Genomic DNA, 144,179 nt, shown 5'->3' on the forward strand with positions numbered 1-144,179 from the left:
AAACAGAGTATAAGCTCAGTGGAATCTTAAACTGAGTTTTTTACAAAATAGCAATATGTTCAAAGAAGTGATGATTAATTTTCTGATATGAATTATGTTTCACAGCAGAATGTGAGGTGAGGTGGGATGGAGATTCAATCACTATTTTAATGTGTTAGTCATACCAAAGCTAATTTCAGCCATATATTCTCCAAATCCTGCTTTGAAAAATCCCATTCCTGCTTTCTATTCTTATGGTGAAATTTTGAACATTTAAATTACCTTTCAGTTGTCCACCTATCAAATGATAGATCATTTATTTGTAAACTTTATAAACTGTTACATAGCCATAAGCTGTTCTTGGTGACATTGTCCAAAATACTAGACAGATTTGTCCCCTGAAGAGAAGTCAGTGGGAAGGAATATCTGCTGGGGAGAAAATGATATATTCTCCAATTAGCCCAAATTCCAGCACTGACTACTATGATTTCAGGGGACATAAGGAAGCTGCTTTAGGAAGTACCCAGCAAATCTTGGAGTGAAGAAATGGTTATGAAAGACATCCTTTAGCATCAGCGCTGATACTTAAGAGCTCTGTGACAGTAGGCAAGCCACAGAACCCCCCATAGTCCTGAAGGGGTCATTATTTCCAAATGGAGGCAGCATAGGCTCATTGATAAGAGTGCAGATCTGGCATCAGAGAGTCAGAGTCTCAAATCTTGGTTCCACCCCTCTTTGCTGTAGAGTGGTTGCACACTACAACCACTGTGATGATGGAGACACGTCACTAATCCAGAGCCTGATCCATACTCAACATTCAGAAGAGACCGGAGTTGCAAGCATATTGCAAGGAATCAAGCGTAGTAACACATGATGACATTTCTGAAGCAGAGTAAGAAGTGCTACGTAAATAATAACGATTTTTATCATCACGATCGCTTATGTTTCCTATGGGAGAATCCTTATGAACGCTCTTCTTTGCCAATTGACGATGAGATAATAGCTGGATTCTCAGTAAGATGACCCGAAGCATCAGAAAGGAATGTTGGACTAGCACAATGTTCTTTTAGGGTAGTCTCTTCAAATCATTGTTTTTTCTGTGAAGGCCCCACCCATAACAGCCAGTTTTCACCCAGTCAGTCCTTCTCTTCAGGTGCTCCTTTGACTTATTTCAAGGCTACCAAAACAAAAGTTTTTCCAAGGAAAGTTCACATATCTCCTGCTCCCTGAACATTTTCTTGAATTGCCTCTGCCTGTCTCTTTCTTCCATGGGGTCACTCTCTTCAGCCTATCCCACTCTTAACACTGAGTAGGTTTTTTTCCTGGTTTTTCCCTGTTAAATAACAGATACCCACTCTGGTCTGTAACCTTAAAACAGTGTTTTGAGCGACTTCACACTCATTTACGAAATAAATACTGTTTTCAAGGGTTTTTTTTTTTTTTACAACTTTTATTTTAAGGAAAGTTTGCACAGCATCCCCAATTTTGTCCTTAGCTAACGTTGATTTTTAGCAGTCCCAAACCGAAGTCCATAATGTATTGGGGTGTTTACTCCCCATAGAGAACACAAGATCCCTTGAAATGTAAAATACACAGTTTTGCTGTGTATTCCTCTCAGGCATTATAGAAGGCAGCATCACTATATTTGGGTCTTAGAAAGTTATAAGACGTGGACGTATGTTAAATAGCTTGAATGTTTCTATGAAATTTCCATAGACATTGCTTAGTCTTCCTGTTATCTAAATAAGCTTTAAAAGTAATGGCATACAATTGGGCACAGAATACATAGCTATGGGAACAGGCAAAAAACACAGCTGCCAGGAGCAATAGGCAAGGTAAAGAAAGAAATGGAAGATGAAATGATCTCCATTTCAAAGTCTGCCTGCAAAGCTTACGCAGGACGTAGAATATTTTATATGCACTTGCTGATCTGATGTTCTCCATCTGTTACGAGGCCCTGGAGGCTGACTGGCCATTAAACACAGAATGATGACTGGTGTAGCAGGTGCAGTGAAGTGGGAAGGTGTGGAACAAATAAAACAAGTTCATGACATCTGTAAGAAATGTCGACCCCCAGGACATTTTAAAAGGTCGTGTACTGTGGTATTCATGACGTATGTGTGAGAGGTATGATGGCAAGTTTATTTCTCATGAAAGCACTTCAATTACTTGCATATTGTTATTTCTTTAGAATCCCCAGGTCCTATACTATACAACTACTTAAGACCCAAAGAGAACTGTGACTTGCTTTGACAAATGGACCTTTAATGCAGTGCATTGGCCCAGTGTCAACAGGAGTGTTGCCTCAGCTGCACCCTTTGCTAGAATAGTTTTGTAAGCCTACTGCTGTGAGTCAACTCTTCTCTTCCTGTAAGTTCTCCTTGGCACCCTTTGACATCTGCATCGAATTGGAGCTTCTTGTTAGCACCCTTTAGGATTCCCAGCCTGCCTCTCGCTGCATCTCTTTCTTATACTCTCTCTCCTCAGTCTCTGGCTCCTGTTTATTCCCTTTTCTAAACCTTCCTGATGCCCCCTCATTCTTCCATTTGTCTGCAACTGCTTCCTTTAGTGCATCCAACAAGTCCTCTCTTTTTGTTGATGCAATCCCTCCTTCATATAATTTTTTCTTAAGTTCTCAAGATGGCTGGTGAGAAACTTACAGAGGGCAGTTTTCTAAAGAATTGTCAGTATTCTACTGAGGGAAATTCTTTCTTGACGACAATGGCACTGTATAAGAAAGAGGTGGTTTTTTTAAACCTTTCTTTTCTCAGCAATAATTTCTCTATGTTTTTGATCCTCACGTGAAGCTAAAGAGGTTTACTCTTTCTCTCACAACGCTCATCCAGTTCAGCAGCATATCCAGTTGCCTCTACCTCTAGCATATCCTAAGTCCGATATCTGCCTAAGTCTACCTCTAGCATATCCTAAGTCCGATATCTGCCTAAGTCCGATATCTACCTTACCTCACCAGTTAAGTCACCAGCAGTTCTTGCCTAGATGCCCTAGTCTCTTCTCTATGCAGCAGCTTACGTGATCCTTTCAAAGCATGTCAGCTCACGCTACTCCCCGGCTCAAAAGCTCTTGCCAACTTCATATCTCTTTCAAAATAAGTGTATTTATGATGGTCAATAAGGGTCTTCATAATCTGACTCAACCCTGTCTGACCTCATCTCCTTTCTCTCCCCCTGTTACCCATTTGATACCAGTCTCCCCCTCAACTTCTTCCCATTGTCAAATGTTTGCCCTTGCTCTTCCTGTGCCACTGTTTCTTCAGACCACCCGTCACTTCATTCAGGTTTCTACTGATATTTGCTTCCTCTAAGAGATCTTTCCTGACTGCAAAGTCTAAAACAGTGCTACTTGTCTCCCTCTGTTCCTTTATGCTGCTTCAGTTTTCTTCATAGCGCTCATATCTGTCTCCTGTAGTATTTATATAATGGTTATTTAGCGATTTTCTGCCTCCTAGATGTTGTCCTGAAAAATAACTGGAGGACAAAAACAGTGAATGGATGAACTTTATTGGTTTGGTTCTGTTTCTGCCCACTGTGCCTACAAAGCTGCCCAGCACAGTAGACGTTCCTCTTCGCGAGTTCGTGTTGAGTAAAAGAATGTTAAGTTGGGATTGTCTTCTCTGTCCCTGGGCACCCTTCACTAAAATCATTTTCAGAAGTATCTGTAGGCTTTTTATTTCAGGAATGTGTTGGTGTGCTTCTACAATTAGAATAAATGCAGGGTTGAGGGAAAAATTCCACACCAAGTGGAAGCAGCCACTCTGGTCACCCCTAAAAAAGGTCAGCTTGCAAGATACTGTGGAGGCCACGTTGCCCAACCAAACCTATCCTCAGTTAAGCACTGGTGATGCTTTGAACATGCTGGGTGCATAAGAAAGAAGCCACAATGGGGCTTACACCATGGTGAATTTCTAAACTTGACCAGTTTTACCTGAAGGCAGCAATGCCTCAAATACCACTCACTCTCTCTAAAAGTAGATGGAGAACATAGCTGGATTCTCCCTGCCTCCCCACCCTGCTTGATGGTAGAATATACTGCAGTAGCTAATGTCTTGGTGGGACATTTTTCCCAAGTAAGTTTTTAAGTATATAGGTCATGGGTTCCAGACAACTAATTTGGATTGGTTTAACATTTTCAGCAAAGCAAAAACAAAGATTTTCTCCATCCATCTTCCTTCACTCAGATTCCAAGCATCTTTGCTATGGTCTTTGACAACACCATGTCCTAGATGTGTTAATAGCACATTGCCTCAGATACCTGCTCTATGAAGTAGAGATAGGCTTATTTTCTAAATGTGGTGACAGTTTTTACTTAATCTTGTGCATCCTAAATATTTATTGGATTTCGTTAGAAGTGAAAGTCTCTTATTCCAGTGAGACACTGTCCAGGCCATAGCTGTTGAAGGAGTCCCACTTCACCCAGGCATCAAGAACTTCTCTGGCACTCATAGACTTAGAGAATGAACATATGGTCACCAGCAGGGAAGTGTAGCGGGGAGGGATAGATTAGGAGTTTGGGATTGCCATGTATACACTGCTATATTTAAAATAGATAACCAACAAGGAGCTACTGTAAAAAAATTTTTTTTAACTAAAAAGTGAATTAATTTTCAGTGGAAAAAAATAAAGAACTCATCTGGTTGAGACAGAACAGAATATGGAATGAGGGAGAAATACTTTAGGTAGTAACTGGAGAATTTTGATTTGCTTTGACTCCTTATTCAAAAGAGGAAGATAGCAAATGTATAGTATCATGTCATCTGCAAACAGTGACAGTTTCACTTCTTCTTTTACAATTTGGATTCCTTTTATTTCTTTTTCTTTTCTGAATGTCATATGTAGGACGTCCAAAACTATGTTGAGTAAAAGTGATGACAATGAACATCCTTGCATTGTTCCTGATCTTAGAGGGAATGCTTTCAGCTTTTCACCATTGAGAATGATGTTAGCTATGGGTTTGTCATCTATGGCCTTTATTATATTGAGGTAAGGTCCGCAATGCCCACTTTCTGGCAAGTTTTTATATAAATGAGTGTTGAATTTTGTCAAAAGCTTTTTCTGAATCTATTGAGATGATCATATGGTTTCTTTTTTTTTTAACATCTTTATTGGAGTATAATTGCTTTACAAGGGTGTGTTAGTTTCTGCTTTATAACAAAGTGAATCAGCCATATGCATACATATATCTCCATATCCCCTCCCTCTTGTGTCTCCCTCCCACACTCCCTATCCCACCCTGCTAGGAGGTCACAAAGCACAGGGCTGATCTCCCTGTGCTATGCGGCTGCTTCCCACTAGCTGTCTATTTTACATTTGGTAGTGTATATATGTGAGTGTCACTCTCTCACTTCGTCCCAGCTTACCCTTCCACCTCCCTGTGTCCTCAAATCTATTCTCTACGTCTGCATCTTTATTCCTGTCCTGCCCCTATGTTCTTCAGAACATTTTTTTTCAATTCCATATATATGTGTTAGCATATGGTATTTGTTTTTCTCTTTCTGACTTACTTCACTCTGTATGACAGTCTCTAGGTCCATCCACCTCACTACAAACAACTCAATTTCGTTTCTTTTTATGGCTGAGTAATATTCCATTGTATATATGTGCCACATCTTCTTTATCCATTCATCTGTCGATGGACACTTAGGTTGCTTCCATGGCCTGGCTATTGTAAATAGTGCTGCAGTGAACATTGTAGTACATGACTCTTTTTGAATTATGGTATTCTCAGGGTATATGCCCAGTAATGGGATTGCTGGGTCATATGGTAGTGCTATTTTTAGTTATTTAACGAACCTCCATACTGTTCTTCATAGTGGCGGTATCGATGTACATTCCCAATAACAGTGCAAGAGGGTTCCCTTTTCTATACACCCTCTCCAGCAATTTTGGTTATAGATTTTTTGATGATGGCCATTCTGACTAGTGTGAGGTGATACCTCATTGTAGTTTTGATTTGCATTTCTCTAATGATTAGTGCTGTTGAGCATGCTTTCATGTGTTTGTTGGCAATCTGTATATCTTCTTTGGAGAAATGTCTAATTAGGTCTTCTGCCCATATTGGGATTGGGTTGTTTGTTTTTTTATATTGAGCTGCATGAGCTGCTTGTAAATTTTGGAGATTAATCCTTTGTCCGTTGCTTCATTTGCAAATATTTTCTCCCATTCTGAGGGTTGTCGTTTTGTCTTGTTTATGGTTTCCTTTGCTGTGCAAAAGCTTTTAAGTTTCATTAGGTCCCATTTGTTTATTTTTGTTTTTATTTCCATTTCTCCAGGAGGTGGGTCAAAAAGGATCTTGCTGTGATTTGTGTCATAGAGTGTTCTGCCTATGTTTTCCTCTAAGAGTTTTATAGTGTCTACCCTTGCATTTAGGTCTTTAATCCATTTTAAATTAATTTTTGTGTATGGTGTTAGGAAGTGTTCTGATTTCATTCTTTTACATGTAGCTGTCCAGTTTTCCCTGCACCACTTATTGAAGAGGCTGTCTTTTCTCCATTGTGTATTCTTGCATCTTTTATCAATGATAAGATGACCATATGTGCATGGGTTTGTCTCTGGGCTTTCAATCCTTTTCCGTTGATCTATATTTCTATATATATATCTATATATATATATATATTTCTATATATATACCTATATATATATTTCTATATATATGTTTCTATATATATATATATATATCCGTTGATCTATATTTCTATCTATATATCTATATGCCTTGATTAATGTAGCTTTGTAATATAGTCTGAAGTCAGGGAGCCTGATTCCTCCAGCTTTGTTTTTCTTTCTCAACATTGCTTTGGCTATTCAGGGTCTTTTGTGTTTCCATACAAATTATGAAATTTGTTGCTCTAGTTATGTGAAAAATGCCAGTGGTAGTTTGATAGGGATTGCATTGAATCTGTAGATTGCTTTGGGTAGTATAGTCATTTTCACAATGTTGATTCTTCCAGCCCAAGAACATGGTATATCTCTCCATCTGTTTGTATCATCTTTAATTTCTTTCATCAATGTCTTACAGTTTTCTGCATACAGGTCTTTTGTCTCCTTAGGTAGGTTTATTCCTAGGTATTTTATTCTTTTTGTTGCAGTGGTAAATGGGAGTGATTCCTTAATTTCTCTTTTTCATCATTAGTGTGTAGGAATGCAAGACATTTCTGTGCATTAATTTTGTTTCCTGCTACTTTACCAGATTCATAGATTAGCTCTAGTAGTTTTCTGGTAGCATCTTTAGGATTCTTTATGTATAGTATCATGTTATCTGCAAACAGTGACAGCTTTACTTCTTCTTTTCCGATTTGGATTCCTTTTATTTCTTTTACTTCTCTGATTGCTGTGGCTAAAACTTGCAAAACTATATTGAATAATAGTGGCGAGAGTGGGCACGCTTGTCTTGTTCCTGATCTTAGTGGAAATGGTTTCAGTTTTTCACCATTGAGAAAGATTTTGGCTGTGGGTTTGTCATATATGGCCTTTATTATGTTGAGGTAAGTTCCCTCTATGCCTACTTTCTGGAGGGTTTTTATCATGAATGGGTATTGAATTTTGTCAAAAGCTTTTTTGCATCTACTGAGATTATGTATGGTTTATATCCTTCAGTTTCTTAATATGGTGTATCACCTTGATTGATTTGAATATATTGAAGAATCATTGCATTCCTTGGATAAACCCCACTTGATCATTGTTTATGATCCTTGTAATGTGCTGTTGGATTCTGTTTGCTAGTATTTTGTTGAGGATTTTTGCATCTATGTTCATCAGTGATATTGGCCTGTAGTTTTCTTTTTTTGTGACATCTTTGTCTGGTTTTGGTATCAGGGTGATGGTCACCTCGTAGATGTGTTTGGGAGTGTTCCTCCCTCTGCTATATTTTGGAAGAGTTTGAGAAGGATATGTGTTAGCTCTTCTAAATGTTTATAGAATTTGCCTATGAGGCCATCTAGTCCTGGGCTTTTTTTGTTGGAAGATTTTTAATCACAGTTTCAATTTCAGTGCTTGTGATTGGTCTGTTTATATTTTCTATTTTTTCCTGGTTCAGTCTCGGAAGGTTGTGCTTTTCTAAGAATTTGTCCACTTCTTCCAGGTTGTTCATTTTACTGCCGATAGTTGCTTGTAGTAATCGCTCATGATCCTTTGTATTTCTGCAGTGTCAGTTATTACTTCTCCTTTTTCGTTTCTAATTCTGTTGATTTGTGTCATCTCCCTTTTTTTCTTGATGAGTCTGGCTAATGTTTATCAATTTTGTTTATCATCTCAAAGAACCAGCTTTTAGTTTTATTGATCTTTGCTCTCATTTCCTCCATGTCTTTTTCATTTATTTCTGATCTGACTTTAGGATTTCTTTCCTTCTACTAACTTTGGGGTTTTTTTTGTTCTTCCTCTAATTGCTTTAGGTTTAAGGTTAGGTTGTTTATTTGAGATGTTTCTTGATTTCCTTGAGGTAGAATTGTATTGCTATAAACTTCCCTCTTAGAACTGCTTTTGCTGCAACCCATAGGTTTTGGATCGTCATGTTTTCATTGTCATTTGTCTAGGTAATTTTTGATTTCCTCTTTGATTTCTTCCGTGATCTCTTGGTTACTAAGTAGTGTATTGTTTAGCCTCTATGTGTTTGTATTTTTTGCAGTTGTCTTCCTGTAATTGATGTCTAGTCTCATAGCATTGTGGTTGGAAAAGATACTTGATACAATTTCAATTTTCTTAAATTTACCAACGCTTGATCTGTGACCCAAGATATCATCTATCCTGGAGAATGTTCCATGAGCGCTTGAGCAGAAAGTGTATTCTGTTGTTTTTGGATGGAATGTCCTATAAATATCAATTAAGTCCATCTTGTTTAATGTGCCATTTAAAGCTTGTGTCTCCTTATTTATTTTCATTTTGGGTGATCTGTCCAGTGGTGAAAGTGGGGTGTTAAAGTCCCCTACAATGATTGTGTTACTGTCAATTTCCCCTGTTATGGCTGTTAGCATTTGCCTTATGTGTTGGGGTTCTCCTATGTTGAGTGCATAAATATTTACACTTGTTATATCTTCTTCTTGGATTGATCCCTTGATCATTATGTAGTGTCCTTCTTTGTCTCTTATAATATAGTCTTTATTGTAAAGTCTATTTTTTCTGACATGAGAATTGCTACTCCAGCTTTCTTTTGATTTCCATTTGCATGGGATATCTTTTTCCATCCCCTCAAATTCAGTCTATATGTGTCCCTAGGTCTGAAGTGGGTCTCTTGTAGACAGCATATATATAGGTCTTGTTTTTGTATCCATTCAGCCAGTCTATGTCTTTTGGTTGGAGCATTTAATCTATTTACATTTAAGTTAATTATCGATATGTATGTTCCTATTACCATTTTCGTAATTGTTTTGGGTTTGTTATTGTAGGTGTTTTCCTTCTCTTGTGTTTCCTGCCTAGAGAAGTTCCTTTAGCATTTGTTGTAAAACTGGTTTGGTGGTGCTGAATTCTCTTAGCTTTTGCTTGTCTGTAAAGGTTTTAATTTCTCCATCAAATCTGAATGGGATCCTTGCTGGGTTGAGTAATCTTGGTTGTAGGTTTTTCCCTTTCACTTTAAATATGTCCTGCCATTCCCTTCTGACTTGCAGAGTTTCTGCTGAAAGATCAGCTGTTAACCTTTTGGGGATTCCCTTGTATGTTATTTGTTGCTTTTCCCTTGGTGCTTTTAATATTTTTTCTTTGTATTTAATTTTTGATAGTTTGATTAATATGTGTCTTGGTGTGTTTCTCCTTGGATTTATCCTGTATGGGACTCTCTGCACTTCCTGGATTTGATTGACTATTTCCTTCCCCATGTTAGAGAAGTTTTCAACTATAATCTCTTCAAATATTTTCTCAGTCCCTTTCTTTTTCTCTTCTTCTGGGACCTGTATAATTCGAATGTTGGTGCGTTTAATGTTGTCTCAGAGGTCTCTGAGACTGTCCTCAATTCTTTTCATTCTTTTTTCTTTATTCTGCTCTGTGGTAGTTATTTCCACTATTTTATCTTCCAGGTCACTTATCCGTCCTTCTGCCTCAGTTAATCTTCTATTGATTCCTTCTAGAGAATTTTAAATTTCATTTATTGTGTCATTCATCGTTGTTTGTTTGCTCTTTAGTTCTTCTAGGTCCTTGTTAAACGTTTCTTGTACTTTTCCATTCTACTTCCAAGATTTTGGATCATCTTTACTATCGTTACTCTGAGTTCTTTTTCAGGTAGACTGCCTATTTCCTCTTCATTTGTTTGATCTGGTGGGTTTTTACTTTGCTCCTTCATCTGCTGTGTATTTCTCTGTCTTCTCATTTTACTTAACTTACTGTGTTTGGGGTCTCCTTTTCGCTGGTTGCAGGCTCATAGTACCCATTGTTTTTGGTGTCTGCCCCCAGTGGGTAAGGTTGGTTCAGTGGGTTGCGTAGGCTTTCTGGTGGAGTGTACTGGTGCCTGGGTTCTGGTGGATGAAGCTGGATCTTGTCTTTCTGGTGGGCAGGACCACATCCAGTGGTGTGTTGTGGAGTGTCTGTGAACTTAGTATGATTTTCAGCAGCCTCTCTGCTAATGGGTGGGGTTGTGTTCTTGTCTTGCTAGTTGTTTGGCATTGGGTGTCCAGCACTGGAGCTTGCTGGTTGTTGAGTGGAGGTGGGTCTTGGCGTTGAGACGGTGATCTCTGGGATAGCGCTCACCTATTGGTATTACATGGGACCAGGAGGTCTCAGGTGGTCTGATGCCTGAACTCGGCTCTCCCACCTCAGAGGCTCAGGACTGACACCTGGATGGAGCACTAAGATCCTGTCAGCCACATGGCTCAGAAAAAAAGGAGGAAAGAAAGAAAGAAAGAAAAATAAATAAGGTTATTAAAATGCAAACTAAAATTATTAAAATAAAAAAATTAAAAAGTAAAGAGAGGAGAACAAGCAAACCAATAAACAAATCCACCGATGATAACAAGCACTAAAACTATACTAGGATAAACATATAAATCAGAAACTAGTCAGTTGCATACAGCAAACCCCAAGTCTACAGTTGCTCCCGAAGTCCACCGCCTCAATTTTGGGATGATTCATTGTCTATTCAGGTATTCCACAGATACAGGATACATCAAGTTGATTGTGGAGATTTAATCCGCTGCTCCTGAGGCTGCACAGAGAAATTTCCCTTTCTCTTCTTTGTTCACAGCTCCTGGGGTTCAGCTTTGGATTTGGCCCTGTCTTGGTGCGTAGGTCGCCTGAGGGCATCTGTTCCCCACTCAGACAGGATGGGGTTAAAGCACAGGCTAATTAGGGAGTTCTGGCTCACTCAGGCCGGGGTGAGGGAGGGGTACGGAATGTGGGTTGAGCCTGTGGTGGCTGAGGTCCGCGTGACATGGCAACAGCCTGAGGCATGCTATGTGTTCTCCTGGGGAAGTTGTTCCTGGATCACAGGACACTGGCAGTGGCGGGCTGCACAGGCTCCCTGAGGGGTGTGGCTAGTGACCTGTGCGTGCACACAGGCTTCTTGGTGGCTGCAGCAGTCTTAGCGTTTCATGCCTGTCTCTGCTGTCCACGCTGATAGCTGCAGCTCACGCCCATCTCTGAAGCTTGTTTAGGTGGTATTCTGAATCTCCTCTCCTTGCGCACTCTGAAACAATGGTCTCTTGACTCTTAGGTAGTTCCAGACGTTTTCCTGGGCTCCCTCCCGGTTAGTGTGGCGCACTGTCCCCCTTCAGGCTGTGTTCACGCCGCCAACCCTAGTCCTCTCCCTGGGATCTGACCTCTGAAGCCCCAGCCTCAGCTCCCAGCCCCCACCTGCCCCAGCGGGCTAGCAGACAAGCCTTTCAGGCTCTTGAGTGCTGGTCGGCACCGATCCTCTGTGCGGGAATCTCTCCGCTTTGCCCTCTGCACCCGTTGCTGCGCTCTCCTCCATGGCTCCGAAGCTTCACCCCTGCTCCCCCTCCCCCATGTCTCAGCCAGTGAAGGGGCTTCCTAGTGTGTGGAAACTTTTCCTCCTTCACAGCTCCCTCCCAGAGGTGCAGGTCCTGTCCCTATTCTTTTGTCTCTGTTTTTTCTTTTGCCCTACCCAGGTACGTGGGGAGTTTCTTGCCTTTTGAGAAGTCTGAGGTCTTCTGCCAGCATTCAGTAGGTGTTCTGTAGGAGTTGTTCCACATGTAGATGTATTTCTGATATATTTGTGGGGAGGAAGGTGATCTCCATGTCTTACTCTTCTGCCATCTTGAAGGTCAATCATATGGTTTTTATTCAGTTTGTTAATGTGGTGTATCACACTGGCTGATTTGCGGATGTTGAAGAATCCTTGCATCCCTGGGGTAAATCCCAAGTGATCATGGTGAATGATCCTTTCAGTGTGTTCTTGGATTCACTTTGGTAGTATTTTGTTGAGTATTTTTACGTCTTTGTTCATCAGTGATATTGACCTGTAATTTTCTTTTTTTTGTGATATCTTTGTCTGGTTTTGGTATAAGGGTGATGATGGTGGGCTCATAGGATGAGCTTAGGAGTGTTCCTTCTTCTGCAGTATTTTGGAAGAGTTTCAGAATTATAGGTGTTAACTCTTCTCTAAATGTTTGATAGAATTCACCTGTAAAGCCGTTTGGTCCTGGACTTTTGTTGGAAGCTTTTGAATCACAGCTTCAATGTCAGTACTTGTGAATGGTCTGTTCATATTTTCTATTTCTTCCTGGTTCTGTCTTGGAGGGTTGTACCTTTCTATGAATTTGTCCATTTCTTCTATGTTGTCCATTGAAGATAGCAAATATAGAATAATTTCTCTGGACTTCAACTTATTTTGTTTTTAACATGCAAGAAGATTTAAATTTTGTACTTTCATTTCTTCCAGGGATTTTTTAATGGAAGAGGATTTATATTCAAAAGTGTGGCATGTCTGTTTTGTCAGAATTTTATGATGGAAGTGCTTTTATACATTTTAATATTAGATATGCATATGTTATGTAATCTCACTACAGAACCTCTGATTACTGTACTGGATAATATGATGGACATAATTTTGATGGCAGAAAGAGGAGGTTGTTGGAGTTTTTTGTTTGTTTGTTTGTTTTCAGTCCTGAGTGTAGTGTGATCCTAGGGTTGATTGAATAAGTGAACTATTTTCATCCATTTTGCAATTTTCTAGGGATAAAATCTCAATTGCTTGCCACTGGTCCTGAGAGGATCCATAAGTAAGGAGTGTTGGCATTGGGAAAATGACCTCATCATGTACTACCCTAGTAGATAGCTTCTCAGATTTTGGTTAAAACTCATATCTTCACCATAGACAAAGGGTTATGTACAATTGATTAAGAATATAAAGATCTGGGGAATAATATGGGAAGAGGGTCTTCTTTTCTAATCCTTCATGTTAGTTCAATGTGGAGTGTGTAATAATCTTTGTCTCAGCTCCATCCCTCACTCACTCCTTTCATGTGGTATGAATTATCCAGTTTTAGAGAATTTCAAATGAGATTATTGGATGAGAAGTGCATAGTTCTGTCCTTTCTCTACCCTTCTTCTTTGGCACTAACTTCGAGAAGAAAGTGTATCATTCTGTTGTGCCCATCCAGATTGTAAGTTTTGCAGGGGCAGTTCCAACAGGTAGAACTGATGTTGTCTAGTATTGCCTGAGTAGGGGCACAGAATCTGTCTCTTTCTGGTGTCCTCTTGCCCACAGATACATGCCACACTTTCCAATATTAACTTTATCAGCCATAGGGTAATCTGTCATCTGCCTTTCTTTCTTAACCTTTTTCTCAAATGGTCTGAATTTGGGGAAGGAGAAAGGTGTAATGGATTGTTTCCCCTCCTCAAATCCTGAGGCTATGATAGGGTATTTTGTTTCTTGGCTAAAAAAGGAAATCAGGACAATTCGTCACTTCTAGAGCATCTCACTGAGCTCAGTGGAAAAGAAAAATATCACCGATATGATTCTTATAATCTAAAAATACACTGTAGCTTGGAAATATAAATGTTCTTGATTTGAAGAAATGGATAACTATTTAATAATATACTAAGTGACTAATTAGAATAATGTGGGGAATTATTTCACCAGTGCTTGAGATGTCTTCAACCATGACCTCTAGCTATGGGACTGTTTTAGCATCATTAAGCTGCCATAGCTGTACTCAGTCCATTCCACTATGTCACAGAATGTTTATTTTCCACATTTCCAGCCCATTAACATCTCTAATACAACATGGACTCTTGCAACCACTCCTGGTCTCATAATTGGTGAATAATGTTTGTGAAACACTCCTGACATCTTTGTATTCAGGAAGCAGAGGAAAGACCTTCCTAGGAAGTAGATTTCAGTTCATGCAGGGCCAGTCTATAGCTATATAGGGATAAAGATATTTTGTATTTTTTTTTGTGCCATAGAGGAATGAACCAATACCCTAAGCATGTTGGCATCTCTATTGTGGGAAATTTTAACCTGGAGAGAAGATTATAGGAAATATGGTAGGTGACTTCAAGTGTTTTAAAGAGGTTTGTGGAGTTTGTGTTCTAAAATGTTCCAGAAGGCAAAGTAAGAATAAATGGGTGGTAAGCACAAGCTGGAATACTTTAGTTTAATGAAAAAAAGAACTTTCAACAAACAATTACAGCTGTCCTGCCATGAAATAAGCACCTTCAGTAATAGTAAAACTGCCTTGGATCAGCTCATGGTGATGTCATCCAAAAGATTTCAACTAAGACTGCAACATCAGACCCAGTCCACTTGAACTCAGAGAATCTATGATTCTATAAAAGTTTTTCCCATAAGCAAAACACAAGGAAGTTTGAATTCCATTTTTGGAGGAGAAAAATTTAATATATTTTATCTTATTATACATTTCCCCTAAATTACAAAGTCAATAGCTGCAAATATATTCTGCTACAGAGCTTTCTGTAAGAAATATCTCTATAAGAAAATACATCTCATTAACATTTCCTGTAAATAAATTACTTCAAATAATAATTTTTGAAGGGATGTACATAAGGAAAAAAATGCAGAAACCAGATTGCTATATAAGAAATGTTTGACTAAAATGTTCCATTTTCATGTTGCCAAGCTTATAGAAACCTGCTTGTTTACAGACTTTGGTTCTTGGATAGATTAGCTGATAAGTTTTAACGGACATGTGGGGAAAATGTAAATCTTAATCATACTTGTATGTGGGAAGCTGAAATTCTTAATAGACATGCAGGCTCAGGTTGAGTTTCTACTGGGAGAACTTGAATGTGAGACTGCAACTGGGATTTAAGTAAAAGAAAATTAAGGAGTGACTTAAGGTCTATAAAAGAAAAGGTCAAAAGTAACAACTATAAGATAACTCTTTTGCTTTATGCTCTAGACATAATATTTAGAACTGAGTAAAGTAAAAAAGTAATAAAATGGATTCAAAGAATTTAGAACCTGTGGTTTCTGTAGATGAGCAAAATGTCCATTTTACAAGTTATTCCATTTATACTTTTTTAATCTCAATGACTGCAGAAAACAGAAACTGTTATCTTTGGCAAAGAAACAGCTGTTGCAGAGAGAGGCTGGTGCAGAAAAAATCAGATGGTGCCAGCCAGTTAGAAAGAAGCTTACCGAGGGCAATGGAAGCTTACTATATCCTACCTGCCTTGGAGTCCATTTAATGAGGCCTCCTCATGTTAAGATTATTTTAGGACCTCAAAAATAGAAAATAAATATTTTGAGGACAAGTAGTTGTTAACTCACGCTGAACTCATCTGTGTAGTAAATATTGTGATAGCAAATCCCATGGAAAACTTCCATTTAGGTTGTGCAGCCTTGGGCTTCAAATGTGAAAAGTGAGTTTGTGCTTCAGACATACGATCTATGTGTTGCCAATACTTGACAACGTTTTCCCTATTTAGTTCCTTGCTGTGCTTCAGTGCAGGACACATGTAGCTCATCTCTTTTATCAGCTTTACCCTACTATACTGCAGAGTATGTAAAGAATAAATGTCCAATTCTATCAAAAATAGGAAATGCCAAAGCTTTAAAAAATGTGATCTAGTAACTTTTATTTGGGGCATCTTAAAACTTCTACAATCTGAAAATTCTGCTTGGTGCTATTCAAAAATAACGTGTATAATATGGAGAATAAAATGGGTAGGAATCACATACAATCAAGAGAGATGCAATTTAGATCCTTTAGAATCTGAATGGATTATTTTTGTCTTATTATACTGGTTCTTATTAATTATAAGTGAAATTAAAGTTTTGAAAAATGTAACTAAGCAGTGTGAGGAAAAACGAGTTTGTTTTTTTCTGAAGGACTAGACAAAAGACCTGTGATTATTTTGATATTATTTGGAAAATATCGACTGCTTTTTTTCTTATCATCTACGAAGATCTTTGAGTGGTAAGAAGTAGTGTTCCAAATTAAAAGGTGATTCTGTGTTGCAAATTAACTCTGCTCCACGCTTTCGTTTCCTATTTAACTCCTCTTTCATGTTTTAGAGTCTATTGTATGCCAGGATATATGGGGAGTATCTTGTTGTTAAAGTAAAGTATAACTTTAAAGAGAAATATGGCTTTTAGGTTATTTTTATAGGCAGTCAATCAATCACCAATGTGAAGGAACCTGATCCTCTAGCACAGCCTAAACTGCTGGAAAGTCACATGGTATTCGTTAGTAATTTCACTGTTTTTTTTTTTTTTTTGAGTCATAGCATTTTCACAAATGTATACATTATTTACATAAACAAGGTGCATGGTGGAAACACACTGACTGTACCACACTCGTCACCCTTTCTAATCTGCTCCATTTTCTTTCTCTTTCTGTGATCTATATTCTTACGACATTCCTCATTTTAGCCCTTCTGAAATCCAAATCCTGGTTTCCCCCATGCTATACTGTATTAAATACACAGATTCACAGTCTGCTAGTGACGCTTTTCTTCCCTCAGAGGGGGTCATATTTTCTGGCACACGTGGAGTCTGGCTTTGGAGGAGTAGGTGGCATCTTTCCATACTTTACAAGAAAGGCCTTTTGCACAGTCACACCGCTGGAAGATTTCCAGCCCGTGAGAGCCCTTCTTGCGTTGCTTGGTACAGACTTCTCCCTGATGGAGCACTGGTTTGCAGATTTTGGTCCAGAAGTGACGAGCACAGCAAAACCCTTCAATGCAGTCTGATGATCGTAGACAGGGGTCTCCTTCATGCCCTACGGAGATGATGACCAAAATATTTCACCATGACACTTTAGAAAAAAAATCTTCTCCTTACTTTGGCATGGTGTGCTTTTAGATATTTCTCTGTTCTTTTTTTGTTTACTAGGTGAGTGAAAATAAGTAAACAGAATTGCTTTCAAATTAATTAATTTGGTATCTTCTTGGAAAGAGTAAACAACTCTGATTCAAGGAGAAGGCTGTAATTGTCTGGGACTCCTAGAGACCATGTATCGGTTAAAATCTAGCCAGGAACACAGAATCTCTGAGTATTCAAAAGAGAAGATATTTAATGCAGAGAACTGGTCACATAGGTAGTGAGTGGCAGGGCTAAGAAGTACCAGAGGATGGTAAAGCAACACAACAGGAAGCCACTACCACATTTAGTCTGGAGGAGCCAAAGGAGCCGGTGGTATCTGAACGGGGCAAGGGTGGGAACTGGAATCCCAACAGGCCCACCTGGCAGGAGCTGAGGCCCCAACAAGGTACAGCTCTGCCAGAAACACTACCTGAGGCAGAGAGAATCTGTTGGCTTTTCCCTTCCTCTACCTCTCAGTCTCACCACAGGCAAACCCATGTGGTCGGAAGCCATCTGACGGGGAGCCCAGGAAATGAAGTCTATAAAAAGCTGAGATACAGAGTGGAGCAGAGCAAGGGCAGATAGCCCCAGGGTCAACCAAGAACCCATCATAAAAATGACGTAGGAGCACAAATCTGGGTATTTAATTCAGAAAAACAATCAAGTTAGCAAAGAACACCCACACATCACAGCTGCGTTGATGTGTAATCTTTATAAAAAAGTACTAGTCAACAAGATTCTTTGTAACCTGCCAGATTGTAAATACTTTAAACTTTTTAGGCCATGTGATCTGTGTCACAGCTCCTCATCCTGCTGTTGTATCATAAAAACCGCCATAGATAAATATGCCTACGTGAATGGGCAAGTCTGTGTTACAATAAAACATTATTTACAAAAATGGCGGCAGGGGCTTCCCTGGTGGCGCAGTGGTTGAGAGTCCGCCTGCCGATGCAGGGGACATGGGTTCGTGCCCCGGTCCGGGAAGATCCCACATGCCGCGGAGCGGCTGGGCCCGTGGGCCATGGCCGCTGAGCCTGCGCGTCCGGAGCCTGTGCTCCGCAGCGGGAGAGGCCACAACAGTGAGAGGCCCACGTACCGCAAAAAAAAAAAAAAAAAAAAAAAAAAAATGGCGACAGGACAGATTGGCTCACCGGCCATAATGTGCCAAGCCTGTTCTAAAAGGTTAGCTGTCAGCCCAGATGTCACCAGTTCCACTGTGTGATGTGGATGCAACTCACTAGCTGAGTTGTATAAGATATATTATTGGCTGCCATCAGAAAATTCCACATATAATTAGATAAAAGCAATAAATTTGAAACTGTACTGTGACATAGATATCTGTCAGAATAAAGACGGATACTCAGGTACTAACAAATGCATGTGAATTCGGTGGACTAGAAATAGGAGATGTGGATAAAGCACTTAGGCCTTCAGGGAGTGTAGACAAGGGATAATTGAAGAGGAATTGTCAGTCTCTGTAGCCCTACTGATTTGACCATTAGTATTCCAGGTTGGACTAATAGGTCAGATATTCTCTAGGATACTAGCTCGGCAGAAGGTGAAAATGTGGGGAAATGGTTTTGTGGTCAAGTAAGCCAGGGAAATACAATGTTTAAAAAAGTTAACCAGTTTTCCTCATTGCTGGACTTCAGTATATCAATGTTAATTATAAAGTTCCAGAAATGGGAGATGCCTTATTACAAAACTCTTGAACGCAGGGCTCTTTCATTCACAGAACGTCTTGAAAGAATAGTGCTCCGCAGAATACACTTGCAAAAACTTCCTTTAAAAATATAGGTATTTCAAAACAAAAAAAATATAGGTATTTCTATTTTTCAAAATTTTACTATTAGTAACTGGGTTCAATAATTTCATACTTTTAAATTTTACTGTTAGTGATTAGGCTTCCCAAATACTTTGACACAAGGAAGGGCATTTTATGGGCATATGTAATCTCAATTATTTTTGGTAAATTGGTTTATGCGCAGTGTATTATCTGGTTGTTAAGTGAAATACAATTTTTGAATCTGCAAAGATGAGAAAAAGACTCTAAATCTTAGTGATTTAATCGTATGGCAGCAAACATTTTCCCATTTATTTTTTGGAATGCTTTATGCTTGAATATGGAAGAGAAATGCTTGTATAAAAGATTTATTCTAAACATCCTGTAAAAAGGCTGTTTAGAAAATGGCATGGTTAATTAGGGTACTGAAATTCTTGCAATATGTATTTTCTAACAATTTAAGATCTCTAAGAAACCTCTAGCATCCTCAAAATTAAGAATTAAGAAATTCAGTTAAAATCTTGCTATTAAAGTAACTTCCCAATATTTTTTTTCAAATTGCACACAAAACCAATGGAATTAATTATCGATATTTTTCTTTTACTTCATTATAAAACAAGAAAAAGTAAACATAGAGCTACAGATATCCCTACCTTTTATATGTGACATCTTAGTGTGTGTTCTTCCTAGATTCTGCCATCCCAAGTCGTGGTTTGAGTAGTGACCGTGGTTTCCATCTCTGTGCCGAGTGCCGTCCAGAGCTGGGATGTGAGCAGTTAAGATGCTCTCAGTGACGGGGATACAGATGCCTGGAGATGGTCAGGTAATTAGTTAGACTTATTCAGTTCTCTAAAATGGATTCTTATCCAAGTATTCTCCTGATGTGAGGTATGAAGCCATTTATCTATCATCTGTCTATTCATTCATCTATTCATTTATTTATATATTTGTCCAGACTGAGAATTGAATAGTATGGTCCTGAGCCAGGATTTCTTGATTTGAATCTTGCCACCCTCAAGACCAAGTGACCTTGGGCAAAACTAAGGATGAAAACAGAATTCATTTCACTAAATTACTGTGAATACATGCGAAGTGCTTAGAATAGTGACATAGTAAAGTATTAAATTATTATTAGCTCTTAATACCTTAAAATTGTCTAATCAGACATCTGATCAGAAAAAGATCAAGGTTCCTTTTTCAATCAACAGTATAATCCTTGTCTACACTGTAAACACCTCTAATGGTATGAGGTCTTCTCTTCACCTCTTCTTGTCCAGGGTACTTCCAATAGGACTATGCCCAGAGATCAGGAATAAGTATAGGATTATGAGCCTGATTATGTTGTTTTGTATGAATAAGTGTATGTTTCTGATCACCTTCTGCAATTATTTAATGGTTTTACCATGTGTTGTTGTTGGTTCTTCATTTTATCGTTAATGCTGAATTGTCTGCTTCTAAGCTCATTGAGATTGGGTGAAGGCCAGGGAATAGACTCCTGTGTCTCCTTTTGGAGGAACCAATCACTCCGTCAGCATTTGTGCATGCCACGGGGTAGGGCCTTCAAAAGAAGACACCTTGGGGGCTTCCCTGGTGGCGCAGTGGTTGGGAGTCCACCTGCCGATGCAGGGGACACGGGTTCGTGCCCTGGTCTGGGAGGATCCCATGTGCCGCGGAGCGGCAGGGCCCGTGAGCCATGGCCGCTGAGCCTGTGCGTCCGGAGCCTGTGCTCCGCAGCGGGAGAAGCCATTAGCAGTGAGAGGCCTGCGTACCGAAAAAAAAAAGAGGACACCTTGAGTATAAGAGTAAAAGTATGAAACTAGTATGGAAATGGAAAACAGATTCACAAGTGTATTGCTAAATCATAGCATGTTCCTTTCTTTGGTTCCTTTGCACATATTTGCTTAAGTGTTTAGTGGAATAGAACATCTAGCTATTTATATGCAACATTTCAATATGGCAAATCCTAGATCAGCATAGATTATAAATTATAGGAGATGGTCAGAGCCCAGGAAAACTAAGATTTGAGAGGGAATCCAGGTAATCTTATACATATCTAAACCCTGATCCCATTCCTGCCAATTTTGAAAGGCTCCTTACATTTCAGGAGTCTGACTAAGGCGAAGGCAGCCTAACTTGGTAGCCAGGCCTCCTACATGAAAGGAAAGAGGCCCTTCAACACTGAGCGAGACCTTTACCATTATTGCAGCGGGTGCCAGGACAACACATGCCATCTCTATGGCAGCGCTTCTTTTTCCTTCGACACACCATGCAGGCCGAAGATCCTTGGTGGGGACTGTGGCAGTATCTTCCAACTTCACATTCCTTATCACTGCTACAAGGGTAGGCCTGTCATGAAGTGGAACAACAACACCAAAAGCAAAGATTAGATCTTGTAACAAAAAGTTACTGCACCAAATCATGATGGAAAATAAATCACAATGTATCCCTCCTCAAAGGAAGTATACCATTGTAATAATGTGCTCAGCAGAGATATTACATAGTAAGTTACTTAACTGAGGACTTTATAAATATTTACTGTTGATGGTGAGGAAGATAAAGTTGGCACTATTCATATATTTTCATTGACACAAATTAGGGGTTAGGATTTAGACTTTATGTTGATTAGTAGAGCCCTAAAGAGTGACTCTGGGAGCTCAAAACCAGTTCTAAATGTTATATTGCCACTGATTTAAGGTGTAAATGAAACAGCCTAGCCACTCCGTTTTTTATCCACTAAACTAGGATGAGGAGAAGGTTAAATAAAGCAACAAAGGGCTGTGGTAGCAGCTAAAACACATCTCCTGCCCAATTATGGAACAGATAGAGGGGCAAAGGGGGGAGACGCTTCTAAGAAGAGTTTGAAGCGATGAACCTTTTGGCACAAAGAAATCAAGGAACAGCATCTTCATTCCAAACTCAGTGGTGAGCAGCAGCAGAGCTCTGAGTGGTCAGAGAGACGCTGAACTCCAATGACTGATACAACCTCATGTTCTCAGGAAACAAAACAGCAGGCTCTTAACACACAAAAACAGCCCTATGGTTTACTGTACCTTCAACTTACACAGAAAGGACTTCTGTTCCTACATTTCTCTACCAGGTTGTATGTTCAGAAGGCTACTTAAGCAGTGTCATATATTATCTCAAAAACAAAAGAATATATATATATATAAACACACAATCCAGTTATATACTCCTTGTCTCTTGCAAGTTACTGGAACACTTAAAATGTCCCTGTTTTCAGAGACTGAGAGTTGAGAAACTGAAATATCACATCAAACTTACAGTACTCGAATTTTGAGGCATGTTGACAGGGAAAATTATTTGTAAGTCCTTTTTTTCATTTTTGTAGTTCATTTTTTTCCCTGCTTTTCAGAGTAATGCATTTTTTTAAAATTGAAAAAATATAAAAATAAAAAGCTATGTAGTTTTTAAGCAAGCATAAATATGACTATAAAACTATGGGATAAAATTTTTGTGACATTAAAATAAGTAGTGTGGTTTGAGCGCTTTACTTTTGAAATGAGGCTTGATGACCTCACCCCTGCATGCATTGCTTATTCCTTCCCTCCTCTCTCGTTCTCTCTCACTCTATTCCATCGCCTTTTCTCCCTGTGCCCTTCTCCTGCGTACGTGTGTATGCATTCTGCCCCCTGTGTTTTCCATTTAGATCTGTTCATCTTAGAAAGAGGAAATAAATACGAAGTTGATATGTGACTCTGAAAACTTTACACTGTTGTTCTATGAAAAAAATACACTTTTAGCATCATAACAATTTTCTGTTTACCCTCAGAAGAGAATAGAAAAACCTCTAACTTCAAACTGAAAGTGCTTTTGAAAAATTGCACAGTGGCGATGTTTGACGCCCACATTATAGCTGGAGCCAGATAAAGCTATAAAATTAATTTGAATACTATTGTCCCATTCTATAACTCCATTGTTAGACTTAAGAGGGACTCTGAATGAGGTTGAATTCAGAGTATTAGGCCATTTTCAAGAGTCCAAGACGGATGAAAACAAAACAGATGTCACTTCCCGACTTGCTACACTCTTTCCCCCCGAGTGCTTTACTGCCTTCATATTTAAACCCATTAATTTTAACTGAAATGCAATTCACATGTTTCTGATTCATTTACATTTATTTCACCAAATTGTTTTGCAAGAAACATCTGATGTCTCACAAGTTTCTTTTCCTTCCTCAAAAATAGGACATGTTCTTTCAATGGAAGTAAACATATGCCACCTAAAACATCATGAATGGATGAGAAAAATTGATTGAAACAAGTTTAGGGAAAGCAAGTGATATTTCAGAAACATCTGAAATCAGTGTTCCCCCAGGATGGATCTAGTCAGCCATAAAGTTTCCCTCGGTGTAACCATTAGCAAGAGAATACAGAACAGGAGGAACTATGACTCTGACCCATTAATACCAATTCTCATGTTTTCAGCCTAATGCATTATTTTTTAGTAAAGAGTTTTCAACTCAAGTATGAGGCTCTGCAGCTTGCTATTGGGTTTTTCCTACATTAACCCTTTTAACATGTCTGGAAATGGTATCATATTAGGCGAGGGAGGGAGGGAGGGAGATTGGGAGAGAGAGACAGAAAGAAAAGCACATAGTTAAAGTAGTTATGGAGAATCCTGAAGAAGTGACCTGTGGCAATTAACAGACCACTGAAGGGAATTATATTCATTAATAAAAGTGTCATTAAGAAGCTTTCCCACGGAAAAATCCTTTCCCTTTACTTTGGCCTCCAAAGGTCCCATTTAATGATGATTTTTACATTTGAGTACCTTAGTCTTAAGTTTCCATTTAACAAAAATAATAATATGCTTCCCTGGTACTTATTTTATAAATGAATAAGACTGATTTTCTTAACCTGCTATGGAAATTATTAATAGCCAATTTTTATGGTTCTTCATTTACTGGAGTTTAGGAACAATGACAGTCTGTGTGGAAGACTGCAAATCAAGTGAAAGAATTAGGGAGAGACTTTATACATGCCCCTCCTGTACTAAAAGTTCCAAAACTGAATCAGAAATTTGGTTGCCTGAGCATCCAGGAATACTCGCCTTCATGCAGAATCATTCATGACTTAGCTTTAGTCACACTTAGGGGATAAATTCATTTGTGATATCTAATAATAGCAGATGATGGGCCATAAATTAAGAAAACATGAGAGCTGTCCATGATCAGGCCAACAAAACAGAGAAGTTTTTCCCAACCCCCTTTCTAGGCTAAAAATACAGTTGTTCCCATAAATAGCAGTGCTAGTTATCATTGACACGGACTAAAATAAGAGTGAACATATTGGACACAGCTTGAAAATAAGTCTGTCAGAAGGGAGCATTCCTTTTTTAGTATAAAGGATATTTTTGCTAATCTAGAACATTTATTTATTACAGTTTTAACAATGAAGTGAAGAGAGGTTAAGTAACTTCTGCAGATAAATCACATGTGCTCAGCAGCAGAACACTTGGGGATCAGAGCCCTGCCCTGGCTTTTAGGCCTCCTTGTAAGGTGTCGTGACTGAGAGCATTTAATAATGACTATTAATGCACACATAGAAAAGGTGTTTGAGTGGTGACCTATGTGCTGAATTTAGAGATTAGGAAAATAAACTTGGCCACTTCTCTTTCTAGAAGCCTCCAAATACCAACAGCATGTCCTACTGCAGCTGTTGGAAAAAACAGAATACTGGCGGAAAACACAAGACTGTAAACAACATCTTCCATTCCATTTTTGTGACAACAGTTTTCTGTCCACTTAAACTCAGTGTAATCAGAGTTATAAGCAAAATCCCATCATGCAAATAATGATAATTAAATAATATTCTAATGAAAAAATAAAATGTTACTGCATCTTATTTAAACTAATTGAGCCTTTTTTTTTTCAATTATTCTTAAACCTGCAGGGAGAAAAGGCCTGTTAAATCAAGACTTAGATTTAGGGCTGAATTTATTCTTATTCTCCAATTACTGCCCATCCCTTAGAACACCCCAGTGCAACAGTGAAGTGATTATGAAATGAGAAAAAGTGTTTCAGGTATCTCAGCAGCACTGACTGACTATTCAATAGACCTTTGGCCACAGCTAAAACCTTAGTTTAACTCCCAAGCTTTCAAAACAATGACATGTTCCTGTTTAATGATGGGGGGAATGAAGAAGAGAGAAACAACATAAAGTGTTCATGTCGGCTACCCACCCATTCGGATTCTTGCAAGACTGTCCTAGTTTTGTTGTTGTTGTGTTTAATTGGGACAATCCTTTGTCCCCTGTAAGCACTGTTTATAACAATCTCGGAAGTCTTCTGGAGGCAGAAAAACGTCATCAGCTGGGCAGGCAGAAGAAAGCCTGTAGGGGGACAACCCAGCTGTGGGAATGAAAAACATTTGAGGCAAGTGGACAGAGGGAGGCAGCAGCAAAGGGCTGGGGATTGGAACATGTCTGGGGTCTTAAACAGAGCACGGCAAAGGGTTGGCAATTACATTTGGGAAACCAGATCACACTGGTGTCCTCTAGGTTCTTAAAGATGAATTTCCCTTGTCATGACATTCCACATGATAGATCTGTATTTCAGTGAGCATGCAAAATACGCTATCCTTTAAGGTGGTCATTTCAAACTCAAACCCTAACATTTCAACTGCAGGAGGTGCAGGGAAATATAACTCAATCTGGCTCATGTGCAGTTGCACACTTCTTGCCAAAGGCTAGGCAATTTGATCTTTTCCTTTGTCCACAGTTACCTCTAGGGGATAGGGGTTTACTAGATGCATCTTTGAGGATTCCTGAACCTAAGGCCAGGAGAATTGAGCCATTTTTAATTTGAGAGGAAATTTTCAGATATTTCATGGCGTTCTGGATCTGTGCCATAGGTTCTTAGGGTGGCTGCTTGGGTATTCATTCAGTATTCAATAATTATTTATTCAGCTTTTATTTATTGAACACCAGCTATGATCCAGACACTAACAACTATGTTCTGTGATCTACAAATGTTTTGCCTGCATTACCCCTAAACTAATTTTGAAAAACATGTATCATTGCATTTGACATGTAAAATGTTTCAGCATAAGTTTAAGTTTGTTTTATTAATACGATATATAACATTAAACATTTTATAAGGTGAAGTTCACAGTAATTTTTCATGATTCAGTAAAATATTGATCAATGCAGCCTGATCCTAAAATAAATCACAACATATTTACCAATAGATGAGATTCTTCCTTGAACAAGTTAGTCTTAGAAGACATTCAGTTAAATTTTAAAACGCACAAGTCATAACAACTATTTTGAATGTTCTATATCCAGAACTTTCCAACTGGGGCCAAGATTCACTTTTTAAAAATTAGTAATAAGAGAAGGATATTTAAAGTGATGAAAAGGAAAAACCTACAACCAAGAATATTCTATCCAGTAAGGCTCTCCTTCAGATTCAATGAAGAAATCAAAAGCTTTACAGATAAGCAAAAGCAAAGAGAATTCAGCACCACCAAACCAGCTTTACAACAAATGCTAAAGAAACCTCTCTAGGTGGGGGAAAAAAAAAAAAGAGGCCACAACTAGAAACAAGAAAATCACAAATGGGAAAGCTCACCAGTAAAGGCAAACATACAGTAAAAGTAGGAAATCATCCACATACAAGTATGATATCAAAACCAGCAACCATGAGAAGAGGAGAGCACAAATGCAGGAAATGGGAAATGGATTTGAAATTAAGAGACCAGCAACTTAAAACAACCTTGTATATATAGAGAGACTGCTATATCAAAACCTCATGGGAACTTCAAACCAAAAAACTACAACAGATACACACACAAAAAAGAACAAGCACTCCAAACACAACACTAGAGATAGTCATCGAATCACAAGAGAACAAAAGAGGAAGGGAAGAAAAAAGACCTACAAAAACAAATCCAAAACAATTTAAAAAATGGCAATAAGAACATACATATCGATAATTACCTTAAATGTAAATGGATTAAATGCTCCAACCAAAAAACGTAGACTGGCTGAATGGATACAAAAACAAGACCTGTATATATGCTGTCTACAAGAGACCCATTTCAGATCTAGGGACACATACAGACTGAAAGTGAGGGGATGGAAAAAGGTATTCCATGCAAATGGGAATCAAAAGAAATCTGGAGTAGCAATACTCGTATCAGAAAAAATAGACTAAAATAAAGACTGTTACAAGGGACAAGGAAGGATACTACATAATGATCAAGGGATCAATCCAAGAAGAAGATAAGGGAAGGAAAGAAAGTGCCTTTGTACATTTAGGATGCCCTGATCAACCATTAAGAATATCTTTGTTAAAACCAATATTCCAAATTCTATTTTAGTTTTACATCCAAAAGTGGATTTTATACCTCTGGCTAATGCAATATATCAAGATTTGGAATGCGTGACGGTTTTTCTTTTTTTCCCACATAAAATAGCAAAAGACTTATTGTAAACACAGGCATATTCCAGACAATTATAAGAAAAAGAACCACGGAAGTTAAGGATCTGGAAATTGATTCCCTAAAACAATTCATGCTGTGCACACCGTGGAAAACCTTTGAATACCTTTTATACATATTCATTTCAAGGCTAAGTTTGTTAGACATTTGATTTTTGATATAAAAGTTCAAAATTGAGAGAATTTCTACTAATACTGCCTGGATTATAAATTAGGAATGATAGATTTCTGCCAGGGGTTCATTAACCTCCCCAATGTATTCAGAAAGCCTCATTTAAATCCTAAGAAACAATAATTCTGTGAAATAAAGGCAGGGTCCTCTCCAACTTTAGTTGCTTCACCCTGTTCTCTGTATGTCATTAAGCAGAAAAGGGATTCCAGGGAATTCTCTACTTTGAACATAGACCATATTCTCAACTGTAACATGTCCATTACTGCTGTTGATCAAGGAGTGAATGGGAAGAGGAACCCTTCCCATATGGTCTCAGCACCTAGAGAAATCTAAACAGTACATGGCTTTTTATTTTTGCTTGTTTTTGACCATTCTGCCCTCATTTGGAATATATAGGACAGAACACTTCTATCCCATATTCAAAAAGCATTTCTAGAATGCTTTGGCAGCAGTGGTTGGAGCCCTTTATACTCCGCATATAATTATGAAGCCCTTTATAATTCTGCAATTGGTTCAGTATAACTGTCCTAACCAAAACAGAGGAAGAAACTACACAATTTTACATTTTCTTTTAAATCCAGAATTGAATGTCTATAATACAGAATTTTCATTGTAGCCTTAAAATTTGTTTGACCTCATGACCTGCAGCAAGGTAACATGGTCGGTAGAAATTTGGAGTTATATTGCAATTTGAATTACACCTTCACAGTTAATTTGTTATACAGTTACTTAGCTGAGTCTCTGTTTCCTCCTTGATAAAATGGGTATAATACTACCTTCAGCAGCGTTTCCCTTACCTAATCTTAAAAATCTCATGAGGTGTCTTTAAAAACTACTTATTCACAGACTCCTCATAGAGACTAATTCTGTACGACTGGATGTGGTCCAGAAATCTATATTTTTTAATGAATACTGTCCTGGTGATTATATGATAAGGTAAGATAGGTAAACACTGCTTTATAGAATTGTTGCAAAGATTAAAGATGCTCTTATACATTTATTATACAGACAGTGTCTGGTCTACATGAGATATGAACTCCGTCCGTAGTACCTCCCAGATAGATATGGGTCTAAGGGGGGAATTGGTTCCCTAACATCAATATGAGTCTAAGAGACTCACTGACAACAACTGTTTTCCAGGCAGGTTCATCTTCACTCCTAGTACTTAGCCACTGTGTTTAGGGGTGGGCTTGAGGATTTCTAAAACAAATAAAAAAGTAAAGTAACACATAACAAACACACTAGTGCACTTTGGGAGAAACACAGTGTAGACTCATAGCTGTCAACACACCCATTAGTGCTGGCTTGTTTCATATCCTCATGTGGTGTACACCTGTGTCGTGTTGGCAATGCACAGCTTTGCAATTTTCTTTGCATCGTGTATCCTGTTGGTCTTTACAAAACAAGTACTCTTCCTCCCTGTGTGAAGTATGATAAATAGATGATGTATGATTTTATTATTTTCTATCCTTTGTATAGCATGAAATTTTCCCTTCCAATGAAAAGCACATTGAAAATTCAAATACTGATGTACAGGTAGATATGAAAACTTAACATACTTTCTTATTGCTGTTTAGAAGACCTTCTTCATGATTATAGAGTAGGTCGATGTTGGTAAAGATTTCTGTGCCCAAACGTAAACACTTGTGAATTTGAAATGTTTCATGAGTTGGAGTAAGTTTTCACTTACAATATCTGGGTTTAGAAATGAGAACATGAGAACTCCATGAAGATGTGTGTGTCGTGTGTGTGTGCGCGGGTGGAACACACCGACATGGAACCCACCGACACAGAGGCTCGACTGTACTAGGCCATTTCACCTAAGGGACTTGAGCATCCTTGAATTTTGGCAACAGTGGGGGTTCCTGGAACCAATTCCCTGTGGACACCGAGGGACAACTTTAATATTATGAAATTGAAAGTGAAATTTCTTATTACTTGCTAATTTTATGCCTCATGGTTTTCATATTAGGAAGGCTTGGAAGAACTTGGGTTTCCTGGAGAGAGGGCTTCTTGCAAGTGTATCAAGAATACAGATTGAAGTTTCATGATTAAAAATTCTCTTTTGTTTTATAAATGTCATCTTATTAGCAGAATAAGACCATCAAGGCAACATTCAAACGATACACACACACACACACACACACACACACACACAAACAATCCATTGTTCCAACAGTTATTTAATTGAGCTCATGTTTATTGTTTTGGCTGATTTCATTTAGTATAAAATGTACAAACTTCATGCTTCTCTAATCTCATTCAATTCTCTTTTACTTCTTCTAAGAATTAGGCTAGACTAATAGACAAATGGCCTCTCACCATATTCTAATCTGATTTTTGAGGAAACAATTGATGGAAGCTGATAAAATTGAAAATATTGCTCTTTTATAGTTGGGAAGATGGAAAAAAGCACAGCAAAATATAGCCCTCAATATTCATTTGCAGTGAAAAAAACTCAATTTCTGTTTAAGAAAGAAATACTTTAAGTCCTGTGTAAATATTGCTTGAAAATATAAAATGTACCATTTAAATTTACAATCATAAATAAGAAAGCAGGCAGCACTTTATCCTCTAGGTGTGCTGGGAGGAGAAGCAAACATTTGAGATGAAGCGCGGTCCCAAAAGATCACCCAGAAGGTTGGAGCAAGAGGTTTACGCAATAGCAACAGCCACAGAGATTGAATCGAAACCTAAGAAACCTTTTGATTAAAAAAAGTAGGGCGAAGAGGTGGTTCACAGCTCTAACACAGAACTCTGCCTAAGTAACTCAATCTGTTTCTGCCTTTGCCATTTGGAGGAAAATAAACAGTAAGTCCATGAAGAGTCATGGACTAGAATCATTATATTACACACTCCTGAGATATAGAGGGACAAGAGGCAAGTTATATGTGCAACAGGATGAAGCACTTCAACTCCTGAACTTTGACTCCTTTTTTTTGTTGTTGTTCGGTACGTGGGCCTCTCACTGCTGTGGCCTCTCCCATTGCGGAGCACAGGCTCCGGATGCGCAGGCTCAGTGGCCATGGCTCACGGGCCCAGCCGCTCCACGGCATGTGGGATCTTCCCGGACCGGGGCACAAACCCGTGTCCCCTGCACCGGCAGGCGGACTCTCAAACACTGCGCCACCAGGGAAGCCCCCAACTCCTGAACTTTGGATGAGTTACTAAGAGATAAGTTTGTGTAAGTTACTAAGCTTGTCTGTTAGTTACCAAGAGAAAGGAATAGGAGTTATCTCATATAATCAGTTATTTTACCATCCTTACTCTTTCCCATTTTCCAGTTTGATTCCTTCCCTAGGTATTTTAAGCTGATATTTATATAACCTGTAAAATAGGTAGGGACCTATGCTACATGCCTTTGTTTCATTTTTATTTATTTGGAATGTTCAGTTGATAAGGCACATCTCACATAGGAGTTCTTCATGCAAAGAGCACTCTGAGTACACCTATGTTGTCATTTCTGGGTTCCAAAGATCCGGACAATGTTTGAGAGAGTTTGAATCAGTCTCAGAGTCTCTAACATAATCATAGGTTTAAAGCATCCAGGGGAATTATTGCCTGACTTCCTGACAGATGAAATTACAATATCCAAGGCTACTCATTTATTTCAGGTATTCACAAGACGATTGGGTTGAAAAGTCCCAACTTGGAGAGTATTTTTATTTTTAGTGTCAGATAATAGCAATTATATGACCATATGTTGTTTATTAAAATAAAACATTCTTCCAAAAAATAGTCAATATCTTGATACACATGTGGTCTTACTTCTCAGCCTCCTGCCCCCATGAACAAATTTAAATTCTTATTGTGTAGAAGGAGGAAGGGACGGTCAGCACATAAGGACAAAGAAAATTTACTTCTAGTGAACAATATGGCATAGAGAAAGACATCACTCATTGGCTTATAATCTACTTCTATCAAAAAATTCTATTTAAGTGCTTTGCTAGAGGATTGGAAAGGAAGGAAATTAAGAGCCAGATGACAGATACGTTGGTTTGTGTGACCTTGGTATTCAAATCTCAGCCTCAGAAATGTGGTTCATTTAGGATGATATATTCAATGTGTTAATAATCTCAAAGAAAACACATAGAAGACATCGGTCCCCCACACGACCCACATCTCTGTATACCTGCTTGCTGTGGTGACCAGGACACTCTCAAAAGTGTAAGAGAGGTCAGATGATTTGTTACTAGATGAAAAAAATGAAATCATGTCTCAGGGCTTAAGTCACTTCATCCCATTGGTCCCTCCAGACCCTGTAAAGAGTATGCTCCTCTGTATTTCTGCTACTCCTTTTCTTGGCCCTTGTTCATTACTAAGGATCCCCAGATGTACTGGCATTGGACTCTTTTTAACACCTCTGTGTCTGGCCTCACATTCCAGCAGAATTTTCAGCAAATATGGGGCTTTAAAATGTGAGATGTGGGAGGGAGAGTAGGAAAGAGAAGTGGAGTGCAGCTAAAAAAGCAAGGATCACCCCAGGGATTGGGGTAGATACGTCCTGCCTCAACACAACTCAAGTGCTATTTTGGTCAAAAGGAAGTCTAGGCAAACAAATCAAACAAAATTCATCAGCCAAGTTGTTAATAAAGTTTTTAATACAACTTTACTAGAGTCAATCTGAAATCCTATACTTTTCTCAATTTTTTTTCCCCTCACATCCAGCAGTAAAGTGTTTCTGGAACTATGTTTGGGATGCTATCTGAAATCTATCCCATTTGTTTTTGTTTGTTTTAACCAAAGAAGACAATTTTGTAGCAATAAAGATGAGCAGAAAATATTTTTGTTCTTAGCATGGCATATGACCCCTATCTACCCTCCCAGCCAGCACTGCATTATATATTCAGTGATAGGTGCTGCTTGCACATCCCTTAGTTAGCCACACACCCTCACGTCTATGGATCTGCAAATATTTTTCCTCTGCCACAAATACCTTTCCTCCATTCACTTCATCATCAGAATAATTCCAACTCATTCAGAGATTATATCAAATAACTTCACTTTTTGGAAACCTTCTGGGCTAGCTCCTCAATCCTAGCTGATTTGGATGTCCAATGTAACCTGCATTCTGCTAACACCTCAAGCTGTTTGTCCCATGATACAGATCATGTTCTGTTAAATTCTTCCTCTGCCTTCTTTATACTGATTATGGAAACCATCTTTCACGTCTATATTCTCCAATGGTCATGTGGAATAAGTTAGCATTCCACATTTTGTCCAGTAATGAATTAATGAATGAGATATTGTTGCAACAGTGGTTTGAAATTTGTACCATTGGTTTGATAAAAATGCTCATATAAGTACCCATCAGCAGATGGTAAAAAGAAAGAACTTGAAAATCAAGAGATGATTTTGTATATATTTTGAAATAGATATTTAAAAATCAGCTAAGTCCTACATAAATCATTTGTAACCTGTAACTGTTTAACTTAGGACGCCATATGTGTTTAAAAAAAGAAAGAAAATTCATTGATGAGTAATTTTCCAACCAGCAACTTGGCTGCAGATATTTCATGTTGAGCCTCAGATTCACATTTTCAAGTGCTATCATCAGCTCCTTTACATTACAGTCCTATAACTGATGATACTTTTCACGTATAAATTATCTAAAGTGAAAAGTAGGCCCTTTATATCTAAGTGGTATTGATGGTCTCTGCCACAGCAATAATGCTGTCCTAGCAGCCATTCATAGTAATGACTCTGTATTTCATCTCTTTCCTAATTGTCCTCAGGAAATTGTTTAAACCTCTTGGTGGGTGGGATCTATGACACTGGGTGCTTCTGAGGAGCAGATGAACCTGTTGACATTCCACCCTAAATACTTCTTTCTAAATTTTCTTTGTCTTTGTCTCTCAATATTTTTCTTATTGGAGGTCATATCTGATAGTGTTCCTAGTTAACCTCCACCACTATGAGATATTTTTGTAGAGAAGCAAAAAGGTGAACAACTAATGATGATTTCCTTTAAACATCCTAAAGGTGTGTAGGTGGAGTACTAAAGGGATTCAATTTCTTGATACACCTTAGTCACTGCAGTATAACAACCAGCACAAAACAACTAATGCTTTCCAAATGCTCACCCCATGGAATGCCACCACCAAAACATTTATTTAATGTCTAACTTGTTTATGATCTTAAACAAATTGAGTTAAACAAGGTTCTCACCATGTTAAATTAGTTAAATCTCATTGGCATGTCAATTTTTACCCCAAAATGTGGACAGCATGTCTATGTTATGAACCAAATTCATTTCAAATCATGTCTACAATTCTTACACACACCTAACAACTCCCCTCATTATGCCCACACATCAGAATTTTGGGGACACCCATACGTTTTTCAGGCCCTGCTCCCAAGTTTAAGAACTTAAGAGCTAATTTGCAAAGAACTTATTCAGCTTAAACTAGGTTCATATTTGGTATTTGTAGAAAGATTCTATGAGCCTATTGCATGCGCAAAAAGGAAAAAAATAAGAACTCTACCCTCTAGGTCAAATTTCCTAAGTGAAATGTTTGTTATATGTTTTGAGTCCAAGCAGAGATGTCACTGTGTGTTTGAAAAGGTTAAGTCTCTATAAGACTCCTGTACAGTTTAGCTGCACAGTCTAGAGACTAGAGTGATTGGATTCCCTCGTTCTGTAGGAAAAGGAAAGACACAGCCACACCTGGGCACAGCAAGTATCAGATAGGATGGATTACAGTCTGACTATAACATTTCCCGGGTTTAAATGAGATCACCAGAACTTTATTCACACAAACAAATCAAGTTGTTTCCACATTAACATTGGATGAAGTGATTTTTATTACAAAACCCAGCACTCGCCAGGCTCTTTTCTGAGGGTGGATCAAAAGCATAAGGATCTGGTCATGTACTGCTTTTCATCTCCTCTGCTTGAGCACAGCACTGACTAATACACACTGATCAAATTCTGCCTACGATTTTAAACAGGACGTTTTGGAAAAGCCAAGAACGAGCTCTTGAAATAATACTGTTTATCCCATAGTAACGAGAATTGGAGCTGTACTTTTATAAATGGTACACTGAAAGCTGTTTACAACTTGCAAATGATGATTCCAAGAAACATCAGGATGCCTTTCTTATACTTAGACATTAATAAATAACAGCAAATTTGCTAAAAAGTCCAGTCCTGCTTTTTGGGAACCTTCCAAAAAGAAATCACAGTTCTTTAAAACACAGTTTCATAGAATGAATCAGTTAAAAGAGTAATCAGCCAGTTACTGACTATATAATAATTATTATTATTAATATTTAACAGTAACTATGCCTAGAGCTATTTGTCTTCAAAGCAGTGAATTTCTTAAGTATTAACAAATTAACTCTCTCTGTCACAACTGCCAACATGTGTTTGGAGAGCTCTACAGAGAAGTTCATTTAACATCTATACATCTTGTCCTCGTAATGTCTGCAGGAGGTCTTTCCATTGTTAGATAAACATGTTTGGATGTACAGAGATGGGGTAATAATACACACCCATGTCCTGCTGTCTGGCTGGTTCAATGCCAAGTTCTCAACAATACCCAATCACAGGCAAAAAATGTATTTCAGTGATAGAGCAGGATGGTTTTCACTGAGGACAGACTTTGTCGAAAATAACAAAATTGGGAATTTGGGTGCATAACCTGGGCGTGGTGAGGATGAGTTCAGTACTCTCCACATAACCTCAGCCCAGCCGTAGATCCTTAAATTCACCATCTCACCAGCCAAAAAGACTCCTCCTGCTAACAGATGCCACAGTTGCTAGAGCTTCTCTACAAACTGCACGTATTTTCATGAGACCCTGAAAATAACAGGCTCCTGGAAACTACCGATATTTTGCAGATGTGCTTTTTACAAAATGATTTCACAATTTGCCTAAGCACTTTATCGATGTGTCACTTTACAGACAAATAAAGACCAAGCACTGGTCTTCACTACAGATTACAAATTTCAATTGTAATCACTTTTCCTTGATAATTTCCAAAATTGTAAACATTTAAGAATTCTACTTATTGGATATTTAATGATATTAAGGAATTATTGTTAACTCTAAGTTTTGATAATATTAATAGTATTGCAGTTATTTTTCTAAAGTTCTTTTCTCTTAAAGAAACAACTCCTCAACAAAATACTAGCAAACCAAATCCAACAATACATTGAAAGGATCATACCATGATCAAGTGGGATTTATCCCAGGGATGCAAGGACTCTTTAATATCTGTAAACCAATCAGTGTGATACACCACAGTAACAAACTGAAGAATAAAAACCATATGATCATCTCAATAGATGCAGAAAAAGCTTTTGACAAAATTCAACACCCATTTATGGTAAAAGCTCTCCAGAAAGTGGGCATAAGAGGGAACCTACCTCAACATAATAAAGGCCATATATGACAAATCCACAGATGACATCATTCTCAATGATGAAAAGCTGAAAGCATTTCCTCTAAGCTCAGGAATAAAACAAGGATATCCACTCTTGCCACTTTTATCCAACATAGTTTTGGAAGTCCTAGCCATGGCAATCAGAGAAGAAAGAGAAATAAAAGGAATACAAATTGGAAAAGAAGAAGTAAAACTGTCACTGTTTGCAGATGGCATGATACTATACATAGAAAATCCTAAAGATGCCACAGAAAACTACTAGAGCTAATCAATTAATTCAGTAAAGTTGCAGGATACAAATTAATACACAGAAATCTGTTGCATTTGTATACACTAACAATGAGAGATAAGAAAGAGAAATTAAGGAAACAGTCCCATTTACCATTGTATGAAAAAGAATAAAATACCTGGGCATAAACCTACTAAGGAGGCAAAAGGCCTGTATTCTGAAAACTGTGAGATGATGAAAGAAATCGAAGATGCCACAAACAGATGCAAAGATATACCATGGTCTTGGATTGGAAGAATCAATATTGTCAAAATGACTAAACTACCCAAGGCAATCTACAGATTCAGTGCAATCCCTATCAAATTACCAATGGCATTTTTGACAGAACTAGAACAAAACATTTTAAAATTTGTATGGAAACATAAAAGACCCTGAATAGCCAAAGCAATCCTGAGAAAGAAAAACAGAATGGAGGAATCAGACTCCCTGACTTCAGGCTATACTACAAAGCTACAGTCATCAAAGAAGTATGGCACTGGCACAGAAACAGAAATAAAGATCAGTGGAACAGGACAGAAAGCCCAGAAATAAACCCACACACCTATGGTCAATTAATCTATGACAAAAGAGGCAAAAATATACAATGGAGAAAAGACAGTCTCTTCAATAAGTGGTGCTGGGAAAACTGGACAGTTACATGTAAAAGAATGAAATTAGAACATTCTCTAACACCATACACAAAAATAAACTCAAAATGGATTAAAGACCTAAATATGAGGCTGGACACTATAAAACTCTTAGCAGAAAACATAGGCAGAACACTCTTTGACACAAATTGCAGCAATATCATTTTGGATCCACCTCCTAGAGTAGTGAAGAGGAAAACAAAAATTTTTTAAATGAGACCTAATTAAACTTAAAAGGTTTTACATGGCAAAGGAAACCATAAACAAAACAAAAAGACAACCCACAAAACGGAAGAAAATATTTGCAAACAAAGCGATAGACAAGGGATTAATCTCCAAAATATACTAACAGCTCATGCAGCTCTGTATCAAAAAAGCAAACAACCCAAGCAAAAAATGGGGAGAAAACCTAAATAGACATTTCTCCAAAGACATACAGATGGCCAAAAGGCACATGAAAAGATGCTCAACATGACTAATTATTAGAGAAATGCAAATGAAAACTACAGTGAGGTATCACCTCATACCAGTCAGAATGGTCATCATCAAAAAGGCTACAAACAATAAATGCTGGAGAGAGTGTGGAGAAATGGGACCCCCCCCACACTGTTGGTGGGAATGTAAATTGGTACAACCACTATGGAGAACAGTATGGAGGTTCCTTAAAAAGCTAAAACTAGAACTACCATATGATCCAGCAATCCCACTCCTGGGTGTATATCCAAAGAAAGCCATAATTCGAAAAGATACATGCACCCCAATGTTCATTGCAGCGGTATTTACAATAGCTAAGACATGGAAGCAAACTAAATGTCCATCGACAGAGGAATGGATAAAGAAGGTGGTACATATATACAATGGAATATTACTCAGTCATAAAAAAGAATGAAATAATGCCATTTGCAGCAACATGGATGGACCTAGAGATTATCATACTGAGTGAAATAAATCAGACAAAGACAAATATCATATGATATCACTTATATGTGGAATCTAAAAGAAAAATGATACAAATGAACTTATTTACAAAACAGAAATAGACTTAAAGACTTTGAAAACAAACTTATGGTTACCAAAGGGGAAACATGGGGGGAGGGTAAATTAGAAGGTTGGGATTAACATATACATCCTACTGTATATAAAATAGATAATCGACAAGGACCTACTATATAACACAGGGAACTCTACTCAATATTCTATAATAACCTATATGGGAAAAGAATCTAAAATAGAATAGAGGGACTTCCCTGGTGGTCCAGTGGTTAAGACTTCACACTCCCAATGCAGGGGGCTTGGGTTCGATCCCTGGTTAGGGAACTAGATCCCGCGTGTCACAACTAAAAAGATTCCACATGCTGCAACAAAGACCCGGCAAAGCCAAATAAAGAAACACTTAAAAAAAAGAAAGAAAGAAAGAAAGAAAGAAGTGTATGTATAACTGAATCAGTTGTACACTTGAAACACAATATTGTAAATCAACTGTACTCCAATATACAATAAAAATTAAAGTATATTGAAACAATATAAAAGAAACAACTGAAATACTTGTGGATGAAATAACATGCTGTGTAACATTTATTTTAAAATGCTCTGCAGAAAGTGAGGATGAGTTGTAGTATGTGGATGAAGCAAGGTTAGCCATGAGTTAAAAATTGTTTAATCTATGGGATGGGCACATGGGGGTTCACTCATACTATTCTCTCTCTACTTTCACGTATGTATAAAAATTTCCATGAAAAGAACACTAAAGAATTCCTGCAACGTAGGCAGAACTCTAAAACTAATCTTTAAGGAGCAGCCAACTACAAACGTAATCTGAAATCACTCGGTTCCACACAAAAAGCACAGGCAGCATCTTGACAACATGGAATCAATTGTTTTTCCTTCTCCTGATTCCATCCTCACCTTGGAGAAGCTGAAAAGGCCACCTCGGATAAGACTGCATCAGGCTGACAAGACCTCTGATAATGTGAGTAAATTTATGAGCTTCTGTAAACTGGATTATTCACAATCTACCATATGGTGGTAGCCATGACATCACTGGATTTATAAATTAGTGCTTCAGCCTCTGGTCCTCAAATTTCTGTAGTGAAATTGTCCCAGGAGCCCTACAGGAAAACATCCATTTCAAGCCACTGTCATACATTGACATTTACTAAAGTGCTACTAATGTAGGCATTTTAGGGGTGGTAAAGATGCATAAGACATGGTCACTGCCCTCAAGAGACTCATATAGGATAGAAACAAGCCATTGCTTTTGTGAGTAGTCAAAACTCAGGTAGTGGCAGTACACATACTCTCAACTCATCTTTTCAGGGAGCACACAGGAACTCCATTATCTTGGACTGAGCAAACAAAGGAGAAGAGAATTGATATCAGACTGAGTGAAAAGTTTCTAAGTACATTCGTGTACTTTCAGTTTTGGGATAACTTGGGTGCATGTATGACCTGGAGGTGTAGGACTGTATCTCTTGATACTAACCACATCAGCTGTGGCTGGTGTTCCCCTCTGCCTACCTCAAACTCACCCCTTGACAGTTGTTTGAAAGGTACTGTAAAAATAAAATGTTTTCTTTAAAATGCCACATTGTTTGGAAACACTTGCTAAATGTCTATCTGAATGACAGGGCTCTCTGTTTCTCAGGAAAAATAAAAGTACCTGAGGAAAGTTACTTTCTGAATAGCCTTCCTATAAGCCCACATCTGTATAGCACCTTCTGATTGGCAAAGAGCCTTCACGCACATTCTTGCATTCAGTTGGGAAGTGAGTTGAATAGGATTTTTAAAAAAATTTATTGATGTGGAATTCACATAACAAAATTAAACATTTTTTTTAAAGTAAGTCAGTGGCATTCAGTACATTCACAGTCTTGGGCCACCACTACCTCTATCTAATTCCAAAACATTTTCCTCACTCCAGAATACCCCTCCTCTGCCCACCGTACGGATTAAGCAGTGTGGGTGGGCATTATCAACTTCAGTTTTGTAGGTAAGGAAGCCTAATCAGAGACTGTTAAGTGGCCTGCAGTTAGTAAGTGCTACAGCCTGAAGCAGAACCCATTTTTTCTAACTCTAAATTCTTTACCAGACCAGTTCTCAAACTTTAGGCTGCATGGAATCACCTAGAGGTGACTGCATGGCTCCAGCCTCAAAGCTTCTGGTTAAGTCTAGAGCGGAGCCTGAGAGATTGCATTTCTGATAAGCTCCCAAGTGATACTGATGTTGCAGGAGACCACACTTTGAGAACCATCATGCTAGACTGAGTTGCCTATTCGCCTATTTTCTAATTATAGGTTTTGCTAATTCAACCAAGGACCGTTGTATATTTAAACAAAGTAGGCTTATAGGAGGTGTCCACTTTCTCTACATCACAGGTTTATTGGCTGGATCAACATCAAAATGAAAATGTGTAGGTAAAAGCACTGTATCAGCTTTAAAATCATTATGTAAATTAGTCTTATTCCTTGCTGAAGATGAGTCCTTTTACTTAACTAGTTAAGCTCTTCCAGCATGTCTGAGGAAACTACTAAACTGTTTCAATTTGTACTTCCAAAATGCCAGAACTAGAGGTGTCTCCTGTCTTGGGTCTGAAACACAGTGCCTGGCATGGCATAGTTATTAATGTTGAATGAATTAGTTTGCTTAAAATCAAAGGTAAGAGGGCTTCTTTTAGTATTACTTGAGGCACTTACTAGATATATAGCTTCAGGCAACCTATCTGATTGACATGATGGACACAGGTCAATCCTTACCCATGAAGTTTCCTGCCAGTGTCCTAGTCTGTGTACACCAAAAGGTCTTAGAAGCACTGATAAGGGCATCCACTCCTCTCCTGCATCTCTGCAGGAGTCGATGTCAGTGTTTTAGCATCAACCCCCAACCACTTTCTTTGCCCTACCCCATGTGTGTACATGTGTATAGATGACAACTGGCAGTATAGCCAACATATATTCCAACATCTGCCTACCAGATCTGTGCACGCTCTCCCGGTCATTCTGCTTGGGGTTGAGTATGGACAAGCATTGTTGGGGAGTAAACGGTAGAGCTGACAATGTCTTCTAATGACAATGTTTCTAAAGTGCTGGGATCCTTTAATCTTCTTTCGTCCTTTGATGTCTGAGATTTCCTTCTTTATGCACTGACACTGGGACTAAATGAAACACCAGGAAACCATTTACCAGTAAAGGGTGTGTGTTACAAACACCTGCAGAGCCCATCGTACCAGGTGACTTGAATTACACATTTCTAGAGCTCTGCTCTGTGTGTGGGGTGGCTATACGGACTCTTGTTTTGGGTAAAAAGATGACAGCTCTGGTCACATTTTTATGACTTCTATTTATTTTCTATCCATACATAAAATAAAGGCACAAACAATGGAGGAGGGGACCTCTTTGTCTGTGATGAATATAAAAGCAGTTGCTTGAAAACACATAGAATCTTTGTACAAATGGCTTTTGGATTCAAACAAAAGAGATAATATTGTTGTGGTCCAAATAGCTAAGCACTGGGAGGTGGAATTCTGGGTTCAAGTCCTGACTCTTGCATATCAGCATGTAGACTTTGAACATATCACTTAACATCTGTGGGCTTCTGGTTTCCATCTACATAATGAAGGAAATCACCTTTAAAAAGCTTTGTTTTGGTTTTTGTTTTGAAAAAGCTATTTGTTGCAACTAATTAAAAAATTGCCCATTTTCCAGGGGCTACTTGTCATTAACCTGTTTCTTTAGCATTATGGAAATATGATATTAACTCCTTTTGTTGTTTGTTTTCATCTAGTAGAACAAACTGGAGATCTAGACAAAACCTCTGATAAATATGAAATAGCATCAACCTCTCAACAGCCTGACACTACAAAAAATTCTAATAATAGCTAATATTTATTGAGTGTTTACTACGGACCATGGTCTGTGTTAAGTGCTTTACAAGCAATAACTTGGCCGTGAGCCTTCTGCACAGTGTAAAGCATGTCTTGAATTGCAAAACTTCATTTCCAAATTGGAATGTCAAAAAGGTCCCAGTAGGTGATATGTTTTGTGAAAATCAATATAGGTAGGGATGATCCTTTGGAGATCTTCAAAAAAATATTACAAATGCTATTCTGTTTCTTTTTCACAGAAGTCCTCCCCATCTCAGTAAATGGGAAGTCTATAATGGCAGTTGTCAGGCCAAAACCTTGTTGTCATGCTGTATTCCTCTCTTTCACTCTTAACTTCATATCTATCACCAAATCCATTGAGCTCTATCCTTAAAGTGTTTTTGGAATCCAATCTCTTCTCACCATCTGCACTGCTCCACTCCACTCCATGCCTTCCATCTTTGCTCTGCCATCCCAGAATTCTCCTACACCATTTTATTCTCAACACAGCGGCCTTAGTGGGCCTGTTGAAATGGAAGATCAATTCTGTCAGTTGCTAACTAAAAACTGTCCACTGGCTTTGCGTCTCCACACAAAAGCCTGAACCCCTTCTGTTTGAGATGAGCTGACCCTGTGCTTCTTTGTCACTACTCACCCCACTCCAGCCATGCTGATCTTCTTATATGATTCCTACACACCAGACATCTTCAGACTTAGGACCCAGCACCAGCTCTTCTCTTTGCTGGAAGGCTCTTCCCTAGAGAGCCACCTGGCCCACTCTCTCCTCTCCTTCAAGTCTTCACTTACTTTATTATTGAGGCCCCAGTGACATCTCGCTCTACTGCTCCCTCAGCTCCTTGACCACTTTATTTTTCTCTATTGCATTTCTCACCCTCTGACATGCTGCGTATTTTAATCATTTGCTTGTTTATTGTATCTCCCCTCACTGAAGTTTAAGCACCATGAGGGCAGGGATTTTTTATTTTGCTTTGTTTATGACTGTATCTCCAACATCAAGAACTGTGCCTGGCATATAATATATGCTTTAAAATGAATGAATGAATGAATGGATATATTTTATAAACATAGTTTTGCACATCTAGCATTAATGGGGTCCTTTTCCCTCCTGCTGCTCTCTCTTTTAGGCTCTGTAGACTCTTATTTCTCTAATCTTTTTTCGTTTCTCTTGTAAAAGTTTGGCCCACTACCTGAATATATTGTTTTCCTGAGTCTGACTAGTGAGAGTTTAGTTAGAAAGAGTAGTGTATCTTTCGTTCTCCCCGTCTACTAGCAAATTGTCTTTCCCTAGCAAAATTCTCTTATTAAAAACAAAATCTCTAACTATGCTCATTCTCTCTTTCATTGGGAAATTTCTTGAAAGAGTAGCTTACACATATAGTCTTCTCTTTCTGGCTGCTAATCTATTCCTTAATTCATCATTTAACCTGAGAGCTGACATTACCAATGTGCAGAAACTCATCATTCACCCCTGGTCATACTTCACCTTCTAAGAGCTCGATTCAAAGGGTTATCCTTGATCATGTCATTCTCTCTCTTTCTGAAGGAAATGATTGTCCTTTATGGACAATGATTTCCTCCTTAGCTTCTAGCACTCATCATCCTGGTTCTTCACCTTATCTTAAGTGGGTCCTCTTCATTCCCTCACCTTTCTAACACAGTAATTCTAAACAGCTCTGGTCTCAGATTTTTAAATATTTTTGTAGAATCTTTCACTCCAGAATTCTATCCACTTCTATGGCTGACTGTCTTCTATAGATAGCATTCTCAACAATAATGACATTTCCCATTCACTGCCTAACATCTTCTGGGTCTCTTCTGGCATCTTAAATGTTGCATATTTACATCTGCACTCACTAGGGTTCAATCAAGACCATTTCTTCCTCATGACTTTCCTATTTCTCTTTAAACGTCCTCTAAAAATGTGAAAATTTGGAGTGGTTCAAAAATTCGAAAGGAGACAAACAGAACCTTGTAACTAAGGGAGTAGAGGATGAGATTATAGAGGGAGGGAACGGAAGCAGTCTTCAGAGCATTCTTAATGATAAAGTTAAACCTGTTAAACTCTAACGTTTAATGTTTAATCACATGTGGAAAAACTTTAAAGGCTCTTGATTCTGAGTGGTGGAAGTCAGAGACTTAATTATTCTTTTAAATTATTGGTGTTTTAAAATTTTCTCCAAAAATATGGCTCTTAAGAAAAAAATATGTCTATCATTTGGGAAAATATTTTTATTAAATAGAAAATAATGCAGTCAATAATTTGCTTATTTTTTTTTTAAATGCCATTAAACAAAAATGCAGGTTTGGAAATAACTACATGTTTGGTGTGGTGTTGACTAAACAAGAAAACTACATCTTAGATTTGGATGTGAGTGTAGCCTTTATTTAACTCAACATGAATCTTTTATTCAGCATCTCATCCAGCTTTGGCTCCACTGAGGGAATGATGACCTCAAGGGGCTGTCTATTCCATTTTGGAAACGAATTCCTAAACTGTTCTTCTCTACATCAAGTAAAAGTCTAATTCCCTTTCCAATCCTATCCAGTTGTTCTGGTTCTGCCTATTAAATCTACTCAGAATAAGTTTTACACTCTTATTAGCCCAGTTTTATTTAACTGTGATTATCTTAAACCACAAGAAAGTCTCTGCTTAGCTTTGGCCAGTTTCCTTATAGGAAAGGAAGGGCCTATCTTTTTTTCAAATATTCTCATATCACCCAGTATGAGAGTAGGTACAGCAGAAATTTTTTTAACTATAGTAATTGAGAATTTAATTAACTTTCCAACTTAAGAGATGAAGGTGGAGAGCTATCACTATGACTCTGTTAAGAACTTTTTGTAAATAATCAGACCCTGTGCCCTTCAAAATGAAGAGTAATATTGATGCCAAAATTCTTTATTTGTATTAACATTATGATTTATCAATGGGCCACATAAGTACTACTTCAGTGTCAATATGTATTCAGAGTCCATAAAAAACTACCTTCTCAAAAATAAGAATAGCCTCAAATCCTTTGAATATAATGATACTGTGTAATTCTATGAATAGAAATGAGAAGTTAAAAGCTATTGATCAACCACTTCTAGGAGAAATCCTGAGTATTTTCTCTCTCATCTTCAAACACTTTACCAAGAATTCTCAAAAGGTTTAACTGCACTAAGATTTCCACTTCTGTTAGGATTTATAGAGAGTTCAAAAAAATAGCCTGTTAGGCCATATTCTCCACAATTTAATCTTGACCTTTCATGTTTCCAACATGTCAATTTGCTTATAATAATAATGCAGAATTTAAAACAAAATCTTCATTTTATTTTTTCAGGATAACATCTTTTATCCATTTTTTAATCCCTGATATTTCTGTGTTTTGCAAGTTGCATCTAATTTCCTCCTTTAGCTTAGTTATTTCTTGGTATTCCTCCTAGGTAACTACTTTTATTTTAGGGTATTCCCACTTGTGTTTCAACTCCTTGTTCAAATTTTTCTGTAGACAACCAGCTGTTAAACTTAAGAACACCAGATGTTAGTGTAAGATTTGAGATGCTGTTACCAAGACAACCAGCACTGAGTGCTGGCCATCCCATCACTATGTTCACTGCTCCAAAGGGGGGATTGAGCTTCACCTTTCTCTATGGAAATAAAACAGACAAAAACACATTTGTAACACAAATTTAAAGAGGTGGCTAGATACCCTTCTGGTATAAACTCTGTTCATACCTTTCCAGTGGTTTTGCTCTATATAAAAAGAACAAAGTAACAAATGTTTAATAAAGAAAAAATGTGAGACAGAGAAGGCTTTAACCCATTACCACTTAGAGGATCAATTACATTTTGATGATTTTTCAAGGTTATAGATGAGTTGCCTCATTCAGTAGATGAAAGGGAAAACTTTGAGATTCCCCATCTTTCCTTCCTTTCCGTCAGAAGCTCAGAGGGTACTGAGATTTTTTTGCCCTGTGTTCATGTGAGGCAGTCCCTCACATAAAAACAGAAATCCTACATTTAAGTCACTACATAGCCCAGTGAAGAGTGGAGCGAGAGATTCAGAGTGTTCCCTGCAGAAAGGGGAATACTTTAGCCTCCTCTGACATTCCAGAATCACAGAATAATGGGACACAGAACTTATGATAATGTAGCACAACCCTGTCAGTTTCAGGTAATAAAATCAAATGTTTTAGACTTCAAATCCGTACTCACCTTATGATTCTAGTTTATTTATCTTAAGCTCTCGACATCTAGTTTTCTTAGGCTGTGAAAGTCCTGCTATGCATTATGGTGAGGAAGATCCAAGTTATGGATGAGTGTGAGCACCGTCTTTTGCAAATTATCAGCCAAGCCTCAGTTTCCACAAATACACAGTGAGTATAATAATAACTACTATTCTATTTGCTACACCATTGAGATAACCTGTCAAATGAGATAACCTGTTACTTAAAGTACATTGTAACTGTTGTAAAGTGTTATTAGTTTCATTGATTTACATAAAATCCCTAAAATAGAGAATAACCTGCATGATGAAAAGTTGTCTCCTCCGCCGTATGTAGCCAAAGTCGCCACTGTGCCAGCTAAAATCTCACAGACGCAAGATTTAGACGGTCAGCTATTAGCTATTATCTAAAAGGCCTAGGACTGTGCATATGAATGTTGACGTTTTGAGTTGTTTTGTTTGTTGATTCATTTTGCCTAATATTATCATCACTTCCTTATATTTTCTATTTGGACTACCTAAAACTTTATTTTTATCATAGCAAAATAAGAGAGGAAAGAGAGATGGCTTCTGTAATTGCATCTTAAGGAACAATACATTCTTTAATATACCACTCCATTATTTCAATGACAGTCTAAATCAGATTTGAGAAACGTTCATTTTTACGAGACAGAGAAAAGCAGGTATCTGGCAGTTCATGGTGTACAGAAACCACCATCAGCGTTAGATGGCCGTGTCTGTAGAGACTGGAATGGAAACACTTCCAGACAATGTGGAGAGATTTTCCCATTATGGAATATGACCCCACAAGTTCATAATTAATAACACTACTTTGTTTCAATTGGAGAGACTTGGGAAATTGCACAGTGAGGCAACTTTGCTTCTCAGTGGAAATTTTTTTACTCATAAATAATAATGAACAAGGCGCTAAATTAGTGTACTAAATTCTAATGTTAATTATCTCTTAAAATAGCAACTTACTGGAAATGTAATGGGTTTTATTTTCTCTTTTAATGTTATACTCATGTTTTCTCCAAAATGAAGGCTGAGTGGCTTATTTTGCTTCTCTTTCTTACCCATATTTCCTACCTATCCTTCTAAAGTCAGAAAGGTAAACTTTCTCTATAGCTGAAACTCTCTGAAAGCAAATGTAAGGTGAACACATTTTTAAAATAGGCTCATTGCTGGCTCCACTTACTAGGCTTGAGCATGACACCTGGGGAGCTTTTATAGGGCTGGCAAGGGAACCACCACACCAGAGTGTGTCTGTGGGATAAGTGTTTTCTCTCCTATGGAATCACGCCTAGTAGGTATCAACACACCACCCATGAATTCACCACCACTCATCTTTTGACGCTTAACAATACAAAAGGAGAAGCAAATTATTACTTTTTTCCAATAAAGGTCAACAAATATCTGATGTACCATGGAAACCTTTGGTGAATTGCAGCTAACCCTAGATATGCAAAGTGCCATAATCAGAAATACAAAGGGAGCAAATGAAGAACATTGCTTCGTAGTAAGCTATTGTTATTAACTACAGAATACCGATAAAAAGGGAAATCCTACATTTAAGTTACGACATGGCCCAGTGAAGAGTTAAGTGAATATTACCCCTCTGGTGGAGCCCTCTCCTTGATGCCGTCCTCCTGCACCCCAACCCCAGAAACAGAACGCCCACCCCTGCTCTGAGTAGAGCTCATTTCCCTTTTCTGCAGCGTTTATCACAACCTACTAATTGTTTAGACATTTCCCTAAGAGCAAGTAAGGTGTTTAGTTCATCCCTATATGCAAGTTCACATAGTTTCTGGTACACAGAGGAGGATCAGTGAATAATTATTGAATACAGGAATTCTGAACTCCAGAGACAGTTTAATCTAAGGAGTAAGAGAATGTAGTCCATATTTGTTAAGATGGTGATCTATTAGCATTTAAAAAAAGGAACAAGAACTCTTCAAAAAATTTAGCTGACCACTTCTACTGAAGTAAAAGAACTGAGAATTGATTCAGAATTGTCTGTATGGCAAAACTTTATTTTTGCAATTTCTGTGACCTGGGATAGAAATGATTGATAACATGACAATGTATATTAAAAAGGTATATTAGATATATAAATCATATACAGGGTTCTTGGAATGGACTGTTGTACTATCTTTTATCTTTGTTGAGAGTTTTATTAACAAAATACTAATTATCCCAAGCTCAAGTATCAATACTAATCTCAATCCTTTTTAAAAGGATCAATCAAAAATAGATGCAGGGCTTCCCTGGTGGCGCAGTGGTTGAGAATCTGCCTGCTAATGCAGGGGACACGGGTTTGAGCCCTGGTCTGAGAGGATCCCACATGCCGTGGAGCAACTAGGCCCGTGAGCCACAACTACTGACCCTGCGTGTCTGGAGCCTGTGCTCCGCAACAAGAGAGGCCACGATAGTGAGAGGCCCGCGCACCGTGATGAAGAGTGGACCCCGCTTGCCACAACTAGAGAAAGCCCTCGCGCAGAAATGAAGACCCAACACAGCAAAAATAAATTAATAAACTCCTACCCCCAACATCTTCTAAAAAAAAAATAGATGCAAACCTGAGATCTATGAGAATATGCTTGGATTGAACATTACTAATACTTTACAAGATTTGCACCTGTAGTCAAGAAACAAGGGTGATATTGTCACTCTTAATCTCCCATTTATGTTATACCTCCCCCAAAACCAGACATATAAACTAAAAAAAAAAAGTCCTACTGTACTGAATATATGGTAGGCACTGTGAAGAAAGTCTAAATTCATGGACACATGGCTAGCATCATTTTTAAAGGATATAATTTGGTAAAATTTTAATTAAGCAAGAAGGGCAAAAATTATGTGCTTGAGCAGAGCTGCTTTTAATTTTGGGTATCCAGTTCAACCAGTTGCCCTCCTGCCTAATAGATTCAATTTTCCTTATGTTCTCCCCATTCCTTAAATAAAAAAAAATGAATCAGAAAGGTTACTATTAAAAAATTAAGAAATGAAAAAAATCACATTAAATACAGACACATGTTTATATTTCTTTTCTTTATAGTTGATCATATCAAGCAGACAACATTTTGGAAAATCAAAAAACATGCCCAATCACTGTATTTGACTTTCACAAGATGTCTAAAAAAAGATTTTATTTGTCTGTGTGGAAAAATATTCCAAACATATAAAAGGATTTTCCTGGTGGATAGAAATTAAATTTCGCAAGTATCCACATCACAAAATTTCATTACATTAAGCTGTCTTTATGAGTGCCTCATTGCCTCCCATAAGTTTATGTTCTTGATTTGTCTCACTCTTCTTTCTCAGGGACTCTGGAAAATTGGTCTTTGGTGCCATTAAGCAATGGTTGGCTTGCAGTACTCAATGTAAGGAAATTACCCCTTTCCCTGTCACATAAATCTCTTCAGTTTTCTGGGAAGTCTACTTGATTCTTTATGCCTCTTTTTTCAAAGGTTTCTTAAGAGGATACAGAGATTAAGTGGGACCTAGACCTACAATTGGTAAAATTCCCATAAGTAACTTCCTTCCTAGAACATAATAGATTTTAAGGGGAATTTCAATTTTGTTTTTAACTACGGAATATGCTTAATAAAGAATAAGCACAGGGCTTCCCTGGTGGCGCAGTGGTTGGGAGTCCGCCTGCCAATGCAGGAGACGCGGGTTCGTGCCCTGGTCCGGGACGATCCCACATGCCGCGCAGCAGCTGGGCCTGTGCGCCATGGCCGCTGAACCTGCGCGTCCAGAGCCTGTGCTCCGCGGCGGGAGAGGCCGCAACAGTGAGAGCCCCGCGTACCGCAAAAAAAAAAAGAAAAAAAAAGAATAAGCACAAAATATGCACAAATCTATGCCAACAGTAAGGATATTGTCAAAAGTAAAGGATATTGAAAAGGTTATCATTGACAGAAGTTCACTTTTAGTCACTCATTCATTCATTCATTCATTCAACAAATATTTTTTGCCCCTTGTGAAATCAATTTGCCCTTCCTACCATAGAGTGTATAGATATTCAATTAAGCTCAAACACAGTGAAGCTCAAGTAATTTTTAAAATGCTTAAAATCTGAGTTTGCTCAAGATGTCATCAATTTATAAAACAGTTTGCTCACTGGCATGAAAACTGAACTGAGGGGGTATGAACTTAGAAAAAAAAAGAATAAAACTAATCGTGCATAGAAAGAACTTAGATGTCTAGATATCCATTATAAATTTATTTTGTAAACAGTGATTTATGTCTCACTAAATATATGGTCAACTAGCCTTAAGACACACTGCCTGAAGTTTCAGTATGTTTCATATTAACATTCATATTATTTTAAAATGTGCAGACTTTCCTTCACATTAGTTATAATTTATAATTAGAAAAAATGCTTACAACTAATTAATTAAATTCTCTTTTTCTATTGAGTCTTAGCAATAATTATTAAACTGTAAAGGAACAATGAAGTGGACAGGTTTATATTTTTCCTATTTTCTTCTTTCCTACTGGTTTCTCCATTCTATTGTCATACGCCTGCTCTACTTGAGGAAAATAGTTTAATAATATGGTCAATGATATTTATTATTCATTATAATTAATGCATATTTGGGGGATGCAAGCATATGATTTTTTCTCTCTTTTTATCCAAAGTTTTCTCTTTTGCCAAGTTAATATATGAAGAGGTTAATTCCATTTAAATAATTCATCTACTTGTTAGAAGCTTAACTAATATTTTGATAAGAGAGAAGGTTTATATTAATATTAAATACTAAGTTTGGCTTGACACTGCATGTGAATCCTCATGCCATCTCATCTCCCCTTTCTCTGGAAAATCAAGAGTTGGCTCAGTTTCTTTGTGTTCTAAAATAGTAATCCTAAATTCATTAAATCTTTCAGGAAAAAAAAAAGTGTTTTGACCCTGTTGAAAAGTTGGTACATATTGTGGGTTTTCTCTTCTGCAAAATTTTTAGAGTTGAAAAATATTTAATACTTAATTATAATAGCCATGTTTTAACACCATGTTAATTTTCCTAAATTTTTAATCTTATTAAAACTTCTAAGACCTTGACATTTTCAAAACAGAGTGGTTCCAGAATTCCAAGAGTCAAACAACCATACAACAATAAATTTTACAATGTTTTAACCTTATAAAGAAATTTCAAACTCTAATGTTTGTAACCACCAACAGCTACTAAAAAAAAAAGAAAAAGAAAAAAAAATCTGGTAACAGTTAACAGTCACAGACTTTCTTTGTAAGCATGAGTTTTCCCTTTCTTGTGCTTCTGACATTAACAATTTAGTTTCACCAATTTAAATTAGACAATAATAAACCACCTATGCAAATTTATAGATATTTAAAATATGTTTCATAACTTTTTCTACTGGAAAAAAAAGTCTCACATAATCCTGCCCTTCCATCATTTGCCACAAAACTCAGGCAAATACAAAGAAACCAGTTGTTATATAGCACAATAGTTAAAAGACCATGATGGACCTGGCTCTATCACTTACAAAATTGTGTGACTTTAGACAAGTTACTTCACATCTCTGTGCCTCTGTAAAATCTTACCTCATAAAGTTTTTCTAACAATGAGGTGATGTGACATATTTAAAGCACTTAAAACAATGTCTGGCACTTACTAATTGCTGTAAGTGTTTAGCTGTTGCTATTATTCTTTTCATCAGGACAAAGCTTGAGAAATTAAATCCATAGATAATCTCCAAGTCTCAGTTGATTAAACCATCTTTTTTTTTTTTTCCTCATCAAACAGTGGACTGGTTCTTAACCAGAGGTCTCTGAACTTGGTTGGGAAAGCATGACATCTTTATTTTCACTAATTTCCAGCTCCATGTCCTTGAATTGTAAATGTACACATGGATCACGGTGGCATTAGCAGTATCTGTGATTTTGTCAACAATAGAAATCACAGATATCTTCATATCACATTACAGTCATTTCTGGATCTCAAAATACTGTTTCATCACCATTTTAAAATTATGGGACAGGGACTTCCCTGGTGGCACAGTGCTTAAGAATCTGCCTTCCAGTGCAGGGGACATGGGTTCTATCCCTGATCCGGGAGGATTCCACATGTCACAGAGCAATGAAACCCATGCACCACAACTACTGAGCCTGCACTCTAGAACCTGCGAGCCACAACTACTGAGCTCGTGTGCCACAACTACTGAAGCCTGCTCACCTAGAGCCTGTGCTTCACAACGAGAAGCCACCTCAATGAGAACCCAAGCACTGCAACGAAGAGTAGCCCCCACTATCCACAACTAGAGAAACCCTGCACGCAGCAACGAAGACCCAACACAGCCAAAACAATTAATTAATTAATTACAATTGTGGTACCTATTAAACCTACAGCTAGATCTCATTATTTAATATATAAACACATATATTGTTATATCACAAAGTTGGTGAATCATATTTAAATATAAATGGTATTCCTTTTAGTTCTATTATTTTATTTATTTTTTTAACATCTTTATTGGAGTATAATTGCTTTATACTGGTGTGTTAGTTTCTGCTGTGTAACAAAGTGAAGCAGTTAGACATATACATACATCCCCATATCTCCTCCCTTTTGCTTCTCCCTCCCACCCTCCCTATCCCACCCCTCTAGGTGGTCACAAAGCACCGAGCTGATCTCCCTGTGCTACGTGGCTGCTTCCCACTAGCTATCTATTTTACATTTGGTAGTGTATATATGTCCATGCCACTCTCTCACTTCGTCCCAGCTTACTCTTCCCCCTCCCCGTGTCCTCAAGTCCATTCTCTGTCTGCATCTTTATTTGCTGTCCAGCCCCTAGGTTCTTCAGAAACTTTTTATTTTTTTGGTTCCATATATATGTATTAGCATATGGTATTTGTTTTTCTCTTTCTGACTTACTTCACTCTGTATGAGAGTCTCTAGGTCCATCCACCTCACCACAAATAACACAATTTCGTTTCTTTTTATGGCTGAGTAATAATCCACTATATATATGTGCCACATCTTCTTTATCCATTCATCTGTCTATGGAAACTTAGGTTGCTTCCATGTCCTGGCTATTGTAAACAGAGCTGCAATGAACATTGTGGTACATAACTCTTTTTGAATTATGGTCTTCTCAGGGTATAGGCCCAGTAGTGGGACGACTGGATCATATGGTAGTTCTATTTTTAGTTTTTTGAGGAACCTCCATACTGTTCTCCATAGTGGCTGTATCAGTTTACATTCCCACCAGCAGTGCAAGAGGGTTCCCTTTTCTCCACACCCTTTCCAGCATTTATTGTTTGCAGACTTTTTGATAATGGCCATTCTGACTAGTGTGAGATGATACCTCATTGTAGTTTTGATTTGCATTTCTTTAATGATTAGTGATGTTGAGCAACCTTTCATGTGTTTGTTGGCAATCTGTATATCTTCTTTGGAGAAATGTCTGATTAGGTCTTCTGCCCATTTTTGGATTAGGTTGTTTGTTTTTTTGATATTGAGCTGTATGAGCTGCTTGTATATTTTGGAGATTAATCCTTTGTCAGTTGCTTCCTTTGCAAATATATGCCCCCATTCTGAGGGTTGTCTTTCTGTCTAGTTTATGGTTTCCTTTGCTGTGCAAAAGCTTTTATGTTTCATTAGGTCCCATTTGTTTATTTTTGTTTTTATTTCCACTGCGCTAGGAGGTGGGTCAAAAAGGATCTTGCTGTGATTGATGTCATAGAGTGTTTCTGCCTATGTTTTCCTCGAAGAGTTTTATAGTGTCTGGCCTTACATTTAGGTCTTTAATCCATTTTGAGTTTATTTTTCTGTATGGTGTTAGGAAGTGTACTAATTTCATTCTTTTACATGTAGCTGTCCAGTTTTCCCAGCACCACTTATTGAAGAGGCTGTCTTTTCTCCATTCTATATTCTTGCTTCCTTTATCAGAAATAAGGTAACCCTATGTGCATGGGTTTGTCTCTGGGCTTTCTTTCCTGTTCCATTGATCTATATTTCTGTTTTTGTGCCAGTACCATACTGTCTTGATTACTGTAGCTTTGTAGTATAGTCTGAAGTCAGGAAGCCTGATTCCTCCAGCTCCGATTTTCCTTCTCAAGATTGCTTTGGCTATTCCGGGTCTTTTGTGTTTCCCTACAAATTGTGAAATTTTTGTTCTAGTTCTGTGAAAAATGCCATTGGTAGTTTGATAGAGATTGCATTGAATCTGTAGATTGCTTTTGGTAGTATAGTCATTTTCACAATGTTGATTCTTCTAATCCAAGAACATGGTATACCTCTCCATCTGTTTGTATCATCTTTAATTTCTTTCATCAGTGTCTTATAGTTTTCTGCATACAGGTCTTTTGTCTCCTTAGGTAGGTTTATTCCTAGGTATTTTATTCTTTTTGTTGCAGTAGTAAATGGGAGTCTTTCCTTAATTTCTCTTTCAGATTTTTCATCATTAGTGTATAGGAATGCAAGAGATTTCTGTGCATTAATTTTGTATCCTGCTACTTTACCAAATTCATTGATTAGCTCTAGTAGTTTTCTGGTAGCATCTTTAGGATTCTCTATGTACAGTATCATGTCACCTGCAAACAGTGACACTTTTACTTCTTTTCTGATTTGGATTCCTTTTATTTCTTTTTCTTCTTTGATTGCTGGGGATAAAACTTCTAAAACTATTTTGAATAATAGTGGTGAGAGTGGGCAACCTTGTCTTGTTCCTGATCTTAGTGGAAATGATTTCAGTTTTTCACCATTGAGAATGATGTTGGCTGTGGGTTTGTCATATATGGCCTTTATTATGTTGAGTAAGTTCCCTCTATGCCTACTTTCTGGATGGTTTTTTATCATAAACCGGTATTGAATTTTTTTGAAAGCTTTTTTTCATCTATTAAGATGATCATATGGCTTTTCTCCTTCAATTTGTTAATATGGTTCATCACATTGATTGATTTTCGTGTATTGGAGAATCCTTGCATTCCTGAGATAAACCCCACTTGATCATGGTGTATGATCCTTTTAATGTGCTGTTGGATTCTGTTTGCTAGTATTTTGTTGAGGATTTTTGCATCTATGTTCATCAGTGATATTGGCCTGTAGTTTTCTTTCTTTGTGACATCTTTGTTTGATTTTGGTATCAGGGTAATGGTGGCCTCATAGAATGAGTTTGGGAGAGTTCCTCCCTCTGCTATATTTTGGAAGAGTTAGAAGGACAGGTGCTAGTTATTCTCTAAATGTTTGATAGACTTCACCTGTGAAGCCATCTGTTCTGGGCTTTTGTTTGTTGGAAGATTTTTAATCACAGTTTCAATCTCAGTGCTTGTGATTGGTCTGTTTATATTTTCTGTTTCTTCCTCATTCTGTCTCAGAAAGTAGTGCTTTTCTAAGAATTTGTCCATTTCTTCCTGGTTGTTGTCCATTTTATTGGCATATATTTGCTTTTTGTAATCTCTCCTTTGTATTTCTGCAGTGTCACTTTTTACTTCTTTTTCATTTCTAATTGTATTGATCTGAGTCTTCTCCCTTTTTTTCTTGATCAGTCTGCCTAATGGTTTATTAATTTTCTTTATCTTCTCAAAGAAACAGCTTTTGTTTTATTTCATTGCTTTTTCATTTATTTCTGACCTGATCTTTAGGATTTCTTTCCCTCTACCAACTTTGGGGTTTTTTGTTCTTCTTTCTCTAATTGCTTTAGGTGCAAGGTTATGTTGTTTATTTGAGATGTTTCTTGTTTCTTGAGGTATGCTTGTATTGCTATAAACTTCCTTCTTAGAACTGCTTTTGCTGCATCCCATAGGCTTTGGGTCGTCGTGTTTTCACTGTCATTTGTTTCTAAGTATTTTTTGATTTCCTCTGTGATTTCTTCAGTGATCTCTTGGTTATTTAGTAGTGTATTGTTTAGCCTCCATATGTTTGTATGTTTTACAATTTTTTTCCTGTAATTGATATCTAGTCTCATAGCGTTGTGGTCAGAAAAGATATCTGATACGACTTCACTTTTCTTAAATTTACCAAGGTTTGATTTGTGACCCAAGATACGATCTATCCTGGAGAATGTTAGATAGAGCCAGATGTATATATATAGATAGATAGATATATAGATATAGATAGATATATAGATATATAGATAGATATATGTATCTATATCTATAAATACATATATTACATATCTCTCCTATTGGTTCTGTTTCTTTGGAAAACTCTACCTATTCATTTTCACTCAACCTAACTTGATTTCAAATAGAATAAAAGTTAAAGAAGAAATCTTACTCCTTCCACATTTTTCTTATATTCATGTACTTTATGTCTTATAAACTTCATTTCTTGACATTTAAATACCACTTAAGAAGCAGTTTTGAAGACATAAAATAGAAATATAACTTTATATTTTTAGCTAATATCCAGATAATTAGTATTTGTTTCTTGGCATAGGTAATATCAGCCATTGTGTTAAAGCTACAGCAGCATATCTTTTTGTGAGCCTAATGAGTTATTTCTAAAAGTCTGGCAGGAAGAGGTTTCCCAAGAATGTCAAAGCCAAGAGTTACACAGGTATTCCCAATTAGAAAGGAATAAAAACTGTTTGGAGCATCCCACCAAAAATATGATTTAATATATGTAACCTACTTGACTTGCTTTTAATTGTTTATATAATTCTTTCAATTTTCTTCCAAAATATATTAATACCACTGAGAAGTTCTTGGTTATATTTGAAGTCCAGTGAAAAATCCAGTGATACCCATAGTAATTTAAGATATAAAAATAATTTAGGAAAATGTAAAGGATTTTACATACATAATTTCAAATGAAGTTGGTTTAGATGTTTGTAGTAAGTCATGGATAATTTATATTCTAAGATGATTAAAATTATGACTTAACGACCAAGCAGTAATTTAACACAATAATTCACCAAAAAACAGTAGCCAACATAATGTCTCCAGTAAAAGTTGGCTTTTATGACATAATAACAGACTCTGAGTTTAAAGAAAATCATGCAATTCATTCATTTTTTTCATATGCCTTTCACACAATGGAACTTATGTCAGTATATGCATTATAGGCCAAAATTTATGTAGCATTACTCTCAACTCCAGTCACAAAAGCTGCAACTGAATACCAACCTAATCAATTTCCTGGGGGTTTTCTCACTAGTAGCCAACTCTCCATCTCTTCTAAATTCTCAACCATTTTAATTTTCCCAAGAATGTATGTGTGTTTTTTATTTAAACCTCATCTGTTAGGAAGTAAACTAAATGTCTTGACCATTGTTCGCAAATAGTCGTGTTTGAAACAGCATATTTTAAGCCTCTGCGGTTCTTTCTTTCTTTAAACAATATGCATCTTAATGAAGAGCCTGGAAGTCATAATTCTCTGGAGGCTGTCTCAGAAGTACCCAGCTTTTCAGCTGCAGGTTTCTGGTTAATAATAGATTACAAGTAGAAGAAAGGTCACAGTAAGGCACTGTCTTCAAAGAATTATCTTCATTAATATAGTCCATTTGTATAATAGAGAAGTGCACAATTTTTTTTTTAATTTAAAGGAGGGACTGCTTTATATAAAGCTTTACAATAACTGATAGGGACAAGAAATGAGGACAGTGAAGTTCCTTAGTGGATTCACTCACTCATTCATTCATTCACATAATAAATATTGAGCACTTATCATAGGTCAGGGATTGTGGGAGGCTCTGGCTTCCCAATGGTGGAAGTAAACAAACACAGTGTTTGCCCTTACGGAGCCTGCTGCTTGGTAGAGTAGACAGTAATGAATATGATAAGCTTAGATAAGTAAATGTGGCCCAGTGCTATAGAAGCACACAGCAAAGGAACCTCATCCAGATGAAGGGTCAGAGAAAGTTCTTCTGAGGAGCTGAAGGGCTGAAGGGTGCCTGTGAGTTAACAAATTGAAGGGAGAGCCATGCTGAGGAAAAGTTTTAGAAAATGGAAATGGTTTGTGTAAAATCCCTGTGGCAGGAGACTGCATGGTGAAAAAGAAGGCCGAAGTGTCCAGAGGGATGAGAACAAGATGGCAGTGGAGTGAGATGAGGCTTGCTAAGCCATGACGCAGATACTGGTCTCTATTGTAAAAGTACTAGGAAGTTACATAAGGATTTTAAAGAGAAGGACGCATCCATCTTAGGGTACAGATCTTTCTTCTCTGCTGGGGATTTTGTTAATTACCTCGAACACAACAGATAGCACTTAATAGAGCTGATAAATACATGTTAAGAAAGGAAGAAGAGAGGAAGAAAGGGATGGAGGGAGGAAAGAAGGGAAGGAAGGAAACCTCAGAGAGTGAGACGTAGTAGAGGTCCAAGATTTGGAGATAACTAAGTCAAATAGAGCCCCCATCCACTGTGGGGCTCCTCAACTTTTTACAGAGCTTGTCTCATTTTGGTTGTTATTGTCATTTTTATAGATGGGGATAATAAAGCTAGGATAGTTTAGCAACTTGCTTAAAGTGATTCAACCATAGCAGCCCTCTCTCTAGCATATTAGTGTGTGTGTGTGTGTGTGTGTGTGTGTGTGCGCACGCACATACACATAAATCTTTTTTTTTCTCTCCACTAAGGAGGTCTTGATTGTGATTAAGATTTAAAGTAAGAGCCTAAATAGTGGGACCTTGCTTCATATTCTTAAATTTATTGCAAATATTATATTTACTTTTTTTTTTTTTTTTGTGGTATGTGGGCCTCTCACTGTTGTGGCCTCTCCCATTGCGGAGCACAGGCTCCAGACGCGCAGGCTCAGTAATTGTGGCTCACGGGCCCAGCCGCTCCGCGGCATGTGGGATCTTCCCGGACCAGGGCACGAACCTGTGTCCCCTGCATCGGCAGGCGGCCCCCCAACTACTGCGCCACCAGGGAAGCCCCTATATTTACCTTTAATTAAAGTTGTTGTGAAACACAGTGTGCCCACCAGATAGCAGAAATACATAATGCATAAAATGCTCTGCATAATGAGGTCACTGAGTCTTCATTTTCCATATGGCTTTCTGGGCAGTTTGGCTTTGAATGTGTTGGCAAGATTCCCGAACCCTTGTCACACATGGGATTTACAGAAAATTAAGAGCTGGCTCTGGTTGTAGTTCCTTCAGGTTAAGAGAAAAGGAGTTAATATTATTGACTCCCCCACTGAAGAGAAGATAAAAAGACACTCCCTCAAGATATATGGTCATATTCTTTCCCTCCCTTTCCCATGTTGCCAATTTGGATTTCACAGAAGCATGACTGGTCAACTTAGAGACACTCCCAGAGTAAAACAAAAATACTCAAGAAGAAATCTCAGCATTTGACCTAAAACAAATCCCAACTCCTTTCTGGAATTAAGTTGAGTGCTAGGTTCCTGGAGGATGAGGCTGATTTATGCTTTTTTTTATTATTATTCTTTTTTTTTCAGGAGTCAATTACTGCAAAGAAGCAGTTTCATGATCTTTGCTGAGAACCGACGCCTGGCTTTCCTTCCTCTGCCTTTGCTCAAACTTTTAGGCTCCGGTTTGGGACCCCTCTTCCCTCTTGTCTCACACAGCCTGGAGCCATCCCACGTGCTCCCACTTCTCCTTCTCCAGGACTATTTACCTGAGCTCCATCACTCCTGGGACCTATTCTCTCAGTAGTGCTAAGGCCCCCCTTTCCTCATATATCTGTTCCCACGTGTCCCAGCCTTCCCCTCAGAAATTCAGTGCCATGCTGACTCCAGAATTACACACCAAAAAAGCTTTACTCTGAAAATCAATTACATAACTTGGACCAATTGTAGTGTTTAAATGATGGGGTGGGGAGGGGAAAGGATAGTTTAAAAAAAGAAAGGAGGGTATGTTTTCCCTTCTGACACACTTTCAACCTGTTTCTTTCTGCCCCCTGGCAATAGAAACTTTACAAGTTTTTGATATGGGCTTCCCTGGTGGCGCAGTGGTTAAGAATCCGCCTGCAAGTGCAGGGGACACGGGTTCGAGCCCTGGTCCAGGGAGATCCCACATGCTGTGGAACAACTAAGCCCGTGCGCCACAACTACTGAGCCTGCGCTCTAGAGCCCACAACTCACAACTACTGAGCCCATGCACCAGAACTACTGAAGCCTGTGCGCCTAGAGCCCATGCTCCACAACAAGAGAAGCCACCGCAATGAGAAGCCCGCGCACCGCAAGGAGGAGTAGCCCCACTCGCCGCAACTAGAGAAAGCCTGCGGGCAGCAACGAAGACCCAAGGCAGCCAAAAAAAAAAAGAAAAAGTTTTTGATACACTTTGTTTGCTTTAGGTGTGAGAAATATTCTACTGCCTTCTGAAGTAAGGGGAAATGAAGCAACCTGGAATTTACTGGTGGTAGCAAAGGAAAGGAGCTGACAAGAGGAAGACAGGGAGTCCTCGAGAGCACAGAAGTATCCCCAGGAGTGTAAACTGGTCAGAAATCTCCTTCACTCCATAATTCCAACCTTCCTTTCAAATCTACTATGTGGGACCACCCCACCCCCCCTCCAGGGGCATAAGACCTGGAGAACTTCCTATTTCTACTACGGAGCTGGATGTGAAATAAAGGAGAGAGACGCATACCATACAGTTTCAGGGATACTGAGTTGGATAGGACTTTATGAAAATCCCACCACTATCATTATTTTCCTTAGAATATGTGTTTTTGAGTTTGGGTCAGACTTTAGTGTGCTTGAGCCAGGTGGCTTGGGTTTGAATCCCAGTTTTACCACTTTTGAGCTGCATGACCTTCAAAGTTTATGTAACCTCAGTTTTCACATTTATGAAATAGGGATAATGTTGCTATCTACTTCACAGCAAACATTTTCTGGCACTATATGAGACTGTTAAATTAAGACTATAAATAAATATTTTGGAAGCTTTCTGAATATGTGTATAACTGCAAGCATGCAATTGTAGTCCACTCAGAAAAGAGGGACGGTTATCTATGCTAGGACTGTGGCAAAACAGGCAATGCTGATCATCGGAAAAGTCTTTAAACCATACAGTGCAGTTCCAGGATTGCAGGCCAACTCTGAATACCCATGTGGCTACCTCGTGCCTAAAGAGGGAGAAACTGGTGGCCAAGATTTACATTTGACAATGTCTCTTAGGAAATCTTGCTATAAAATGCAATTGACCACTTCTTTGAGAAGAATCAGAAAGGTAAATGTTCCAAAATGTTAACACAACTATTTGGAAACGGAAAAAAGGAATCAAGTAAGTGTTGTTGTTACGTTTCAAACTTTTAAAATACCCAATTAGGTTTTGTTTTGCTTTGCTTTGCTTTACAGAAGTAAACATTTGTTTGGGTGGCCATCTTAGAATCTGTTCTAGCACTGACTTTTGTCACAGCGTGCAAACATTTTCTTGCTTTGTATTTTCTCTGGGTAAACATACAGAGAATGTGATTTTCCATATGTACTCTGTCATTTGCATTGCTTTGGGGGCTTTGATTAGTCTGAGATATACAAGATTCCTAAGTCAGGATAAACCCAGCCACTAACTTTCTAAGTGATATTGAGCTATTCCCTCTAGACATGCAATTTGTTTGTATTACAGATTTACCTCTCCTTAAAAAAAAAAAAATTTAAAAAAATACCATGATATGTTCCTCCTTATGTTTTTTTATATTATTAAAGCAATAGTGGTTGCAAATTCAATTTAACATACTTCAGAAATAATTCTTAAACAACCTATACCTATACTCTGCTTAGTGCTGGAAGAAGAAAGAACCAGAAGATTAATGGCGCACTCATGAGACAGGGCAGAGGAAACTCCTGCCCTCCAGATCATCAAAACCAAAGCCATGTACACAACTACCTATAATGTAGGCCAGACCACATAAATGTTAAGCAGTGCTTTAAAGTCTTCTGAAAAATAATGCCCTAACTAAACGAAATCACCCTGAACTCAGAGTACGAATGATGCTGTTATTACTTATTTCTACTGTCTTCCATCTATTTTATGGTGTTCTTTGATCCATTCTTTGCATTCTTCTTGTCTGAAAGTAATATTCTTGATATGTTTAATAAGGAGACCCCCTCCTTTGTTCTTAGATGCTTTGGCTGCTGACCAACAAAAGCCATCGAAAGACTTAATCCTCTGAGCCTGGCACCACATCAGTCTGGAAATAGTTTACATGCAGAGTCCTTTGGAGTAAATACTCATTAGAGGTTCCGTTGGCATATTTGGTCACCCACATTTTGCAGTGGGTGGCCCAGTTGGTATCCTCATTATTTTATTTTCCACCCCTGAAAATAATCCAGATGTAGCAACCTGACACTACTCCCTTTGGTATTCTAAGTCCATTGTAATGGAGCGTCCATTCCTTTGTGATGCTAGTTAATAGGTTCAGAGAAGTAAGGGTCTCAGACTGGTCATGCCGCAATAAATTTTTTGCTAATACACCTTTTTTCAGCGCAACTCCTGAAATGCAATCTGAGTACTTCAAGAGTAATTCGCTAGTAATCTCGAACACGTGAGGATTTAGAGAACTGTCAGCTCCCTTCCTCCCTCCCTCCTTCCCTTCCTCTCTCTCTCTCACTCTTTCTCTGCCCACCCCCTACCCCACCTCTCCACCCCATCTTTACATAAATGAACAAACCAGTTCCCAAGGTTTGAACTTTATCAAGGTTATTCACAAATTACAAAGTAGGACTCTTGCTTTTTCGCTTACTAGGTACATCTTTACTGCTTAGAGCTTCTTGGTTAGTACTTGGATCAGGGAAATGGAGTCTCTATACTGTCATCGTTCTGGGTTTAGCAGTGAAAGTTCTCAAGAAAGAACAATCAACTAATGTTTCTTGACTACGTATTAAGTGCAGAGCAAAGTAACATTAAAATACAAGGTGGTTGTTAAACATGCCTTCCTCTTGCCGAGCTTGTATTCTTGTAATAAGGCCAATATAAGTAAGTTGGTACTTTCTTCCTCATGATTGTTATGATAAGCATATGCAAAATGCTTAGAATAATATCTACCAGATGGGGTATTTATTACTGTATGGATTAAAATAATAACATGTATAAAGTTCTTAGAACAGTTGCCGGCTTTTTCTTATAGGTACCAATATCTCAGAAGCTACTGCATTCTTTTTATATGAATCAGCATCAATTTTCAACAGGAAAGCATTCAAAGTTTTTACTTTGAAAATTTATAAAACTCTTAAGATTTTTTTGTTAGTTTCTCCTTGGACGATAGGAAATGGAAAGGAGGTGTGATGTTGAAGGATGAGGGAGTGTGAGCATCTAATAGATGTCGGGCATTATATTGAAGGTTTGCATCCATTATCTCATTTAATACTCAAAATGACCATACAAGGTGCATATTGTTCTGTCTGTTGTACAAAAAGACTAAAACTTGGGCCAAAAAAAGCTAAATAAAGAGCCAGGATTTGAAGGCAAGTTCATCTGGCTCAAAAACTCACATTTTTCCCATTCCTTGAGTTCTGATTAGACTACTTAATATCATTTTTTCAAAGACAGGAAGAGTGTAGGAAGCATCCTGTCATCTTGTGTAAAGTCATACAGTATCCTGGATGTTAACTGCTGATAAGATTTAATAACTCTGGAAAAAAACAACCAGCAAGGTATCCTCCTGTGTACCATAAATAGGCCACTCCATGGTAAATTACACACTTGTGACTTATCCTAGAAGGAGCCCCATATCACTGTTGGACACTGCTGCTGACCAAAACCGTGAGGACTTGCACGTCGTGTTCAGGATCTGCTCTGCTAAGTGTGTAACACACTCAGCAGATGCCATGTTGTTCAAAGACTTACTACCGACTTAAACTTGCTGCACTCGTGCACAGATGCAGTTTCTGTCTTTTCTCATACATCACAGTATCCAGGTGTTTGTTTCTTTGTTAAACCTAGACATTTAACCACGTAAGACTTTTATAAATGGTCAAATAGATTCATAAGGGGACAATACATGAAACTAGTCACTTTACTACCACAAGTCTTAAATTACTCATCCACAAACCTACACATAAAATTTCATTTTGGTAGTTGTATTACAGTTTCTGCTACACCAATCTATATTACAGAAAGCTTCTCCCATATAGAATGCAGTAAGAGTTCTGGAATAAAATTTTAATTTTAACAACATAATTGCTCTATAGCTATACATGTTTATTTTGTTTCACTATCAATGTGATTTGAAACTCAGCACATTCTGAGGCACTAGCAGTATTAATTTCAATTTAGACCATATGGTTGTATATCTGTAATATCTCTACATCTACATATTTGCATATATAGGTATATACTTATAGATATATTTATGTTTATATGTATACACACATATATATAATCATGTTATCAAAAATTAAGTTCAAATATTTAGTTTAAACTTCTTAACTTTTCAGCATGTTATATACTGACTATATTATATCTGCTTAAACATAAAGTGAAGCCAGTAGAACACATGTAATTTGACTTTTATTCAGCATTACACTAGATATATTATCTCAGAAGTATAACGAGTAATAATTCTGTGAGTGGTGTTTTCTTTGACACAAGTAATATGACTTTTCTATTCTGAATGGTTCACTATGATTAAACAGAATAACTACATAATAAGTTCTTTATAAACAAGTTCATAGAACATTCATTTATTCATCAACAAACGTAAAAACAGACTCTATGTGTACAGGCAAATAAATGTACTGCGGTATTGTTGCTATTTTCACTAATGCTACTGATAGTAAATAGGTGCTGTGTGCCAGGTACCACAGTAGGCACTCGGGGAATGCAAAGATATATGAAGGGCAGTCTAAGCCATCATGAAGTTTATTATCTAATAATGTTAAATTTGCACTATACCAATTTTTTGAAAAATTCACATACCTGGTCTCCTTTTATCCTTAACAAAAACAACATGACATAAACATTATTATTAGTAAGTGACACGAGCAAGGATTCAATACAGGTCAGGACTCCAACTCCTGAACATGCTGCCCGATTGAAAAAAGCAACAGGTGAAAATGATCTGCTCATAATTTTGCTGATGCAAAATATATTGGAATGTATATTGTAATAATGGATGGAATCAGAGTAAAGCAAAATTGTGCCCTGTGGATTCATAAAGGTATGGTCTGACTTCACTTTTTTAAGTAAATTGAAATAACAGTCAAATTATTGTGATTTCATGTTGACACATTAGTTAAGTATTTCTAGCCTTTCATTGGAAAAATAAATTTTTTTAAATAAAACATTACACTTTATTCATTATTCAGTCTAAAATCTTAAAAGCTATTACACAAATGGAAAGTCTTCTATCCTCTTTAAAGCCTGAATCTTTGTTTGAATTCTTTTAGAAGCTGTTGTGAGTACAGGGTCAGGGTACAAATAGACATCTCTCCACTAGCATTCAAAATGCATTGCCATGCATTTTGTTCCCTTTGTATTTGAATCACCTACTTTTTAAACTATGTCAAACGGGTCTTTGTATCATTTCTGAAACAGAGGAGTCGTGTTTTCTCCCCACACTGAGCCTTTCTTAGGGCCGTCATTCCATTACCCTTTGCCTCCTCCATGGTCTTTGACTACTTGAAATCCTGTCTTCCTTTAAGGTTGGCTGCAAAGCCCAGCTTTACGATGTTGCCTACCCGTGCTTTTCCATGATTATTCCCAAGGGAAGGGACTGTGCCTCTTCACTGAACTCTTGTCATTTTTTACTTTCATGTATCATTCATTCTCTTTATATGACACTTGTTTATGTATATTCTTATCTCCTCAGCTAAATTATAAATTCTTGGAAATCAAAACTTATGAAGTTTTTTTCTTCGGGATTATAGCAGCAACTAGCACAATGTTGGTATATGCAATAAATCTTGGGCAAATCAATAAAATAGTGTCAATGAATCAAAACATATCACTCTAATGACACATTTTGTAATTCTGTTATCACAGTCAACACAACTAATATTTGAAGGTTTGAAGTATTTCAGTGTATGACAATGATAAAACCTTATAAAATGGCATTCATTCTAATCCGTGATTATTTAATCTATTTACTTGTCTTCTTCCTCCGTCACTAGGATAAAACCTCTATGAAAGCAAAGACCTGTCTATTTTGTGTAACATATTATTCCCAGTTATTTATTAACTATTCATAGGAGGAAGGAGAGAGGGAAGGAGGGAGGAAAGAAGGAATGTATAGGATCTATTTGCATAAATTACTGCTCTCAGCACCACTTTTGCTAACTACAAAGTCACCTGTGCCTCATTCCCAAGTTCCTGGTGCTCCTAATACATCAGAACAGAAATAAATCCAGATGAACTGAGGCTGCTGAGTACATTGTACAACAAAGAGAGGACTGGAATGTTTTACCCGTCTCCATCTCTCTTTTGCTCATTAATTAACATGATGATTATGAAAGTACAAAAATGAGCTAGCAAAATGCTGATTTAGGTGTTTTATAAATGTATAGGAGAATATAAATTTGTGCCTTCCATATACACAGTCATCAAACTTCATAGCATGAAGGTGCCCAAACTTCTGTTTACAGAAAGAAAAACAGCTACAGTGAAGATACTGTTGATAACGTAAAGCAGTGGCCAAAAAGAGTAAGAGGACGGGAGGGAGGGGGGAAGGAAGGAAGAAAAAGGCATTATTTCAGGGTTACTTAAAAAATTTGATGGATAAAGGATACTCTTTTCAACAAATGGTGCAAAAGCAATTGGTTATCCATAAGGGAAATAATAATAATCTTGACCTAAATTGTATACCTTATACAAAAATTCACTCAAAATAAATCATGGGTTTAAATGTAAATGTAAAACTATAAAATTTTCAGAAAAAAAAGAGGAGAAAACTGTGGGATCTAGGACTAAGCAAAGAGTTCTTAGACCCGACACAAAAAAAATATCCACAAAAAGAAAAAATGATAAATCAGACTTCATCAAAATTTAAAACTTTTGCTCTATGAAAGACGCTGTTAGAAGGATTAAAAGACAGTGACAGAGTAGTAGAAAATGCTTGCAAACTACATCTCTGACAAAGGTCTAGTATGTAGAATATGTAAAGAGCTCTCAAAAGTCAACAGTAAAAAAGCAAACAATACATCTAGAAAGTAGGCAAAAGACACGAAGGGATATTTCACCTAAGAAGGTATATAAATTGGCAAAATGCATCTGAAAAGATGTTCAATGTCATTGGTTATTAGGGAAATGCAGATTAAAACCACAATGAGATAGCAATACACACCTATCAGAATGATTAACATTTTTTAAAATATTAGTGACAACACCAAATTTTGATGAGGATGCAGAGAAACTGGATCACTCACACATTGGTGATGGGAATTAAAATGCATAGTAGTCTGGAGAACAGTTTGGCATTTTCTTGAAAAACAAAAATGTAACTATCATAGAAACCAACAATTGCACTCCTGGACTTTCATCCCAGAGAAATTAAGACTTCTGTTCATACAAAATCCTATGCACAGATGCTTATATGTTCTTTTTTTTAAATTGCAGTAAAATATACATAACATAAAATTTACCATTTTTAAGTGTACAATTCACTAGCATTAAGAACATTCACAATATTGTGCAACCATCGCCGCTATCCATTTCCAGAGCTTCTTCATTATCCCAAACAGAAACTTCATGCTCATTAAATAGCTCCCCATTTCTCTCTCTCTCCTTCAGCCTCTCATAACCTCTATGCTACTTTCTGTCTCTGTGAATTTGCCTATTCTTGGTAATTCATATAAGTGAAATCATACAATGTGTCCTTTTGTGTCTGACTTATTTCACTTAGCATAATGCTTTCAAGGTACATCCATGTGGTAGCATATACAGAATTTCATTCCTTTTTAAGACCGAATAATATTCCATGCTTATATATATATATATATATATATATATATACCAGATTTTGTTTATCCATTTATCTGTTGATGTGCATTTGAGTTGTTTCTGCCTTTTAGTTATTGTGAATAATGCTGCTATGAACATTGGTATGCAAGCTTCTGTAGCAGCTTTATTCTTAATAGACAAAAATTGAAAACAAACCCAAATGTCTTTCAACAGGTGAATAGTTGAACAAACTGGCATATCCATACAATGGAATACTACTCAGCAATAAAATGGATGAACTGTTGATACACATAACAGCTTGAATGAAGTTTCAGAAAATTATACTGAGTGAGAAAAGCCAATCTCCAAAGATTATATACTGTATGACTCCATTTATGGAACATTCTTGAAATGACAGAATTAGGGCAAGAGAGAAGTAGATGTGACTATAAAAGGGAACATGGTAGGTCCCTGTGGAATGGAAATGTTCTATACCTTGACCTATATCAATGTCATTATCCTGGTTGTGATATTGTACTATAGTTTTGCAAGTTGTTACCACTGGGAGAAACTGGGCAAAGAGTACAGCAAATCTATGTTATTTATTACGACTGTGAATCTATAATTATCACAAAACATTTAAGTAAAGAAAGAAAAGAAGAAAGGGAGGGAGGGGGAGAGGAAGGAAAGAAGGAAGTGAGGAAGGTGGGAGGGAATGAGGAAGGAAAGGAATCTCACTCAGATATTCAAATATACAGTACAAAATCCACCTGAGTCTTTGATCAGGACTCTGTTTAGATCCCAGCTGATGCTGGATCAGAAAGCAGCCAAGATGGTAGAGCAGAAAGACCCTGTGCTCACCTCCTCTCATGAGTGCGTCAAAATCACAACTATCTGCAGAATAACCATTGATGATAAAGACTGGAACCTACCAGAAAAGATCTTCTACAACTAGAGACATAAAGAAGGGACCAGAACGAGGCGGGTTCTGGCTCCAGAAGATCTGGCACCAGGAAGATGAGCCCCCAGAGCATTTGGCATTGAAGGCCAACAGGTCTCAACTGCAGGAGCCCCACAGGACTGGGGGAAATAGAGACTTCACTCTTAGAGGGTACACACAAAATCTCATGCACACCAGGACACAGGGAGAAATCAGTAATTTGATAGGAGCCTGCACCAGACTTACCTGCTGGTCTTAGAGAGTCTCCTGGAGAGGTGTGTGTGGCGGGGCTGCAGCTCACCTGTGGGACATAGACACTGGTGGGAGACATATTGGGGAACATTCAAATCCGAGAACACTCCTGGCAGCAACATATTGGCTCGTTAGTGCCAAGACCTGACCCCACTGAACAGCCTGTAGAGTCCAGTGCTGGGACACCTCAGCCAAACAACTAACTGGGTGGGGACATGGTCCCTCCCATCAGCAGACTGGCTGCCTAAAGATTGAAGAGCCCACAGCTGCCTCCAGACATGCCCCTAGACATGGCCCAGCCCATCAGAGGGCTAAGACCCAGCTCCACCCATCAGTGGGCAGGCACCCTCCCGACAGGAAGCCTGCGTAAGCCTCTAGACCAGCCTCACCCACCAGGGGCAGACACCAGAAGCAAGAAAACTATGATCCTGCAACACAGGCCAGACCATACCCTGGGACTAGCTGGGCCCTGGCCCACCTCACAACCTTCGGGACACCCCAGACCTCATACCCAACTGTGTCAGGAACCCCCCACCCCAACCAGCTGAAGCAAGCTCTGGGATCCCTGGGTCCTGTAGCCAGACTCCAGGAACCAGCTCTGCCTGCCAGTAGACTGGCACTAGAATCCCACGTTCCGGCTTCCCCTGCCAGTGGGTGGGCAACACCCCCGCCAGTGGGCCTTGGGGCACCCTGACTCTGCCCACTGGTGAGCGAGCACTAGCCCTAGGGCTCCCTAGGGTTCTGCAATCAGCCACCTTGTAACCAGACTCTGCGAAACAGCAGCCAACAGCATCCATACAGGACAGGCCTGGCAACCAACCAGACTAGGAGCCAACCAGGCCTGTCAGCCTGCCCACAAAGTCAGCCTGCCGCCACAGAAGGACCCACACATCTTAGGGGAAGCCCCTAGAACCCGGGTGACCAGAGGGGAGTGCACCTCCTACAGAGGGCCACTTCGCCAAGGTTGAGAAATGTAACCGACCTGCCACATACATAAAACTACCAATAGCAACTTAGACAAAATGAGGTGGCAGAGGAATATGTTCCAGATGAAGGAACAAAATAAAACCCCAGAACAGCTAAGTGAAGTGGAGGGAGGCAGTCTACCCAAGAAAGAGTTCAGAATAAGCATTGTAAAGATGATCAAGGAACTTGGGAAGAGAACGAATGTACAGAGCCGGAAGTTAGAATTTTTTAACAAAGAAAATATAAAGAACAATCAGAGAGGACAAATACAATCATTGAAATGAAAAATACACTGAAAGGAATCAATAGATCCCAGTTAGCCAAGCTTCCTCCACATTGCCCCCTAATGGTAGCTCGAGTCACTGTGTGAATGTTAAGATATTTCCAGAATAGAAAGGGTGATTTCAATATCAAGAGTGTACTGCACACAGTACAATTATAAAATGGCGCAATTTAAAATTTCCTTCAACCCATATTTATTTGCAGAAGTCCCTGAAAACTTTTGACAGGCATTATATCTTGACACTATGTAGTAGTGCAGCAGGAGTTTCTCTTACTAGAGATGTGTTATAGAAGCAGAGGGCATTCTCTGCTTCTGCTTGATATTGAATGAACATTTTGATTTTTACTAAAAATTTCCAATGAGGGAAACAACTTCAAGTCTTATGTTAATTGTTTGAGGCCTTGCTTTAAGGGTGCTAATGATTTAGTTTTAATGGAAGACATTATTGTGAAGTGAAAGCAGAAGTTTGAAAAAAAATAATACAGTTGGTTCCTTTCAAGTTCCTGGCACTTTCGTTCAGTTCACAAGCAATTTCAGGCCAAGTGTAAATAGAATCTCTCAATGTTCTTTTAAAAGTTACAAATTTCAATGTAGATTCACAGTCTTAGTGTGGGATAGCAGTTTACCACAGAATATTTTCCTCTGTAGACCGACAGTTCAGGGAAGTGTTCTAGACTTTCTGTTTGCACATAGCTGGAAAGACTTATTCTCTCTCTCTCTCACACACACACACCCCATCAATGAACCCACGTCAGAAGAGTCTACAGTCTCTCTAATTTGAAGCAGCTGGTGCATTCTAAATATGGAGAGCCCAAGCTTCTAGAATCATCAGTACCATCATTAAGAATCAGAATCCTTGATTTAAATGTTCTTTATTATTCTCTTTATAGGGGGATTTTCATCACATGGCTGTTAGCTCTTCCCCTATTGTTCCGAGACTGTCATGCATAAATGTCAACAAGAGTGTATTTCATTCATACTCTAAAATTAAATCCTTTATCCCACAATTAGCCATAATCACGACCACATATGACTATGATTTACCATAACTAAAATAGATGGCGTGGGATTTATTGTTGGCTTATGTTTGAAAATGTGAAGGCAGATTTTTTAATTAAATAATTGCATGCTATCTATTTGGGACATAATTACTACTTATTTTGTTTTCCATATATATCTATCTAGTTAGCAAATTGTTACAATACCCCTGTTAGTAAAATCTAAGGGACTGCTCTGTTTGTGTGCGTGTGTGTTTAAAATATGCTCTGAGAGCATAAGAAGAAGAATAAACTAAATTATGAATTTTTTCTTATTGATAATTTTTAAAAATTATCTTTATTGACAATTTATATGTACTGTTACTGTGTGTACCTATGTCAGTGATCTCATTTGAACAGCATAATGACTCTATAAGCCAAGAGAATATAAAATACTTCATTTCTTTTGCTTGTCCAGCACCCATATCCCTTTCCTTGGTAACACCACCCTGATGTTTTATTTAAGAAATCAGCCTCCCTCATTTACTACAGTTTGTCAGTGGGGGCACCCTTCCTTCTCCTGCCCTCCCTTCATCAAGGAAAGGAAGGCAGGACCTCAACTAGGCCGCTCAGACTCTTTCTGGGAATTTGCATCTTGAGTAAAAAAGCCAAAGGATGAAATTTTGTAAGAGGTCTTTTATTTTGGCTGAGGTGCCCTAATAAGGCCCCAAAGGTCTTGTTTTCTAGAACCCTGGAGTGCCATGGGTTCATGCTCTTCTGAGGCTCAGTTCATTCCTTCATTTGATTATTTCAGCTTTCTCATATCCTTACAATAAATTCCTTTTTAAAAAAGTATTTTGTATACGTTGCTTAAGAGTTGGTTTCTGTTGCTTATACCTGAAGAACTCTAACTGCTATGCTGTTACCCTCTTCTTGCAGACAAGGAAATTGAGGTGTAGAGAGGTATAGGAACTAGGCCACAGTCATACAGCATCTAGATAACACAGCTGAACTCTGGTCTGCCTGCTTCCAAGCTCTCTTTTAATCCCCAGGTAACACTGCCTGTGTTTTCAGTTTCAAAAGAGTTTAGATGAGAGCATGTCTAGATGGTCACACAGTCATATTAGATCAGACCAAAACTATAAAATGGATAAAGGAAGGAGCATCCCTTTCTTTGTTACATTTAATCAGATAGTCACTATTTATTATGCACCCAAAGAATTCCTTGCACTAAATAAGGAGTACAAAACCATGACCAATTTTGCAGTGATTCTGGCGGTCCTGTAATTCCCTTTTTAGTGTTTAATGTCACTCAGCTGTGCACAATTCCAGAATTAACATGGGTTCAAGTACAGTCCCTACCTGCATTTAAAAACACATTTTTATTTCACACCCATTTAGCTAGGGAGGATACAGTGAAGTCCAAAGCAACAACTGCTAACATGTGTGTAAACATCACTTTAAAACTCCCATGAAGAATTACAGAGTAGGTCAGAGTCAAATGCAGGAGGATCAAATTATGCATAGATTGAAAATAAGAATGGGAGGCAGCACTATGATGTTTTCAACCCCAAGCTCAAGGACCTTCGTCCCTTTTGTGATTTGGGTACAGTTTACATCTCTGAGCCTCTCTTTACATCCTCATCCTTTCCCAGTGTCATTAAAGGGAAGCAAGACTGTCTAATGGTCCACGTAGCACTCTGATTAAGGATGGGGTGAGACTGCGCTGGGGTTGGCCGTGGGCTCAGCAGAACGCAGCCTGCCCAGACCAGCTTGATTTATCCCACCAAACCTCTGTCTCTGCCTTCCTGCAAGTGACCTGACAAGCCTCCGCTAGAAGCTCCTTTTCATGGAAGTTTTGTGAGCTGTGGTCTTTTCTAGGCCTGTTTGAAAGTGTTACCCGTGGGGCTGCGAAAGAAACGGAATGTGGTCTGGGAGACTGGATAATCTATCAAAAAATTTTCTGGCATCTGATAGCTACTTAACAATATTAATACTTCCTTCCATTCCGGAAACATTTTTGAGGATTACTCTTCTAGAGCACACTGTAAAAATTGTTTAGGAAACATTAAAAGCCAAGTGTCACCAAGCTAATAGTGCCCACTGAATATATGTATCCCCCCAAAGAAGCCTATTTTTTTCTCTTTAAAAACAGTGGTGATTTAACTCACAGAAATAAAATTAGTCACAGTTTTTTGGTTTTGGGTTTTATTTTGGTTTTAGTGGAATCAGTTAAGGTTCCACCAGTCAAAACTGATGGCATATTTAAGCTGTGTATTTGAAGAGTATAAAGGGGCTATTTACAGTAGTGTGGGCAAGATTTACAGCAGGAATATCCATTAGTGGGAGCCACATACTAATTTAGAATTTTCTGTTAACCGTGTTAAAAAAGTGAAAAGAAACAGGCAAAATTAATCTTAATGATATACTTAGTTTAACCCAACCTATCCAAAATATTATTTTAATATGCAATAAATATAAAAAAAGTTTAGTAAGTTTTTTTTTTTTCATAGTAAGTCATTGAAGGACTTCCCTGGTGGCGCAGTGGTTAAGAATCCGTCTGCAAATGCAGGGGACACAGGTTCGAGCGCTCTGTATCTTTCCAAATCCAACCCATTAATGAGGTTCCTCATTGGGGCTCACACTTTTGAAGGCTTCATAACCATTCATTCTACATCCTCAGCTTCAAACCCTGAACTCCAGTGATAGTTCATTCCCTTACTCATTTTGCCACTTGGATCCTCTAACTCCAGTTGTTTCCACGGCCAACCTTGCATGCCTCCTTTTGGTCTCTGTCCTGATGCTAAACTCTAAATTGATCCCATGCAGCCAGAAAGGTGACAGGATTTTGAATCTAAATCACTTGCTAAACCTTTCCCCAGAGTCCTGAGTTAAGCAGCAGGCTGTGAAATACCAACAATTTCACAAGCAAATGTAACAAGATTACCTCTGCTTGAACAGACTTACCCTGTTATCATCAGTTACATTCATGGTGCTAGTCTGCCCTAAGCCACGGAATCACCAGATCATTAGATGAAAGATTTGCATTAGAAAACAGCAGAAATGCTCAAAGGTTTGGGTCGAGTGCCAACCTGTAGTTAAGCGCCAGACTTTCCCTCTATGTATTGCTGCATTGGCAAACAACTTTCTGATTGGCACGTGGAATGCAGCTTTGCTCACCTGAGCCCAGTGTCCCTGGTGTGGTCTATAGAATCACTGGAGTAACACCCCTCTCCACAGGCTGCCCCCCTCCCCACCTCCTAGCCATTAAAGATTTGCCCATGGCTTTGCTTCTGAATTCAGGCTATTACTGAAGATCTGGAACAGCAATCCTCAATCTGTACTCTGTGGCATGTTAATAGGTGTTAGTGGCGATAGTATATATTAAAATAAATTTTGAATATTCTGGCTAGAACAAAGATAAGTTTCTTTACTGCAGAAATTCTCAGAGCCTTTACTAGGCTACTGTGAACTATGAATCATTAAAAAGAGAATACAGTAGGTAGCATTTACACACATATTTGAGTAGAAAAATCTCCTCCCGACCCCCACTTAACTCTGGCCCCAGAACATGAGAATTTACCTCATAGGGTTGCTGTGAAGGTGGAATTGAGATACTGCATGGAAAGCACTTAAAACAGTGCCTGGGCTTCCCTGGTGATGCAGTGGTTGAGAGTCCGCCTGCCGATGCAGGGGACACGGGTTCGTGTCCTGGTCCGGGAAGATCCCACATGCCGCGGAGCGGCTGGGCCCGTGAGCCATGGCCGCTGAGCCTGCGCGTCTGGAGCCTGTGCTCCGCAACGGGAGGGGCCCCAGCAGTGAGAGGCCCGCGTACCGGGGGGGAAAAAAAAAAAAAAAAAGTGCCTGACAGGTGAAAGCTCTTTGGGCTTATTGCTATCATTGTTATCACATAGCTGTTTCAATGAGACCTCACCAGGTGTTCCTGTGCCCTCTGAGAAAGAAAGAGTTGCATATGGATTGAATGGGGATCCTTTCAGGAGCTATGGATATCTCATATAGATACTGCACAGAACCAATATGGATCTCTCTTTGGGCTCCTTTCAATCAGAAAACGGTTCAAGTGCAAAGAAGTTTATTCTTTTCCGTTCTTCCCAAAGCCTGGCTAAGCAGGGTTCAATTCAATAGCATGGAGTAGCAAGGGTTCAGAGCATGGCCTTCAGAATCTTAAATCTTGACTCTTCCATTGGTGAGCATGTACCCTTTGGGCAAACTGATTAAAGAAGCAATGCCCAAAAATCTGTAAAATTTTTAAGATAATGTTTCTCTCTCTGGTTGTTGTCAGTAATTCAAGAGATTGTGTCTATGAAGTACTTAGCCCATGCCTGATACATTGTAAGATACGCTCAGTAAATGGAGGTTCCTAATCATTCTACTAACAGACTAATTTCTCTAATTTATTTACACGTGAAATTCTAGTTAACTCTGCCCACGTAATCATTGCCACAGTGTCTGTGAGGACCAATTTGCTTCACACCTGATCGATATTTAGTAAATATATTGGCCACTTGGATTGGTGACTGATTAGATTGCTGGATTAGGCCCATGAAGCCTCTTGGGTAACTCCGTGATGTTAGGAATTGAAGGGGAATGCCATGTAAGCTCTCAGGGATCACTGCTCCGGGCAGGATTTCTTTGAAATCTCTGAAGCAATTCTGGTACCCCTTTATTTTTTAAAACCTATAAATAGTTTCTAATATCATAAAGATTTTTAGTTCCTAGGTAAAATAAAAAGTACCCCCAAGTTCATTACTTTGATTAGGAAGGTTGTGAATAATATCAAAGTTATTCACAATCCAGTGGTCGGAAGCTCTGGGAAAAATAATTTTAATTTTAGATGTTTCATGCAACACTGCGAATGTTATCTCTCCTGTTTGGGCAGGGAGAAAACTGGCAAGCATTGTGAGATGGGGAATTTATGGGAATTAATGGAAATGTTGCGGCTGACCAACAAAGGAACTTCCCCAGCCAAAATCAAAACAAAGATATTAACTTGGAAGGGGGAAAAAAGGCGGCAGCATAATAATATCATGCATTGAAACCTTATCTAGTGGTTGAAGTAATTTGGTTTGAAGAACTTAAAGAGCATTTTGTGGTTTATGGAAACGGCCAGCAGACACTATATTTAGCAGCCTCTCCACTATTAAGTTCTCATACCTTCCCCTCCTCTCACCAAGTGGGGCCATTTAGCTTCCTTTATCCCCGGATTGTTACCAACCTAAGACCTCATGAGGATAAAAGCCAAGCTATGAGTTTGCCATGCAACGCCCTTGCATTGCAGACTACTTCCAAAGACCAATGTGGCCACAACAGATCTGAAGGTTTGCTTACACTCACTTAAGATAAATTTTCTGAGTTCATTTACACAATTTCAGTCCAAGTTTTAGACAGATCCATCCCTCTTCCCAAACCATCTCCCTCTCTCTCTGTCTCTCTCTCTTTCTCACACACACACACAGACTCACTCACAGATGATCCTCATAACAAGTTCACAATTAAAGTTTATAATAATTCTGAATTAGATAAGAGTGGGTTATACTGAGTGAACCAGATATTGCAGAAGAAAAATAATTTGAAGGTTAGAGACCAATTCTTTTTCTCTTATAATTCAGCACCATGACTTTTTTGTGTAAATAATAGGAAAGCTGCCAGGGAAGAAGACACTTTGCTAAGGAAATTACCAAATTAACCCTTTCGTGGCTACCACTCGCCCCATCTGGCCCCCAGCTGCTCTCCTTTGAAGTCCCAGTGATCCTCTGAGGACCGTCTTGCTGACTGACACAAGAGCTGACACAAGAGCAAGTACTACAAGGGCTCTTGTTTGGCCAACACATGGACACATGCAGTTAACTGCTCAAACAGCTTAAGACAGTAGGAATTATTTCCTCATTTATTTTTCTAGTAAAATATGTTGTTATTCTACCATGGAAAATTTCTCAGGATTGGTATATTATTTTATAAAAAAACCTGGCTTCATTTGTTATAGATAATAGTATTAATACTATAATATTATAATACTATTATAATTAGTACATTAACAGTACTAATTATATGTAAACTAAAATTATTACCTAAAATATTAATTTCCTATAATCCAATTTGTTCCCTTTTTTGTTTCCAGAATTTCATAACATTAAATATCGTATTGAGATTCATTATAGTCCTGATGTCATTTTCTAAGACAACGTTTTTGAGAAATAACAAATCAGCAATTAAAATGTATAGTATTTTTGTTAATCCTTTTATTTCACTTTTCTTTAGCTATAGACATTACTGTAAATATATTGACCAGAGTTCTGAAATTCTTTTTCCTACTTCAAGTACTTTATATAAAAATTTATAATTTAAAATTAAACTTTACTCAGAAATTTCACCAGTGTTCCACTCATTGACCTTTTTTTCACTTTCAGATTAGATAAAAGCCTCAATGGATGTTCTGTTATTTTTCATGAAATAAGAATGAATGAATTCATTTTCCTCTTGCTTATTCACGTTTTGCTGAAGAAATTTTTTAAAAATAAATTCACCAATACGAATTTTCATGAGCCTACATAATGTGGGAGAGAAAACAAATCATTCTCACGTGCAGAATAAGGTCACTATGGAACGGGATTCTATGTACCTTTAAGTACCCTTCAGCCATGAGAAATGCAAAAGAAATTTTACTTCCATATTTTTACTTAATTAGCCATCTGTCCCAAACTCTTAATTCTGTGATATTCCTTAAAGTGGGGGGAAAGTGCCGAAGAATAAAAAACCAAAAAGTCTACTTTGGAAAGCTTTCATTTGTAATGAAAATCAAATAGAATGTATAGAGACAAAGTTTATTTATCATTCCAGATATTCAGAGTCACAGAATCTCTTAAATTATAAGTGTTCAGATACAAAGCTGGCCCCAACTGCAACGATTTGTAGATCAGATCTGAAAAACAGTCTATGATTCAATTTATGGAAGACAAAGAATATGCAACTATAAGGAAAAAAGTATAAGCTTAGCCCTCTCTTGTTTCCAGTGCTCTGATCAGGATTCCATTCTATTTCCAGGAAAGGTAACTGAACACCTCTCATTTTAAGTTTGTAAGATTGTAAATTTAATATGCTATCAAGAAAAGTTTTTGAATGAAGTTCTTTCGAGCCCAGAATTCTATGGTAAACTATGAAATCAGGTGGATGTTGAAGTTGACAGATCTTGGAGGCCACAACTACTCTCACCCTCCAAGACATCAAAGAAAGGGCAGGATCTAGTGATTAACCTCACACACAAAATTACTGGGCCATGGGATGGAGACAGGTTTTCATAGGTCCTTCGGTGGCCTGTTTTTTGTAGTCTAAAATCCAGTGAGATGAGGAAAAACAGCTGCACAAGATTGGCCCTCTCCTTTCTAAGGCAGTTGTGACAAGAATACAACTAGTAGGTTTCCCTGCTTCTCTGAAAAGTGTCTGACACCTAGTTTAGCCTTTTTTCTGTAGGCCGAGGTTAACTCTGAGTTAACTTTGACTAATAATAAATTACATATGATTTTGAAAAGATATCATTGAGTTGAGAGGAAACACAGGAAGTTTCGCCATATTTATATACTAATATATATTAAATATTTCCTACGAATTGGCACACAATTACCTTTAGAACATTCCTAGAGTTCTATAACACAAAACAGCCCATTTACTTTCATAAAATCTGACTTTTAGAAAATTTTACCTTAAACAAAATTAAAGTTTAATCTCTGTAATGCCTACCTAACCATTAGTCCCAGTTATTTCTTTCAGTTACAAAGAATAACTGTTTCCATCATACTAGCTATATAATACAAGAACTCTTTCTGTATCCTCAGCATCTAGCACAGGGTCCTAACATGTAGCACTCCATATCAGCACTTAAAATATTGCTAAACATTCTTTCCAGGTTAAAAGTTTCAATTATTTTATTTGTTCATCCTCTGAAATGGTTTTCAGATTTTTTATCAGCCAAATGCCACATGTTTTGGTGGGAATATATAGATCATATTTATGCATATAATGTCAATATGCAAATAGATTCAATTCCTCCTGAAATATAGGAAATTACCAAGAGTATCAACACGTTTATCTGGGGCCAATCAGCTATCCAGACACTCAAGAGATATATTTTTTAATTTCCTTAGTGTTCAATTCTTCCTTTACCATGCCAATGAAAAATCTTCCTTGTAATTTCATACAGAAAAAAATTATTGGACGACAGGAACACAGGAAGTCCACAAACCGAAACATCCATTATAAAGGTCCTGGTAGCTAAATACTGATATTTCTTCTCAAAACTTTCCAAGACTCAGGTGTATTGAAATAAATATTCATGTCTGCAATTATGTATGTATGTGTAATCAGTTACTCAGACACTTTTTAATGGGCATTATATCAATACTTGCCCTTCTCATTTTAAATAGTTTCTTCTTTTTCTCTTTTGTGGTCTACCAAACTGCATCTGACTAAATGTACATATTTAGTGAAAATGGATTCCATTAGAGTGTAATGTTACCCAGCTATTGTTTTCTTTGGGAGGAAATAATGGAGAGCATGTCCAGATGCTTAATATCAGGCTCCTGTTTCTAGAATTACAGTCTTAAAGCTGTCAGGACTGTTCAAGAACAAGGATGATCCAGAGATTGTTCAGCATATGAAACACCCTTTTTGTGAACATTTAAGCAGGTGAGGGAGGAGAATGCTAAACAACTGGCAGAGAGAACTTGAAATATTTAAGCAAAGGACATTTTTCCCTTCTCACCTATCAAGACATCCTGTTTTTCCATGAAATAAATGAATCATATTTTCTGATCTATTCTGAATGTACTGAGTTTTTCTTGTCCATTCTGTTTAGTCTCACAATGTTGTAGCCCTCCGTCTGGCCACAAACAAGTTATTTTGTTTGCATCTTTTCTGGAAGAAGAGTACATTAAGTGTACCCACATTTTTCTGACAAAGTACTAAAGGTATGTTTACCTCCTTTCCTTTACTCCAGTAAAGGGCAGCTCTCTGAGATGGATGCCACCAAGCAGTTTACAATAAATCTCGTTTAACACAGTAGCTCTAGTCAAAAGAGAATAGTGATGTAATTTTAAAAGAAAATCTTCAATGTATTCTCATGTAAAGGGAACAGTTCTACAAAATATTAATAATACTTTTCACAGGTGTATATTCAATAAATTTGTTGTCAAATTTTCTGAAGATGAGCCATATAGAAATAGCTATAGCTAATCAGAAAAACTGCCCTAATGTCTTATTTAGAGAGAGAAATCTGTTTATTTGTACTAATTACAGAAAGCATTAAATAGTACTTCAAATTGATGACCATATTAGAAAGCTTACATCTGAGGCAATAAATCCCAAGTATAATCACATAAATTGATTATAAGTATGTGATTTTGCAGCTGATAAAAATAGCTTCCTGGATACTATCGGAGAAACTTTCAGAGGAACAACTGAAACATTAAAAGTGAGGGTCACTGAGTTCACCAAGATGCATAAAGTAACTCCTCAGAGCCATCCACTTTAAGTTTCTTCAGGGTAAAAAAAGCAGGAGTTGGCTTCAGGGAAAGCATACAAACTTTGGAATCAGAAAGACCTGGATTAATAACCTGACCTCAGAGTTTAGCTTTTGTGTCCTTTGGAAAGTTACTTTACTTCCCTGATGATAATCCTAGCCCTACCTTCTAGAGTTGCTCTGAGAATCAGAACTGAAATACGTAATCACCTAGCACAAGGCCTGGGTCACTGCGTGTTTTAGGGTTTTAAGAATGCATTAGATGTGACCCTACTTTATAAAGAAAATCTTTAAATATATATATATGTGTGTATGTGTATACATACATATATATGTATATATCTTTTTTTAGGGGACTTCTTTTTCTAATTCAATCTTTTATTTCTTTAGTTCGAAAGTATATGGCTACATAAGAAACAAATAGCTTGTTAAAAAAATCTAAGTCAAATTTTCGTATTTTTTCATCTTCTTACTTTAATAGTGTATAGACATATGTACAATGTAAACTTTAAGTATAAACTGGGGTATTTTCAATTGGTAAGAGTTCAGCTCTTCAAATAATTCTGGTAGAAAGAAGTGTGCCTGTGAAAGGAAGGAGAATGTTTTGAAACTTTATCACTGTGAAAATGAATAAACGTGATAATGAAATATGTAATATGAAAAGAAATACGTAGAGATAAGAGCAGACATATTTGCAGAAAAGTAAAGTGTGTAAAGGGTGATAAAATGAAAATATAAACATCAACAGGCCAAAATATTTTAAAACAATGCATAGTTTTATAAATAATCAAAGATAAAAACCCACTAAAACTTACTTATTGGACTTAAGATTTGCTATATGTCTAATAAATTCTTACTTTTAAGAAGAATGGTCCTTGATTAATGGCAAATTTGCTTTTACTATGGATTCTTCTTTGCTAGCATTAACAGACTGGAAAACCACAGTTTAACAGTTTGAAGTGATGTTAATGGCTAGAGATTAAGTTACAGTGTTTCTGTTTAATTCATCAAAAATATAGCACTCATTTCAATTAGAATAAAGAATGCTGTTTATAAGATTTAGACAAAATGATTATGGATTTTTAAATCTAAGCAAAACTTGTACCATCCATTTTGCAACACTGGACACTAAACTGCTTTTAGCACCTGAGACTTGACTCAGGATGGAGGCTTCTATTCAAGGAGAAAAAGGGCAAGTTTATACCTGCGTACCTCAGTTTATTTGGTAACTATTCGGTGTCTTTCTGTATGCTAGTCTTTTTTCATCTATTTTTCCTATTTCATATGCTAACAGAGGTGGCCTTGTACCAGATTCCCTAAATTGTGACCCCTTTGAGATAGAGCGCACCCACATAAGTCAAAGGACAGAGAGAACGAATGGTCCATTATCTGCCAGACTCTTCAAATGTACTGTCTCATAAAATCCTCCTGCACTGAATATTATCTCAGTTTTACAGATTTGGAAACTGAAATTTGCATTCAGTCTCTTGTGCCTGGCCATACAGCTAGGAAGTTTAGATCTCACTACCTTCAAAACCTGCGAGAGTTGAGGTAAGTAGTTATTCTCCGTTTCACAACTACCTGACATGTACTAACTGCGGCTGGTTCTAAGATCGTAGATTTGAAGATTCCTGAGAGAGAAAACCCAGGTATGACTGGTCTGAGGACTGACCTCTTTTGATTTTTCCCCATGTCATATGGACAGGGCTCTTCTCTCTGCTAAAAACTAAACAAAACAAAAAACCTACCCTCTGTTTAGAAATATAAAGCCCCAGTGCAACCAGGCTTTACAACTCTCCAGCACTGTAAATCTATACAGCATACAAAGCTAAGGAATGCCAAGGATTGCCAATAGCCATCAGAAGAGGTGAGAAAGAACCCTTCCCTACAGAGCCCTCAGAGGCGGAATGGTTCTGCCAGCGCCTCCGTTTCAGACATCTCCCATCCAGCCCTTTGAGAGAATAGATTTCTGCTGTTTAAAGCCACTCACTTTGTTAAAGCCGCCCTAGGAAATTAATAGAGATCTTGGTAATCCTAAAGGCTTTCCTCTTCTAAGAATTTTCTAAATAAGCATCTTAACCCTTATATGATGACATTCGTGCTTTCAAGACTAGATTAAGGAAATAGGTTTTTTAAGGCAACAGAACTGGGGTTTTAATTAACTGGTACTGACTGCTGTGAAGATTAAATAATATCGTTAAAGCTCTTAGCCCCACACCTGGGAGGTATCTCTTGCTCAGTAGGAACTGTACCTTCTCTTTCTTTTTCTTCCTTCTTATCTCAGATTATCTGCAGGTTTTAAGATCACACGGGGCAGAGACTCATGGCTGGCCACCTTTCACACCATTTGGTGCGTGTCTTGATCATAAAGTACAATATGTTGTGTTCACAAAAGAATGGACTGTTATTTTTTTAACCTAAAGGAATGAGAAGTGATTTGTTTTCCATAAGGAAAGGCATATAACAATGCATTAAAGAAATTTTCAGGAACAGTTAGGAAAAAATAAACATTTTAATTCACAACAGAGAAAAATCATTGTCCTTTGGAATGTGAAAGCCTTATCATTACATCATTACCTTCAGTGGAGTACTGCAGACCTCAGCCCTGGAAAACCCTCTGGTCTTTGCTGACAAGAAATATACTCACCCAATCAAAGATAAGCAGGAAGTGAAATGTTACCTACCATGAAAATCTTACTCTGCACTTAATTTTTTGCACTTGGTACATAATGACTTTTCCATCTTGCTTCAAAGAAAAAAAAAAAAATCTTTGATTTCAAAACCATGTGTTGGAGAAAAAAAAATCTGTCCTGAATTATATCATTCTGAACTAGCTACAAGACACTGTTTCTTCACAATGCCTGATTTCACAGTGCATAGATATGCAAACAAATTGTTCAGATCTTTTAAGTCTACATTTTTGTATCCTGGAACTCAGAGTATCACCGTGTGGCTGTATAGTTAGCAGACCTACTGCTCTTCTCCCTGCCTTTTACTTGCTTTTTCCATAAGCAGAAGCTGGATCTAATTTCCAAATGAAAGACCTCTCCACCAAAAATTTATTTTTATGAAGGAATGGCTTTACAGTGTTTGCCATTTGGGTTCTTTATTTGGCTTTTTTATTCCCTTCAAAATGTGAATGGAAAATGTTTATCTGCTGGAGGGCTTCACATGCTTCTGCTTTGCTGGCTCAATGACTTCTACTGCCAAAAAGAAAAAGAAGAGAAAAAAGAAAGAGAGAAAAAGGAAGAGAAAAACCACTAGTCATCACGTAAATGTTGAGTCAAAAGCAAATTTGGCATGCCCTAAAAATGGTATGAAAAATTAAAAAAATTAAAAATAGTCTAACTTCTGGACCTGGGGTTCTGGGTCTACTCCTTGTTGAAATAGTTACCATAGCACAGTGATTAAAATTCCAGGATCTAGAATAACGTAGATGTGTTTGACTTCAACTGTGCCACTTACCAACTATGTAATCCTGAACAAATCATTTGACTTTCCTCAGCTTTCACTTCCTTTTATGTAAAATGGGGATAATACCCATCTCTTGTCACCACTGTGAGGGTTAAATTAGATACATAAATAAAATGCGTAGCACAGTGTCAGATAAGTTATCACATTCCATAAATGATTAATAGTACCTAATTCATAGCACCTCCTACAGGATTAGGGATAGATTGATAGTGAGCTCTTCCATAGCTCAAGTCCACTAAAACCTTGTTACTTAACAGGTAGGGGCTGTTCGGAGAGCACCTTCTGCGGGTGCTGAGGGAGAATTTGTTCCCTGTCTTTTCTGGTGGTTGTTGACAATCTTTAGCTCATAGATTGCTGCCTTCCTCTTCACATGGCACACGCCATGTGTGCCTGCTACCCGGACAGAAACTTCAGAGGGAACCAGCTCCTGGATGGCTTAGTCCTTCTCTCCTGCAGGCAAGTCAGAAGAAGGTTCTACACAGGACAGCTACGGATCTCCACCAGAGCTTCCTCAGGCCTCATTCTGCCCAGGCGTAGTTTACCATCATTCTAGTCCTAACAAATGTGCTCATGTTCCCAGTGTTCCCTTAGCTGACTAGAGAGGCCTCGGGATCCTAGCCCAGCAGCCTTCACTGTCATTGAGCCAAAGGTATAGGAGGCTCGAGGCTCGGTGGCACTGCCATAAAGCTCGGCCTTGGCAGGATTCTGACTTAGAGGCATTCAGTCATAGTTCCACAGATAGTAGCTTGGCCCCCTTGGCTTCTCGGCCAAGCATATATGCCAGATGCCTGAACCAGCAGCTTCCTTTCCTGCTGGTGGGGTTACCATGACAACAACAAATCATCAGCAGGGTACAACTAAGCTGTCTCAAACCAGGTCCATCATCATCCCATCACCTGGGACCTTGTTAAAATGCAAAATGTTAGGCTCCACCCCAGATTTGCTAAAGCAGAAACTGCATTCTAATAAAATGCCCAGGTAATTTGTATGCACATTATAACTTGAGACGCCCGCTCTAAGAAGTTGTGTGTGTAAGTCTTGCATTCCAAACTGAACTACAAGATGGGGGGAAAAAATGCATAGGGATGGAATTCATATTCCCTATTTGTTTTATTTATTTATTTTCTTATGAGGGATGGTGAAAATTAGAAGTGATGAAGCAACATGGTTCAGCATAACTTATATTCATAATACTACGCAGATTGGGAGAAAGAGCGCAAGAATCTATAAAATAGAGTGCAAGACAGAGAACAATTTTAATTAAGCCCACCATTCCAAATTGTATAACAGAGTGAGTGAGGGATTGGGTATATGAATATGCTACTGAATTACTCAGTTTCAGAGTGCTTCTTATATTGTGATATCGTGGGATTTCACTTCACTGTGATTCAAGGGTTTAGAGAAATACATTTTTCATCTATTAACTACTGTATCTGATGCTCATACACATCACAATTCTAGTAATCCCTTCCAGTAATGAAGAAAATGTGGATTGTATTGGTTTTTATTGATAGACCTATGCTAGGGTTCACAATGATGTCTGCCTAAGAAATTTTCAAGGCTGATTTAGAGCAAAGCCCCAATTAAGAATCTATTAACATCTATTCTACCATTAACCACAAGTCATCTGCAGTTGCCAACAAATTCTTTTTTTTTTTTTTTTTGCGATACGCGGGCCTCTCACGGTTGTGGCCTCTCCCGTTGCGGAGCACAGGCTCCGGACGCGCAGGCTCAGCGGCCATGGCTCACGGGCCTAGCCGCTCCACGGCATGTGGGATCTTCCCAGACTGGGGCACGAACCCGTGTGCCCTGCATCGGCAGGCGGACTCTCAACCACTGCGCCACCAGGGAAGCCCGCCACAAACTCTTTTACTAAAATTTTAAAATTGACCTCACTCACTATATAATACTATAATTTAATAAATTTATAGAAGATGGGGTGTACAAAAGAACTGCCTAAAAGATCACACATGTTATAGAAGGAATAATGTCCCCCCAATGATGTCCATATCCTATAACCCCTGGGACTTGTGAGCATGTTATCTCACATGACACAAGAGACTTTGCAGATACTAAAGACCTTGGGATGGGGAGATTAGTCTGGAATATCTGGGCCGGCCCAATCCAGTTACATAGATCTTTAAAACTGGAAAAGGTTTCAGAGTGATGCAATGTGAAAGAATTCAACTGTCTGTTTCTGGCTTTGAAGATGGAAGAAAGGGGTCCAATGAGCCAAGGAATGTGAGAAACCTCTAGAAACTGGAAAAGTCCAGGAAATGGATTCTCCCCTAGAGCTCTAGACAGGAACTCAGGCCTGCTGACACCTTAATTTTAGCCCAATGAGACCAGTGCTGACCTGCTAACATATAGATCTATAAAATAATTAATTTGATTGATTTAAACCACTAAGTTTGTGGTAATTTGTTACGGCAGCAAGAGAAAACAAAAATTAGAAAATTTAAAAATGTGCAATGGCAGAAAGACCTAGAAGATCTGTTTCTTCCTTCTTGATGCCTTCAACACAGTTCTCCCCAAAATTTATGGAGATATTTTGATGATGCTCTAACATCACTGCATTCTTTGTTTTTTCTGTGGTAACTGATGTGCACCATTCTCTTAATTCACTTCTACACCTTTTGTAGCCTATTTGCATTATTATTCTGAACTTGCAATTAAGAGGTAGAAGCTGTTTTCAAGTATTTTTTAAGTGGGAGGATAAAATGCAGAGATTTTTATTTTATTTTGGTTTTAGTTTCTGATGGGCTCAGACACTCTGTTAGACAAATTATATTATGATCTTACAATTACCAGTAGAGTTTCACTGATTATGCTACACTAGTTAACAAGAAGTTTTTCAATCTCACTTAATAAATACCTTTGTTTCTAGAGCAGTGAGTTCCCACATCTGGCAGCTTACCAGAATCACTGGGGAGACTCCTCAGAGAAGACGATGGTCTCCTGTTTTAAAACAGCATAACTATACAGAAACTAGAATTGTAATGCCAATGGGAATTTAAAATAAATAATACCCTTCTGTGTAAAACTCAGTCGTGGCTTCAAAGACAATTCCACCATTTAAGAAAACGTTGGAAATAAAAACTAAAGAGCTAAGAAAGTAATCAAAGAGCTAGAATGTAGCTAATGAGCTGGAAGGTAAATGTCAGAAATAAAGGGCGGGAGGGTAATGGTTTGAGGGCTCGCATTAAAATGACTTAAAAAAACAAGCAGCTTTTTCTGTGTTATTAATGATCATCATGGCTGAAGATATAATTTTGGTAATGTGGGTTAGGGTGTTACAGCATGATTCAGAAGGAGGAATTCCAACACAACATTTCAAAGCAGTCCACTTTTCTATACACCTAACTAAACCCCGGGGAGGGAGTTCTCCCCGGTCTCAGCTCCTCTTTCCATGCTTAGCAGCACCTGGTTGTACGAAAAAGAATACCTTCGGCAAACAATCTTTTGGTAACCAAGAAGGTTTGTTTGTCTGAATCAAATTTCTAGAGTCTGGTTGAAATCTTTAGTGACTCCAAGATCATGTTAAGTGCACAGTATTTGTCAAGTGTTAAATTCTGTGTGATTCATTTGATGGCCGAATTGAGGGCAGGTGGTTTCCCCTTTTCTGTTTACTCTCCGCTCATCCCCTGCACTTACCCTCTCTACCTCCCGACCTGACTTCGTGAAAGAAGTGAAAAGGCAGGTGACAATCTCTGGCTTGTGTCCTGTTTCTGTACAAAGCAAATCAAGTGAAAATTAAGGAATCATACAACTGTTACATAAGAACCTTTTGGCAAAAATATTGTTCTCAAATTTTGAATGGGAAGTATAGTATTTTGAGAGCAAACTGAAACAAAATTTTAACCTTCCTTGGTTATAAGTAAAATACAGCTATTTTGGAGGAGAAAGTGAAGGGAAATAAGGAGTGTTAATAAGACAAATATATCAAACATTGATAAACAGTGAAAACTTTTCAAAAGGATAGTGTTTTAGATGTTAGAAAGAGAAGATATTCTTTAAAATAGAACTTCGCTTCAAATTTTCAGAGCTAATGGATAAAATAAATGGGTGCATATATCTTGCAAGAGCAACTATCACAGTAACTTTGCTTTTTTAGGTTAATGAATGATAGAATTATCCTGAATTCATTTAAAAAAAAAAGATTTGTGTTTTTTCTTAAGTTTGTGCTTAAATTTAAGCTCCTGCATGGAACTTCAATATGCCCTCTGTGTCAATGGACTCAAAAGTAATAGAGGCTCTGTTTTCTCTTTATATGATCATGAAAAATTTAAGTTCTTTTTTTCAGCAGAGGCTTAAGGTAAGAAAACAGGTTATTTTTTCATATGTACTAATGATCTTTTCTTGCCAAAGTAGCCATTTATTTCAGCACTCCTGAAAATAATCAGAGTGACCCCATTAGTATTTTTAAATAAATGAGTTTTAAATTATACCACTACAAAATAAGAAATGTTTTGAGAAGAAATCAAATACTTGAAGTATGGTGGTGCTGTGGCTCACAACTTGACGTGATTTTCTAACCCAAAGATGCCCTTCCATGAGCACGCTCATGGAGTTTACTATAATTCCAAATCAGTAGTTCTGTTGTCATCTTCAAGTACAGTGGATCTCAAGTTGGCTGCACGTTGTAATCACCTGAAGAGCTTTAAAAACTAACCATGCCTGGATTTTACACCAGGGGATTTAATTGTTCTGAGGTGCAACTGGGGCATCTGGTGATTCTAGTATGTAGCTAAGTTTAGGAGCTGGTATACTAGTTGATGAAGTCATGCTGTATGGCAACGATAGACATATAATGACATACTTGATATTGCTAAGACTCAGGTAAACAGTGGGAGGTGATTGCATGTCATTATACAGGTTTGCTGATTCCTTGGGAAACATCAACTCTCAGAATGAGAAACTTCCCCAACTAGACCCCCATCTCATCTCCTGACCCTCACTCCTTTCCTGGCTGCACCTTGTTTGATTCAACTGCAATATTCTCTACTAGTAATCGCCCTGCTTATGTTTCAGCCTCTGATAAAACAGGATAAAAGAAAATAGGTATTCTCTAATTACCACTAATTAAAAACTAAGTAGACTACATAAAAAGCAACATGGAATCACGTTTCGTGTTTGAGAGACACTTTAAAAGATTTATAATTCAACACTTATTCATTCATTAAAGTAATATTTACTACACGTCTACTCTCTGTCTGTACTAGACACTAGATACACAATGGTGAAAAATATGATTTTCAGTTTGAGTAGAAATGGGGACTGAGGGGTACTACTGACCAAAAATATTCACAGTAGCAACAATTATAATGAGAGTAAATACAGGGTGCTATTGGAACACATAGGAATCTTATTTTGTCTTGAGAAGTTCAGGAAAGTCTGCAGGATGAGCAAGAGTTACCCAAGTAAAATGTGTAACGGGAAAAAGAAGCAGCACCAAGTGTTAGGCAAAGATAAGCACTCTTGTAAGTCATGGACTTGTAAGTCATGTTAAAGCAGATAGACTTTATCTTAAAAGGGAGAGACACCATCAGATTTGCAATTTTGAAAGCTCACTCCAGCCAGAACGTGGAGGAACAAAGGGAGAGGCCAAAGCTCCTGTAATGTCTCATACACACAACAACATCTTACACACACACACACACACACACACACACACACACACACACACACGTGCAAACCGAACACTCTCTACACTTCAAGTTATTTATTTAGTGTCAAGTAAGACTTATACTTGTTTCTAAGTTTGAGGGTTTAGTAGCCTAAGAAAATTATAAGTCATATAAAATTGTTACTAGTAGTAATAACATAGAAGGGTATCCTAGACTTGATATTTTACTAAACAGACATTTTCAAGAGTGTTTAGAAAGATAATGAACAGATATAATCAAAACTGGATTGCATAACCGATATATCAATTCATTACTCTGTGATCAGGAATATTTGATTATTTGTAATGTATTTTCATAGAATGCCAAATAACAGAATTTTCTGTTCACAATCTGATAAATGAAAACGAACATGAACATCAAGGATTATCAAAGTAGAACCAAATATATCTTCTCAACAACTGAAATGCTTTTATATATGTAACATTTTTTTTTTATTTTTATTTTTTTGCAGTACGCGGGCCTCTCACTGTTGTGGCCTCTCCCATTGCGGAGCACAGGCTCCGGACGCGCAGGTTCAGCGGCCATGGCTCACGGGCCCAGCCACTCCGCGGCATGTGGGATCTTCCCGGACCGGGGCACGAACCCGTGTCCCCTGCATCGGCAGGTGGACTCTCAACCACTGCGCCACCAGGGAAGCCCTGTAACATTTTTAACATGAAGGAATTCTAGATTACCTACTAAAGGATCAGTTCAAAAGGCAGGATGTCTATCATCTTCAAGCATAGAAAAAAAAATTCTCCTTAGTTTCAATACTAGAAAGTTATAACATGCCCTTCCTTGGCTAATGCTCATTTAGTAATGTTTTCAGGACTGGAGTATTCAAAAATAAAATAAAAATAGTGGAATTAAAAAGTAATGTTGCAACTGAGGAAGGGCCTGGGCTAATCTCCACTGGCAACAATCAGAACCACTGAGTCAGGACAACAGTGTGGGTTTGGAAAGACGTACCAGAGAATCTGAACCTGTTCTGTATTTATGAGATACTACTACAAACAAAAAGCTGAAAAAACCATGAAAGGGCTAGAAATCTGCAGCTGGAAGGATAGAGGGGAGAAGATGAGTTCTTATTTTCAACATATGTGTTAATTATTGCACAAAGCAGGGTAGGAGTTTGCAGCTGGAAGGGGTAGAGCAAAGGAAAAAAGAAATTTTATTTCAGATTAATTTTATGAAATCATGGTTCAACAGGGGATCTTGCAGCTGGGGGAGGGAAAAGGGACAGCCACATTTTTCAAGTAGTCACTTTAATAAAATATGCAAGCCCTCACTTTGACAGCATTGGAAGGGACGTTCTTGAATCAGTATCAAAGTGGACTAAGACATTTTGTTATGCAAAGAAACAATTTTAGGCTCCTTGGGTAACAGAGATTTTTCTTTAAATGAGTACTTGCTAACCAGTTTCTGTATCTCTGTAATTCTGTGGGAATTCTTCTCGAATTACAGAGAATAAGATTTTGGCCCCAGGTGACTGTTCCTCAATTCTTCAAGTTTGTACTTCAAAAGGATTTATTTTCCTCTAAGGATCCCAAAGCATTTTGCCATCTGCGAAGTGCACCATCACTTTATCGCTTTAAATGAGATGTTTTTTACACACACACACACACACACACACACACACACACACACACACACACACACGCAAAGCAAAGAAAAAACCCTGTAGATTTTTTTTCCTTCCATTTAAATGGCTTGATTTACCTGCAAGTAGGCTACCTTCTTACAAGGTGGGAAACGAATAACGATACAACATCTATACTCACTTGTGTGCTTTTAGTTGGTTAAAGCCTCATCACCTAAGAACTATAAACTATCCAATGATTCCCTTTCCAAGTACAGGTTAACCCTGTATTAAGACACCTAAATATGAGAGTCATTAGGCAATAAAAATACATAATACTTCTATTCCTATTTTTAAAATTGAAATGTCTACTAAATTGTGAAGGAATGAATAAAATGGACCCTGTAATGCCAAGAGAGCACTAAAATGGAGCCAGGACGCCATTGGGAAAGCGGACCTATGCATGTCTCCACCTGGATGGAACGTGAACTTTGAACTGGGCCACAGTATCCTGAAAGAACACTTACACAGCAGACTCTCAAATAATAACAACCCTAGCAACCAATCAAATAGAGACAAAAATGGTTCCAGTCGGCCAGCACCAATCATAATTCTTGCAATATGACTTATGTCAGATTCCTGCTTTTTCCATTAAAAACCCTTTGGCTTTCAACCCTCCTGAGAGTACATTTGGGTTTCTACCGGATTCTGTGTCTCCAGAATTGCAATTCTTAAGACCCCAAATAAATGCTTTTGTTGCCTTACAGCAATGGTCTTATTTTTCGGTTGACAAAATACACATCATTACTTTCACACAATCTTTCACTGTTATCAATTTAAGCTAAATCCAATATCTAATTTAAATAACATTTCGAAGAGAGCACAGGGGCATTTGTCTTTCCTCTATATTCCTAGTTCTAGGATAATACTTGTCATATAAAATGCTCTCAAAAAATATTGGTTAAGAGAATAAATGTTGGGTTCAATTTTAGTAAGATGTGATAAGTCTCAGAACTTAAAGAGAGTGGATCAAGTTGCCTTTCTAGTTCTGTTAAGTTCTAAAACTCCTGAAAGTTTTCTATTTACTTTGCTCCTAACCACTGGAAGAGAAAGACCAAGAATTTGCAAAAGAGAATTGTCCTCAAACTTTTGAGTCTAAGGACCCTATAAGAATTTAGAAACTATTGAGGGACCCCCGAAAGCTTTTATGTTTGTGATATCTATCCATAATGACCATATTAGAAGTTAAAACTTTTTAAAAGATAATATTTATTAGTTCATTACAAAATACTAACATAACCCCATTATATGTTTCTGAAAAATAACTATATTTTCTAAAACAGAAGAAAAATGTAGTGAGAAGTATGGAATTGTTTTATATTTTTGAAAATCTCTTTAATGTCTGACTTAGTAGAAGACAGCTAGATTCTCTTATCTGCTTCCGCATTTAATCTCTTGTGATATGTTGTTTTGGTTGAACTAGATAAAGAAAATCTGGCTTCACACAGGTATGTAGTTTGAAAGGGGAGGAGTATTTTAATAGCTTTTTCATATAACTGTGAATATTCTTCTTTGATTACTACACCAAAACTCAACAGATGGTAGTTTCTTAAACGTTAGTTGCAGTATAGAATCCAAAGCCATATTAATGAAACTTTCATACTCTATTACATTAACATCCTTTGGTCTACTTTGCACTATCATTCTGCAACATCATCCATTGATCATTTAGGAAATGTTGGTTTGTAGAGTTATATAGACCTTGAAAGCTCATATCTTATCATGGCAACAAATATCATGAACTGTTTTCCTTGAACTAACAGGTTCACTTTGTTCTTTCTGAGAAAACACTTGCTAAATAACTTGGTAAGTCTGAACAACTACCGCTTGTTTTTCAGTCATTCTTTCGGGTAAAAAAAAACAAAACAAAAAACTGCTGTTCCTGAAAAAAAAGCAGCAAATTCAACTTGCAACTCAAGTATTTCAGTCGTATAATGAGATTCAACAAAAGTGCTTTATGCATACTTTCTATTTCATTTTACAGAATGTTTAAAAGATATGTACTCAAGATGTAATCAAATTAATTAACTTTTACTGCTTCATCAAGGACTCTCTTAAGGGAAAGTGGCATACATATGTATGTATGTATAATTTTATTATGAGTATGTTGGTGAAGAATACAATAGCTGCTAGCACAGTTTGGTGCCACTACATTGATTCATGTTAAGGCACCAGCAGTTTTACTCACCATTGTTTTTTGCACCATTGATGACATAGTAAAAGGAAGGCAAATAACATCTTAGTGTTATTATGAAAAGAGTTTTGATTTTTTAGACTTCTTGAAAGGGTCCTGGACATACCCCAGAGTTCATGGACCAAACTTTAATAACCACTGGCATAAGGCAATTTTTCATGTCAATACATTAGAAAAAGTAATTTTCTCTTTTGCTCTTAAAGAGAAGAGTTACAGCACCCACCCCTATTCTCTTTAGAACAGGAGGTTGCTAACCAGATATAACTTACCATTCACATAATAAAAACCATTTTAATCACACTCTCCAAATGCAACAGGCAAAATGCATCCAAAGCTGAATGGCTGAAATATCTCATATCCCGTATAAATAATATTGCTGAAGGGAAAGTTTAAACACAGATTTTAAAGATATTTCAACCTGTTTTAGTACAGCTTAAGAATTATTTTACAAGCAAGGAATCCACAAAGCAAATAGATTTAATAAAATTCCCAGCAGAACAGTTCAGCAAAAATTTTTTGTAAATGTGATTAAATTCATCCAGTATTTACGTTAGCTTCAGTGTTGAGACCTTAAAATTATTATTCACTTCATTTATAATAAGTAATTTCATCTCTATCAAATCTCCTAGGAAGTTACAGTAACAAGATAAGAGACATGTTTTGCAGAAGGGGTTGCTTACTGAAGCCATGAAAGCTTTTCTAAAAGAAAAAAAAAATGTTTCTAGATTAGGGTTAGGTAGAAAGTACCCCCAAATCATGACATTTTCAGAGATGGTGAGTAAGCAGAGGGATATCCGGAAGGTGGGGATGTGTGAGAGTGGGAAAGAGGTTCATCACTGGTTAGGGAGGAAACTCATAAAAGCTTTAACTACATTCTCTAAGGTCTGAGTCCCACTTTTACTCTACTTTCCTTAATACTATTTATCATAGTGTCAACATACGACCTGTAAACATCATTTTTAAAATGATAATCTCAGACGATATGCTGAGAGATATTTACCTCTCTCTCAACACTCATCTGCAGATATCTCACCTGAATGGATGATCCCTAAGCTATACAAGGATTCTCAGAGCTCTCTACTGTATTACCTTTTCATTTTTATTTTTTAAATGTAATAAAATATATTTGATACATGCAAAATATATTTAAATATTTTAAAGTTGTCAAGCACAACTATGAACCCACCATCCAACCCAAGAGCTAGAACAATATCCATAACTTGCCTCAATTTAGTATACCTCCTATATCGCAACCCTCTTGACTCCCTCTAAAATTAACAGTATCCTCCATAATATTTATATATTATAAATACAATAATATTAACATATATTAAATAAAATATATAAATAATATAACTGTTACACTTCAAAGCTTTATTTGTGCTCACTTCTAGCTATAGTTCTAGCTAGTCTAGCTAGCTAAACTATAGCTCACTTCTAGCTATCGTTTATTTTTCACTGCTCCACAGCACTCCACAGTATTACTCTACTATAATTTATATATACGTCCTGTTGTTGATGAACTAGGTTGTTTCCTGTTTTTTTATACTCCAAGGCATGCTGCTATAGCCCTTTTTATACATATCTTGTGGTACACGTAAATAAACACTTCTCTGGGTTATATCCTTAGGAGTAGGATTGCTAGGTCAGAGAATATAGGAATGTTCAGAATTACAAGATATTGTCAAGTGGTTGTAGCAATTACACTCCCATGAACAATAGATTAAAATTCCACATATTCTCTTACACACATCAAGTTCTTAATTTTTCATCATCCAATATGTGTAAAATGGAAAGTCAATATCTTAATTTGCATTCTCTTTATTACTAATTAATACTGAAGCTCTATTCAAATTTTTATTGGCCACTTTATTACTCTTCTGTCAAGCACCTGTTCATGTGTTTTTTCCCATTTTTATGGATTGTGTACCTCGGTTTTAATTTCTTATTGATCCGTAGGAATTTGTTGAATATTCTGGACACTAATCCTTAGTCATACAAGATTTGGGTTGGCTACATGTGCTGCGTACATCTCCCAGTTAGTGACTTGTTTTCTACTTTCTTTATGGTATCATTGGGTAGGCCAGTATTACTTTAAATGTAGTCAAATGTATCATCTATTTTCTGGTTGGTGCCTTACTTAAAAAAATCTTTTCTTTCTCAATATTTGAAAGATATTTATTATATTTTCTTCTAAGCATTTTTCAAATTTTTTTCTTTTTGCATAAAAACATTAGTTCATTTAATATCAATCTTTGTATATAGTAAGGTAGTGTTACAATATCAGTTTTTTCCTTATGGATACTCAGTTTTTCCAACATCAGGTTTTAAACAGTTCCTTCTTCTCTTAATGATCAATGTCTCAATCTTTTTTTGTCCCTCTAGTCTCTTTCATTGGTTAATTGGTCAATACCACAGCATCAATTAATATAGCTTTATATTTTCCATCTCTCTTGAGACATAAATATTAAGTCCTGTAAGTGGGATTACAGAATAACCTGAAACTTTGGCAAAATAAAATACTTTCAGTAGCTAAAATAAAATACAATTTTTCTCAAATGTCTATATACCAGTATGACAGATAAATCATATTGGTAATATGAGTAAACACCAAAAGAGAGAAATGTAATACTCATGATAAAAACTGAGACCATGATAAATGGCATAATAACAATATCATAATACCTCTTGTGTGATATCATTTCCCCTTCCTTTTTTTAAATTAATTTTACTTTATTTTATTTATTATTTTGGCTGCATTGGGTCTTTGTTGCTGCACGCGGGCTTTCTCTAGTTGCGGCGAGTGGGGGTTACTATTCGTTTCAGTGCGCAGGCTTCTCCTGTTGCGGAGCACAGGCTCTAGGCACATGGGTTCCAGTAGTTGCAGCATGTTGGCTCAGTAGTTATGGCTCGTGGGCTCTAGAGCACAGGCTCAGTGGTTGTGGCGCACGAGGTTAGTTGCTCTGTGGCATGTGGGATCTTCCCGGACCAGGGCTTGAACCCATGTCCCCTGCATTGGCAGGCATATTCTTAACCACTGTGCCACCAGGGAAGTCCCATTTCCCCTTCCTTTAAACAATCAATAAAGCCTGCCCTTCCAAAGAGTCAAGTTAGAGCAAAGTTATTTGAAAATTTGAGTTTGGGAAACTAAGTCACATCTCGATATAAGACTATTAGAGAACATAATGGCCAATCTAAGAAATCATTCTCCTTATCTGCTAGCTATGTATGTACTATAACATAAAGAAAAATTAAAAGAAGACACCCCCCCCAAAAGAAAAACACCAAAACCAAAAAACATTTGGAAAGTATCAAGAAAGCACAGCTAATACATGGGTTTGGTGTTGTCTGGTCACTAAAAATATGATTGAGGAATCCAGTCTAACAAATAATAGGATTTTCAAAGTGCTTTTGTTTTTATAGGGTATGGCCAATAAATGCTTCTTGATTAATTTTTCCTGCTCTGTCAATGGCAGACTTGATGATTGAATCGGTTTTTAGGATACCAAATTTGTTAATACTCTAAATGTCAGATAAAACACTTCCTAGACTATAAAATGAATGTTTCTCACGTTTGTATGAAGGTATTTTCTTAGGAAGGTCTGTCCTGCCCTGTATGTATCTTGTCCTGCCTCAGTTAAATTCCTAAGTCATTATTCTGTGAGCTACTGATAACTTATACTTTTGTAGAAATGTCTGTTCTGATCTATGGATATGTTTTTAAGGGAAAGAGAGAAGTTACAGATGAATCCAAGCCTTTTTGGTTGAGCAATTAGAAAAAGAGACTTACCATCAAATGAGATGAAGAAATCCATGGGTGCAATAGGTTTGGAAAAGGGAAAAGATGATTTTGATATGGTCAGTATAAAATATCTATTAGTGGAAATGTTAGGTTAACACATTATTCTTATTATTCTGAAGTTCAAGAGAGAGGTATTGCTGAGAGATATAAATATGGGAGTCACTGGCATATAGTGGTATTTAAAGCCAAAAGGTCATTAACTCACAAAGAAAATGGCTATAAATGGCAAGGACTAAACTTCATATTGGTATTAGACCAGTTCCCGTGCTGAAGAAATAATAATATTAGTTTGTTGTGATTTATTCTAAGTAAACCTGTGTTTTTTCCTTGGGTAAATCTATTTCCCTAAGTACCTAATTTTATAATCTGCTTTGTAATGTAGTCCACATTCATCATTCTATAGAATAAACCTTCACTTTTTTGAAAATCAGAATATCTCTTCCATATCATATTATTCCTTTTAGATCCATGGTGATAACTGAATTATCTTAAGACAGTGGGATAAAATCACTTCTGGGTAATAAACTTTTCCTTCTTGAGCTGAGCCAAGTAATCTTATCTGCTTATCTAAATGCAGACCCAACCAAGTTTGTAGAACCTACTAGAGTGAAAATGAGTAGCTTTTAATAAATAAGATATCAGTTTCAAAATTATGTTTTGTGAGAGAGAATCAGAGTCAGGGCAAGAACACAATCTATAGCTCTAAATTATGATACCACCTACTTCCCTCATTATTTCCCCTTATGTTTTTCCGACTTAGACATATTCATTATAAGCAGGTGTTAGAGGCAGCTGTTACTAAGATGTAAAGGAATGGGAAAGTTCTTAAATATTGCTTTCTTTATTTAAAAAAAAAAGTCAGAACATCTGTGTTCTGGACTTCCCTGGTGGCGCAGTGGTTGAGAATCCACCTGCCAATGCAGGGGACACAGGTTCGAGCCCTGGTCCGGGAAGATCCCACATGCCACGGAGCAACTAAGCCTGTGCGCCACAACTATTGAGCCTGCTCTGTAGAGCCCATGAGCCACAACTACTGAGCCCATGTGCCACAACTACTGAAGCCTGTGTGCCTAGAGCCTGTGCTCTGCAACAAGAGAAGCCACCACAATGAGAACACGTGCACCGCAACAAAGAATAGCCCCCACTCGCCGCAACTAGAGAAAGCCTGCGTGCAGCAATGAAGACCCAACGCAGCCAAAAATAAATAAACAAAATTAAAAACAAAAATCTGGGTTCTGCCCAGAACTAAGAAATATTTTTGGTGTGACTGAAATGATTATGCAAAAGATTACGCAGAAGGAACAGCAACTAAATTTCTTCCTGTTGCCTGCATTTTAAAAATCTCCTATTACTTTCACAGTAGTTTTTGTAAAATGCTATGAAAAGTTTAATGCATTTGTCTAGTTTTGCTTATTTTTAAACGCTTGAAGACTACTTAACATTGGAATGTGGTTGCTCAATATTTATTAATTATTAGAAAACTACCTTATAATGTACAATTTTTAGCTTTATTACAGCAGTATTTTCCTTCTCTAAGGAACTTTCTCACCCTTCTGAGATGTACCCCAGATCCTAAGAGGTGAAAGGAGGAGATATGGGTGACACAACACAATATACAAAAGGAAATCAAAACCAAAAAGTTGGCCTAGACTCCTAGAACAAACCCTGTACCCTGAGTCCCAGCTAAGTATGTTAGAGGGTTATGTTATCACCTTAGTCGGAGCTGTTATTGTTAGGCCAGTATATCTGTTGTCACTGGAAAACAGCATAGTCAAGTCATACTCCCCAGTGGAGGAAAGTGGGGTGTCATAATTTCAAGGTCCAAATCAGGACACCTGTGTGCCAGGTAGGCCCAGCTACACATGCGGGCTGGCCAGAGCTGCGGGACGCCGTCTGCTCAGCACATGAAATGCCAGTTTCTTTGCCGAAGATGGGTTTGAAGGATGGGATTCTTTAAAGAGAAAGCTCACCACTCAGCTGTGACATCCTTAGCCTTTCTCACATTTTAAAATAAACAATTTTAGGAAGAGGGGATTAAAGGCTTATGTCTGAGAGATGACAAGTATGGTCTATTGCTAGCTCCAGAAGAATTGCCTCAGAAGTCCTCCTTCAGATCGGCATTTGGTTTTTCATTCTGGTGACTGATGAAGAATGACCGTAACTCTCAGAATATTCCAGGTGTTAAGCATGTGCAAATTTCAAAAATGCTCTATGTTCTTGTCACCGGGTTTGCAACAATCAGACCAACAAGGGAATATCTCTCTTCCCTATTCCCTTTAAGACATAATGAGACATTTGGCCCATACCTTGACTTCCTGATCTTTAATGAAAATCTGGTCAGAGAAAACATGGTGAACAACCCAGAGTCTATTGAACAATTAGTATTAATTGTCTTTCCCCTCCCACTAAAACTGACATCTAGAATAGTATAAAGTAAGACTCACTTCTTTGCAATTTGCGGGGCTGAATTTCCCACAACTTATCTTTAGGTCCTTATTTAGCAATCTATTGTTACCTTTAAGTCCCATGAGTAATTATTAGATATTTAAAATGTTTAGTTTTCTTTTAATTGATATATATACTCTACTCCCCTTGAAGCTTGTGGCAATTTTGGTTTCTTCTTCAGAGGTAAGAAAACAAGGACTTCAATAGTGTTTCCAGAGTTTATATGCACAGTTCTATAAAGTTGTTAAACTCCAAAAAAAAAGCCAGTATGGAAAAACAATCTCACTCACTTTTACAGAAAAAAAAAAATGAAACTTAAGTGTTCTCCCCACTTCGCTCATCAAGGTGAAACTCTTCCGTATTAAAACCGTAGTCAAATAACTACAGTTATTGAAGCTGATCTATCATGGGACCACAGGTACCAAATACTGAGCTTGCTCATAATGTATATAGTCACTTTTCTAGCATCTTCCTTCCTGCCTAACTGCCTCCCTCAAATATTTACTGAGTGCTCTGCACATGACAGACGCTATAGGGTATTGAGAAAATTAATTAAATGTTATTAATATAGTGAAATTAATGTAAATTTCTTGGCATAAAGTAGGTTTTCAACAAATGTTAGTTGCACTATCTTCTAGAAGCAAGGGCCCATGTATTGCCTAGATATCCAATCACAGTACCAACCACACTCATGCTGGCTGTAGGATATCGGTAGGAGTGTGCACACTACAGTCACAACACATAATACGAGATTGCATTATCCACGGGTAGGCAATGACTACAATTTGGAAGTTGGCCTGTTTATCCTGTTTGGTTTTGTGATTAAGTCACAAGTAGCTCTCAGTTATGTTCTTTCTTTCCTTTCCATGCATCTTAGCTACAGATTATCACTCCTTCAAATCCTCATATTAAATCTTATTATGGTGATGCTATTGGCTCTTCATTGAGTGTGCAATTCTTAAATCTGGTAGCAGGGATTTGAAATCAATAATTTGTCCAGTGCTCTGGCCCCTCTGCCTTGATTCCCTAAGATATTTTAAATAGCCCTTGAAGATTAAGAACATCTTGGCCCCACCATCAGAGAATTTTCTCCAGCTAGTCTCTGACTCTCCCAGAAGTAGACTTTTTAAAAAAAAATTACTGGTGAGGTTGGGCTACATTTTTTTTTATTGATGTCTACTGAGAATCACAATTATATTTTTTGGTCTTAATTTTTAAGTGACAGGCCATGAAATATAGTTGTTATTTTGTGTCAAAAGCTTATATTTTCTAACAACACACACACTCCAGTCCAATTTGTAATCAGTCACTGGGGTGGCTATGGCACAAGACCTGACGGTTGGTCACTTGTGTTTTTAACAATGAGAACCAAAAGAGACTAAAATTTAGTCACAATGTGTTACAGCTGGTGTGGCCAGGACCCCACTGGAAATGTAATTTCAAGAAGATTTTTCTTGTTAAGAAGCCATTTCCTTCTGAAGAGTGTTGGGAAGATAGCAATAGGGCAAATAGGCAAGTAAGGAAATTTACAAGGATTTCCAAAGAGCATTTTGGAAGCATTGTATTAATTTTGAACAATTGCTAAAACATTTTTACTGAGTTAAGCCATTTAGCCTTTTCTCTGAAACTTTAATATGATATGTTTGCATTAAAAAATAACTTATGACAGACTTTTTTTTTTGGCCTCAGTGCATGCATTTTTACTAAGTGGCACATGAAGTAACGTGTGTCACCAGACTGGGCTCTATGGCATTGCACTGTGTATGATTTGTTCCTGCCTTTTCTTTCAGGAAAAGAGTGGGTTTTGGGTGGGGAATGTACTACTGGTTTGCACTCATTAACTGCTTCCTGAAAATGATGGTTTCCTGAGGAACGGTAGCCATGCTACATACATTTCGACCAGGTTCTTCTAATAGAGAGGACCCGGTTACAAGATAATATTACAGATTTTTTTTTAAGACTATCAATCAAACTGAGGGTATACCACCTTAAAGCAATCAACATTGAAACGTTTATAATTATAACCGCAATACTGACTCAGAATGCCTTTTGGAACTTTTTGGAATTGTTTTCAGAAAGTACACTACATTCCTTTGACTGACGTCCTCACCTTCTGTGGGATATTTCGTTTATGGAAACAACACAAAGCCACTCAGAGCCAAGGATTTTGAATGTGACGTGTTGGTCAATATATATAATCTGGTTTATGGTCATAAAATTATGGCCTAAAATAAATAAACATGTAAACTACTTCTGAAGTTAGTTTCAAAAGAAAGGTCTAAATGACAATATCAGAGGAATAAGTTTTCTGCAGTGACTAATTTGGAAAAATAATGTTTGAGCGTGCTTGTTAAAAAAATCTATGACATCATTTTAAACTTGCACATTTATCACATTCTTGCTTTGATATATTTCAGCACCCATTCTATTCTGTTCCTCCACCTTACCTGTAGGAAGATCTTGTCCACTTTACCTAACACAACTCCTCTACCATCTGTTCTGAAGTCACCAGACTCCTACCCTCCTACTAGTGCAACCTTGTTATGTCTTACCATGCTTCTTATTCCTTGTAAACCTGCCTCTTTCCACTTATGTTTCCTTAGTGCTTTGTAAATGAAACTAGGATCGGACTTCCTCAGGGAGCAGTGACGCATTTACAAAGGAAAAAAAAAATCAAAATTTAATTCCTTCCAAAATATTTGGAAAAGAAAAGGCAGGCACCACCTCTTTACATGATCACCCTAATGTCTAGCATGTCAGACCATTTCTTGACTGCTGCTGAATACAGTCTTACTCTTCCAGGGCATCCTAACAGCTCATCAAGGGAACCAGAGTATATATACTCCATGAAAAATGATTCAAATAGCTTGATTACATTTTCTGTTAATGAGGAAGTGTTTTTACCTAGAGACTGATAGCCAGCTTTGTTTTGTCCATGCTTCACTTACAGCAGAGAGCAGAATGTTCCCATTCTTAACATAATTAAGGTTAACGAGAGAACTAAGAGATACAAGTATTCATCCTTAAAAATCTTTAAAAAAAGGAAAACTCACCAAATTGCTCAGCTCTCATACTGTATTGAAAATAGAGGCCTGAATTGGACAATATCTGGGACCCTCTTTCAACCTGAAAATTCCAACTGAATTCCTCAAATACACTACACTTGTTTTTACGGCTACTTATACCAAGGGCCCAGCATAACATATGTGTCTAATAAATGTTTGTTGACTGTGATCATAGCATCTAATACATCTAAGAAGTAAGTAAGCAATTAACAAGTTGACTGGCTGACCAGAAGCACTTAATCACATCTGAATTCTAAAACATACCAGTAAAAAGTCTCTAGCTGGATTCTCTGGCCTCCAATGTATAGGAGGATGCAACATAGCACGATTAAGTAGACAGACTCAAGTAAGACTGCTTGGCTTTAAATCCCAGCTCTGCCACTCATCAGCTGTGTGGCCCCAGGGACAAAGTAAGAGAAACGAGATAATTGATGACACTGTGTGCCACGTTGAGAAGTTTAGACTTCATGCTCTAGAAATGAACATTTCTAGAGGACCCTTATCAGATTTTTACTTTAGAAAGCTCACTTTAGCAGTAGTGTGGAGGATGGTTTGGAGAAGCGCAAAAATACCACAAAATTGTAATGTTACACTGGGAAATGATAATGGTCTGAATCAAGGCAATGGCAGTTGGGATGACAGTAAAACAACAAAAGAGATCAATATTAAAAAAGAAGTAGAATCCTATCAATTAGAGCATAATTGCCTAGGAGCAGGGATGGCAAGCCGGAAGCCTAGACTGTTTCTAGCTTGGACAAATGTTTGGGTGAGATTCCTGCAGGTGGAACGTGAAAGATCAGAACTACTACACTGTTCATTAGGAAATGCCTACTTAGGAAAACAATAATATGTTTTCACCAGCTTTGAAAAATACCCACCCTCCTGTTGGAAGAGTTTGTGGCAAAATATATTTTGTCCGTCACAGTTCACGTGATCTCACACCCATACAGCTTGACTTTATAATTGGCTATTTCTCTGAACTTTATCCATTGTGAACCCTGTAATCTATAATGTGCCCAAAATATGACACTCAAGTTTAGTTTTAGAGCTTTAAAAATACATTTACTTCTATTATTGAGGCCCTTATAATGCCTTTCCAAGATGTTTTAAAAATATATAAACAGAAACACATCTCATACATGATAGAATAAAAACACACAGGGCTCTTCTTGGATGTCATAGGCAGGATATTCTAATAGCAGGCTGTTTGTAGCCTGCAAGAATAAAAATAATAATCCTTATAATAATACCACTAAGTTCTAATAAGAAATGTGGAAGAATTACTACTGGTACTGAAATTTTTGATGAAATACAAGAAAATCAAGACAAATAGGCAAAGAAAGGAAACAAAACCAAAAAACCTTCCACTTTCAGTCTTTCTTCCCTAAAAAAATAAAGGCAATCTGTCAAAACAGAAACTGAATTTATGATTCCAGAATCATAAAATCCAACTCGAATAACTCATTCTTGGGTTGATTCTGTCTAATTCAGATTTGTCTTTCATAAATTCAGAGTGGAAAGGCCTTAATTTTGTTTTACATAACACAACCTCTAATGATGCAATGTAAATAAACAATAGTTTATTTTTTGCAAAGAGGTAGGAAAAGACACCATTGTCACAGTTCCCACTTTACTGATAAGAAAACTAAGGCTTAAAGGTGTTAGATGATTTCTTCAATGTCCAGTATATTAAAAAATAGGCTAACCAGGTCTTCTGAATCTTTATCCCAGGCTCTGTCAAGCTCATCTGCTGTCCTATGTAGAAACTGTAGCCATCTTCAACTGCATATTCTTAGAAATAAAGTATGATGATACACATGGCATACACCCAGAAAGAACAATACTAATGTGGGATAACAGATTAACATGGAAATTAATTAACAGGAAACATCCAAGGACCAAACACAGCATTGTTATAAGTCAGTTACTCCTGGAAGGAGAGAGAGAGCCAGAGATTAGGCACAACCCAAGATGAAGAGTTCCACCACATCTAGGCCAGAGGCTGCCATGCAGTTGCAGAAGGGAAAGTGGGAGAGGTCTGAGATGGTGGATGCTTCTCTCCATGAAAACCCGCCTGCCTCTGCTTTCTATCTCTCCGCACTGGGGCTGATTCCTCAAGTACTACCAACCTCTGAGCATAATGCCCTGAGTTCCCTCAGGGTAAGGGCAGTAGCAAATGAGTCAGTGGTTTTTCAAACCACAGGTTTTGATCAGTCATTTCTATAAGTAATGACCAGTATTTAAAAGAGAGAGAGCAAAGAGAACAGAACAAGAGAACAGTGCAGAGCAGAATAGAAGGAAAGGACTTAAAGGCTCACTGCATCTTAAAAGTATTGTTGAAACTTTTTTTTCAAGGGTGTGTGTGTGTATGTGTATACGTATGTGTACTTGATCCAATGTAAAATATATTTCTTTGGTACAGATTCTCTTTAGCCAGGCTTATTAAGATATTATGAATGAAAAAGCAAGCAAGGATAATGTAGTCAAAGCCACATCCTTTCATTAATTTTGCTTAAATCCTACTGACACCATTGGAATCATGACATTGTATTCTTTCCTAATACATTTTGACATACACAAATTTAGAGCTGAAAAAAGAGCTCTACCTATAATTTATCTCCCATCAGTTTTTTAATCAACTGAATTTAATTCTTCTACAGAGCTTTGTTGTCATTTGAAAGGCTTGTGTTAGAAGTCAGAAGATCCGAGTTCCAGCAGAAGTTCCTTTGTCACAGGCATTATTTGTAGTACATTGGGCAGATCATGACCATCTCCTAAACTGGTTCCCTCGAATGTAAAATGAGCGAGTTAAACTAGGTGATTTCTAATGTATCTCCCGGCTATAACTATGCCCACTTTAGTCTCTTGTACAAGTTCTTGAAACTTGTAGATAAAAGGTTCTCTTGTTTCTTTCTATAAAGCTCTCCATCTTGATTAATAATTATTAGGCACACGAAGAATCCTCTTATTCAGTTATTAAAGAGGCAAGCAATTTTAAGAGTCTATCAGGTGGAAAATAAATATTAAGGAAGCGTTTTACACTAGAAATTAGTAATTATTTATAAAATAGCAAGTAGCCAAAAATTACTCTTTAGTGCGTAGTTCAAGCTATAAAAACAAACATTATATACTGCTTAAAATATGGTTTGCATATTATAATATGTAACATTTCATGAGCGTAAATAATAGATACTTGCATATTCTCATCAGACACTAGTTGATGTAACAAGTCCATCACAGAGAAAAAAAACTGGAAGCCCTTTACATCCAAAGCATTCAAATAAATAGAGTTCAAGAAACAAAAGCACCTGTCTTGATAGGAACCTACACAGGTTTATTTCATGTTCAGTAAGTGATGAAAGGGAAAAGAGCAAGAGAAGTTGGGGCAATCAGACTTGATTCTTGTGGCCTGCACTAGTCTAACCCGGGGCACTTTTTATCAGACTTTTTTGATAGCAATGAGAAATCATAAAGACTTGGTTGCCTGACTCCTGACAATTTGTAGTTAACCGTAAACGGTTTCATTTTTGATATGGAGATTTTGTGTTTCTGAAAGGACTTCAAAACAGTTGAGCAGGCAAGGGGGCTCAGGAGTTTTTACCACGAACATCTGCATATGTGACAAATGATTTCAAAGAAGGAAATAATGTCAGCAAAGAAAAAAACACGGAACAGAAAGAAAAGAGGACTGGGGAGAGAATGTGAAGGAATGCCCACGTTTATGGGCAGAAGGTTGTAGAGGAATCAGTGAAAGAAATAAAGAGGAACAAACCAGGGAGGAAAAGAAAAATACGTAATATTACAGGAGGAAGGGGCTATATTAGGTATAAAAGACAGACAACAGAGTACAGAGGATGGTTACTGGAAAAAAGACTTTGGCTTTCAAGTGACAGATTAACACAGCGCTTGTTCACAGTGCCAAATTCCAAATGGTTAAGATGAAGTTACAATGAGCAAGTGAAGACTATTCTTTGAATGTGAGCTGTCATTTCAGTTGGTTTTAAATGACAATTTTCCCTGTCCTCCCACTTGAATCAAGTTTTTTAGTTCATTACCAGATAGAAACTCTTATTGGCAAATAGTTTGTACCCAGTATGTTAAAAGAACTTTATCACATACTTCAGTGAGATGACTTTCACTCTCAATTTAACATTATTAAAATACTTCCAAATTATCTGAATCATGAAAAAAGAACTCAAAACAAACAAACAAACAAACAAGTAAAGGGAATGGAACGAGAATAATGAGCTCCAAATTTCTGAGTCCTCTTAGCAGGACAGTCTGACACTCAAAGAGAGTTCTAAGTCTTCCAAATTCTCAGCGAGCCCTTTGGGCTCCAGGCACTGTGCAGAAAGTGTCAAGAGGCTTGCCTTGGCATAGGCTGTCTTACTTTGGAGAATATCAAATGAATGGTGTTGGCAGCAGACTATAACATGTGGTTCGATTATTTTGGTCCCCATGTTTAAATAACTAATATTGCCATAGTTTTTAGGACCTCTCCTTACTGTGGTTGTATTTTTAATGTCTGCTATACCCTTGCTTCTGTGTAATTTCATCAATCTTCAATTATGTGCTATTTTGCTTAAGTTTTACAAGACAGCACTGACTTACCATCCCTTTTAATTCTGACAATCAGTGCAAGAAACATGATAGCATATGTGTGCATGTGTGTGTGTGTGTGTGTGTGTGTGTGTGTGTGTGTTTATTTTGTCTTGTTTTGTTCTGCTTTACAATTCTTGGCCTGGGTATAACTGAGTTCATTTGTTTCCTTCATGTACATCACATGCATTCATTTAGTTACGCCTTCCCATCTTGGTGGGGAAAATGAAGCAGCCACTTTCTAGTTCGTGCAGGAGCACGTGACCTTACTTATTTCTGTAATGGTAACAGTAATAATGACATCAGTTCAATGACTAAGTGCCCTTTCCTCTTCCTCCCTGTTGCCCAGTAAGATGAGTATTGTTACTATTATGGCTGCTACGGTTATCCTATTTTACAGATTTTTTAAAAAAGACCAGAGGTTAAGTGGCTTTTCCAAAGACATTAAGCTAGCCAGCTGAAATTTGGAAAAATTCCCCTAGGAATTCTGTTAGGAAGCTGTAGTGCTGCAGTGCTGCTACAGATCAACTGATTCTCTGAAAGGCAGCTCGGAGGGGTCAGAAGTCAAGAAAAAACAAAAGCCATAGCAGGTTCTAAACCTAGACAGCTTCCCCCAATCTGATCAGAATGTGAGGGATGCCAGCCAGACCCACTTCAAGCCACTGGAGAGAAGCCATTGAGAAGGCCTCCACTTTGCTGATGTCAGTGGGCACGTGGCGTCACTTAGATGCAAGATGATGGGTACTGGGGACTGTATGGTGGTTACCATGAGAAAAAAAGAGAAAAATAGGATCTATGCAATAGCATTCCCTTCTATTTGGGGCAACGCAGTAATTTAATGGGAAAGAGTAAGAGAAAGGAAGAGGAGTGTGTGTCTGTGTGTGTGTGTGTGTGTGTGTGTGTGTGTGTGTGTGTGTGTGTGTGTGTGTGTGTTTTCCTTGTTGACAGTGAATTCTCCCTGGCAGGGAGGCAAGTCAAGTCAGAGATGAAACTAGTGTACTACTATGTGCGTGCCTTTGTACCCATGAACTGCTATCATACTTTGGTTACTCAGAGTAGCAATTGGCATCAACAGAGGGTTTGGGTTTTGCTATGGTTTTAATGAACGTAGAGTTATATCCATGTCATTAGAATATAGAATAGGGAAGAATAAAATAAAGGTCCATGTTTCCTCTTAAGTCCACACTGTATGGATATTGTGTCCATATTGTATATTGCAGCATATTGTAGCGCATGGTCTGGTAGTTAAATATGCAGGCTCTGACACTAGATCGCTTAGGTTCGTATTCTGGCTTTCTCCACTTACTGCTGTGTGACTTGTACAAACTGCATAACCTCTCTGTGTCTCAGGAGAATTATTGTTTTATCATTTATAAAAATAAGGATGATGTTAGGACTTGCTCCAAAGGCTGCCGAGAGAATTAAAAAATTAATTCAAATGAAGCATTTGGAGCAGTGCCTGGCATAAATAATCAATAAATGGAACCTCTTACTATAATCTGATGTGTGCTATAACTATTTGCAAGCCAGTTTAAGGAAATAATATCTGAAAATATATAATATCTGAATATATATAATATATATATATTCTGAAAATATATAATATCTGAAAATAATATCTGAAAATCACTCTTTTCTTCTAGTCCTGGGAAGAAAGAACATTATTATTCCACATGGTAAAGCATAATATGGAGAGCTAACATTTTTTAGGAGATATTTGGAGGGATCCACCCCTTTAAGAAGTCTCTCCCCCTAACTGTGATGCTTTGTTTTGCCACTTAATGCACTTATTCATTCATTGATTTTAATTTGTTTGCTTTAGACAGGTTGGGACAGTTAAAATGTTGCATGATAATGAAATATTTAAATTTGAGCTATTGTGTGTGCCAAATTATAATACATAAGTAGAATCAACCAATTAAATTAGATGCTGTAATATATTTTAAAGGATATCTGATGCGTATTTGTCCCTTTTATCTAACTATGGAAGAGAGATATGTAACTTTTTAAAATATTTACTACTTTTGTGTTTTGCTGGTTTTATTTCTACATTTATTTGAAGCACATAGATAAATCTAAGCTAGTATTAAGATCCCACAAATATAGTCTCTTATTCAGGTTCATTGGTTGTGGATAAAAGTTAGAATATAGTAATTCTGTTTTTAGTGCTGCATAAACTGAGTTAAAATACAGCAATTTATATCTGATATTGAAATCCCTTCCGCCTTAAAGGTTTCTGATTTAACTTACCATTACTAAGACAAGGATTCATGGGATGAACTCTCCCTGAGGACCCTGATTAGATGTTGGTGTTATTCATGGCCTTCCTTCCTTGTTTCGAACCCAAAGAAGTGGGCAATAACCCAAAATTGTTAGCGTGAGAGACTCATTGGGAAGCCACAATTTAAAATATTTGGATGGTGACTTTCCTCCTGTGGACAGATGTTCCTATCAAAAAAAATCTCCCATATTTTATATCAGTTGACCTCTGTGTTTGGGAGAATGGTTTATATTTATCCTAAAATAAAAAAAAACCCAACAATTAGAGATAAATATGTTGTTCTCTCATTCCCAGAAAGTGGGGACAGAGAAAGAAAAAAAGTAACTTCTGCTTTCCTTAAATAGTAATACTAAACTTTTCTTATACGTTCCATATTTAATCTTTCTATGTAATCTTAAAGCAATCCTACACAACACAAAAATCTATTAATTTTTATTAATTTTGTTTTGAGGGCTGCTTCAGATTTTTTTAAAAAATGACTGAATAAGAGGAATATAAATATCGCATAAATCTTTTCAATGATTGAATAATTAACTAGGAGCAGCTTTATCTCCTTTTCATGGATGAGTACAAGTGACTAGAGGTATAATGAAATAAAACGACTTAAAAGGGTATTCAGGGAGTCACAGACAGAAATAAGATTGTAATTCATTTCAATGTTACATCAATACCAAAGAATGAACAGCCAGAAGAGACTGAGTCTAAAATAGTAAATATATTGAGTATGATAAAGGCCTCTATAATTTAACAGATCATTTTAATGTACACAAAACGATTGTGCAGGGAAAAGAAGAGGAAGCGGCAATATTCTCCTAGAACAGAATACATGTTACCTTTCTATTACGTTGCTTTCTCTACTTTAAAAATTGTAAGAGTTGAAACATCCCAGGAAGGAATATGTATCAGAGGGGAGCGCTAAGGAAGACTGTGGTAGGGTCAAAGTCACAGCTGGAGTGAGTTTAAGTAACCTTGTCCTTCACTCTCTCTCCTCTAGCACAGAAATAAAATGATGGATATCCCTACTTAGATTATCATTAAAATACTTTGCTTGCTATTCACGAGGTAACCTTCACTTGTATCAACCATCAATTCTCTACTATCCACAGTGAAAGAAAAGAAGTAGTGTAGTGTAGATTAGTTCAAATATTTTTTTATTTTGAAAAATTTAATTTAAAAACTGATTTTCTTTCCTGATTATGTTTAGTGTCAGTTGATGTCCAGAGGAGGTAGCAAATATTTATCCTCTAGCAGGGGAAAGTAGGACTGGGGTTTTAAGAAAAAAAAAAGCCATGGATAATTTTAGAAAGTGAAGAAATCACCTACAGAAAATAGGGTATATAGTTTTTTCAATGAGCATATTTATGAGTGTTTTTGCATGCAAATAGATACAGCATTTTTATTAAAGAAAATGCAATATACAAATATGAGTGTTCTCTAAGCAACGTCCTCAAGCTTCTGTTTCAATGTATGTCAAGCGTTCTTTTCTCACAACATAACTTCATCCAAACCACTGTTCTTCAAGCATCAAAATTATATCAGAAAATAATGGAATCTGAATTTACATTACCAGTTTCACCTTCATTTTAGAGACACATGCCAGGAAGCTTATCTACCTTTAAAATATAATAATTTTCCACAGTGCTCATCATAACTTTTAAAAATATTTCAAAATCATACAGCATTGCGTTCAAATTAATCTGCCAGTCTAAGACGAAGTAAGGAGTAAAGACTAAAAGAAGCTATTACAAACACATTCAAAAGGTTTTTCATTCTCAAAAAAGAAAAATCACTGTTAATTTCAAGGGTAAATTGATTTTATAAATTGCTTTATTTTTTTAAAATCTGTCTTTAAGGTGGCCTGTAAAAATTGATACCTCACGCTCCAGAGGTGATGTTGAACAACAATGTACTTAATCAGAATATATTTAAGGGCATGATATTGAATATTTTGTTTAATAATACTTTTGATTTAGAAAATTTGCAAGTCTCTTTAGAAATTGAGATATATAAATATTGATATATATGTTAGTAACAGTCCTACAATCTAATTTATCCCATATACATATAAATACACACACTACCTTTTAAAACACATTAATAATAGATGCAAAAGGAAAGTCAAATTAAAACATTAATGTGAATAATTCAGCCAAATAATTTTTGCTACTTCTGTATCGATTCACCTGAATGAATTCAATTTTCGATGTCAGTTTCCAATCATAACTCATAACTGCGTCTTTGAAAGCAAACCTAAGAATGAGGATTTTAACACCCCTGGAGAACAGTTCATTTTCTCTGAGCACCCTCTAAATCTTTCCTGAAATTCAAAGGCTACTCCTCCAGAAGTGATTTACAAATGATTCACCTTGCTGACAGGACAAGTAGAATTCCTACTAATTAGAATGTTTTCTTCATATGAAATCAGCTACGGTGAATCAAGAAAACCCTGGCGCCAATTTAGTCTCATTTTCACTTTTGTAGGTTAATGAATTATTAAATTTCTTCAGTAATTTCTTCTGCAATCACAATAAAGTTTTTATTTTAATTCTCTATTCTGAAAGTAAATCAGGAAAAACAGACCATTATTCAATTTTCACTTAAGGAAAAGGAGACCAAAGACTAAGTTTCTGATATGCCTACTTGAAGTTATATCTTACAGTCTCTGGTTCCTGTACCTCTGAAATGCATACAGTTCAGTATCATCAATCAAAGATTGGGGACGGGGAGACAACCAGACTTAATAGGCCTAAGGATGACACTACATAATTAGCTAGTTTTATCAGTTGGCATTTTACTTACAAATTTTCTCAATCAATCATGTTATGATGGATAAAAATGCAGTTCAGCTACATTTTACTTCTAAAGTTTTTCTCCATAAAAGGATGTGGCATCTTCCGTTTTGAATAGTCTTTCTAATTTCCATTCCATTATTGAAAATAAGAGTACTAAGAATTTTGGTAACCACATAACTAGTGGAAGAAAGAAGATAAAGAGACCCATAAATATTCAAACAATTCCTCTTTCTACTTCAAAGAAGAAAGATTTTTTTCTGTTTCTTCCTTCATAACAGTACACATTTTAGATCACCCAATAAACAAGTGAGAAGCTAGAATATACAGAAGATAATCCTTTTATTTCCCAGCTATCTTACTGTGAGTCAACTTAATGTTTCAATTCTATGTTACCATTGTCTCTAATAAGTTGTAATTTTCTCACAAACCCAATGTCAAATTTTAAGGATCCTGTATTATAGTTAAGTGAATATAATGAAATATATTCCATAGGACCACTAAGTTATGGAAAGCGTACAAGACATTCAACTCAAAAAAGAAAAAAAAAAAAGAAAAATTCAACTCATTTATAAAATAAATCAATCTTCAACTTGAAGACATGCAAAACAGAGTCACAACCTCTTTAAGGAGCAGATATTTGGAGAGAGAGAAAAATAAGCACACATATTTTATACATATTTATATACAGATATGCTACCAAAACATAAAGGGTAAGCCAGGTGCTGGGATGCATCTCACAGTCTAACCCATGTAACCCTATGGCTAGCGGCAGTGCTGACATAACTGATAATTTGACTGAGGAACATCAGGTGTTACCCAATGGTGACGGAAACAGAAAGCCCTTTGCAGAAACTCACAGAATGTACATGGATTAGAATCAAAAGGAACCTCAAAGATTATTGGGTCCATCCCTCTGTTCTTGGCTAAACTAAACCCAGCTCTTTTCAGCAACTGATAAGGTTGAATTTGAAGTCAGTAGCATTAGAAAAAAATCTAATGACTTGGACTGAGAGCATCCTTTCTTTCTAATCTTTGACCCATAACATTATGGACTTCTAAGACAAGTCCATTCCTATTGAAAATGGCAGGGTGTTTCCCAAGGAAGAGAAAAACGGAATGAGAGTGGTCTTGTAAGTGTGGATGGAGGTATGTACACATGTGTGAGAATATGCACAGGACATGTATGCATGTAGTGTGTATGCAGATGTATAGTTTATTTCTCTTGAGACTTAAAAAAAAATTACTGTGGTTGCAGGCTTTGTATTCCTTTGAGAGGATAGCTGAAATGTTTGACATTTCAAAGCCCAGGAAGCATTCTGGAACTGCAAAACGAGCAAAACTCTCCCCGTGAGAGGGCACTAGGGGGCCAAGCGGAGCAGAATCTTCCCTCGCTGTCCATTCAGGACAGCCTTGGTTGTCAACCTTCGCTCTGCCGCCTGCGCTGGGGGCAGGGGCAGTGGAGGACGCTGGGGGCAGGGGCAGCGGAGGACGCCGAGAGCGCGCACAGCAGCTGCAGCAGGATCCTCTCATAAAACAAGGAAACCCAGGATCTGTGGGGCAATGAGCCGCCTTTACGGGTTGACAGTTGTGCTGTGGCTGTGCCCGTGCTGCTTGGCAAACTGGCTTTCGGTTTTGGCTTCGCAAAAAAGGAGCGGAAGGGGGAGCTGTAGTGGTTCCCAGTGCCCGCAGGGCCCCCTCTCCTGGCCGCTGTGTGCTGGCCACAATGGGTGCAGAGTGTGCGCACTCGTGTCTCTCTGTGTCTGTTTGTGTAACTGTTTGCATGACTGTCAATCTATCTGTCTATGTGACAGAGAAACAAAGATGCTCGTGGAAAGTTCCCTCTGGAAAATAAACCTCGGGAGTTTTCCTTGCTATTTCCCAGGCACCCTGGTCCTCCGTAACTATGATACTGCTATTGTCGCTTCGTTATTTTGTTTCCTCCAGGATGATTTATATCCAGGAGTGAGAAATGCACGTTTATTGAAGTTTTCTGTATGTGACCTTACTTCATGGAAATGAGAAAGTGGCTGGGAAGGAAGAAGAACCTGAAAAACGGTAAATTCCCTCTTCGGATTGTGAAATGAGACAGTTAAGAGCCCAGAAACTGGACTCAGACTGTCCGGATTCAAATCCCGCTCTGCCACTTTCACTAACTGTGTGCCGTGGGCAAAGAGCTTCTACTCGGTGCCTAAGTTTGTTCATTTGCAGGATAGGGATAGTAACAGCGCCCAGCTCATAGGGTTGTGAAGATTAAATATACGTAAAACGCTTAGAACAGTACCTGACACATAATAGTTGCTGTGTGTTAGCTATTAACATCATCCTCGACATCCACTGTGTTAAATGTGGAGAAGGACCATTCCGGCCCTTTCCCCCATCTGTACGCACTAGATCTCCATACATGCCCATCATATCCCCAAGCAAAGATGAAAAAGTATCCTCCCCCGCCCGCTCCACACCCTCCAGCACTCGCAGTCACCCAGCCACCCCCACCAGTGCAGACGTGCATCTGCGAACCCCTCCCCAGCCGTCCTGCGCGCCACACCTGGGGGCGCACTCGGGGGCAAAGGCAAACGAAGTGTCGGAGAGCGCCGGTCCCTACCTCTCCTAATGAGGAGTGCATTGGGGGTATTTTCCTACCTGCCCCAGGTTTTTGCCCTTCTTACTGCCGCCGAAAGCCAGTCCTTGGTATGTGCCCGCAGATCGATTGGCGGCCTGGGCTGGCGTCTCCCCGCCCAGAGAGGACTTGATGGAGTTGAGTTTGGCCCGCGAGCTGCCGAACTGGGAGCTCTCCACCATCAGCACCGCGGCCAGTAGGAGCAGGCAGCGGGAGGAGTCCTTGCCCCGCATCAACGCGGCCATCGCCTGGCGAGGGGTCCCCAGGAAGGGGCAAAGCCCGCAAGGGTGCGGGTACAGAGGGAGGGAGGACCCCAACACGGGGTCCTACGCGCGGGGCGCCGGGACTCGCAGACTCTGTTTCCCCCAACCCCACTTGGCTTTGGGGGCCCAGCACCGTGTGAACTCAGTCTCACGCCTCAGACCGGGAGGGAGCGCGATCCAAGCAAGACCTGCTTCTCCGCCAGGACAGGAAGTTCTGCAGTAACTGGAAGCAATCAAAGGCGAGGCGCCTTCTTGCCAAGGAGGCGTGACCCGAGGTGCAAGAAGCCCCAGCGCCACGGCCCGCACCGCTTCCGTTGCTCCTTGCCCCGCACCTCCGAGGTCCCGCCCGGTTCTCCGCGGTCCAGTCCTCCTCCCAGCTGCTCAGGAGGTCCACATTAGTTCCTTCTCCTTCGGCCTCTGTTGCGTTTTCTCTCCTCTTTTCCTTCCCTACCCCTTATGTCTCAACCTTTGCAGGACATAAGTCCTCCTTTTCAAAGTTAGCGGGCACTATATGGGGGATCAGGAACCGCCCCCGGACAAGACCCTTGAGGTCTGAGGCCAACCAAGGTCCCGCACGCGCGCACGCACAGGCGCCCCGAAGCGTTGTTCTCCGGCTCACAGCCCTGCAACAGCCAAGCGCTGCCAGGGACGCCGCGATGCCCTGGGAACTGTCTTGCGCTCCACGCGGTCTCCCTCTCTGCGTCTGCTCTCTCATCGCCGCCCCCTTTGCTTTTTATAGCTTCCCACAATGGGTTTTTTTTTTCCCTCCGCCCCCAATTCAATAGTGACAAAGAGTGAAAACCCCCCACGTTCCCGCCCCCCTCTTCGCTTTTCCCTGCGGCTTCCCCGCCTGATTCTCCCTCGCCCCCTCCCACTGCCCTTCCACCGGACAGCAGTTGAGGAAATGGGATTCACCCCCAGAGGAACAGGCGGGGTTCTGATTATTCCTGACAACCAGCCACTCCCGAGGATGGAAGAACCTTTGCAAACAAACGGATGGCAAATGTGGAAGTGGAGAGGGGCGAGCTGCCACCTCGCTTCGGGACCGCCAGCACCCCTCCCCAACCCACCTCCAGTCCCTGACTCCTGGAGGAGCACTGGGAAAGCCCTACAGAAGACTGAAAGAAGTGAGCATCTGGGCATTAATGGTCTGTGTATGCTCAAGTTGGGTTTTAGCCTGTGCCTCCCAGTGGATGTGTGAGACTGGTACTGTATTGGTGCGCCAGGGAGTGCCCAACCGATCCAAATGGGACTTTGGGAAGAAAAGTACCGGAGAAGGGGGAAAGATGCTCCTATTCTCCCTCTGAGAGGCGTTTAGGACTTTCTGGTCTCCTCCTCTTCACCCTCCAGTCCCCCTCCCCACCACACAAGCAGCGTTTGTCTACGTCTCTGAGGAGCTGGGAGCAATGGGGGTCCCCTGAGTACCTTCCGAGCTTTGAACCTCACAGCTCTACCGGGCATCTTTACCGTCCCAGGCAACTCCCCCCTTTGCAAAGAGGAAATCCCAGACAGGAATGAACGGGGCGGCAAGGGAGTCTTGGAGATTCTGCTTTCTGCCTCTTAGCCTCTGGGAATTACATGCGAAGCCTTTCCGGCGAGACCCGAGGCTCCCAGGGTCCGGTTCGCTTCTGTGGGAAAGAGGCTCAGAGAAGGGCTGGAGCGCGCAGGTGTGCGGCGCTTGGGGGCGCCAGTGGCAACCGCTGGGCAAGGCGACGAAGCCTTGCCGGAGACAAGAGATGAGGGCTGTCCCAGGCAATCTCTGGGACTGGAGATGTTCAGCGGCAGTAGAAAGCCAAGGCTTCCAAAGCAACCCAAGCGCTTAGGAATTTGTTGCATTTCTCCTTCTCTGGTGCGCTAACATCTGTGCACAGAGAAATCGAGGCTGTGCAGTACAACTTGATGGCTAACAGCTAGGGGAGGAGGCTGTTCTTTCTAAACACGCTCTAGAATCTTCAGACATGAGTTCCTCAGCTTTCACACCTGATCCTGGTACACACCAGCACGGACAGTGCGGTATACCGTCAACAGTTGCTAGGGGGTGACTCCTTTCTTTTCCACCAAAAGGGCTGAGGTAGGTCTAAAGTGTGAATTTGTAGCTGGGTTCCCGCAGGCTGCACCAGCTTTGCATATTTCTCTGCCCTGTTCTGTCTGTCTGCCAGGAATTCTTCATTTTCTGAACGACTTTTTTCTATTTGAATGCACAAGCAAGAGGTGATTAAAACTTGAGGAACCCTCAGGCATGTTTTCTTATCTTTGGATTCCCTTGTGCTTCCGCAGGGTAGAGATTTTCACGTTAAAAAAAATTTTTTTTTCCACTTTTTAAAAATATGCCCAGGAATGGATTTGTAAGGATTTGTAAGCATTCCAGGCACTAGTGGAGGGCAAGGAAACTGACTAACTTACACTCTACAGATAAGTACTTGGGATTCAATGCTTAGACTTTACACAAAGGTGTATCTTTTGCCTTCATTGTGATTTGCCAAACAGAAAACATGAGAGAAATGGAGAAAATTAAGTTAGGAGCCTACTGGTTTGGATATTTTTCAAGAGTATTTTAGAGCAAAAGGAAAAGAGAGCTAAATATGTAAGCAAGAAATCACTCTACCTCCACTTGAAGAATGTGGGAATCCACCAGCTGCTGAAGAAACAACTCCAATGAATCAACAGAAAATCTGAAGATACTTTGCCTGTTTCTGTTGGTTCCCTCTTTCTTTACCACCAACCAAAAGAAGATACCATATAGTCAGAACCCAACTCCTGTCATATGCTAAAAAGAAATAGTATACAATTCAGCATATGTACTCTCAAGAAACCCTTCAGCTCTAGATGTCAGGATAAAGAGATTATCTCGGAGGTTCACAAAGGACCCTACAAGTTCCAAAAGCAAACTTTACAAATACAGTTAAAAATCAAAGTTCACATGAAAGTTACTTTCACAAACATCGTCCCTTTTCTATAAAACAAAATCACGCTATGGAATCAAATGCTAAAACATACACAACTACACCTTAGGCTAAAAAGGAAATAAAAACTAATTTCATTTATGGTCCAAATGCTCTCTGTAACATTGTATAGAAGACAGAAACAGACACACGTAACCCATATGTGAACAAGTAGGTATGCATGCACAAAATCAACTAACTGCAAATAAACATAATCCTTTGGATTACTGTTTTAATCCCACATGTGTTTTCTCATGTGTGTTTTCATAAGTATGAAGATACAAGCTTCATATTCTACTTGGAAAAATAGATTTTTTATGCCTTTTGTATAACATCATTAGGGAGTAAATCAATAAAAGCAACACTGTACAGAAGTAAAGATAGGGTCCTCTTGTCCAGAAGGAAGTGCCTCTGTGGACACTTTCTCCTTTGGCCATCATTTCCCACTTCTCTTTGCTCCTCAGCTGTGGGGTGATTTCGGTTCCATAGAAAAACCACAACTGACTCAGCAGTTTCTTCTGGGTCCTGGTTTCCTTCTGAATACTTAGGGCCAAGGTAAGCTAAGTGTACACCTCATTGCCTTATTCTTGTTTTTCATCCTATTTTCCCTCTCCCTGCATTAGTAACCACTTCCCACAATAGTCTATTTATCAGTTGTTCATTTATTCACTGTATATTTATTAGATTTAGGGCCTTGAGGATACAAAAGTGAGTAAGTCAGGGCCTTGGCCATGGAGAGTCTTATGGTCCACTGTGAAGGCCTTGACTTACCGAAATCTGCCTCTACCCGTCTCAGGAGCTGCTGCCATTAGCCTTCCTCTGTTCTCATCCACCACTGAATTCTGCCAATCTCAGTCTCTCACAGGGTATCTGGAGCTTCCAAGCTGGATTGAATTCATATGACTAGGGGAATAAAAATATTAGGAATGTCCCCCAGAGTCCTTCCTTTTCTCATAAGTTACATGTACGTTTTAGCAGCACACAGGGAGACAATACTCCCACATCTGTGGTTAAATGCAGAGAAATGACACTAGACGTGGTCATTTGGGTCATTTTAGGTAAGTAAGAAGTACGGTACTCTGGCAAACTTGGGAAGGGACGTTAATTTTTAGTAGCTCCCATAGGCCCACGAATCTTCTTGTTCACACAAGATGGACATGAAACATCTCCATTATTTTTCGGTTTTAAAGGATTTGGAATATATGGTTTTGTGTGTTTCCTCTCTCCATGGTAAACCAGCCTACCTGGTCTTCTATTCTAGTAGGACTCACACTTTGGATCTTATCACATGAGAATTTTATGTTTCTCACTGTCTAAGGGAAAACAGTACCATGTGTTAGCATCAATTACATTTTAAATAATTTGTGATAAATGAATATTAGCAATGGTATTGTGAACATTTTTAGTGTCTCTTGATAGGACTAATTTACATACAAGATATGAAAAATTGCATCTCCTATTCTATCCCTGCCATAGTTTCACCTGTTAACTCTCTTCCAACTTGATCTCCTGGACAACAGGTCCAGTGAATGAGAAAAGACCTCGTCACTCACATTTGAGGCACTAGCTGTGCTTGACCCAAACGTGCACAAGTGAAATGGTTCAAGGTTATTTCACAGTAAATCAATCAGAAACATAATTTCTTAGCCAGTGGCTTGATTTTTGATCCTTGACACATCAGTCATCTTCTCAATACTTTACCTGCCGCCCAAATGATAGAAACTTACTAAACAAATCCCTCCCTTAGAGACTGAACCCAACTAATAAAAAGCATGCAGATGATATAGTCAGAAACTCAGGTAGACAAACTTCTGTTGATTCTTGTGCATATGGGTGACCTTAGGTAGAACTGAAATTAGAAATTATCTCCAAACGTTTAACACCAAACCTTTCCCTTTATGATGCACAGTTTCTGCTTCTTCTATACACTGCATATCCTTCTTGGTGGTCCATATACCCCTACTGCTGAGCTCTGGCAGGCTGTTCCAAGATTCATTTTTGGAAAGAGTACTATACTTGGTGGTTTGGAAAATATGTTTAATTCTTGAGAGAGGCTCATTGCAAGAAATCTCATCTTGAACAACAAAACACACAACTTTTAGATAATCTAGACCCGTAGTTTCCAAATTCTTTTCCTTAGATCTCCAGGGTTCTGTAGGAGTCTGACAAGGAAGTTAGAACTGCTGTTATCTTTGACAGGACCTCATGAGAGAGGGCTCCTGCAACATGAATTTTTAAGTGTCTATCTTGTTACTATTTTTATTTGGGGGAGGGTTGTGTTGGTTGGTTTTTTGGCTTTAATCAACCACACAGATTTGGATGCAAATACTCTATGAGTACTCAAGCTGCCAACAAGATGGATTGATTTCTATCCTGCTATTATTGCAGATTATTGCCAAAATAAACATTACTCCAATGGGGAAACTATTGAAAATCTGACAATTTTTCTAGTCAGATATGGTCATTTGAAGTAAAAGGCATATTAAAAAATGGAAGGGCAGGGTATTTAATCCAGTCATGGTACAATGTGTTTGTTCCTGGGCAGTTATCTGAAACTATGAGTAGTAAACATAGAAAAACTTCAACTATAAAACAAATTATGGCACAGATTGAAAAATAATGGGAAAACTATTGGCACAAACTAAGGAACTATGTTCCTAAGTGGCAATTTTAAATCTGTGTTTGAAGCATAACCATGCTTGGTAACAGGGAATGTAAATTGTGTTTAGTTTATTTTCAAATGATCATTCTGCAATAGATCGTACCTTTTGATACTGTGGGAATAGGCTCCAATGCTCAAAAACATCTTGAGGTATGAAAAACTCAAAGTATTAAAGTTCAATCAGTTTAAGGAATTTTAAAGGTAACTGGCTTGGAAGATATAGTAATAATAAAAAAATAATAATAACCAAAACACACTGAATGCTAACTCTGTGCTAAGCTTGTTAGGTACTTTACATGTATTGCATGTATTATCTCTTATTTGTATGCCTTAGTTCATGCCTTTAAAACAATGTCCAGTATTAAAATAATACTGAGCAAAGAGTAACTTGCAGCACGGCAGGCCCTCATTTGTACTTACAGATGCCCAGTTATGGCAACAATGTGGAGTGCACCTAAGAAAAGGAGAATTCATCCAAAGAAAATGGAGGTGGCTTTGCATCACTGCAGCAGGACTTAACACTGATTCCTCTAAAACAGCCAAGATAAATCACTTGATAAAGGGCTACAAATAACACCAAGAATACAAGTAGATGAGTACATATATTGCAGCTTCGACCAATACAGTAAAGCCTCTTGGAAGGTGACTGATCATAGAGTAGAAAACCAAAACAAGACTCTCCGCTGTAAGGATGGTGTACTCACCTGCCCAGGCTGATATAACAAAATACTAGAGACTGGGGGGTTTAAACAACAGAAACGTATTTTCTTACAGTTCTGGAAGCTGGAAGTCCAAGATCAAGGTGTCAGCAGGTTTGGTTTCCTCTGAGGCCTTTTTCCTTGGCTTGCAGATGGCCTTCTTCTCACTGGGCTATCCCTCTGTCTTTGTCCAAATTTTCTCTTAGTAAAAGAATACATGTCATATTGGATTAGGGCCTACCCTAAAGACTGCATTTTAACTAAATTACCTTTTGAAAAACCTCATCTCCAAATGCAGTTCCATACAGAGGTACTGGGGGTTAGGGTTTCAACATATGAATTTGGGGACGGGGCACACAATTCAGCCCATAATAGATGAATTTATAGACAGTGCATATAAAACATTTGAGGAAAGAGTAACATTTCTGGAACTCTGCCAGAGTTCCTGAACACAATGTGGGAGATGTGTCATATGTCCACTTAAACGTGTTATTTAAAAAATTTTCCTATTACCATTTTACCTCTAACCTGTGTTAATGATATTAACTTCCTCACCTTCTTCTGGGTGAATTGAATATGAATGCAGCTGACTGCATCTGAAAGTGACTGTCAAGTTTCCACTGGGGCCCTGAAAAAGAACACAAAAAAATTCAAGCTATTTGCTAAGAAGATAAGATCATTTCTACATTTAAAAACAGCACTTTGTTAATGAAAGATGGAAACAATAAAATACAGGAGTATATATGATACAAAAATGAAATTGTTGTAGATCAAAGAAAAAGGAAGTGGCCATCAAAAATAGAGTGATCTAGGGCTTCCCTGGTGGCGCAGTGGTTGAGAGTCCACCTGCCGATGCAGGGGACACGGGTTTGTGCCCCGGTCGGGGAAGATCCCACATGCCGCGGAGCGGCTGGGCCCGTGAGCCATGGCCGCTGAGCCTGCGCATCCGGAGCCTGTGCTCCGCAGCGGAAGAGGCCACAACAGTGAGAGGCCCGCGTACTGCAAAAAAAAAAAAAAAAAAGCAAAGGGAAAAATAGAGTGATCTAGCAATCAGCAAGTTGTTCTGTTACTAACTTAATTTGTCCATTTATTTAATTTGATTTGTTCAATTTACTCAGTAAATTAATAGTTACTTAGAATCACAGTACTTTTAATTAATTCAAGGCAGTGCTAAATATGTGGAAGCAGAGGGAATATCTAATTTCATTGAAACTGCTCATGGAATCATTTTTTAATATATGTGCACTTTGACCACTTAGTTTTAAATTATTAAGAAATCTGAGTTAGAATAAGTTCAAATTTCATTTAGTTTTTTTTTTAGTTGGTCTTTCTGAAATCCATAAAATGTGTCTACAGCCATACCACCCTGAATGTGCTTGATCTCACCTGAAATCCATAAAACGCTATTTTGGTTGTTAGTGTCAAGAATATATGTGCAGATTTGTATATACCTAAGATCAAATAATATCTCCTAGAATGTAACAACTGTTTCCATGTTCTAAAATTGGGTTAGCCTTGTTCTCCAATACCAATGTGTATTTTAATTAACAAGAAAATGACATTCTTAAATATTTGATCAAGTTTGCCTTTTAGGTATCAAAATGTATTATATAAATATGATCTTATCATGTTATAGAATTATTCAAATTTTTAAGCTATCCTATTGCTCTATAATATTGAACATATTTTCCCCCTTCTAATTTACACTGGAGCTAGCATGGGAGTCAGGGGTATGCCAACCGGGACGCTTTCTAACATGAAAAGTCAAGATACGTTTATAATCTTTTAAGCACCATTTTCAAGTTCACAGAATTACATGATTTTTCTTCTATATGTTTGCATAATTCTAGGAGTTCACTCATTAAAAATGCTCACAATTACAAGTTCTGATCAAAAGTTATTCTTGTTACAGTCCAACACTCTTAATTCTCTTTAGCCAAGTGTAGATACACCTAAGACTGTTAATTTTAAGTTAATTTGTACACTGTCACTCATTTGTAACACGCTTTCTGAATATAGCAGACATGATCAACTGATTTCTTTTCCAGTGGCCATTTGATGTTAAAATGTCCCTAAGGAAACCACTCTAAGTAGTGCCTCTAACTGAGACCATATATATGGGGGATGGAAAATATCATGATATTTTTCTCTCATAAGAGCTCCTGTTAACTGTTAGAAATGGGCTTTAAAAAAATAAATGATCTTACATAGTTATTATTAGTCTACAAGACTAAGAGAGGTCTAAGTTCATGTAGCAGAGGGCAGTAACACACATATATCCATGGTTAGAAAGATGAAGAGCTAGAGATTATTACAAAGTAACTTTTCTGGAGAAAAGTTTTTAAAGGCCATTCTTGTACCACTATTATTAAATGGAAGAGAACTGACAAACGAATTCATCCACCCCTCTAATGAAGAGGTTGTGATACCTTTCAAATCTCAGATTGCCAAGATTGAAGACAATAAAATCAAAAATCTTCCCCTTACCCAACTATACACAAGGAGCCATCTTCCTTCGTCAAGGCCTATTCAGAGGTGCCCATGTGGCATTGAAGTCTGCTGTAAAAACTCTTCCACACCACTCAGAAACAAAGGCAAATAAAATGTTGCTAGCAGTCCCACGAATGTGCAGAATGCACTGGAAATAAACAATACCTGCTTAATCTCACTTACCACCACTTTATCCTCAAACTTTCCCTGGCTACCTAAAAAAAAAAAAAAAAAAAAAAGGCAACAAAATCTGAAGACCTCAGTACTTAACTCTCCTTTAGTTCCTCTGACTGCTCACCACTGTAAAAAATTTGCATCTTTTTGTCTTGAGTTTTTAAAAGATTATTTCAACAAACTGCTTCCCCCCTTACTCACTGTGTCCTAACTTTACCCTTTGTTTTACTTCCTGCAATAAACCACCAAATAAAGCAGCCCCTGACACAGGGGGATAGATAGTGTTATTCGAAAAGTCTGTAGGTAAAACTATGAAGGTAGAGTCTGGGAATACATGATGGAATAGTTTTTAAACTCCTGCTTTACAAAACCAGAAAAAGATACTAGGATAACAAAACCAAAAAAACACAGACAACATCTACAGTATAATTAGGCAACATGGTGAGTGAACAAAATCATCAGTAGTTATAAGGCCCACACAATATCAGTTTCCGTGAAAAAGATGACAGTAAGTCCCCTACATATGAACGAGTTCTGTTCCAAGAGCACATTCATAAGTCCAATTTGTTCATAAGTCCAACAAAGTTAGCCTAGGTACCCAACTAACACAATGGGCTATATAGTACTATAATAGGTTTATCATACTTTTCACACAAACAATACATAAAAAACAAACACAAAAAATAAAACATTTTTAATCTTACAGTACAGGACCTTGAAACATACAGTAGTACAGTACAACAGCTGGCATACAGGGGCTGGCATCCAGTGAACAGGCAAGAAGAGTTACTGACTGGAGGAGGGAGAGGAAGTGGGAGCTGGTGGAGCTGAAGGATCCTCAGCAATAGGAGATGGAGGGCAAGCTGCAATTTCACTCCCACCTGACACTGATGGTACAGGGTCTGGTTCCTTGCTGGATTCAATTCTATCTACCCTCTTGAAAAAACCGTCCAGTGATGTCTGGGTAGCAGCTCTTTTTTTCTTGTCGTAGATGACACGGTAGCACTGGATTGCATTCTGAACGCACATTCGCATCTTTGAAAGTCCACAACTTGAAGGTTTATATTTAGGGGACTTACTGTATTGAGGGAAAGCAATGGAGCTCTGAGAACAAGCACAACCTCAAATCTTTATCTGGTCCTCATTGGAAAAAACCCAACCAATCTGAAAATAGTATACCAAACCAGGAGGGAATGGGTTCTGCAGGCTCTAAATCAAGGAACAAAGCCCCTCAATGAAGGGCAACTTCTGGAAATAGAATCCAAATTGAGCAGGCCAAGAACAATCAGGACAAAAGAAAAAGTCTAGATAAAAATGAGCAAAGGGTGGAAGTGGATCTCAAACATATGAGGCCATTTTTAAAATCACTCTGTAAAAACAACAGAAGAGGGGCTTCCCTAGTGGCGCAGTGGTTGAGAGTCCGCCTGCCAATGCAGGGGACGCGGGTTCGTGCCCCAGTCCGGGAAGATCCCACATGCCGCGGAGAGGCTGGGCCCATGAGCCATGGCCACTGAGCCTGCGCGATCCCACATGCCGTGGAGAGGCTGGGCCCATGAGCCATGGCCACTGAGCCTGCGCGTCCGGAGCCTGTGCTCCACAACGGGAGAGGCCACAACAGTGAGAGGCCTGCGTACCGCAAAAAAAAAACAAAAAAAACAAAACAGAAGAGGGAGTACTAGAGCAATGTAGCTAGAAAAGTTATTTTGGCCCAACTGTCTCTAAGAGCAAATTAAAACTTATTTGAATTAAAAATGAGCAACAAAAGAGGATTGTGGCCCAATCCTATATAAATTCAATATGTAAAAAAAGAGAATAAGGATTAGAATAGCATCACTGCCTGCAAGCAGAAAAAATACCAAAAACCAAAAACCAAACAAGCAAACGAAAACAATACCCAGTAAACACATAAAAAGAGTAACCTAATATTCCAGAACACACTAGAGGAAATTAAGAAAAAAATTGAAGCTATCAAAGAACATCATATGTCAGAATTTGAAAAACTCTAATAATATGTTTCAAGAAAAGAAAGATTTGAAAAGATATGTAGCAAGAAAAATCATTTCAGAAATGAAGCCTGAATGAACCTCCTAAAGGGAATCTTTAGGAGAAATATCAGATGAAAAGGAGGGACGTGGATAAATCAAGAAATAAGGAAAGAGATCAAAAGAGTTCAAGAAGGGGAATTCCCTGGTGCTCCAGTGGTTAGGACTCTGAGCTTCCACTGCAGGGGGCTCAGATCTGATCAGAGAGCTCAGATCTGATCCCTAGTCTGGGAACTAAGATCCTGCATGCCATACAGTGTGACCAAAAAAGAAAAAGAAAGAAAGAAAAAAAAAGAGTTCAAGGAAACTAATAATAAATATAGAAATAGGAAAAGCTGATTCAACATACTTATAATAGTTTTCCCAAATAAGAAACCTAGGCAATGGAACAAAACAAACACGAAATAATTTAAGAAAATGTTCTAAAATAACATGAACCGAAAGATTTGAAATTACATATGATAATGTTACATAGGAGAAAGTCAACCCAGAATGGACAACCCCGTAACATATTCTAGTTAAACTACTGAACTTGAAAAACAATATCCTTTGGCCAGTAGGCAAAAAGATCATGTCACTTTCATCAACCATCTTTTATACTAGGAGATAATTAAGTAACATATTTAAGACATTCAGAGAAAGAAAATGTGAACCGAGGGCTTTGAAACCAGGTAAACTGATCTTTATGTACAAAAGTTCCAGACAAAATGGTTTGTGAATCTGAGGGGTCAGGGAATATTATCTCATAAGCCCTTCCTTAGAAATTTACCAGAAAATAAGATTTAGAAAACCACAGTGACTGGGGAGATATTGAAATAAAGAGTGCCATTAAAAATGCAATTACCTGTAGAGCCTAGACTACAGGATGGTTGGTCTTCAGTGAGAGACACAGTATTATATAATGGCTATATGCAGTAACAAGTAACAGAAGAGAGAGAGCGATAACAACACTTGTGAATATGGATGTGAAGAAATCTTCAATAGTCGTAGTAAACAAAACAACAGTCCTTTTAAACAACATACCATGACTAAATGCGGGTTTATTCAGAAATGTAATGTACTTAGGAAATCCATTAATATGCTCCATCAGTGTAATAGGGCTAAGAGAATAATATGATCATCTCCATAGATGCAGAAAAAGCATCTGGCAATAATCAGTACTATTCATGTTAAAAATTACCCAACAGAATGGGAATTTATGAAGATATATTCAGTTGAGCCTTAAACAACACAGGTTTGAATTGCCCAGGTCCACTTATACATGGATTATTTTTCCAATAGTAAATACCATAGTACTACAGGATCTTGGTTGGTTAAATCCTCAAATATAAAGGAACTGTGAATACAGAGGGCTGACTATACACTATACTCAGAGTTTTTACTTCACAGGGGGTCAGTGCCCCTGTGAAGTGCTCCTTATACTTTGTTCAAGGGTCAACTGTCTAGGTCTAAGTCTAGGCCTAGGTCTAGGTCTAGGTATATATATAGGTTTAGGTCTCGATAAAGGGATAGAGATAGAGATATCATTACAAAAGTTGGAATCTTTACTTAATAGAATCACTTGATGCTTAAATGAGAAAGTCAGAAGTAAGACGAGGATGAGCACAATCTCCACTACTATTGAGCACTGTGCTATTGGTAATAGTCATCAGCTGAGCAACAGAAATCAATCAGGCATAATCCATAAGAATTAGAAAGGTTAAAGTAAAACTACCTCTATTTGCAGATAATGTTAAGTATATATCTGGAAAACTAAAAAGAAAAAAGGAATTTACTAAAGAATCAGTTTTTAAATTTAATGTTCAATCATCTGTAGTCCTTATATGCAAGAAAAAATTGTTTAGACATTATAAAGGAAGTTTAGACCCCATGTCAATTGCCAAAATCTAATCATACAATTCTTAGGTATAAACATAACCTGATATGTACAAAAAATATATTTTTGAAATCTAATACTCCTGAAAGATTAAAAAAAAAAAGTGGACTTAAGCAAATGGAAAGTAATACAATATTCTTGGAGCAGAAGACTCAACATTATAAAGATGTCAGTTATGCCTGAATTAATAAACTTAATATAATCTCAGTAAAAATACATCATGTTTCTTTGAAAGTTGTTTTTAAAATTCTTTGGATTAGAAATCTTTCAGGAGAGTAAACAAGAAAGGTCAGGAAAACTCTGAAAAAGAACAGTAGTGATTAGAGAGATGGAGATAAATCTACCAGAAATTAAAACCTCTAAAAGAGGCATTGGTTTGTTACTGGCACATAAACAGACATACAGGCCAACATGATACCACAGAAAACTCAGGAGTATACCCAATTGCATACGGACATTTAGTATATGATAGAAGCAGCAACCCAAATCGGTAGGCTAAAAGATGATTAGTTTAACTAGATAACATTTTTTTAAAAAGGTAAAACTGAATCTATTCTTTACAGCCTCACAGATAAATTCCAAATGGATCAAAATTTTAAATGTAAAAAAAATAATAAAATAATGCAAGAGGTAAAAAGAAAACATGGATGAATTCCTCCATAAACTGAATTCTTCCATAACCAGGGAAATGCTCTTCTGACTTAAAATCCAGAAGTAATAAAGGAAAAGATGAGAAAATTTGATTTCATAAAGGTCATTTTTTCATAGCAAATATCACTATAAACAAAGATAAAATATGAATGACAAACAGGAAAAAGTAAGTGGATCTTATATCAGAGATAAATGGTGACTATCCCTAATGTGTAAAGAGCTTCTAAAAGATGGAAAAGTAAAAGTCAAACAACTCTACAAAAAAAAATAGCCTAGAGATACAACAGAGAGTTTAGAGAAAAAAAGTCAATTGGCTTTTGAAAATATGAAAAAGTGCTTGCACATAATAAGAGAAATACAAGTTAAAACTACACAAATATATGATTTCTTATCTATAAGACCGCAAAAATCCAAATGTTTGATAATATCTCTACAGCAAGCCTGTGAGAAAACAAGCACCCACTTGATGGGAATACAAAATGACAGTACCCCATATGGAGGGGAATTTGGCAACCTAGTAAAACTACACATGCATTTTACCTTTGACTTAGTGAGTAATCCCACTTTTAGGAATCTTTTCAAAAGATACACTAGCAAAAATACACTAACACAGGGTGTTTACTGTAGCACTGCCTGTAATATCAAGGGTTTGAAAAGAATCTAAATGTCTTTAAGTAGAGCACTGGTTGAATAAACTCAGAACATATCCACAATGGTGTTCTATGTATCTGTAAAAAGGAATAAGTAATATATTTAATATATTAAATGGAGTGATCTCCAAGATGTATCATTAAGTGAAAAAGAGCAAGATGGAAAATTGTGTACTATCATTTAATTAAGAAGGGGTAGTTACAAATACATATCTGTAACTGTAGCTCTATCTTCCTTTGCTTATGATTTAAAAAATAATAAAGACAAATCATGACACATATAAAATGGAGGACAGGAACAGGGTGGAGGGGACCATGCATAGTAACTAGCTTATTATTTTTTGAAAATGATAAAAAAAAGAAAAAATAAGCATTTATTCTGCTCTTCCTAGTCTCACCATACCTCAGGGTAACCAAATAAACTATCAAAACATTTTCTTCCTATAGGGGTTAATAGATGACAGAATTAGAAGATCATCACCATTGCAATCCTTAATGAGTTATGGAATCTAGGCAGTCGTCATCAGTGTTTGACATTACAGAAACTGAGACAGCCAAATATGATACGCTGCTCGATGGCAGTACACATTACAGTGGACCCTTGAACAACATAGGTTTGAACTGCACAGATCCATTTACAGACAAAGTTTTTCAATAAATACAGACTACGGTGCTACGCCATCTGAGTTTGGTTGAATTGGCAGATGTAGAACCAAGGATAAGGAGGGCTGACTGTAAAGTTATATGTGGACCGTCAGCTCTGCAGAGGGTTGGTGTCTCTACCCCGGGAGTTGCTCAAGGGGTCAGCTGTACCACCTATCAAGCTGTCTTGTCAAAAAATTGAATCTGAATTCGATCAAGCCTCTAGATTGAAGTATGAATTTTCAGATATATAGGGAATGGAGGAACATATTAAATAGCACGATGGGGATGAAATCGGTAAAATCCTGATCATGTGCAAAACTCTATTTAACAAATGGTTCAATTTTTATGAAGCACAGCAACAACAACAGCAAAATGCAAGGAAAGAAGGATGACAAAGGAAAGATAATTAAGACACATTAAAAAATCATAATGCATGGATATTTGGATCTGATTCAGGCAAACAAATTGAAAAAATTATATGATGGATACTTGATAAATTTAGGAGCTATTGTTCATCTTTAAGGTATGATAATGGTTTCTGTAAATGAGTTTTCTTAGACAGTCCTTATCTTTTAAAGATACACACTAGAATATTTACAAGATGAGATAGCTTTATGTCTGGGATTTGCTTCAAAATAATATCAGGGATGGGTTTTGAAATTGTTGAAGCTGAGTGATGTATGTATATGAATTCATTATACTCTTCTGTTTTTTTAGTTTTGAAAATTTCCATAAATAAAAGTGACAACAGCAACAGCAATAAAAATTTTAAGGCAAAATCTCCAATTATAAAAGCAGGTGGCCTTTGGGGCAAAGTATGAATGAATATTCATTATATTGAATAATTGATTATATCGTTTTATATTGAATATTGATTATTCACTTGAATATTGATTACATCGTTTTATATTCTTCTAAACTCTTCAAGAGAACTGAAAACACTGAAACATTAGAGATGTAACTTAAAGTCCTCATGAGGAATTAACCTCTTCTAAATGCTTCTGCCATGGCAAGTTGGCTTCAGTGTCACTATCCGTTTATATTTCTTACCAGGAGATATATCTAAAACAAGCATGTTTTGACTTTTTTTAGGTGGCATCCAATTTCAACAATACTTTTTGTTTCAACAATAACACTTCAGACAACGTTTCCTGATTTAGTTTGGAAAAAAAACAAAGTGTATTCAGATCTCAAAGTGTTGTATTTTACAGTATGGAATAGATAACTGTAATACAGGTTTAGAAGCTAGAGAAGAATAAAAGAGACTGTCCCATCAATAGTTGTATAAGAAGATAATTCCTATACAAAATAATGCTACTGATAATAGAGTTTACCTTTGAGAGTTAAGTTTTACAACTGAATTAAACTTTTTAAGAGGAAGTTAAGTGTCCACTGAGTGGACACTTACTGAATTGGATGCCTAGACCCCCACCTCTTTCTCAGAGAACCATTTTCTCTGAAAACAGACTCCCAACTACAGTTCTTTTTTTTTTTTTTTGTATTGTATGGTATGTGAATTTTTTTTTATTGAAGTATAGCTGATTTACAATATTGTGTTAATTTCAGGTGTACGGTAAAATGATTCAGTTAAATATTTTTTTCAGATTCTTTTCCATTATACGTTATTACAAGGTAATGAATATAATTCCCTGTTCTACAGAGTAAATCCTTATTACTTATATATTTTATGTACAGTAGTTTATATCTGTTAATCCCATACTCCTAATTTCTCCCTCCCCCTCTCCCTCTCCCCTTTGGTAACCGTAAGTTTGTTTTCCATGTCTGTAAGTCTGTTTCTGTTTTGTGTATAGATTCATTTGTATTATTTTTTGGATTACACATGTAAGTGATATTATGTAATATCTGTCTTTCTTTCAGCTGCAGAACAAGGTTTCTGGCAGTCATATTGCTACAACACCATCTGCCTCTCTGGCCACACAGTACTTAGATTTGGTGTCACATCTGATCTAATAGGGCCAGTGACCCCCTTCCTTCCCTGTGAAACTTGGAATTAGCACTAAAAATAATAGTCTAATTTTATGCGTGTTCTTGATAAAGAAGATGTCTTGATAAAGAAGATATCTAAAGATAAAGAGTCTGTGGGTAATATTTTCTGTCTTGTGAACAAGAAGGAAAGAAAGTTAGTCTTTGGTGAGAGATTGATGCAGATGAGCAGAACGAGGTGGAGAATGATGGAGAGAGGGGGCTTACGAGGTGATGTTAAAAATGCGAGATTAGGTTTCCTTTGCTGTGCAAAAGCTTTTAAGTTTCATTAGGTCCCATTTGTTTATTTTTGTTTTTATTTCCATTGCTCTAGAAAGTGGGTCAAAAAAGATCTTGCTATGATTTAAGTCAAAGAGTGTTCTGCCTATGTTTTCCTCTAAGAGTTTTACCATATGACCCAGTCATCCTACTACTGGGCATATACCCTGAGAATACCATAATTCAAAAAGACACATGCACCCCAATGTTCACTGCAGCACTATTTACAATAGCCAGGACATGGAAGCAACCAAAGTGTCCATCAACAGATGAATGGATAAAGAAGATGTGGCACATATATACAATGGAATATTACTCAGCCATAAAAAGGAACAAAACTGAGTTATATGTAATGAGGTGGATGGACCTAGAGTCAGTCATACAGAGGGAAGTAAGTCAGAAAGAGAAAAACAAATACCGTATGCTAACGCACATATATGGAATCTAAAAAACATGGTACTGATGAACCTAGTGGCAGGGCAGAAATAAAGACGCAGACATAGAGAATGGACTTGAGGACATGGTGGGTGTGGGTGGGAAGAGGAGGCTGGGACGAAGTGAGAGAGTGGCATGGACATATATATACTACCAAATGTAAAATAGCTAGCTAGTGGGAAGCAGCCGCATAGCACAGGGAGATCAGCTCGATGCTTTGTGACCACCTAGAGGGGTGGGATAGGGATGGTGGCTCAAGAGGGAAGGGATATGGGGATATATGTATACTTGTAGCTGATTCACTTTGTTGTACAACAGAAACTAACACAACATTGTAAAGCAATTATACTCCAATAAAGGTATAAAAAGAAATAAAATTTAAAAAACAAAAATAATGAGAGATTAGTTAAATGGATGGATGGATAGATGGATAAGTAGGAAAATAGATAGAGATAAAACCATAGAGATAAATGAGTAGTTATCACATACAAAAATATCTCCAAGTTATATAGTTAAATGACAAAAGCAAAATGCAGAAGAACATACTCTGTGTTCGTGTGTGTGCACACAAGCTGAACATTTAAATGAAACATACTCCTAATATGCTGGGTTCACCATGGAAAGGGAAGTAGGATTGAGGGAAACAGGTTGGTGAAGGTACTTTTTATTATATACATTCCAATATTATTTAAATTTTTATAGCTCATTTGTGGTTTTTTTTTGTTTACTTAAGAGTTAAGATATACTTATATTCACATATTACTTAAATGGGTAGAAAAACAAAATTTATAACTGTTAATATCCAGGAAACACTGAGCAAGAACTCAAGGCCTAAAGGGGAACATTTTTTACTTCAAAACAATTAGTAAAAGATCTAAAATTCTATCAAATAAAAAAAATGATCATTTCTTAACTTTACCACTAAAAGAAACAAGTAAAAGCATAAGACCCATTTTTGGAATGTAATATTTTATTTCCTTTCATAGACCTGCTCTCTTGTGTTTACTTAGGCTTACACTAAATAAATTGCTCTTCTCTAAGCATTCACAGTCCCTGGAAGAAAGAAGCCATAAATTGCATCATTTAGTAGCAAAGGCAGGGCTGGGAATAAACGCTCAGGACAGAAAATCCAAAATGTATTATAGTTATCAAGAGTAGGGACTCCTCTGGTTTTGTAATTTTTTTCCAAAATACTTTAGCTCCATCCACTGGGTTTCATATTAACAAATGCTTATGAAATGATTATATATACAATTGCTAAATGCCAAACACACATAGTAAAAAGTAATCTCAAATAAATTTCATCAGCTACTAAGTTACTTCACAATGATGCCATCAGACCTTTTCATTTATTTAAGATTTTGGTCAATAACTGGTCCACAGTTGCCCAGCACATCAGTGGCCAGGTCCAAACTGAACTTTATCTCGACTTCACTTAAGCTCTGTTTCCAACAAATTCCACTGAGCTAAGGTCTGCACGTTTTCCTTCTTGGACACTAGAGGGAGAGGGAGATTGTCTGCAGTTATCCACTTTGAGGCATATTTTGCAGCAAGGCCTTTTTATCATCATCCAGTCTGTGGCTACATACAGTCACATGGCAGCTTCCCACCCTCATGCCCGGTCAAAAAACCACATTTTTGAGAATGCTCTACTAACATACATGGGAGAAACACCAATCTAGGAAATAGTTCACATTTATTTAAAAAATGAGATTATAAATTGAAGAAATTTAAAATAGGTAAAACTGACATCAAACCAAAGGAGACCATAGCTCAGAATTTGTTAATCTAATCATATTTACAGAGAAAAATACATTTAAAAATGTAATAGCTAAACTTTTAGAACCTCAGAGGATACAACCCGTTTGTAGTCAAGCATTTTGGTGGAAAATATATAATATCCTCTGTGTTCTCATCTCCCCCAACTCTCCTCCTCATTCATTCACTCCCAGTGCACCAGCCTCATTGCCGGTGCTGAACCTTCCAGACACATTCCCACCAGGAGCTTCTCGCTGGCTGCTCCCTCTGCCCATAGCTTCCTCCTGCCAACATCGTATGGCTCACTCCCTCAGCGGTTCAAGTCTTTGCCCAAATGTCATCTTCTCAGTCAGGTCTACCCTACTTAAAACTGGACCATTACCGCCACATAGCCTTCCTTATTTCTGTTAACTTATTCTATATTTTATTTTTGCCATAGCATTTGTAAGTTTCTATTATCCTACATATTTTACTTATTTACTATGTTGATTACTGTCTGTGTTCTCCACTAACATGTAAGCTCAATGAAGGTGAGGATTTCAGTCTATTTTACATATCAGTGTAGCCCAAACACCTAGATTAATGCCTGGCATGTGGAAGGTACTAAATGTTAAAAGACTTAATTAAATCTTCTTCAGTTCAATTCAATAAAACATGATTGCTTTGTACTTGAATTTAGTAATATTTTTCATGATCTCAACGTCTGTTATTGAATGAGTTTTTCTTTTAACCAGAAAAACTTGCAAAGATAATAACATAATCCCTTTGACACAGAATCTGACTCCACAGCACTGATGGATAGCTATCATGTCTTGTCTTCCTTGTGGTTTGGCACTTGAAATCCCTTCATTTTTTAAAAACATCTATGAATAATAAACCCTTTTGTAACTTTTTTCTCTTCTCTTATATCTGATACAATTTATCTGTATTTTTCCATTGGAGTTGAAGAAGTATAAACGGTGACTTAGAGCTGGAATAACCATAAGAAAATTGTGAAGTTAGACCAAGTAAATCTTTGATGCTGTGCCAACAAAAATCATCTAATATTCCATGTCCCTTAGACACTGTCCGTCAGAAAACTTTTATCACTAGCCATCGGCTAATCCTTGCTAGAGCACCAACTCTGAGTGGCTTAAGCTACTACTGCTCTAAGGGGATATTTGTGTTTAAACAAAACTGGAAAACTCCAAGACCCCTAGGATCCAAAAAAGTACATCTCTGTGTCAGATAGTAGGAGGAAATATTTGGGAAAAGAAGGAAATATCCAGGCACTCTTTGAATCATATCACATAAAAGGTCTCAGCTCCGAAGACTGTCACTGGATGAATGATTCTTGAATTGGTGGATCCAATGTGGAAGATAATGCACTATCAGTGCATAAGAATGTGTAGGTCAACAGACCATAACTGACAAGAACAAAGCTATAATAACTGGGGTGGGAATGCAAACTCAGAATAAATACAGAAATGGGAAATATTGGGTAGATATAGGGGATATCTTTGCTTATGTTTCCCAGCACCACCTGTCCTTCTCATAGTAAGAGCATCTTGGTTTTCCTTGGTGAAATTACCCGTTCCCCCATTCTTACTTCATGTGACTTCAGAGTAGACACAGGACCCAGACCTTGCAACTCAGAGCATTCTGTCCTTGGCCATAGAAGCAGATGCTTAGCAGTGGGGTCAGATATTTTCTGGTAACATTTAGAATGAGACATTCTCCTTTTGTCAAGATTTCTTAACTGGCAGGAGGGAAGAGAGGAGAGCACCTACTCAAGAAAGTAGGCTCTATAGGGGAAAGCAGAGTTAAGAGACAAAGAGAGAAAGATTACTAGTTATGGTTTGAGTCAAACCTGAAATCTAATGTTAGAGGATCCCATTATGAGAACCAGTAAGTTTCTCTTTTTGTCTAAGCTATTTCAAGGTAGGGGGTCTTGTCACTCAGAGTCAAAAGAGTCCTACATAAAAATATACTTAATTTGGAATAAATAAGAACACAAGTTGAAAAAATTCCAGTCTAGAAACAAACAGAGGACATTTGTTACTTGAGCAAATAAGTATACTGCCCATTAAGTTCAAGCTTAACACGTGCTAGAGTTCAGGTTTGACCGGGGCCAAGAAGATGTTTGAGAATTTACTAGAGAACATCTGACATGATCGTCTTGTGTGATAGATACCATGTGAAAAAAATTGCTTATGATTTGCTAATATGGAAATATACCTTAAGATTAAAAAGTTATTTTTCAAATTGAAATGTATTTTATTATTCACATACTTTGGATCTGGTAAGTTGATATGAAATGGAACTGTAAGGAGAATCTCTTCCACTCTTTTGATGTATAATACCTCTCAGGTATTATTAATTTTACAAATACCTTTTGATTTTTAAATACCTCTCAGGATTATTAGGTTGCAATTAGAAAATCTGAAGCACGTGGTAGAAGAAATTTGATAGCACCTGAGGGTAAGACACAACAGCACAACTCAGCTTGGTCACACTAGCCCAGACCTGAGAGCTGAGAACCAGACCACTCCCTCTGCTTCTCATGGGACTGCCCGTTTCCCGTTCTTGCCTAGCTTTGTGCTTCTGTTTCATTGCGCTGCTTCTTTCTGAAAACCACCCTTCTTTGCTGACTTGTGGCAGTCCTCTCTCTGTAACTGGATTTGGCTTTTTTCAGAGTCAGCTTCCAGTCATACCTCTTTGTTATCTTGGGACTCCGTTTTTCTTAGCTGGATGATTCACTCAGTTTGATCTTTCTAAATTCCAGATTCCTGGCTAAAAGAATCTGCTCGGTTCTCTTCAGGGGCAGGGTCACCTGGTACAAAGGAGCTACCTAAGTTCACCATTCCCCATAATGGAAGCTTCCAATGGGCACAGGTACTTTTCAGAAAGGATATGAACAGGGAGGCAAGGGTTAATTTTTCTATTGCTGAAAGTAATACAAAAAGGATCCTGATTACCACGGAAACACATATTCCTTCTCATTGGAGAAACAGGGTAAAATTATGAGACATAGCATTACGAAATAATAATGATTTGAATCATTAATTCATACTTTAAGGGTACTACTGCATGATTTGGGTTCCATACAGATGACTTTAGTATCTATTAAGAGTAAACTACAATATAGGTATCTTAGAAGTTTGATTAGACATGTATGCAATTATTCTGTCCATTATGTCTTATAAAGTTTATAATCAACATTATCACCTCTATAACATTCATAGGTGTGTGGTATAAATATATTTCAGAACAAAATAAAGATTTTAGAAACAAACCAGACATTACATTCACTCTGATAATTGTTTAGAGATGTTGGTTTCAGTGGAAAGTTCAGGAGGAAAAAAAGAAATGGAAAAACATCAACGACTAACCTGTAAGATCAATTGAAAAAGTCAAAATTGTTTCTGATGTTACAATGGACATAATTTCTCAAGACATCATAAAATAATTCAAAACATATTCATATAGCTATCGATAATATTTATCTAAAACGAAGAAATTGTAACCATACAAAATCAAATGGGTCTGATTTAGTTTTAGGAAATCTTTATGACCTAATATACAAAGCAATTTTGGAGGAAACTAAAGTAAAGAATCTAAGCTCTCACAGGTCTGATATTTTTTCTGAAGTGTGACATACTGAAATAATCTCTACTAAAAGGAGCACTGATGAGGCAATTGAGTAAATGATATTAGTTCAGGAGATGAAAGAGGCAGATGACGTATTAACAGTCAATAATATAAACAATGTAAAATAGAGAGTGTACAATACTTGCTGTGACTGTTTAGGGTTCCTATACTGTGTGGTATTTCAAGCTTATAAAGGTGATTATAACAATATTTTATTAATAAAGCAATCTGAACATGAAATTATGCTTACGTTTAAACACAGAAAAAATTTTTGAGAAAAAGATTGATTAAAGGAGCTTCAAAATTTTTATTCCATGAGGCACATATTCTGTTCTCTACCAGCAGTCTTTTGTATGTTTAATCTCCTCAGTGACACAAAGATCAAGGCTCCCAGAGCCCACATTGAGAGATAGGAATTGACTCACCCCTGTAATGACAAGTCAGAAAATTGAGAAAGCTCTGAAGTAAACTCTTACCAACCCATCTCTCCATACTATGAGGTGAGTATTTAAATAATCAGTGTAGGAAACAACCCAGAATCGGTTTAAATTATTACAATCCAATTTCTGAGGAAGAGAACGTATTTTTCCTAATGAGAGACACATGTCATTTGTAGGATTAGAAAAACGTTAGGATTCATTCTTATTGAAATTAATAAAGTGCAAAATTGCAAGAAAACAAAGTAGATATATCAGAATTTTATAACAGTGGTCACTTCAACTAGATATGGCATTTCAAATGACTGAGTAATAAATTTAGCTTTTGGGGGACCAAGAAATGCTTCCAAGCAGAGATGATATTTGACTTGAGATTTAAGGAATGAATAGGAAATCGTGAACTGGAGGAAGGTGACAGAGGCCACAGGAACAACGAAGGCACTGAGCTGCAAATGTGCATGGCAGGATTCCTGAGTGTGTAGAGCACAGAATCTACTAGGGACAAATGAGAGGAGGTTGTAGAGCAGCAAGTCCAGGAAAACAGTATCTCAGGACTGATTTATTTCACAGTTGCAGGTATGTCCAGTTATGTTGCTCTGCAAGTTTTATCTCCTTAAACCTGGACAACTCCAAGAATATCACTTGTCCTTGCTCCAATGCACTCTTCATCAAATATTAAAAAGGATTTTTAATACTCAGAATATGTGCTCACAGGGCTGGCTCTTCTACTGTAACCATGCCTTCTCAGGGCATGTATGTTTTCAGCCACTTGGTATCCTCAGTGCCTAACATCATGCAGCACACTGATGGTGCTTAATAAATGTTCAATGAAAAAACAAAGCAGTAACTTTCTGCATATTTCTAGTAGGCCTTGCACTGAAAATTAACAAAAATTGGGCACCAAAACATAGCATGTTATGTAGTTGTCATGGTTAATAATGAGATAACTGAAATGCATTGACAGCTCATGGTCTAATGTATCTTTCTGATTTATTTGCCTAAAAATAACAAGACCTTGGTCTGCAAGTCAGGCGAACTCTGCTACTAACTAGTGTGTGACCCTGGACAAGCAACTTAACCTCATCTTTAAAACAGCTAACATGACTGTCCCTTTAAACTCTGTAATATAACATGATGCAGAGATCATTTTACTTTAAATATAATTTTAAATATATTAAAATATTTGTTTATCTCACTTGTTTGCTATTATTCAGAAAATAATTCAGTTCTTTACAGTAAAATCATTTTTTCCCTTTTGCCCAAACTGTATGTAGAAAATTATTTTACTGTTGTTATTAATATGCAGTCATACCATTAATCATATATATATGTGTGGGGATCTTGCTTTCTTCTCTCTGAGTATAGGGAAAACTTAGTATTAACATTCTAATGCAGTTACTTTTGGGAATTTATAAAGTAAAATATTAAAGAGTAAACGTTGGAAATAAGGAAGAGAGATAAACAGAATTCAGTTATTAATTTATATATTCTCAGCTTTATCTTTTCAAAAAAAATTAATGTAGTTAAACAAAAACATACTATATAATATTCCAAAGAACAGCCTTTCTGTATTTGCTGAATTTATTTATCAGAGGAACAACGAAGAGAAAATAAATCTTTTAAATTCAGGCTAGTTCCTTAGGGGCAATTAAATCTAGGGTATTTATATAACAACTTAGGTAGAGAGGCACCATATAGTTGGACAGAATTTGTCATTACAGGAAAAGTAAATAACTTAAACACACCCAACAGGAAAACATTCGTCAGAAAAGGCAAAACAGGCAGGAAACTTTTCACCAAGAGTTTAAAGCTGCATGTGAAGCAGCAGAACTAATTCATTGCGAAGAGTTTAGAGATTAAGAAACATAATAACAACACTAACTTGTAAAAGTAGAAAATATGAATGTATTACAAAGAAAACTTTTTCAAAATCGTGGCTTAGCCAAATAGTTATCATTGACCGTTTGTTGTGAAAATGGACATGTAGACATGTTTTCTTTATGTGTTAACTAAAAGTAATAGCAATGACTCAAGAACTCAACAATTCACTTCAGTGAATACTTGCCGCATATATAGTCAAGCAGCAGGTCAGGATACAGAGATGTTTACAGCACAGTCTTTACACTCAAACAGCCCACAGTCTCGGAAGGGAGGCAGATATGAAAAATAAGTTACAGTGCAGTATGGTAAAGTGAAAGATTAACAATATGTGCAGAGTGCAGAGGTAGCACAGAAAATTAATAATTATGAATAATTACTTCTATAGAGATTTGAGGGAAGGAAAGTGTAGAAAAAAGTCTCCCAGAGGAGGGGAATTCTGCGCTGAATAGTTCAACCAGAAGTTCACTTTCCTGTACTTCACTCTCTATATTCCTGAAAAGACAATGCTTGTTTGGAAAAATGAAGAAGGATCATCACAGCAGGGTTTGATTTTCTTTTTTGACAAGAAATAAAGGATGTGTACAAGCGGCCAGAAATCATAGTAATTAGAGGAGGAGGGCCAGAACTTAAACAATCATAATAACCAAAGAGAAAGACTTTTAAATCAATTTTAAATTGAATTTACAATAATTATGAAGCATTATTTTCCTCCATATCTTCCCAAGGGATCCAAATCTGCTAAATACCATCCATAAATTTATCCTGCACATTTGTTTCTAGTAGAGTGAAAACTGTTTATGTAAGCTGTCCCACTTTCGATAGATGGTGGGGGCATGATATATAGGCCTTTAAATATTCAAAATTCATTTTCAGAATCAAAGACCTATCACATGCTCTCCTACTGCATGCCTAAGATGGCCTCTGAGGATACAATAAAGGAAAAATAATTTGGGGACAATATTGTTATGATACTAGTTCCAAGAATAGAGTTGCAAGTCCTAGTATTTTTTATTTAAAGCTATCATTTATGGAGTGCCTACTGTGGGACAGGCACATTAAGGACTGCTCACATATTTTTCCACATAGTCTTTATCACATCCTTGGAAGTAAATAATATCCAGTTGACAGATGGTGATGAGTCTTGAGCCCCAGAATTACCAGTCTTCAGAAGCTTCACAAAAGAATAGGGTTAAATTTGAGAATGGGAGAAAGAAAATATGGAGGATTTTTCAGGTAGATTAAACAGTCTGAAGCAAGGTAACCAAAGAATTTGAAGTGTAAATTCTGCCTCTCTTATACACGGGAAGACAGCAAGCACTCACATACACCGATAGTTGGGTCACCCAGGGCTCTGCTCTCCTCCCTACTGTGCTTGACTTTCCTAAATTTCAGAATCCATGTGTGACTAAAGTCATGTCAAGCCCATTGACTGAGGAAGCCCAAAGACCCTGGATACAGGGGCTGTAAGCTGTTGCTGTGGATCACCCCCAAAGAGTTCAACCTCCAGCATGGCATGGAGCGTTCCTGTTTCACCTGTACAAGTACAAATGTTTTGGCCTGTTCAGCCTGCAAAACGAAAGCATGCCATGAATAATGGAAACATGTCTCTCCCTACTATTTTTAAGGATTCCAAGGAAATCCATAAGACATCTTGCTTCCTCTCAAGAAAAGAGGAGAGACACATTTATTTTGACAGACTATCTCTTCTCCAAATACCTATCATAAATTAGTCACTGTTCCCCTAACGCAACTCCAAATTCCCCAACCCAGAGCAGACAGTTTTATTTGCTATCCCTCATGTACTTTCATTGTCAGCATCAAGTCCCCAAAGTGGTGGTGTTCAAGCATGCCTTCCGTGACCAAATTGTATTTCAATGAACCTCTTTAAATTACTGCTCAAACTCTAGAATTTCATGGAAAAGAATTTGAAATTTGTTGTTCTGGAGTTAATTACGTTCTTATTTTTTATAGGGAGATGGATATTTTTGCACAAGGGTAACAACCTCACAATAGACAGTAAATTCATTACTAAGAGGTTAAGTATTTTTAATTTTATATGTTTGCATTCTCTTTAACAAGGATTCTTTGGTTAAACATTTTATGAAGTGATAAATTATATTATAAAACATGCCTCTTCCCTCTTCCCACCAATTTCCATGTTTTGCTATTTAACTTTGACTTAGATTGTCTTAAGTCAACATAAAATTCTAAGTTTGGAAGGTTGGCAGGTCTGACTCCAAATCCTACAGTTTTTGTAACAATTAACACTTCCTGTCTTGTAAGCTCTTGTTGATGACTGTGCTGTGCAGCTATAGCACTTAGAACTCCATAGTAGAACTTATTTCAGAGTAAGAAACTTGACAAGTATCATTTGCACCACCTCTAACTCTCCACCTCAGTGTGCACTTAGATGTCTACAGTATTCTTTAGGTTAATATGTTTCCAGTCTAACATTTTCAGTAATTCAACTAAGGTAGTTTCAGAAAGGGTCCCAAGAAAGTTACATGATTTGAAAGACAGTTACCCTCAAAATGATCTTGTTAGTTTGAATGAATTGAGCTATCAATCTTAGGAACTTAGTGTTTTAGTCAGTTTGGGCTGCTATAAAAAAATTACCACAGACTGGGTGGCTAAAACAACAAACATTTATTTCTCATGATTCTGAAGCCTAGATGTCAGAGATCAGGGTGCCAGTGTGGTCAAGTTCTTGCTGAAAGTCGCCTTCTTGGTTATGTGCTCATACAGCCTTTCCTTGGTGTGTGCATGCAGACATAGAGAGATTTCATGTCGCTTCCCCTTTTTATAAGAGCACTAATCCTACATCTTTTTATAAGAGCACTAAGGCTACACCTTCATGACCTAATTACCTCCCAAAGGCCCCACTTTCAAATACCATCACATTGGGGATTATGCTTTCAATATATGAATTTGGGGGATACAAACATTCAGCTCATAGCACTTAAAAAAATAGACCTTTTAAATTTTTATTTTCTGGAGACGGAGGGGGCATGCAGTGAATACAAAGGGAAGTGGCACCAGTAATACCTATTCCCAGTGTTCCCTTTCTGTCTCAAGGTTCTATCCCAGGAACAGTTCTGGCTATTCCTCCTAAGACTATTGTGCCTTTTGACTTGTGTGATGTTAATGCCTCTACTTAGCTATGTTTGGGTATATGAATCCTCTTTGCTCCTGCACAAAGATAAATGCAAAAGTAGGGTTGTCTCTTGGGTTGGCAGCTTAACTGTAAAGATCTAGAATGTCAATTGTGGCTTCCCTAGTTTGTGACCAGAGCTCAGATACTCCACAGAGCTTCTTCCCAACATGACCATCCAACTAATTTGTCAGAAGATGTGTTCTTAGTAGTCCACGCCATGCCTTGGCTACAGTAGAAACATGGGCTTACCTT

At 37.7% G+C, this 144,179-nt stretch overlaps 1 protein-coding gene and 1 long non-coding RNA gene across 2 annotated transcripts; one reads left to right on the forward strand and one right to left on the reverse strand.

Moving 5' to 3' along the window:
• Positions 1–14,328: 14,328 nt before the first annotated feature.
• LOC132519448 (uncharacterized) lies at positions 14,329–29,491 on the forward strand. The gene is made up of 3 exons (XR_009540167.1): positions 14,329–14,426; positions 19,682–19,814; positions 29,330–29,491. It is a non-coding gene; the product is annotated as an uncharacterized LOC132519448 (long non-coding RNA).
• On the reverse strand, positions 14,511–116,228 carry DKK2 (dickkopf WNT signaling pathway inhibitor 2). Its single transcript, XM_060147375.1, has 4 exons — positions 115,301–116,228; positions 21,187–21,337; positions 19,645–19,800; positions 14,511–17,125 (listed from the first exon to the last, which is right to left on the reverse strand). The coding sequence occupies exons 1-4, from the start codon at positions 115,520–115,522 to the stop codon at positions 16,875–16,877; spliced, it is 780 nt and encodes a 259-aa protein (XP_060003358.1). The 5' UTR covers positions 115,523–116,228; the 3' UTR covers positions 14,511–16,874.
• Between the last annotated feature and the right edge of the window lie 27,951 nt (positions 116,229–144,179).

This window comes from Lagenorhynchus albirostris, chromosome 4, assembly GCF_949774975.1.
Source record: "Lagenorhynchus albirostris chromosome 4, mLagAlb1.1, whole genome shotgun sequence".
Lineage (NCBI taxonomy): Eukaryota > Metazoa > Chordata > Mammalia > Artiodactyla > Delphinidae > Lagenorhynchus > Lagenorhynchus albirostris.

Bases quoted from the DNA above. Each gene is read 5' to 3' on its own strand.
- DKK2 (XM_060147375.1), bottom strand. From the start codon at position 115,522: ATGGCCGCGTTGATGCGGGGCAAGGACTCCTCCCGCTGCCTGCTCCTA. The intron at 21,338-115,300 runs GTAGGAAAATAC...ACTTCATGACAG, and splicing joins AGGGCAAAAACCTGGGGCAG to GCCTACCCTTGTAGCAGTGA. The intron at 19,801-21,186 runs GTAAAGGTCTCG...GACCATCTCCAG, and splicing joins TGGCACCCGCTGCAATAATG to GCATCTGTATCCCCGTCACT.